At 47.4% G+C, this 144,179-nt stretch overlaps 3 protein-coding genes and 1 pseudogene across 5 annotated transcripts; 3 read left to right on the forward strand and 1 right to left on the reverse strand.

Moving 5' to 3' along the window:
* The first annotated feature begins 53,174 nt into the window (after positions 1–53,174).
* On the forward strand, positions 53,175–86,356 carry LOC123115086 (zealexin A1 synthase-like; annotated as a pseudogene).
* Positions 86,357–103,011: 16,655 nt separating this feature from the next.
* On the forward strand, positions 103,012–110,754 carry LOC123113616 (probable zinc metalloprotease EGY1, chloroplastic). Of its 2 annotated transcripts, XM_044534913.1 has the most exons (10): positions 103,012–103,498; positions 105,041–105,511; positions 105,595–105,738; positions 106,571–106,672; positions 107,186–107,397; positions 108,317–108,367; positions 108,449–108,518; positions 109,718–109,786; positions 110,114–110,164; positions 110,264–110,754. In XM_044534913.1, exons 1-10 carry the CDS (start codon positions 103,175–103,177, stop codon positions 110,420–110,422), a joined length of 1,653 nt encoding a protein of 550 aa, XP_044390848.1. In that variant the 5' UTR covers positions 103,012–103,174; the 3' UTR covers positions 110,423–110,754. The 2 variants fall into 2 exon arrangements, with proteins under 2 accessions (XP_044390848.1, XP_044390850.1); XM_044534915.1 differs by lacking the exon at positions 110,114–110,164.
* A 452-nt stretch (positions 110,755–111,206) lies between these two features.
* LOC123113617 (BTB/POZ and MATH domain-containing protein 5) lies at positions 111,207–114,369 on the forward strand. Of its 2 annotated transcripts, none has more exons than XM_044534917.1 (4): positions 111,207–111,861; positions 112,742–113,117; positions 113,211–113,484; positions 113,997–114,369. In XM_044534917.1, exons 1-4 carry the CDS (start codon positions 111,383–111,385, stop codon positions 114,020–114,022), a joined length of 1,155 nt encoding a protein of 384 aa, XP_044390852.1. In that variant the 5' UTR covers positions 111,207–111,382; the 3' UTR covers positions 114,023–114,369. The 2 variants fall into 2 exon arrangements, with proteins under 2 accessions (XP_044390852.1, XP_044390851.1); XM_044534916.1 differs by having other exon boundaries at positions 111,212–111,861; positions 114,017–114,369.
* Positions 114,370–115,434: 1,065 nt separating this feature from the next.
* Positions 115,435–119,735, reverse strand: LOC123113618 (replication factor C subunit 5). Its single transcript, XM_044534918.1, has 11 exons — positions 119,458–119,735; positions 119,247–119,357; positions 119,089–119,121; positions 118,607–118,775; positions 118,100–118,281; positions 117,568–117,704; positions 117,305–117,403; positions 116,706–116,775; positions 116,544–116,618; positions 116,274–116,319; positions 115,435–115,716 (listed from the first exon to the last, which is right to left on the reverse strand). Exons 1-11 carry the CDS (start codon positions 119,539–119,541, stop codon positions 115,658–115,660), a joined length of 1,065 nt encoding a protein of 354 aa, XP_044390853.1. The 5' UTR covers positions 119,542–119,735; the 3' UTR covers positions 115,435–115,657.
* Between the last annotated feature and the right edge of the window lie 24,444 nt (positions 119,736–144,179).

Below are 144,179 nucleotides of genomic sequence, written 5' to 3' on the forward strand. Positions count from 1 at the left end.
CAGATGTCCTCGTGAAAGGACTTAGTCGTGGAGCCATCGTGACGGGTTAGCTTAAAGGGGTTAAATCGGACAAAGGACACGAGAGTTTTATACTTGTTCGGCCCCTTACGATGAAGGTAAAAGCCTACGTCTAGTTGTGATGGAATTATTAGGGTTTCGATTACCAGGGAGCGAATACGCTATGCCTGGCTTTCGAGTTGTTGTTTTCTTGTCCCTGAACCGCCGCCGGGTCATCCCTATATATATACACAGGTTGACACCCGACCGGTTTTCGGAGTCCCGAGGCCGGCTCATACAAGTGTCCGGCTCGGTCTCTGCCTTCCTAACTTACAATACAAGTTATACAACTATGGCGGTTTACAACTATGGGCCCTAATCCGCCTTTGGGCTTTGGCCCGTAAGCTTCATCAGTAAAGCACCATCTTCTAGGTCTTCATGGGCTTCAATGTAGTTGAGGGTGAACTGGCCCCTCCTGGGCGGTTTATACTCAGTAGTTATATCCCCAACAGTTTTGATATCAAACAAACAAGAGAAGGTACCTTCATCAACCAAGCCAAATAGACTCAAGACATGCTAAAAAGATTCAAGCTAAGTGATGTCAAGCCGGCTTCTACTCCAATGCCTACCAAGTGCTAACTTGACATTGATCCCAATGGTAAAGCGGTGGATCAAAAGGTATATCGCTCCATGGTTGGATCCTTGCTTTACCTTTGTGCATCTAGACTGGATATCATGTTGAGTGTGGGAATGTGTGCTCGGTTTCAAGCCGCTCCGAAGGAAAGCCACTATGTGGCGGTCAAGCGAATCTTTTGATATTTGGCTCATACCCCAAACTTTGGCTTATGGTACCCAAGAGGAGCAAACTTCAAGCTTGAAGGCTTTACGGATTCCGATTGGGCGGGAGACTAAGTGGATAGGAAGTCCACTTCTGGAGGGTGCCAATTTCTTGATTGCTCTTTGGTAAGTTGGTCTTCCAAGAAGCAAAGTTGTGTGTCTCTCTCGTCCACCGAAGCGGAATATGTGGCGCCCGGTAGTTGTTGTGCAGAACTCCTATGGATGAGGCAAACTTTAAAGGAATACGGTGTCATTTTTGACAAAGTGCCTCTTTGGAGTGACAATGAAAGTGCCATCAAGATTTCTCTCAACCCGGTGCAACACTTCAAGACGAAGGACATTGAGATTCGATATCACTTCATCCGGGATCATATTAGGTGAGGGGAGATCGAGCTCAAGTATGTTAACACTCATGATAACCTTACAGATATTTTCACGAAGCCCTTGGATGAAGCAAGATTTCGCGAGTTAAGGCATGAGCTAAATATCATTGATTCGAGCAATTTGACTTGAGCCCGTGCACACCCCACCTCACTCAACTTGTTGTCTAGTTTAGGTGTAGGCATGGACATAGGGGGAGTGTTGTTCTCTCAATGAACTCTTCCTCCCCCCATTACGCATAAATTGATAAACTCTTTCACATTAGCCATTTTTTATGGTACTTGTGCTTCAAAGACGAGTTTTGGTCATGGACCCAAGGATAATTCTTCGCGGTGCCATACCAATTGACTCAAACATAGGTGGCTCCGGCCACCGCCCTCCCCTTGGAGAAGTTGTGTCTCGTTGTTGGTCTTTGTTGTCGTGTGGCTTCCTCTTCTCCTTGTCATGTTTGGGTAGCCGGTCGTGTTCGCCTCTTAGTTGGTCAGTGCTTTTCCGGAGGGTGTTTTGCGTTTTCTCCTTTTTCTCTTGTGCGTTCTTCCACTTTCTTGGTTTACGGTACTACCGTGGTGAGCCATGGTACTACCGCAGGAGTTGGTGGCTCTACGTTCAGTACGTGGCCCTCTAGGGGCACGGTACTACTGCTACCACCGCGGCTATAATTTTTTACGGCCGCTGAAAGAGCGGTACTACCGCCCAGCATGCGGTACTTCTGCCCGGGCGGTACTACCGCGATGACCCATGGTACTTCCGCGCCCACGCGAACAGGTGGGGGTTAAGAGCGGGACAGGGGGAGTTCTAACTCCGCCATACCCATTCATCTCTGTTCCCCACCCCGTCTCTCTCTCCTGACCAAGAACGGCACCGGAGGCCTTCGCCGGATCTCCGTCTCCGGCCGCTCTCCTCGGATTCCGACCGGTGGGATCATTCCCCACCTCATCCTCTTGCCATGGACCCAGGTTTTTCCCCAAGTTCCTCTCATTTTTGTCCTTTCTTCTGCTTTTAGGTTTTGGGAAGATGCATGTGGCATTCTTGAGATTTTTGGCTAAATCTTTGCAAGTGGAATTCGTAGGAGAGTGGTAGTGTAGTTTGCATGATCTTTGGATAGTCAAAATAGTTCCGGTTGATCAATGGTAGTACCGAAGTTGTCGTGCGGAGGTTCTAGATCCAGATCCGCGACCTCTGTCATGATTTAGATCCGTGCGGTACTACCGCTCCTCCAGGAGCGGTACTACCGCAGCCTCACCTGGTTCTGACGCCTTGCGGTACTTCCGCACCTTGGTGCGGTACTACCGCTTGGCGTCCGGAAGTAAAAAATTACTTCCACCCCAAGCGCGGTACTACCATGCCACCCCGGCATGGTACTACCGCGGGTGGAGCGGATGTAGTTTTTTACATCCGTAACCCTGCCCGGTACTACCGTAGATTCATCCCGCGCCCTTTTGTGCTGTCCAGATCTCATGCTTTTTGTTTCTTTCGGTTTGGTTTTGATCTGTCTTGTTCCCGTGCGTGTTTTTGTGTCTTTGTGTCTAGGTGGTGGCTCTGGTTCCTTTGCTCGTCGCTTGAATCCCAGTCGTGACATAGGGTCAAAGCGGCTGCGCAACCTAGATGATGTTCCAGAGGGGTCCTCTGCTGCTCCCCAACGCAGGACCAAGCACACCACCAGCAAGCAGAAGGAGTCCGTCATGGGCATGGATGAGATGCCCCAGGCCGAGTTTGTCATTCGAAGGAAGATCAATCCCTATGTGTCTCCCCGGGCTAGCACGCGAGGCAATGATATCTTCTGGAACAAGCAGCAGAATCTGATCTATATGGATGTGATCAAGGCTAAGCAGAATCACTATGTTGAAGTTCACTGGATTGACATGCTTCACATGAGGCAGGAGAAGCACTATGGGTACTTTGGAGAGGCTTTGGATCTTGTGGAGCAATTCGGCATTGAACACATTCTCACTTTCCACAAGGATTTGATCCAGAGATCATAGCACAGTTCTTTGCTTTGGTCCACTTCGGCGTCGATGAAGCAAGGACCATGACTTGGATGACTAATGGTCAACGGCTGTCTGCTACCTGGAAGGAGTTCATGGAGTTGCTTCTCGTTCCCGATGATGGAGTCGAGACGCCAGTTGGAGTTCACCCTCATGCCAATTCTGAGTCTGCCAATAAGAACAAGCTCATGCCATTCCTTGTCTAGAAGTCTCTTCCAAACAAGAAGACGGTGTGGGTGCTTAAGCCCTTCCTTGACATCATGCATAGGCTCTTCCTGAACACTCTTTTCCTGCACATTGGTGACATGGGACAGGTGCATGCTTACCTCATTGACATGATGCTCCTTTGTGAGGAGGCCCGTCAGGCTCAGACTCAGCCACTTGACATTTCTCATATCATGTGGTGTGAGCTACAGTTCGTCGTGTTCAATCGTAAGGTCCCCATCTATGGGCCTTACCTGTTTCACCTGATCTCCAAGACTTGGGAGAAGCTCCTTCCCAATGATGAGTTTGAAGCTCCAGGCTAGATTCGACATGAGCCCATCAAGCTCCGCATCAAGCCCCAATGGGCTAACACCACCACTGCTGCTGAGGCTGCCAAGATGGTTGTGGATGAGAAGGAGATTGAGGAGGAAGAGGCTGCTGAGGACTATTCTGCATTCACTACTCCCTCTGTTGAGCCCCCTTGGGCGAAGAAGCTGAAGAACAAGATGAAAAGGCTGTTCTGCATGCAGGTTCAGGGTCAGCACAAGGCTCATGTTGCTCAGAAGGAGAGTCGCCGTCGCGTCATCAGGATCTTGAGGGCATGCGGGGAGGACGTGGCCAGCGGCTCTGAGAAGCACATCACCCCTAAGACTGCCTGGATGGCGAAGCAGGGCTACTAGTGGACCGATTCAGAGGAGGAGTATGTTCCTGCTGTGGAGTCTGGCGACGACGAGTCGTTTTCCGCCTGAGCTACCACCTTTGTTGTAGGTGACCTCTCTGCCTTTTTGGTGTCTGGATGCCAAAGGGGGAGAGAGTGTAGGATTTGCATATCGTGTGTCATGTGTTTTGTCGTTTGCGTTGCTTTCCGTCGTTGAACTTGTTTGCTTTGGTTTGGTTGTGCTCGTGAGTATATGTTTATCATATGGTGTAGGAAATATGCACTCTATCATACCTTATTACCTTATTGAGCTTATGCTATATCGTGCTATTTATGTTGTGCTCATATCTACTATCTTGTCTAGTGTTAGCCTTACCATTGCTAGATATGCTTTGTTTCTAAAATATAGGGGGAGTGGTGATCCTAGTATTCGTGCCGTGCAGTCCAAAGCACTTTACTATCTAGCACGAATCTAGGGGGAGCTCGTCTATATTTTAGAGATGTGGGGTTTGCTTATGCTTTATTCAGTTCCTTTGTGCAAATCCCGTATTGTCATCAATCCACCAAAAAGGGGGAGATTGTAAGGGCATTCTTGTCCCTCAGTAGTTCTGGTGATTGATGACAATGCCTTTGTGGACTAATCGTGTGTATTGAGCTTTACAGATATATCACGACTAAACACAAGACGCTTTGATGCCCCTCGAAGATTATTGAAGATGGCGTTTCTCTACGGTTCGGTTCAATGGAGTTGAGTCATAGGAAAGCCGTACTATTAAGAGGGGGTCCGCTTTTGGAAAGGTTTTGGTGGAATCTCACGTACACGTTCCCTTTTGCACCGCCTTTCCTCGAGCTCTTTGGAGTGTTCCTCCGTCTCACCTTGTCTCTGCGAAATGAAGGTCTCCGTGTTGCTCTTCTCCGGCTAGCGGTAGTACTGCTCTTCAGAGCGGTACTATCGCAGGAGCCAGCGGTAGTACCGGGCTCTAGAACGGTAGTACCGTGGGCTCCCATGGTAGTACCGCTCCTTAGAGTGGTAGTACCGTGAGTTCTGGACTGGCGCCGCTGCTCAAGCGGTAGTAGGCGCGGATGTAATTTTTTACATCCGCGCTCTACGCGGTAGTACCGTGCTGCGGCGCGGTAGTACCGTGGCGCCTGGCCAGGTACAGCAGCAGGAGCGGAGGTAGGGGTGGATGTAATTGTTTACATCCGCACCCTTCGCGGTAGTACCGCACCCTTGGTCGCGGTAGTTCCGTGTCGGATTTTCGCATGACAATTTCTCAGCGGAGGTAGTCACGAATGTAATTTTTTACATTTGTGCCTACCTGGCCTGGCCTGTGGCTGTCCTGCGGTAGTACCGCATGGGGTCGCGGTAGTACCGCACCTGCGGATCTACCGCGCCCTGTCCATGCTCCTTTTTCAGGTCTGGGCTCTGCCGCGCCCAGGGTAGTACCGCGGTCCGCCGTGGTAGTACCGCAGGCCCGTGTGGTAGTATCGCGCTTGTGGTGCGGTAGTTCCGTGGGTCGCGGGCTGAGTGGTGGGTAACGGTTGGAATTGTCCCCTCACTATATAAGGGGGTCTTCTTCTCCAAGAAGACTCACCTCTTCCAACCCTAAACTCCATTGTTGCTCCAAACTCCATTATCGGCCGATCTCTCTCCCTAGCCAATCAAACTTGTTGATTTGCTCGGGATTGGGTGACAAGGCCCCGATCTACACTTCCACCGAGAGATATTCGATTCCCCCCACTAATCCCTAGTGGATCTTGTTACTCTTGGGTGTTTGAGCACCCTAGACGGTTGAGGTCACCTCAGAGCCAAAGTCCATTGTGGTGAAGCTTCGTGGTGTCGTTGGGAGCCTCCAATTAAGTTGTGGAGATTGCCCCAACCTTGTTTGTAAAGGTTCGGTCGCCGCCTTCAAGGGCACCAATAGTGGAATCACAACATCTCGCATTGTATGAGGGCGTGAGGAGATTACGGTGGCCCTAGTGGCTTCTTGGGGAGCATTGTGCCTCCACACCACTCTAACGAAGACATACTTCCCCTCAAAAGGAAGGAACTTCGGTAACACATCCTCGTCTCCACCGGCTCCACTCTTGGTTATCTCGTGCCTTTACTTGTGCAAGCTTATTTGTGTTGTTTACCTTGCTTGCTTATGTGCTAGTTGTTATTGCATCATATAGGTTGCTCACATAGTTGCATATCTAGACAACCTACTTTGATGCAAAGTTTAAATTGGTAAAGAAAAGATTAAAAAGTGTTAGTTGCCTATTCACCCTGCCCCCTCTAGTCAACTATATCGATCCTTTCAATTGGTATCATAGCCTCGTCTCTTTATTAAGGACTTTGCCGTCCGAAGAGTATGGTTGACACCACAGATGGTGTGGAGGAGCACTCCGGTGTGAATCCTATCTCGTCTATGGCCGATGGGGGAACCACGGTCTCTCATGAGGAGTTCAATGTGGCTTTGGACACATTGAAAACCTCCATGACGACCGAGGTTGAAAGCATGTTTATTAAATTCCTAGAAGGTCTTATACTGTCTACCGCAGCGATGAAAGTGGGTGATCCCACTAACAAGGTGATGGATGCTACCTCCGACGAGGGGGAAGCTAGTAGTGAAAAGGGTCCTTCTACTAGTGGTAGAAATGGCACCGGCATCTATGCCCATGTGGAACCTCCTACTTATGGAGGACCGATTCCCTCTACTCATTTAAATCATGCCAGTCCTCCTTCTAAGATTGTAAAAAATGAGGACTTTGATTCTTGGGTGTATCGCTTTAAGCGTCATTTAAATCATGTGAATACTAATCTTTGCAGAATCATTGAAGACGGTTTCTATCCACATGACAGAAGCAACTTCACCCCTAGAGAAGCCGTGGATAATCAATTCAAATGCTCTCTTCATCATCCACGATGCTATTCCTCCCGAAGATCTTCTGCCATGGCCAAAGATGCGTGGCATTGCGTTGTGTCTCTCTATCGAGGAAGCGCAAGCATTCAACGCTCCAACTATGAAGTGGTGCAAGATGAAGCCGATGAATTTGCAATGAAGGAAGATGAAGAACCTCGTGAGCTCTTTCGGAGAGTAACCGGACTCACGGTCTCACTCCGAGATCATGGGAGCAAGGACACATATGACAATTGGATCAAACGCAAGTTCCTCAAGTCCATGATGCCCTACAACAAGGTCATGTCCTCCGTCATCCGTCAAAGACCGGACTTCCACTCCATGACCTCGAGGGAAGTGTTGGATGAGTACGTTGCTATGAGCATCTTGGACAAGACCGCCGACAACGCGGTGCTCCGTTCTCAAAGAACAAAGAAGTCCAATCTTGGTTTGAAGGCCAAGGTCATTGTGGAAGAAGAGGAAGAAGAGGAAGATGAGGAGGGAAATCCCTAGGATACAAAATATGATTATCATGAGCACATGGCTCTTGCTTCGAGGCAATTTTGGAGAAAAAAGAACACTAGGCCTAATTTCAACAAGAACAATTCAAGTGGGCTCAAGGGCAAGCAACGAGTGAGAACTTGTTACAATTGTGGCAATGTGACTCACTTTGTTGTGGATTGTCCTTACGAGAAGCGGGAAGACAATGGTGGCAAGCTCATTCAAAAAGACAAAGCCAAGTCCTCCCCAACAAGAACAACTTCACCAAGAAGACTCCTACTCGAGGGTTAGTGGTTCAAGAAGAATACCATGAGGATGACGATGATGATGAAGATGGAGAAGCAATGGTCATGGCCTCCGTTGCCATTGCTACTACTCCCCGGGTGTCTCTCTTTGATTCACCCAACGAGAACATCACCGCCAAGTGCCTCATGGCTAAAGCCACTAACAACGTAACCCCCAACATCAAAACCACCATCATTACTAATCCTTCCTTGATGGATTGCATTGATGAAAATGAGGGGTCTAATGAAGAGTTGAATGAGTTTGAGTCTTTTATGAGTAAACTCAAGGGTAAATCCAAGAAGCAATTTGTTGCTCTCTTGGAACAACTTGGTGAAGCCAATGACATGATCGAGGCTCATGAAGAAACCATCTCTAAGATGGAAGGTCATAGTCGCGACTATGCCGATGAGATATTGGATCTCTCTAATTCCCTTGAGGAAGAGCGTGGGCATCGTTTGACTCTTGAGGAGTCACACAACAATGACCATGCTAAATTAAAGAAAGATCTTGATCATGCTATTGTTGTCTCTCATGTGGCAAACTCCGAGAAGACTAAATTTGGGGTTGATCTTGCTAGACTCAAAGAGGAGTTTGATGTACTTGACAAGGCTCACAAGACCTTGAAGGGTGCTCATGCTAGCCTCAAGGAGTCTCATGCTCAACTCCAAGTGAAGTTAACCAAGGAGAAAGCCACTTTTCCTCATATGGTCTTAATTGATAACGCAAATGCTACTAACCCGTGTTGTGAGCATGTGCATCTTGTGGAGGAGAATGCCCAGTTGAAAGAGCAACTAAAGAAAGGTCTAGTGACATGCATTCAAGGTGAGAAAAACCTCAATGACCTTTTGAGCAATCAAAAGGAAGTTGTGGCCAAGGAGGGAGTTGGGTTTACCCCCAAGTCCAAGATCAAGAAGAAGAATGACAAGACCAAACGACCTCCTCCTCTCAAGCAAACATTTGTGAAGGAGGGAGAAGGTGCTCCTAAGGAGAAGAAGAACAATGTGAAGGGTGGTGATGTCAAGAAGGGCAATGCCACCCCTTCCAACAAAGCCGGCGACTTTAACCCCTCTTATGTGTTATGCCGTGCTAGTGATGGACATGTTTATGCAAAATTTATTGGTTCTCCTTATGAGTATATTGAATGGTCTATTTGGGTTCCCAAGACCCTTGTTGCTAACATCAAAGGACCCATTACTCAATGGGTACCTAAAACCAAGCATTGATTTCATGTAGGGGTTTGCTTCCGGTGGAGGATCATGGTTGCTCGATAGTGGAGCAAGAAATCATATGACCGGAAGCAAGGAGTTGGTGGTGGACATACACAAGATCCCATCTATGCCCACCAACATCGAGTAGGGTGATGCCTCATCTTCTAAGGTATTGGGTCTTGGCAAGGTTGTCATCTCTCATGATCTAACGATCGAGAAAGTCATGCCTTTGCGGACTAATCGTGTGTATTGAGCTTTACAGATATGTCACGACTAAACACAAGACGATTTGATGCCCCTCGAAGATATTGAAGATGGCGTTTCTCTACAGTTCGGTTCGGTGGAGTTGAGTCATAGGAAAACCGTACTATTAAGAGGGGGTCCTCTTTGGAAAGGTTTTGGTGGAATCTCATGTACACGTTCCCTTTTGCACCGCCTTTCCTCGAGCTCTTTGGAGTGTTCCTCCGTCTCACCTTGTCTCTGCGAAATGAAGGTCTCAGTGTTACTCTTCTCAGGCTAGCGGTAGTACTGCTCTTTAGAGTGGTACTACCGCTGGAGCCAGCGGTAGTATCGGGCTTCGACACGGTAGTACCATGGGCTCCCACGGTAGTACCGCTCCTCAGAGCGGTAGTACCGTGAGTTCTGGACTGGCGCCGCTGCTCAAGCGGTAGTAGGCGCGGATGTAATATTTTACATCCGCGCTCTACGCGGTAGTACCGTGCTGCGGCGCGGTAGTACCGTGGCGCCTGGCCAGGTACAGCAGCAAGAGCGGAGGTAGGGGCGGATGTAATTTTTTACATCCGCACCCTTCACGGTAGTACCACACCCTTGGTCGCGGTAGTTCCGTGTCAGATTTCCGCACGACAATTTCTCAGCGGAGGTAGTCACAGATGTAATTTTTTACATATGTGCCTACCTGGCCTGGCCTATGGCTGTCATGTGGTAGTACTGCATGGGGCCGCGGTAGTACAACACCTGCGGATCTACCGCGCCCTATCTGTGCTCCTTTTTCAGGTCTGGGCTCTGCCGTGCCCACGGTAGTACCGCAGTCCGCTGCGGTAGTACGACAGGCCCGTGTGGTAGTACCGCGCCTGTGGTGCGGTAGTTCCGTGGGTCGCGTGCTGAGTGGTGGGTAACGGTTGGAATTGTCCCCCCACTATATAAGGGGGTCTTCTTCTCCAAGAAGACTCACCTCTTCCAACCCTAAACTCCATTGTTGCTCCAAGCTCCATTTTCGGCCGATCTCTCTCCCTAGCCAATCAAACTTGTTGATTTGCTCGGGATTGGGTGACAAGGCCCTGATCTACACTTCCACCAAGAGATATTGGATTCCCCCCACTAATCCCTAGCGGATCTTGTTACTCTTGGGTGTTTGAGCACCCTAGACGGTTGAGGTCACCTCGGAGCCAAAGTCCATTGTGGTGAAGCTTCATGGTGTCGTTGGGAGCCTCCAATTAAGTTGTGGAGAATGCCCCAACCTTGTTTGTAAAGGTTCGGTCGCCGCCTTCAAGGGAACCAATAGTGGAATCATGGCGTCTCGCATTGTGTGAGGGCGTGCGGAGATTACGGTGGCCCTAGTGGCTTCTTGGGGAGCATTGTGCCTCCACACCGCTCTAACGGAGACGTACTTCCCCTCAAAAGGAAGGAACTTCGGTAACACATCCTCCTCTCCACCGGCTCCACTCTTGGTTATCTCGTGCCTTTACTTGTGCAAGCTTATTTGTGTTGTTTACCTTGCTTGCTTATGTACTAGTTGTTATTGCATCATATAGGTTGCTCACATAGTTGCATATCTAGACAACCTACTTTGATGCAAAGTTTAAATTGGTAAAGAAAAGATTAAAAAGTGTTAGTTGCCTATTCACCCCCCTCTAGTCAACTATATCGATCCTTTCAGTCGGCCTCCTCCTCCCTCCCTACTTTACATACGTGGCCAGGGGGCACCCCATAGACACACAAGTTGATCATTGATCTCTTAGCCGTGTGCGGTACCCCCCTCCACCATAATCCACCTCGGTCATATCGTAGTAGTGCTTAGGCGAAGCCCTGTGCTGGTAGCTTCGTCATCACCATCATCATGCCTCGTGCTGACGAAGCTCTCCCTCGACACTCTGCTGGATCATGAGTTCATGGGACGTCACCGAGATGAACGTGTGTAGATCGCGGAGGTGCCGTATGTTCGGTACTAGGATCGGTCGATCGTGAAGACGTACGACTACATCAACCGCATTGTCATAACGCTTCCGCTTACGGTATATGAGGGTACATGGACAACACACTCTCCCCTCTCATTGCTATGCATCACCATGATCTTGCATGTGCGTAGGAAATTTTGAAATTACTACGTTCCCCAACAGGCACCGCACACGGTTGGGAGAGAAACTTTTGTCTTCTAGGATGCCCCTGCCCCCGTATATAAAGTAGCAAGGGGAGGTCGGTCAGCCCTCCTTGGCGCGTCCCATCAAGGGGAGTCCTACTAGGACTACTAGTCCTAGTAGGATTCCACCAAGAGGGAAAGAGGGGGAAGGATGGAGAGGGAGAGGGAGAAGGAAAGGGGGCGCCGCCCCCCTCCTAGTCTAATTCAGACTCAAGGGGGAGGGGCACATGGCCTGCCCTCACCACCCCTCTCTCTCTCCACTAAGGCCCATGTGGCCCATTAGTTCCCCCGGGGGGTTCTGCTAACCCTCTGGCACTCCAGTTTTATCCGAAACTACTCCGAAACACTTCCGATGTCCGAACATAGCCGTCCAATATATCAACCTTTGTGTCTTGACCATTTAGAGACTCCTCATCACGTCCGTGATCTCATCCGGGATTCTGGACAAACTTCGGTCATCAAAAACACATACTCATAATACATACTGTCATCGAACGTTAAGCGTGCGGACCCTATGGGTTCGAGAACAATGTAGACACGACCGAGACACATCTCCGTTCAATACCCAATAGCGGAACCTGGATGCTCATACTGGCTCCTACATATTCTACGAAGATCTTTATCGGTCAAACCGCATAACAACATACGTTGTTCCCTTTGTCATCGGTATGTTACTTGCCCGAGATTCGATCATCGGTATCATCATACCTAGTTCAATCTCATTACCGACAAGTCTCTTTACTCATTCCGTAATACTTCATCCTGCAACTAACTCATTAGTTACAATGCTTGCAAGGCTTATAGTGATGAGCATTACCGAGAGGGCCCAGAGATACCTCTCCGAAACACGGAGTAACAAATCCTAATCTTGATCTATGCCAACCCAACAAACACCTTCGGAGACACCTGTAGAGCACCTTTATAATCACCCATTTACGTTGTGACGTTTGGTAGCACACAAAGTGTTCCTCCAGTATTCGGGAGTTGCATAATCTCATAGTCTGAGGAACATGTAAAAGTCATGAAGAAAGCAGTAGCAATGAAACTGTCACGATCATAATGCTAAGCTAACAGATGGGTCATGTCCATCACATCATTCTCCTAATGATGTGATCACGTTCATCAAATGGTAACACATGTCTATGGTTAGGAAACATGATCATCTTTGATTGACGAGCTAGTTAAGTAGAGGCATATTAGGGACAATTTGTTTTGTCTATGTATTCACACATGTACTAAGTTTCTGGTTAATACAATTCTAGCATGAATAATAAACATTTATCATGAAATAAGGAAATAAATAATAACTTTACTATTACCTCTAGGGCATATTTCCTTCAGTCTCCCACTTGCACTAGAGTCAATAATCTAGATTACATAGTAATGATTCTAACACCCATGGAGCTTTGGCGTTGATCATGTTTTGCTCGTGGAAGAGGCTTAGTCAACGGGTTTGCAACATTTAGATCAATATGTATCTTGCAAATCTCTATGTCCCCCGCCGACACTTGATGATAGATGGAATTGATGTTGGAAATATGCCCTAGAGGCAATAATAAAATGGTTATTATTTATTTCCTTGTTCATGATAATTGTCTATTGTTCGTGCTATAATTGTATTAACCGGAAACCGTAATACATGTGTGAATACATAGACCACAACATGTCCCTAGTAAGCCTCTAGTTGACTAGCTCGTTGATCAACAGATGGTCATGGTTTCCTGACTATGGACATTGGATGTCATTGATAACCGGATCACATCATTAGGAGAATGATGTGATGGACAAGACCCAATCCTAAGCATATCACAAGATCGCGTAGTTCGTTTGCTAAAGCTTTTCTAATGTCAAGTATCATTTCCTTAGACCATGAGATTATGCAACTCCTGGATACCGTAGGAATGCTTTGGGTGTACCAAACGTCACAACGTAACAGGGTGGCTATAAAGGTGCACTACAGGTATCTTCGAAAGCGTCTGTTGGGTTGGCATGAATCAAGACTGGGATTTGTCACTCTGTATGACGGAGAGGTATCTCTGGGCCCACTCAGTAATGCATCATCATAATGAGCTCAATGTGACTAAGTAGTTGGTCATGGGATCATTACTGTCGTGGAATTGTCACGTCAGATGTCCTCGTGAAAGGACTTAGTTGTGGAGCCATCGCAACTAGGAAGCTTGAAGGGGTTAATCGGGACAAAGGACACGAGGGGTTTTTATACTAGTTCGGCCCCTTACGGTGAAGGTAAGGCCTACGTCTAGTTGGGTTGGTATTGATGTTTCGATGACCAGGGAGCGAGATACGCTATGCCTAGCTCTCGATGAGTTGTTTCTTGCCCTAAGCCGCCAGCGGGTCGTCCCCTTATATACACGGGTGGACGCCCTGCGGCTTACAGAGTCCCGGACGGCTTATAAACAATGTCCGGCTCGGTGACTAGTTAAGTCTACCTTATGATACAAGTAATGTTACTATAGCGGTTTATTACAACGGGCCTTAAGTCGCCTGTGGGCCTTAAGCTCTATATGAACCGCCATCTTCATGTTTTGATCTTGGGCTTCTCTCTGGTGAATCCTTTTTGCATAACCCGCCCCCTCCTGGGCGGCTTACACAAATAGTTATATCCCCAACATTAGGCCCCAGATTGATTTGAACCTGTTCATGTCAATCTTAAAATACCTTATGAACTGTCCTGCAGTCTTTTGTCCTGTGCAAAAAAAATTAACCCGCCGTGACGTCATCATCTAGATCCGGGTTGAATCATCGTGACGTCATCTTCAATAAAACTTTATCTTTATTCCGTCATATCTTCAACGGATCTTTGTTTTTACTGACCATCCCAAGAATCGAGGCGCTAGAGCCGCTGGATAATAAATGTTATCTCCTCGTTTTTTGCGCCCTCGCGGTCAGTCTTCTCTTATAAATAGGGCGACCTAGGTCTTTCCCTCAGTCGTCTTCTTCCTCTTGCCTCTTCTCGAACTCTGCCGCCGCCACCGTCGAACCCCTTGTCTTCCCCGACTCAGGCCGCTGCATGAACCTGACTCCGACCAGAGATTGATGGTGCACCTCCGCAGCTCGTCCGCATCTGTCAGTTCCTCTCGTTCCCTTTCTCAAATCTGCATTAGGACTTTGTCGAGTTCGTTGGCGTTCTTCACTGTCCGACGCAAACCCTCACTAGTTCTTACCTCCAGTGCCCTGCTTAGATCGTAGAAACTGCGTAGAACTGTCGTGGTACTTGTTTGCGCTGACCTTGCATAGAAATAGATCTCATTTCCCTTGTTTGGAAACCCTCTTCGAGTGTACGAACTTCTCTGCCCTGTTTTTAGGTCTAGAAAAGTTCCTTTTTGAAGCAATATTTTGATCCAGAGTAATAACTGTTATCTGTGAAACTTGTTTTTATCAAGCAGAAACCTCTTCTAGTAAATGCCCTGAAACACAACTGTCAAGGTGTCCGGTTTAAATAAATGATCCGAACAATTTTTGAACTGCTGTTGATAGTTGTGGCGGCTTAAATATTGTTTGCACAGTTATCCTTATATCATTAGGCCCCTCATTAAGCCGCTGCTTTGACTAATTAGGATTTTTCTCCCGGGTTAAAATTGAACCGGATCTTCTTGTTTTTCCATAGGCCAATTGCTGTGATGGCTCCTAAGGCTACCAAGGCTCCTGTAACTTGCAATTGGGTTCCATCCATAGTTACCAATAGCAAACTAGCTGAGTTTGTGAAATCTGGGCATCTGCCAAAAAAGGTATCATGTCTTACCGTGCCCCTGACCCGTCTGAAGAAAAGCCTCACCCCAAAGCAGGGGAAGTAATAATTTTTACGGATCATATGAGCCGTGGATTTGCTCCTCCCGGCTCAAAATTCTTCAGGGAAGTTTTGAATTTCTTTGACCTTAGACCTCAAGACATTGGACCCAATTCCGTGTCAAATATTTGTAATTTTCAAGTCTTCTGCGAGGTGTACCTGGGTGAAGAGCCAAGTCTGCTATTGTTCAGGGAAGTTTTTTACATGAACCAGCAAAATGAACGTCCGAATGGGCCCAGTCTTGAACTTGGCGGCATCTCAATCCAGCGACGGAGAGACTGTCTTTTCCCTTATGCTGAGTTACTGAGTCACCCAAAATCTTGGAACCATACGTGGTTCTACTGTCAGGACACTTCTCTGGCTGATGAAAAACCTCTGCCCGGCTTTTGCGCCTTGCGCCTTGAGTCTAACCATCAGCTACCAGACAAGCTGACAACCCTTGAACGCGTGCCTCTCAATTCCACTATCAGGAAGATTAAAGCTCTCTTGGGAAATGGTTTAAACAGCATCGATCTGGTCCGAGTCTGGGTCACTTGGCGAATACTTCCATTAAGCCGCCGTCCCGGCTTAATGTGTACTTATACAGGCGAAAAGAATGATCTGTTACACCATAGCCCTGACGACTTACCAGATGACGTGGTGGATGCTACAACCCAGTCACTGCTGAAGGAAGGCACTGTGACGAGCAACACCTTCTGCTTACTTCCATTTTGGAAGAATAACCCGGCCCCCGCAGTAAGTTATCAATCGTAACAAATACTTATTGCTATACTATACCTTTCTTGGTACTTATAATTCCTTAACTTTTTCCACAGACCAATGATAACTTCTGGAAAGCCAAATATGACCATGAAGCTGCCAAACAAGCTAGGACGACCAAGAAAGCTAAAAGGAAAGCCGCCAAGGCAGGAACCTCAAAGAAGAAGAAACCCAGCGCCTCCGACTTACTCAGATTGGAGGATAGCTCTTCCGATGATGACGAGGTAATCTTTAAATTTTCTTAAGTCCCTTGTTATCACCTGTCTGACATTCTATCCCTTCAGGAGGATACGGGGAACAGTCGAGCAGCCAATGAAGAGGTAACTATAATCTCCTCCGACTCAGAGCCTTTGCCAAGATCCTCAATTTCTTTTGAAGCAACAACAGCTTGAGAGCCGGAGGCAGACCCGGAACAACAAGGATGCAGAACTTTCCTCTGGCTTACCTGACGTAACCAGGAAGCGTCGGACTGAGGTTATCTCCGATTTACATTCTGTTTTACCTTTAGCAGGCTTAATTCGTCATTCTCTCAATTCGTCCGACTCCAATTACCAGGATACTTCTCCTTCTTCCGGTGAATCCATGCAGTCAAACATGCCGACTTTCAAAACTGCTCCCGGGTAATGTAACCTTATGCACGTTTACTTTACCCATGCTTGCATATTCATCCTTCTGATTTTGTTAACAGCATGCAAGTGAAGCCTAGTAAACGGGCAAGGAAGAATAAACCATCCAAAGAACCGGTCGTAGCTGAACCGGTGATTAATGCATCTGTTCCAGACAGCTCTGCCCATCAGCCACCGCCAGATCCGGCTTCTAATATTCCAATGCCAACTTCTGATCCACCTGCCGGAGATACTCTCCACACAAGTGACCCGGAAACTCCTAGTCCGGTCAAAACAAATGCACCGGAAGTTGAAATTGTGAAGTCTCAGTTTGTTGAACCAGGACGGCCTACCGTCCTTGCCAAATGTACCGCCAAGGAAGAATTTTCCCAACGCCGAAAAGCCAAGCAGGACATTGCTGATTATACTCACTTAAGCATTGGTGATATAGTCTCGGGCTATCTGAATCAAGTGCATAACAGTCGTGACCTGGAAATTGACATGGGGAAACAAATACAGCACAAATCTGAGGTATTACTTATACTTTTTACCTGAGTCTTTACATACTGTACCAGCCCCCAAGTCTATTGCTTATTGAACAAATATGCTGTAGACTTAAGAAATCTGCTTTACCTGTTTAACTTATCCGGCTCAAAAGGAATTTACTTAACCCGGTTATAACATAAGGCTTTTGAATTTGCAATACACATTAGCCCCCAAGTGTCAAGTATCTTTACTTGTAAGGTGCTTGAGACTTAATATGTGTGACCCATCAGGATAAAGTTGAAAATTCTTCCGCATACATTAGCCCCCAAGTGTCAAGTATCTTTACTTGTAAGGTGCTTGAGACTTAATATGTGTGACCCGGCAGGATAAAGTTAAAAATTCTTTAGCATACATTAGCCCCCAAGTGCCAAGTATCTTTACTTGTAAAGTGCTCGGGACTTGAATGTTACCTTACTAGAATCCTTACCATAACCCGGTGTCAATGCAGGCAGTCATAAGTCAATTTGAATCAGAGCTTGCCGCCCTGAAGAGTCATCTGGAAACACAAGAGCTTGAGACGCAGAAGGCTAACTCCAAATTTGAATTTAGTTTCTCTGAAAATGAGAAGCTAAAGAAGAATTTTGAGTCAGAGAAGAAAACTTGGGATGATGAGAAGGCTTCCCTGGTGACTCGGGCCGAGACAGCCGAAGCATCTCTTGCAGAAGCAACAACCGAGCTGTCCAACTTAAAACAGCAGATATCCCAAATGGTCTCAGCCATCTTTGGCAAGTTATTGTGAAACAGCCTTAAACATTGTAACCTTAAAATGACTATTGTAATAATTACTTCTGGCTGACTGTTTATGCTTGTGCACATACAGGTTCCAGGAGTATCAACCTGAAGCAGAACACGTTGATCAAGCTTAAAGCAGTTTACACGTTAGTGGAACAGCTATACTCCGGGACACAACGTGCCTTGGCCGTTGTAGCCTTATCAACTCCACATCCCCGCCTTTTGCAAGACGTATTGAAGAGCCTTGACTTTCTTCCTCAGCGGATCCAAGACTTAAGGCGTTCATCCTCAAGAGCCGGGGCCGTAGCCGCATTGAGCCGGGCCAAAGCATGGCTCCCAGAATTAGACCCGACAAACCTTGCTCTTGGATACCCGAGTTTAAAGGAAGACGGCAATGCCTTTGATGATCATGACTTCACCGCCTGCGTTAGAGCCATACGTCCGGTAGCCACCCTTATTGGAAACGACACTGACCTTAGCAAGTATGCGTCGGCTCATGACAGTGAAAACCGGAGAATCCCACGCTCCATATGATCAAATCAGCCTGATCCCTCCAATTCATAAGCATACTTTTGCCCCTGAAGTGGACCCGGCCGGTTTAATAGATGATGAAGCTGAGTTTGAAGGTTTGAGCGGCATTGACTGGGCCTCGTCAACTTTCCAGGACAAAACAGCCGACGGAGAAGCGGAGAAGGATAACCCGGAGCCTTCAAGCCTGCCAAAGGAATGAATCGCCAGGTGCTTGGCCAAAAAACAATGCTTCATTTATTCAGACTCGGGGAGTCTTGTAATAGGGTAGAAAGAACTTCCCAACGCTCTTCATGCCTTCGTGCATGTTCTCATTACTTACCACTTTCCGTAAGCCGCCATGGCTGTATATTTCTGGCTTTTACTTCCTTGGCATTTTAAATTTTGCTTGCCTTATTCTGCACAGAAAGTATTGATAACCCGGAACAAAAACCAAAAGACTTATATGCAGGCTGGTTTAAGATTATTTTGTTAAACTTAAGCATAATAGCATACATGCGATCCTTTGATAATCTTTCCGGCTCATATAATGTTCCCCCGGCACTTAACAACCTGGGGTGATGAATATTAAACCGGCAAGGCAAAAAACATCTCATAATGTTTTCCACAAGGTTTCAGGATAATCAAAATACTTTACAGGCTTCTGATTCGGATATGATCAGTAAACCATTCCAAAGGGGTTAAGCTAAGATTCGGATACGATCATATAGCCCCCAATGGTTTGGCGATGCCGATCAAGTGGGCATCGACAGCTATGTTCTCTTTGGTTTGAATACGACCTATGTTTGAACAGGAAGCCCCCAAGTGACCATAAGATTTGTTTAATGACGCTGATTCACATACGATCCATGTCAAACCTAAAGGGGTTAAGCTGTGATTCAAATATGATCAAGAAGCCCCCAAGTAGGTTTGGCAAGTATGTCGATCAAGTGGGATTCGACAGCTATGTTCTCTTTGGTTCGGATACGACCTATGTTTGAACAGGAAGCCCCCAAGTGATCATGGCTAGATTCAGATATGATCATAAGCCGGACCAAAAGGAAAGCCGGATTCAAATATGATCCAGTCCCTATTGGTTGTTTCCACCACCTGTCAAAAAGACATATACACTTTCTTTTTTCTTTTTGAGGGTGAAAAAAGGACAGAGGTCCTGCTTTATTACTTATATAATATATACATTGTCAAAAAATATATACATCTAAAGAGCCGGTGGCTCAAGTATAGTAAGGCCGAAGATGGGCTATATTCCACGGCCGGCGGGTCTCCTCCTCTGACTTACATGAGTCTTTGTACTCTCGAATATCGATGAGGTAGTATGACCCGTTGTTCAGATTCTTGCTGACTACAAAGGGTCCTTACCAAGGAGGGGATAGCTTGTGCATATCGGACTGATCCTGGATGAGCCGGAGCACTAAATCGCCTTCCTGAAAGGTTCTGCTTCTGACCCGGCGGCTGTGATAGCGACGAAGGTCTTGCTGGTAAATCGCTGAGCGGGCTATTGCCAAGTCTCTCTCTTCATCCAACAAGTCAAGTGCCTCCTGTCAAGCTTTTTCATTATCAGCCTCAATGTAAGCCGCCACACGGGGTGAGTCGTGTCGGATATCACTCGGTAGAACTGCTTCTGCTCCATAAACCATGAAAAAAGGTGTATAACCCGTGGATCTGTTAGGCGTCATGTTAATGCTCCACAGCACAGAGGGTAACTCTTCCACCCAACAACCCGGAGTTCGCTGTAAGGGGACCAAGAGCCGTGGTTTGATACCCCTTAAGATCTCCTGATTAGCTCTCTCTGCTTGACCATTGGATTGAGGATGAGCAACAGCCGAAACGTTAAGCCGGATATGTTCCCGTTGACAGAACTCTTCCATGGCACCCTTGGAGAGATTAGTGCCATTATTAGTTATGATGCTATGTGGAAAACCAAAACGAAAGATCACCTTTTTGATGAACTGAACCGCTGTGGCCGCATCACACTGACTGACCGGCTCTGCCTCAATCCACTTTGTAAACTTATCCACTGCCACCAGGAGATGTGTCTTTTTATATTTAGACCTTTTGAAAGGTCCCACCATGTCAAGCCCCCAGACTACAAACGACCAAGTAATTGGAATCATCCTCAATTCTTGAGCCTGCATATGAGCTCGTCGTGAAAATTTTTGACACCGTCACATTTGCTAACAAGATCTTCTGCATCAGCATGAGCCGTCAGCCAATTAAAACCATGACGGAATGCCTTGGCCACCAGAGATTTTGAACCAGCATGATGACCACAATCCCCTTCATGGATCTCTCGAAGTATCGCTTGACCCTCTGCAGGTGACACACAACGCTAAAACGCCCCTGTGACACTGAGGTGATGTAACTCGCCATTAACAATTGTCATGGACTTGGACCGCCTGACAATTTGTCTCGCCAAGGTCTCATCCTCAGGAAGCTCTCCCCGGGTCATATAAGCCAAGTATGGCAATGTCCAATCCGGGATGACGTGAAGTGCGGCCACCAACTGTGCCTTCGGGTCTGGCACTGCAAGCTCTTCCTCTGTAGGTACCTTGACAGAAGAATTATGCAGAACATCAAGAAAGGTGTTAGGCGGAACCGGCTTACACTGAGAGCCCAACCGGCTTAAAGCATTGGCCGCCTCATTCTTCCTTCTATCAATGTGCTCCACCTGATACCCTTTGAAGTACCCAGCTACAACATCCACTTCACGGCGATAAGCCGCCATAAGGGGATCCTTAGAATCCCATGTGCCCGAGACCTATTGAGCCACGAGGTCTGAGTCGCCCAAGCACCTTACCCGGCTTAGATTCATCTCCTTAGCCATCCGGAGACCATGGAGCAAGGCCTCGTATTCAGCTGCATTGTTAGTACAAGGAAACATGAGCCAGAGCACATAACGAAATTTGTCACCTTGAGGGGAAGTTAAGACAACTCCAGCCCCTGATCCTTCTAACTGCCTGGACCCATCAAAGTGAATAGTCCAATACGTATTGTCCGGCTTCTTCTCAGGTGCCTGCAACTCTGTCCAATCATTGATAAAATCCACCAAGGCTTGAGATTTGATAGCAGTACGGGGCATATACTTCAGATCATAAGGCCCAAGCTCAATAGCCCACTTGGCAATTCGTCATGTGGCTTCCCTGTTATGAATGATGTCTCCCAAAGGGGATGAACTTACCACCGTTATAGGATGACTTTGGAAGTACTGCTTCAGCTTCCGGTTTGCCATGAACACACCGTAAACAAGCTTCTGCCAGTGTGGATACCTTTGTTTAGACTCAATGAGCACCTCGCTGATGTAGTAAACCGGCCGTTGAACCGGATGCTCCTTGCCTGCCTCCTTACGCTCTACCACGATGGCAACACTGATGGCCCATGAGTTAGCAGCCACATATAACAATAGCGGCTCTCTATCAATGGGAGCTGCAAGAACCGGTGGCTCAGACAATTGTCTCTTTGAATCTTCAAAGGCAGTGTTAGCAGCATCGCTCCAGACGAAAGTATCTGTTTTCTTCATCATCTGATATAGCGGTAAGGCCTTCTCCCCTAACCGGCTTATGAACCGGCTTAAAGCAGCAACACGTCCCGCCAGGCGCTGAACATCGTTGATACACGCCGGCTTAGCCAGAGAGGTAATCGTCGTGATCTTCTCTGGATTAGCTTCAATGCCTCTATTTGACACCAGAAAACCCAAGAGCTTGCCTGCAGGTACACCAAACACACACTTGGCCAGGTTAAGCATTATCTTGTAAACCCGGAGATTGTCAAAGGTCTCTCTCAAGTCAGATATTAAAGTTTCCTTTTATCTGTACTTCACCACAATGTCATCCACATAAGCATGAACATTGCGCCCAATTTGATCGTGCAAACAGTTCTGCACACATCGCTGATAAGTTGCCTGGGCACTCTTGAGCCCAAACGGCATAGATACATAACAGAAGGCCCCAAACGGAGTGATAAAAGTTGTCTTCTCCTGGTCCTTAATTGCCATCTTGATCTGATGATAACCAGAGTAAGCATCCAAAAAGCTCAAATGTTCACAACCCGCCGTAGCATCAATGATTTGATCAATACGGGGGAGAGCAAAGGGATCAGCCGGACAAGCCTTGTTTAAGTCCGTGTAATCCACACACATCCGCCAAGTGCCGTTCTTTTTGAGCACCAGCACCGGGTTAGCCAACCACTCCGGATGAAAAACTTCAACAATAAACCCGGCCGCTAAGAGTCGGGCCACCTCTTCCCCAATAGCTGTCCATCTCTCTTCGTTGAATCATCGGAGAAACTGCCTGACCGGCTTATACTTCGGATCAATATTGAGAGTGTGCTCAGCGAGTTCCCTCGGTACACCCGGCATGTCAGAAGGTTTCCATGCAAAGATGTCCCGGTTCTCACGGATGAACTCGATGAGCGGGCTTTCCTATTTGGGATCCAAATTGGCACTGATACTGAACTGCTTAGAGGCATCCCCCGGGGTGAAGTCAACAAGCTTTGTCTCGGCCGCCGATTTAAACTTCAACGCCGGGTCATGCTCAGTAGTTGGTTTTTTGAGGGAGGTCATATTCGCCGGGTCAACGTTGTCTTGATAGAATTTGAGCTCCTCCGCGGCACAGGCCGTCTCAGCGTAAGCCGCGTCGCCTTCTTCACATTCCGAGGCCACCTTTCAACTCCCATGCACGGTGATGGTGCCCTTGTAACCCGGCATCTTGAGCTGTAAGTAAACGTAACACGGCCGTGCCATGAACTTAGCATAAGCCGGTCGCCCAAATAGAGCGTGATATGGACTCCTGATCTTGACCACCTCAAACGTCAGCTTCTCAGCCCTGGAATCATACTCATCTCCAAAGGCCACCTCTAATTCAATCTTACCAACTGGGTAAGCCGACTTGCCTGGAACCACCCCATGGAAAACAGTGTTGGATGTTCTCAGATTCTTCTCTGTCAACCCCATACGCTGGAAGGTCTCATAATAGAGTATATTGATGTTGCTACCTCCGTCCATGAGTACCTTAGTGAATTTATATCCGCCAACCTGGGGCGCTACCACCAAGGCTAACTGACCCGGATTATCGACGCGTGGAGGATGATCCTCTCTGCTCCAAATGATGGGTTGCTCTGACCATCTCAAATAACGAGGAACTGCCGGCTCAACCGAATTTACAGCCCTCTTATGAACCTTCTGGTCACGTTTGCATAAGCTGGTGGTAAACACATGGTACTACCCACCGCTCAATTGTTTCGGTTGGCTTTGGTAACCCGACTGCTGCTGCTGCTGCTGTCCTCCCTGGCCAGATTGCTGCTGATTATTTCCACCCGGCTGTCCCTGAAAACCGGAATTTGAACCGCCGCCCGGACCATGAAAGCCACCGACCCCTGAACCTCCGCCAGGTCCATGACCACCATCAAAGATATTGGAATTTTTAAACGCCTTCATGATCGCACAATCTTTCCACAGGTGTGTAGCGGGGTGCTCCCGGGTGCCGTGTTTTGGACAGGGCTCATTGAGTAGTTGTTCAAGGGATGGGCCTGACCCACCGGATCGAGGCCACTTACCCTTACATCTCTGATTGTTACCCTGCGTACTGGCGTTGGCCACAAGCTCCGGGTTGCCGTCCACCTTACGCGTATTCCCGTTTTGATTCCCCGGGTTGTGCTGTTGACCCTTTCCATTGCCGTTCTTCTTTCCCTTCCCTGTCTTCTCATCGTCAGACGCGGGGTCCTTGGTACAATCAGAATTGGCATATTTGACTAAAGCCACCATCAGCGTTCCCATATCGCTGCAATCACGCTTAAGGCGCCCCAATTTCTGCCTCAGTGGTTCAAAGTTGCAATTTTTCTCCAGCATGAGGACGGCAGAGCCGGCATCCATCTTATCAGATGAATGAATTATCTCCTTGACTCGGCGTACCCAATGGGTGGTGGATTCACCCTCCCACTGCTTACAATTCGTCAAGTCCACGATTGACATAGATTGCTTACAGGTGTCCTTGAAGTTTTGGATAAACGGGCTTTTAACTCCTCCCACGAACCAATGGAATTGGGTGGTAAACCTTTTAACCAAGAGCGGGCCGTTCCATCTAACATCATGGTAAAGTATTTAGCCATTGCCGCGTCACTGACTTCCAACAGCTCCATGGCCATCTCGTAACTCTCAATCCACGCTCCAGGCTGTAAGTCGGCCGTGTAATTCGGCACCTTTTGAGGTCCCTTGAAGTCCTTGGGAAGGCGCACGTTGCGCAAAGCCGGTATCAAACAAGGAACACCACCGGTTCTGGTGGCTACTCCCATCTCAATAGAAGTTGTTGGATACTCTGGGATATCTTGATGAGCCGCCAGCTGAGCCGCCTGTTGAGTTGCCCGTTCGTTCTCCTGACGTACTCGGTCTCGCACCGGGTTATAGCCACCATGCTGGTCACGGCGTTGGGTGTTGCTTGATAAAGCTTCGGACTCCATGTGCCTGCTGTAACTCGGGCTCCGGTTCTGAAGAGGCGGTGCTAACCAAGGCGGAGGGGTTGAATGAATCCTATCCCGGCTGGAAGAATAGGTCTCCAACTAAGCCAGGGCCGTCTGGACAAGTTCCCTGATCCTCCGGGTCTCCACCGCTGGTGGATCATCACCATCCACTGGAAGAGCCGCCAGACGCGCTGACGCTGCGATTAAATTCTCCATAGGGTTGGAAAAGTGACCCTCCGGTATCGACACATAACGCGGCGGCGCCATGCTCATATGAGGAGGTGGCATCTCCCGACGTTGAGTCGGTCCTCCTGCTCCGGATGTCATAAGCTGATTAGCATCGGGCGGGTTACTTGGGCCGGCCCCGGGTGTAGCAAAAAGAACCCTAGGGCCGTAATTCGGAGGTAACCGGGATTGGGTCTTCTGGTGTCTCCTCCTCATTACCTCATTGGACGCGTTTAGACTCATCGTGAGCTGGTAAGCCTCTGACTGCAACCGTTGTGCCCGTGCGTCGAGAGCCGCCCGCTCCGTAGCCAGTCTAGTATCCTCAGCTGCTAAGGCCCCCTTGGCCTGAGCTATCTCCTCACGTACCCGTGCTACCTCCATGTCATGCTCATCTTTGTTCGCAGGGATGACCGTGGCGGTTAACAGGGCCATAAGCTTGTCCATGAGGTCTATCAGCACTTGAGCCGATGGGCGCACAGGGCCTCCTGCCCCGGCTGCTCCTAACCTGGAAGTAACTGTAGTCGCAGCTGTAGAGTTTTGTCCGGGTTGAGTCCCAGCCATAAAGACTCCTGCCCAATTCGGCGACTCATAGGGGTCCGGAATACTGAAACCATCGGAACAGCTCCCGAGCACTCCATCTTGAACTTGATACAGAGAATCTGTTGAACCGGCGGACGAATCACCATCAGAGTGGACGGCCGTCTCACCACCATCTTCGGGTCCTTCAGAAAGCTCTTCACCATGGACGCAGCCCACAAAGACACGCTTCATGCCGGGTTGAGCTCGGGCGGGTTTCGCATGCTGAGCCGTCTCGACGAGGTCGGTGCAGTTGTCCGGCTCAGGCCCCGGCTCACCACTCCAGCCGATGAAGACGTGGATCCCTCCGAAGGGGACCCGGTACCCGTACTCAATTGAGCCGGCGTCGGGGCCCCAGCCTTCGTCATCGATGTAGATCTTGCCGCGACGACTCTTGGTCATCCGGCCTACTACGTATCCCTTGAGCCCTTCGAAGTTGCCCTTCAAGAACTCAAAGCCACCGTGCGCTGGCCCCATGGTGGGCGCCAACTGTCGTGGAATTGTCACGTCAGATGTCCTCGTGAAAGGACTTAGTTGTGGAGCCATCGCAACTAGGAAGCTTGAAGGGGTTAATCGGGACAAAGGACACGAGGGGTTTTTATACTAGTTCGGCCCCTTACGGTGAAGGTAAGGCCTACGTCTAGTTGGGTTGGTATTGATGTTTCGATGACCAGGGAGCGAGATACGCTATGCCTAGCTCTTGATGAGTTGTTTCTTGCCCTAAGCCGCCAGCGGGTCGTCCCCTTATATACACGGGTGGACGTCCTGCGGCTTACAGAGTCCCGGCCGGCTTATAAACAATGTCCGGCTCGGTGACTAGTAAAGTCTACCTTATGATACAAGTAATGTTACTATAGCGGTTTATTACAACGGGCCTTAAGTCGCCTGTGGTCCTTAAGCTCTCTATGAACCGCCATCTTCATGTTTTGATCTTGAGCTTCTCTCTGGTGAATCCTTTTTGCATAACCCGGCCCCTCCTAGGCGGCTTACACAAATAGTTATATCCCCAACAATCAAGAAACGAGTAAAGTGACTTGCCGGTAACGAGATTGAACGAGGTATTGGGATACCGACGATCGAATCTCGGGCAAGTAACGTACCGATTAACAAAGGGAATTGTATACGGGATTGCTTAAATCCTTGACATTGTGGTTCATCCGATGAGATCATCGTGGAACATGTGGGAGACAACATGGGTATCTAGATCCCGCTGTTGGTTATTGGCCGGAGAGCTGTCTCGGTCATGTCTGCATGATTCCCGAACCCGTAGGGTCTACACACTTAAGGTTCAATGACGCTAGGGTTATAGGGAAGATTTGTATGTGATTACCGAATGTTGTTCGGAGTCCAGGATGAGATCCCGGATGTCACGAGGAGTTCCGGAATGGTCCGGAGGTGAAGATTTATATATGGGAAGTCATCATACGGTCACTGGAAGTATTTAGGGGTTTTGCCGGTATTGTACCGGGACCACCGGAGGGGTTCCGGGGGTCCACCGGGAGGGTCCACCTACCCCGGAGGGCCTTATGGGCTGTATGTGGAAGGGAACCAGCCCCTAAGTGGGTTGGGTGCCATCCCCCCTAGGGACCATGCACCTAGGGTTGGGGGACCCTAAGGGGGGCGCCCCCATTGGTTTGGGGGGCAAGCCTCCCCTTGGCCGTCGCCCCCCTCCCCCTCTAGATCTCATCTAGAGGGGCCGGCCCCCTTCCCCCTTCACCCTATAAATAGATGGGAGAAGGGAGGGCAGACACACCACATCCAAGGTGCAGCCCTCCCCCTCTCCAACACCTCTCCTCCTCCGTTTGAGCTTGGCAAAGCCCTGCCAGAGAACTGTTGCTCCACCACCACCACGTCGTCATGCGGCTGCTGGAGCTGTCTTCCTCAACCTCTCCCTCCTGCTTGCTGGATCAAGGCGCGGGAGGCGTCACCGGGTTGCATGTGTGTTGAATGCGGAGGTGCCGTTGTTCGGCGCTTAGATCGGAATCCACCGCGATCTGAATCGCTACGAGTACGACTCCTTCATCCGCGTTCTTGCAACGCTTCCGTTTCGTGATCTTCAAGGGTATGAAGATGAACTCCCCTCTATCATTGCTAGTTTCTCCATAGATTGATCTTGGTGATGCGTAGAATTTTTTTAATTTCTTCAACGATCCCCAACAGTGGCATCATGAGCTAGGTCTATGCGTAGTTTCTATGCACGAGTAGAACACAAGTTGTTGTGGGCGCCGATTTTGTCAATTTACTTGCCACTACTAGTCTTATCTTGATTCGGCGGCATCGTGGGATGAAGCGGCTCGGACGGACCTTACACATCGCTTACGTGAGACAGGTTCCACCGACTGACATGCACTAGTTGCATAAGGTGGCTAGCGGGTGTCTGTCTCTCCCACTTTAGTCGGATCGGATTCGATGAAAAGGGTCCTTATGAAGGGTAAATAGAAATTGTCATATCATGTTGTGGTTTTGGCGTAGGTAAGAAACGTTCTTGCTTGAAACATATAGCAGCCACGTAAAAACTTGCAGCAACAATTAGAGGACGTCTAACTTGTTTTTGCAGCATATGCCGTGTGATGTGATATGGCCAAAAGGATGTGCTGAATGAAATATATGTGGTGTATGAGATTGATCATGTTCTTGTAATAGGAATCACGACTTGCATGTCGATGAGTATGACAACCGGCAGGAGCCATAGGAGTTGTCTTAATTTATTGTATGACCTGCGTGTCATTGAATAATGCCATGTAATTACTTTACTTTATTGCTAAGCCGTTAGCCATAGTAGTAGAAGTAATAGTTGGCGAGACAACTTCATGAACACACGATGATGGAGATCATGATGATGGAGATCATGGTGTCATGCCGGTGACGATGATGATCATGGCGCCCCGAAGATGGAGACCAAAAGGAACAAAATGATATTGGCCATATCATGTCACTATGTGATTGCATCTGATGTTTATCATGTTTTTGCATCTTATTTGCTTAGAACGACGGTAGCATAAATAAGATGATCCCTCATAAAATTTCAAGAAAGTGTTCCCCCTAACTGTGCACCGTTGCAAAAGTTCGTTGTTTCAAAGCACCACGTGATGATCAGGTGTGATAGATTCTAACATTCGCATACAATGGGTGTAAGCCAGATTTACACATGCAGAACACTTAGGTTGACTTGACAAGCCTAGCATGTACAGACATGGCCTCGGAACACAAGAGATCGAAAGGTCGAACATGAGTCGTATAGCAGATACGATCAACATGAAGATGTTCACCGATGATGACTAGTCCGTCTTACGTGATGATCGGACATGGCCTAGTTGACTCGGATCATGTATCACTTAGATGGCTAGAGGGATGTTTGCCTGAGTGGGAGTTCATTAAATAATTTGATTAGATGAACTTAATTATCATGAACTTAGTCTAAAATCTTTGCAATATGTCTTGTAGATCAAATGGCCCACGCTAATGTTGCCCTCAACTTCAATGCATTCCTAGAGAAAACCAAGCTGAAAGACGATGGTAGCAACTATACGGACTGGGTCCGGAACATCAGGATTATCCTCATAGCTGCCAAGAAAGCATATGTCCTAGATGCACCGCTAGGTGAAGCACCCGTTTTCCCAGCAACTCAAGACGTTATGAACGCCTGGCAGTCACGTAGTGATGATTACTCCCTGGTTCAGTGCGGCATGCTTTACAGCTTAGAACCGGGGCTCCAAAAATGTTTTGACAGCACAGAGCATATGAGATGTTCCAAGAGCTAAAAATGGTTTTCCAAGCTCATGCCCGGGTCGAGAGATATGAAGTCTCCGACAAGTTCTACAGTTGTAAGATGGAGGAGAATGGTTCTGTCAGCGAGCACATACTCAAAATGTCTGGGTTGCACAACCGCTTGTCTCAGCTGGGAGTTAATCTCCCGGATGACGCGGTCGTCGACAGAATCCTCCAGTCGCTTCCACCTAGCTACAAGAGCTTTGTGATGAATTTCAATATGCAGGGGATGGTGAAAACCATTCCTGAGGTATATTCAATGCTGAAATCAGCGGAGGTGGAGATCAAAAAGGAACATCAAGTGTTGATGGTCAATAAAACCACTAGTTTCAAGAAAGGCAAGGGTAAGAAGAACTTCAAGAAGGACGGCAAGGGAGTTGCCATGACCGATAAGCCAGTTGCCGGGAAGAAGCCAAAGCATGGACCCAAACCTGAGACTGAGTGCTTTTATTGCAAGGGAAACGGTCACTCGAAGCGGAACTACCCCAAGTACTTAGCGCACAAGAAGGCCGGCAACACCAAAGGTATATGTGATATACATGTTATTGATGTGTACCTTACCAGTACTCGTAGTAGCTCCTGGGTATTTGATACCGGTGCGGTTGCTCATATTTGTAACTCAAAACAGGAGCTGCGGAATAAGCGGAGACTGGCGAAGGACGAGGTGACGATGCGCGTCGGGAATGGTTCCAAGGTCGATGTGATCGCCGTCGGCACGCTGCCTCTACATTTACCTACGGGATTAGTTTTAAACCTCAATAATTTTTTATTTAGTGTCAGCTTTGAGCCTGAACATTGTATCTAGATCTTGTTTAATGCGGGATGGCTACTCATTTAAATCTGAGAAATAATGGTTGTTCTATTTATATGAGAGATATGTTTTGTGGTCATGCCCTGCTAGTCAATGGTTTATTCTTAATGAATCTCGAACGTGATGTTACACATATTCATAGTGTGAATACCAAAAGATGTAAGGTTGATAATGATAGTCCCATATACTTGTGGCACTGCCGCCTTGGTCACATTGGTGTCAAACGCATGAAGAAGCTCCATGCAGATGGACTTTTGGAGTCTCTTGATTATGAATCATTTGACACATGCGAACCATGCCTCATGGGCAAAATGACCAAGACTCCGTTCTCCGGAACAAGGGAGCGAGCAACCAACTTATTGGAAATCATACATACTGATGTGTGCGGTCCAATGAGCGTTGAGGCTCGCGGTGGCTATCGTTATGTTCTCACCCTCATTGGTGACTTAAGTAGATATAGGTATGTCTACTTAATGAAACACAAGTTTGAGACCTTTGAAAAGTTCAAGGAATTTTAGAGTGAGGTAGAGAATCAACGTGACAGAAAAATAAAGTTCTTACGATCAAATCCTGGGGGAGAATATTTGAGTCACGAATTTGGTACGCACTTAAGAAAATGTGGAATTGTTTCACAACTCATGCCGCCTGGAACACCTCTGCGTAATGGTGTGTCCGAACGTCGTAATCGCACTCTATTGGATATGGTGCGATCTATGATGTCTCTTACCGATTTACCGCTATCATTTTGGGGATACACTTTAGAGACAGCTACATTCACTTTAAATAGGGCACCGTCTAAATCCGTTGAGTCGACACCGTATGAATTATGGTTTGGGAAGAAACCTAAGCTGTCGTTTCTAAAAGTTTGGGGATGCGATGCTTATGTCAAGAAACTTCAACCTGAAAAGCTCGAACACAAGTCGGAAAAATGTGTCTTCATAGGATACCCTAAGGAAACTATTGGGTATACCTTCTACTTCAGATCCGAAGGCAAGATCTTTGTTGCAAAGAACAGGTCCTTTCTGGAGAAAGAGTTTCTCTCGAAAGAAGTAAGTGGGAGGAAAGTAGAACTTGATGAAGTACTGCCTCTTGAACTGGAAAGTAGCGCAGCTCAGGAAGATGTTTCTGTGGTGCCTGCACCGACTAGAGAGGAAGTTAATGATGATGATCAAGGTACTTCGGATCAAGTTGCTACTGAACTTCGTAGGTCCACAAGGACACGTTCCACACCAGAATGGTATGGCAACCCTGTCCTGGAAATCATGTTGTTAGACAACGGTGAACCTTCGAACTATGAAGAAGCGATGGCGGCCCAGATTCCAACAAATGGCTTGAAGCCATGCAATCCGAGATAGGATCCATGTATGAAAACAAAGTATGGACTTTGACAGACTTGCCCGATGATCGGCGAGCGATAGAAAATAAATGGATCTTTAAGAAGAAGACGGACGCGGATGGTAATGTTACCATCTATAAAGCTCGGCTTGTCGCTAAGGGTTACCGACAAGTTCAAGGGGTTGACTACGATGAGACCTTCTCACCCGTAGCGAAGCTGAAGTCCGTCCGAATCTTGTTAGCAATTGCCGCATTCTATGATTATGAGATATGGCAAATGGACGTCAAAATGGCATTCCTTAACGGTTTCCTCAAGGAAGAATTGTATATGATGCAGCCGGAAGGTTTTGTCGATCCTAAGAATGCTAACAAGGTGTGCAAGCTCCAGCGCTCCATCTATGGGCTGGTGCAAGCATCTAGGAGTTGGAACATTCGCTTTGATGAAATGATCAAAGCGTTTGGGTTTGTGCAGACTTATGGAGAAGCCTGCGTTTACAAGAAAGTGAGTGGGAGCTCTGTAGCATTTCTCATATTATATGTGGATGACATACTATTGATGGGAAATGATATAGAACTTTTGGATAGCATAAAGGCCTACTTGAATAAGTGTTTTTCAATGAAGTACCTTGGAGAAGCTGCTTACATATTAGGCATCAAGATCTATAGAGATAGATCGAGATGCCTCATTGGTCTTTCACAAAGCACATCCCTTGATAAGATATTGAATAAGTTCAATATGGATCAGTCCAAGAAAGGGTTCTTGCCTGTTTTGCAAGGTGTGAAATTGAGCATGGCTCAATGCCCGACCTCTGCAGAAGATAGAGAAAAGATGAGTGTCATCCCCTATGCCTCGGCCATAGGGTCTATAATGTATGCCATGCTGTGTACCAGACCTGATGTAAACCTTGTCGTAAGTTTGGTAGGGAGGTACCAAAGTAATCCCGGCATGGAACACTGGACAGCGGTCAAGAATATCCTGAAGTACCTGAAAAGGACTAAGGATATGTTTCTCATTTATGAAGGTGACGAAGAGCTCGTCGTAAAGGGTTACGTCGATGCTAGCTTCGACACAGATCTGGATGACTCCAAGTCACAAACCGGATACGTGTATATTTTGAATGGTGGGGCAGTAAGCTGGTGCAGTTGCAAGCAAAGCGTCGTGGCGGGATCTACATGTGAAGCGGAATACATGGCATCCTCGGAGGCAGCGCATGAAGCAATCTGGATGAAGGAGTTCATTACTGACCTAGGAGTTATTCCCAATGCATCGGGCCCGATGACTCTCTTCGGTGACAACACTGGAGCTATTGCCCTTGCCAAGGAGCCCAGGTTTCACAAGAAGACCAGGCACATCAAGCGTCGCTTCAACTCCATTCGTGAAAATGTTCAAGATGGAGACATAGAGATTTGTAAAGTACATACGGATCTGAATGTCGCAGATCCGTTGAATAAACCTCTTCCACGAGCAAAACATGATCAACACCAGAACTCTATGGGTGTTCGATTCATCACAATGTAACTAGATTATTGACTCTAGTGCAAGTGGGAGACTGTTGGAAATATGCCCTAGAGGCAATAATAAAATGGTTATTATTATATTTCCTTGTTCATGATAATTGTCTATTGTTCATGCTATAATTGTATTAACCGGAAACCGTAATACATGTGTGAATACATAGACCACAACATGTCCCTAGTGAGCCTCTAGTTGACTAGCTCGTTGATCAACAGATGGTCATGGTTTCCTGACTATGGACATTGGATGTCATTGATAACGGGATCACATCATTAGGAGAATGATGTGATGGACAAGACCCAATCCTAAGCATAGCACAAGATCGCGTTGTTCGTTTGCTAAAGCTTTTCTAATGTCAAGTATCATTTCCTTAGACCATGAGATTGTGCAACTCCCGGATACCGTAGGAATGCTTTGGGTGTACCAAACGTCACGACGTAACTGGGTGGCTATAAAGGTGCACTACAGGTATCTTCGAAAGCGTCTGTTGGGTTGGCACGAATCAAGACTGGGATTTGTCACTCTGTATGACGGAGAGGTATCTCTGGGCCCACTAGTAATGCATCATCATAATGAGCTCAATGTGACTAAGTAGTTGGTCATGGGATCATGCATTACGGAACGAGTAAAGTGACTTGCTGGTAACGATATTGAACGAGGTATTGGGATACCGACGATTGAATCTCGGGCAAGTAACGTACCGATTGACAAAGGGAATTGTATACGGGATTGCTTGAACCCTCGACATCGTGGTTCATCTGATGAGATCATCGTGGAACATGTGGGAGCCAACATGGGTATCCAGATCCCGCTGTTGGTTATTGGCCGGAGAGCTATGTCGGTCATGTCTGCATGATTCCTGAACCCGTAGGGTCTACACACTTAAGGTTCGATGACGCTAGGGTTATAGGGAAGATTTGTATGTGATTACCGAATGTTGTTCGGAGTCCCGGATGAGATCCCGGACATCACGAGGAGTTCCGGAATGGTCCGGAGGTGAAGATTTATATATGGGAAGTCATCATACGGTCCCCGGAAGTATTCGGGGGTTTACCAGTATTGTATCGGGACCACTGGAGGTGTTCCGGGAGTCCACTGGGAGGGTCCACCTGCCCCGGAGGGCCTTATGGGATGTATGTGGAAGGGAACCAGCCCCTAAGTGGGCTGGGCGCCATCCCCCTAGGGCCCATGGGCCTAGGGTTGGGGGGAACCCTAAGGGGGGCGCCCCCCTTGGCTTGGGGGGCAAGCCCCCTCCCCTTGCCCCCACCCCTCTAGATCTCATCTAGAGGGCCCGGCTCCCTTCCCCCTTCACCCTATAAATAGAGGGGAGGAGGGAGGGAAGACGCACCACATCCAAGGCGCAGCCCTCCCCCTCTTCAACACCTCTCCTCCTCCGTTTGAGCTTGGCGAAGCCCTACCAGAGAACTGCTGCTCCACCACCACCACGACGTCGTGCTGCTGCTGGAGCAGTCTTCCTCAACCTGTCCCTCCTCTTGCTAGATCAAGGCGTGGGAGACGTCACCGGGCTGCACGTGTGTTGAACGCAGAGGTGCCGTTGTTCACTGCTTAGATCGGAATCCACCACGATCTGAATCGCTACGAGTACGACTCCTTCATCCGTGTTCTTGCAACGCTTCCGTTTCACGATCTTCAAGGGTATGAAGATGAACTCCCCTCTCTCTCATTGCTAATTTCTCCATAGATTGATCTTGGTGATGCGTAGAAATTTTTTAATTTCTGCAACGATCCCCAACAATTGAAGCGTCTCTTGATGTGCTTGGTTCTCTTGTGAAATCTGGATTCCTTTGCCAAGGCAATTGCACCAGTATTGTCACAAAAGATTTTCATTGGACCCGATGCACTAGGTATGACACCTAGATCGGATATGAACTCCTTCATCCAAACTCCTTCATTTGCTGCTTCCGAAGCAGGAATGTACTCCGCTTCACATGTAGATCCCGCCATGACGCTCTGCTTGGAACTGCACCAACTGATAGCTCCTCCATTCAATAAAAATACGTATCCAGTTTGCGACTTAGAGTCGTCCGGATCAGTGTCAAAGCTTTCATCGATGTAACCAATACAACGAGCTCTTTGTCACCTCCATAAACGAGAAACATATCCTTAATCCTTTTCAGGTATTTTAGGATGTTCTTGACCGCTATCCAGTGCTCCATTCCGGGATTACTTTGGTACCTCCCTGCTATGCTTATAGCAAGGCACACATCAGGTCTGGTACACAACATTGCATACATGATAGAACCTATGGCTGTAGCATAGGTGTAAGTGCATCTAGTGCCCCTTAGTGATTTTGGTGTATTGAAGACTTATAGGTTAAGGGACTAATGTGTTTGTGAGTGTACACAGGTTCTATAAGTCAATGAGGAGTTTGATATTTACAGTGAAAGTCGACCCCTAAAAATGAATGTCTTTGGCTGAAGACTTTGGTTCTCCTGAAGACTTTGAAAGTGAAGAAATTGGTGTGACCTTGAAGACTTGGATATTCATGCAAGGATTATGAAGCGTGAAGACTTTTGTTTTCATAGTTTCATTATCTCTTTCTTGAGTCATAGGAAACATTGTACTGTTAAAGGGGGTTGAGGTAATACTAAGGAAACTGATTTCCACGTGATGCTCATCTCAAAATCCTACACCTACCCAATCCTTCTAGTGAAGCCATTGGAAATATCATATCAGTTCTGTCAATTTCTTCAGTGACAGAGACGGAGATCTTCTGGTCTCTGAGGAATTTGTTCTGACTGAGGAGTTAGGAATTCGCCAGTGCGGATTGCCTACACAGTGAGGAACATGATAGCCCTGAGGAATTCGAACCTCAAATCCAATCGTTGATGTGCCATGCGCCAGCTGTCCAAAATATCCTACCACCTAATGGTCATATCATTGAAGGGCATTTATGTCTTATCATGTCAGGCTGCTCCCTAGGCTGTAAATAGCTGCCCCCTACAACCACTAGCTGTTTGGCTGCTCCGAGAGAAACTAGCACTTGTCATTTGAGAGCATCCCATCCCCCGAGGACTTTGAGCGAAAATCATCAAGTGAGGAAAAACCCAAATCCCAAACCCAAACACCTACAAACCTAAAGTGATTGAGCATCACTGAAGAGATTGTTCATGTGCGGAACTGACGCTTGTTACCTTTGAGGACTGTGTATCCTCCAGACGGTTAGGCGTCATGGTCTGAGCATCCAAGAGGAATTGTGGATTGCTGAGTGACCAAGTCTGTGAAGGTTTGGAAGTCACCTGTGAAGACTTACCACTACTGTTGGGTGAGGTCTGTGTGATCTTAGCTCAAGGAGAATACGGTGAGGACTGTGTGTCCTTGAGTTTAAATACTCAGCCGCTCCAACCAGACATACAACTGTCACAACAGTTGGAACTGGTCGACCAAATCATTGTCTTCACCAAGCCTACTGGTTCTATTTCCTCAACCCTTTCATTTCCTCAGTTATGTGTTGATGAACCTGATCATTACTGTTTGAAGACTTTGACTGAAGACTTTCTCTAATTCCTCAATCCTATTTCTTCAGTCAATTTGTCTTCATCCTGCTTATCCTGTGTTTACGCTTTCTGTATTCTGTGTTTTGTCTTTCATTTCATCACGAAGACTATGATGTTGCTCTGTTATGCTTATACCTGAGTACTTATTCCGCTGCAAGTGGTTCTTCACTTAGGAATTTCCTCACCCTGAAATTCCTCAGTGAAGAATTCATAAAAATCACCTATTCACCCCCCCCTCTAGTAGACGTAACACACTTTCAATTGGTATCAGAGCAAGGTACTCCCTTTTTCTGTGTGATTTTGGTTTAATCACCTGGAGTTTTAGTTATGTCGACTGCAGGTGTGATCAAGGTCTCGGCTGGGTGTCCTACCTTTGATGGGACGGACTACCCCTACTGGAAGAACAAGATGCGCATGCATCTTGAGGCAATTGATAACAATCTCTGGTATGTTGTGGAAAATGGCGTTCCCTCAGTCACTCCGTCTGTAAATGCTGCTGATGTGAAGAGATTCAAGCAACTCGATTCTCAAGCGAAGAATATCATATGTGGCCATCTGAGCAAAGGACGGTACGACAGAGTGAGTGCACTGGAAACTGCCAAGCTGATTTGGGACAGGATGTCCAAGGTCAACGAAGGAGTCTCAACTCAACATGACTCCTGAGTTGATGTTCTTCGCAATCTCTTCAACCGCTTCAAAAGACTCGACAACGAAAATGTTCAGCAAACCTTCGATCGCCTCACTGACATCTCAAATGAGCTTCAAGCACTTGGTGCCACTGACATCACCGATCATGAGGTGGTGAAGAAATTGTTGAGATCACTTGATACCTCATTCGATACCCTCGCACTGATGATTCAAGAGTGAGCTGATTACAAGTCACTAGATCCCGCTGATATCCTCGAGAGGCTAAACACACATTAGTTCCAGCTTGTTGAGAAGAGAGACCTCTATGGACCGAGCTATGGAAGATCACGTGCACTGAAGGCCAAGGCAGTTTCTGAGTCTGAAGCTGAAGACTCTGGTAGCAGCCTTGGTGACCCTGAAGAACTGAGCCAGGAGCTAGCAATGCTCGTGAAGAAATTCCAGAAGTTCTCTCGTTGCGGTCGTTTTGGAAAGTCTTCAAGAAATGATGATTCCTCATCTCGTGACTACAAGAAGAAAACTTGCCACAAATGCAAGAAACCTGGTCACTACATGTATGATTGCCCTCTGTGGGAAAAGGAATCAAAGAAGAAGAAGAAGCACAAAGATGATGACTTTGATGACTCAAAGAAGAAGAAGAAATCTTCAAAGTCTTCATCATCAAAATCTTCAAAGTCTTCATCTCACAAGAAGAGCAATTCCAAGAAGGCCCGGGCATTCATTGGCAAGGAAATGGACTCTGAAGTTGAATCTGAGGATAATGTGGAAGAGGAGGAATCTGAGGAGTTAGACTCTGGTGTGGCGAGCTTAGCCCTCGCTACTGCTCATGCCAGCAAGTCCATCTTCAACACTGAAGAAAATGACCTCCCCAACTCTACTGACAAAAGCGTCGATGACTATGCTCCCACCTATTCCTTCATGGCAAAAGGTGCCAAGGTACTCAAACATTCCCCCTCTGACTCTAGTGAGGATGAATCTAATGACAATCTTAAGCCTAGCTATTCCAAACTTGCTAGAATTCCTGTTAAACAACAGAAGGCTTTAGAAAAGATTCAAAATCAACTAGACAGAAGCGATGACCTGTTGGGTGAGGAATTGAATCAAACCAAGTCTCTGACTGATAATCATCAGAGAGTTCATACTAAGTTTGACAACCTTCAAAATCATCATAACACTCTCTTAACTAATCATGAGAAGATTTCTTATGAATTTCTTCAAAGAAAGCAAGATCTTGAGAATTTAAGAGTGAGGTATGAAGATCTTCAGAAGGAAAACGATTCATTGCTTGCTCAACAGATCAGTTCCGCTCAGGAAGAATTTATTCCACCATGTTTAAAATGCATTGAGCGTGAATCTGCTAATTCATCACCTGAATGCTCAAATGCTTTTATTGCTGCAAATTCTTCAACTATCTCTATGGTCACAAATTCCTCATCTGAGGATACCACAAGTATCACTGACGATAATGCAGGTCTAAAGGAATTGTATGTGACAGGCATTTACAAAAGCTTCAAAGGGCATCAGACTCTATGTGATGTGCTTAAAAAGCAGATCTTGAACAGGAACCCTAGGAAAGAGGGTATTGCCTTTGAGAGGAAACTCAATGTTGATGGGACCTATTGGAAACCTGAGCAGTATCCCAAAACCTCATGGATTGCTGCAGAAGGACCTCCCATAGATCCATGCACTTTATCTTGATTTACTTGTGATTCTTCATATTCCTCTGATGAGTCATTTGACTCCAACTAAAAACTATTTAAGAATCAGAATGGTGAAGTATTTACTCGATATGTTGGAACTAACTGCAGGAACAGTCCCCCTATGAAGACAATCTGGGTTCCTAAAAGATGCCTTGAAAATCTTCAAGTGAATTTCATCATGACACCACCCATGAAGAATAGGAACCCTAGATCAAATTCTTCATATGGATCAAATTCTTCATATGGATCAAATTCCTCACGTGGATCAAAATCCTCATATGAACATCGTCTTGCTAACACTTCTGTTTCGCAGGGAAAGTCTAAAGGCTATGAATATGAGCATTATTCTTCAAACCATTATGTTCATAAGTCCTCGAAGAATTTCTCTGCTTATTCATATGCTTACCCTAACCACTCTTCTGTGAAACAAGTGCACTGGCTTCAATGCCATCCTTTTCTTATGGAGCTCGCACAATGATGAACTCTTTGCCACCCCTCCAGATGTGGGTGGTGAAGAAAAAGAACTAATCTCTTATGCAGGGTCAGGTCTCCAAACGAACTTAATCGTCTGAAGAATTTGCTGGAGACATGAATGTGCTTGAATGGACGCAAGCTAATCATGAAGAAATGAATTAATCATCTCTCACATCCTCATATTACTATTGCCATATCTATTACTGCTGATGAAATTGATATCATATTCTTCACTGATGAAGCATATGGGTTCGTAAGTTGCACTAATTCATCTGCAGGATGAACAACCTAATGCTATTGAGTGGGTCCTCAATAGTGGATGCACGAACCACATGACTGGTGACAGGAACTTGTTGATGGACACTGATTTGTCACCATCTCATCTGAAGCATATCACCTATGCTGACAAAAGCAAAAGCAAGGTATTGGGCCTAGGTAAGGTTGTGATCTCAAAGGATCGACACATGGACAAAGTCATGCTTGTCGAGTCCTTAGGATTCAACCTCTTTCGGATATCGGGTTCCGGCAAAACCCTTAAGGTTCAAACTCTGGGGTGCGTGCAAAGATGTTCTCCCTACCGATCCACTCCCACAACCTCGCCGCGATTCTAAGCTAGCAAGATGAACAACACAAGGGACATAAGATTTATACTGGTTCAGGCCACCATTGTGGTGTAATACCCTACTCCAGTGTGTGGTGTGTGGATTGCCTCTTGGGCTAATGAGGAACAGTACAAGGGGAAGAACAGCCTCGCGAGGAGAGGTGTTCTTGTGCCAGTGTGTCTCCTCCCCTCTATGGTGGTGGCTAGTCCTATTTATAGAGGCCTTGGTACTCTTCCCAAATATTGAGCGGGAAGGGATTCCACAATGGCGGGATTTGAAAGGGGACAGCTAGTACAAGCTATCCTGACTAAAGGTGGTCTTTGACTGCCAAAGGCACTGGCGATGACACCGTCTTGGGCTCCACGGTGACCTCTGTCCTGCTGGTCTTGGTCTTGTTGCACCAATATGGAAACCTTTGCTTGATGCCTCGGTACTCCGCGCCTACGCTTGCCCCCTTTGCACCAAAGAGGAAACAAGGACACGGCACCGGCCGGCGCCCGCCTGGTCTCGATCGTCATGGCTTGCGTCATGCGCACCTCGCGAGGTACTCCTTGCCTTGATCTCTCCGCCTCCTCGCGAGCCTGTCTGGTGAGCCCGCCCTTGAGGAGGCCTTGCGTCGTCCGCCTCGCGAGGCTTGGCCCCTCGTGAGGGTCTTGAACTTGGGTTGATGAAGACGGGCCGTACTGGGCCACTGATGAGCCATGCCGCAGGCCGCAGGCAGGCAAGTCTGGATACCCCCATATCCAGGATGCCGATAGTAGCCCCCGGGCCCAAGGCGCGCTCGGACTTGGGTTAGCAGCGAAGCCAAAGGGAAAGTGCGGAGCGCCACGGGCCCCAACAGCATGCGGCCTCAATCGACGCGTGGCGACTAATTAGACATGGGCATCTTCGCTTCGCCACGCTCCGTCAAGGTCCTCCTGGCTAGGCGGCCACGAAGCTTTACACAGTTATTTCCCCTTTGCCGCCCGCGTGCTTCTTCTTCCCCCTTCTTCCTCGTGCCTCTGTTTCCGCTTCCAATCCGACTCGAGCTCTGCCTTCTCCATCACCATGGCACCAACTAACAAAGAGAAATAGAAGGAGCATGTGCCCTCATCCAGCTTGCCTCCGGCATTCGAGCCCGTCGTCGGCCGGTCGCTGGTGCTCAACCTGGAGTCCTTGGAGAAGGTTTGCCCCGCACTCGCCTCCAGCTTCAACGAGTGCGGAAAGATGACGGCTTGGCCTACGTCCCATGCCTCCGTCGACAGGATCGTCATGGAGGTTCGATTCTTCGTTGATGCCCTGTGGGCTGGTCTGGTTCCCCCCTTCTCCGCCTTTTTCAATGCGGTGCTATCCCACTATCAGATCCATATGATGCATCTTGATCCTCAATTTGTTACCCTTCTTGCTGAATTTGCTTATGTCTGCGAAGCCATGGTAGGCATTACTCCTTACATTGCCCTCTTATGCCACTTCTTCTCCTTGCGCCTGACCAACCCATCGCAATGCTCGGGGTGCGTGAGCTTTCAGGCCGTAGCAGAGACGGCCGCCTCAGGGATTGATTTTGGCCTTCCGCCTTCCACGAGCGGGTTCCGGACACGGTGGCTGTATGTGGATGTCGGAGTGCCCAACCCCCTACTTGAGCATCCGACATTGCCTGCTATCCCCAATCCAGGCTGGGACCACAAAGAGCTTGCGAGCCCTCGGCTCTCCTACGTCTAGCACCGATTGGGGAGGTTGAGGGACCTTGGCGTGACTGCACCCCGGGTGGTGCAGGAGTTCCTTCGGTGTCACGTGGCTCCTCTCCAGCGCCACTCCCGACCGATGTGGGCCTTGACCGGGTGCCAGGACCGCATGAGGCTTCAGGAGACGGAGCTGGCGCCTGAAACACTGAAGAAGGTGCTGGAGGTCTTGGCAGGCGACCCTGCGTCGGGCGACATTCGGCACGGGGGCAGCCTTCTGTATCTCTGCTCGGGCAGGGCCGACTTCGCGAGGCAGATGCCTCACTTTGATGAATGGGGGCTGCGTCTGGCTGACCTTGTGGGGCCTCGTGAGAATCCCGTCGTTGAGGCTCCCTTCCCCGCCGCCAACACTGATCTTGCCCCAGGAGCGGGTGAAGGGAGGCAAGCATCGCATGAGGCTGGAGGCTCTGGTGTCGTGGTGCTGGCGCCGCACGGGGCTCCCGAGGCGTCATCCTCTGGAGCCCGTGTAGCCTATCCTGAGGTGGTTATCGATGGGGGGACGCGACCTGCAACCCCTGAGGCCAGGGCCCCCGAGGCCTCGGCAGGTCATCAGGAGGTGGTGCCTGATTGCTCCCCCCAGCTTGGCGCCCCTGAGGTTGGATGCTTGGGCGCTTCTTCATCTGTGTTGCGGGCCGGTCCCCATGTTGCGCGCTTGGGTCGGTTCCGCGTGGACTTTGACGCCCTCCGCAAGAGGAAGGAGTCTTCAAGCGGCGGTGGATGCCCCTTCCGACCGTTGAAGCACAGGAAATACTTCGCCATAGATGAGTAAGTGCCTTATTCTAGCAATTCTTCAATCGCCGCTTCCTTTCCTGACTATGGCCCTTCAGGATCCCTCCTGCCAAGCTTGCGGAGTCTGCCAGGGGAGTTCTTCCAGCCTCGCCTCCATCACTGGCCTTGTGCATTCCGAGCTTTCGCGATGTCCCTGACGTGAGTTCGGCAGGGGGAGCAATCCGGCCCGCAAGGTGCCATGAGCCTACGGCATTGCCTCCCTTCTCTGCGTCTCGCCCTGGGCGTGACCAGCCTCCCCAGAGCTCCTCCCCTGATTGTGGGCGGCGAATGGTTGAGGTCGGCCCCTAGGCCTTTCTTCTGAGGGTGGATCTGCGCCGGCTTGGGTCCCTCGCGGAGCCCGTCCGACAATTATGGTGGCGCCAGCCCCCAGCCCCCTGTCGAGAGGGGGTGTACCGCTCCAGGGCCCACCGTCAACACCGGCGACGGAGGACGATATCGACGACGTGCTCAGATGAGCACGAGAGCGCAGCGTCGTCCGCCAGGGGTTCCTCCAGAAGGCGATGGACGTGGTGAGCCAGCTTGGTGGAGAGCTCGCGGACGTGGACGCGTGTCTTGAAGCTGAAGGGATGCGGCTGGTTGAGGAGCAGCGCAAGCTGAAGGTGGCTGTCAGCCTCGCGCGTCATCAACGGGAGCTCGATAACGCAAAGGCCGAAGCAGCTCTCACGGCCTCGCGAGAGGCCTGCTCCCGAGCTATTGGGGAGGCTTGAGAAGCAGACCAGCGGCACGAGATCGCGGAGAAGCATGCGTGGGAGCTCCAAGCTTGGAGCGCTTCCCTTGAGCAATAGATGGAGTTGCGTTAGGCCTCCCTCGCATCACTGAAGGGGACGCCCGTCGAGGAAGAGGAACTCCGGAGGCGTGAGGAAGCGTTGACGCTGGAGGCTGCTGAGCACAACCTCGACCTTGAGAGGTTGGAGACGAGGGAGCGCCTGGTTACCCGGGCGGAGGATGATGTTGGCGCGCGGGAGGCCCGGTTCAAAGAAGAGGTCAGCCACCGCATGGCAGAAGTTCGCGTGGATCTGGTGCACGAGTATGGCCAGAACTTGGGGTTGATTGAAGCTGAGGCTATGGGCAGGACCGCTGCCCTTAGGCCCAAGCTGGCAGAAACGACAGAGCACACGGAGGCCAGCGCAACCGCCCTGGTCTCAGCGCAGACTGAGTTGGCCTCCTCCCGCGCCGAGCTGCTTCTTCTTCAGCGGCGAGTTGATGATGCTGAGTCTGTTGTGCGGCAGAACCAAGAAGAAATCCTCCAGCGCCAGACGCTGGAGCACATGCATGGTCCCATGCTCCAAGAGCTCAGGGACAGGGCCAACATGGCCATGGGCAACGTCTGCGATGCGAACGCTCCATATCCTCATGTGACCAATTATGCTGCCCATCTCCAATTCTTCACTGACATGGTGACGCATCTGGAGAATTGCTCTGAGAGAGCTCGCCAGCTAGTCGAGGAGAGAAGCCGAGTCCTGCTCGGGCGTGCATTCTCCCCCGTGTCCAGCCATCTTCATGACAGAGATCCCCACTTTGACTTCGACACCGTCATTGCTATGGTGCCCATGGTCATTCGAGGCGACCTGGCACAGTGGGTAGAGGACAACGTGGCTGCTCTTGTTAGGGCCTTCGCTTCTGATGATGACGAGGTGGTAGTGGCCGCGGATGAAGGTGATGTGGTGAATGACGGTGAAGATGGCGCTGATGACGGCGATGGTGATGATAGTGATGGTGACAGTGACGCAAGTGATGCCTCCGGAGGCGACCTAGAGGATGCTGTGAGCGATATGTCCGACTGATCCGGTGTCTCCCTGTTGTTTTTCCCTGCACACAAAACTCGGGTGTGGCCCAGAAGGTTGTGAGAGCATTTTGGGAGGGGAAGCCCCTCATGTAAAAAGGACCATCATCCGCATGCTTGTAGGGGTGACACTGAATGTATGCCTCCATTAGGCTACAGGCCTCGTGAGGAGTTACTTGCTGTGATTTACCTTTAGCTCGAGCGGGCCTTGGGGCCGCGGCCCTTCGAGGGTCTTCTAGGGGATCCGCTGATCATGTGATGAGAGCCTCGCAAGAGCGAGTGATGGCCAAAGGGCGGCGCGCGTGTGTGCTTAGGCCAGCCCCGCCCGCGAGGAGCTTGCGAGGGGGAGGCAAGTGACGCAATCCTCGAACTAGGGCAGAAATCAGAACACGAGAAATCACACAAACGAGACAAGACACCTCCCCCCCGAACACACGCAAACACAAATTCAATTTCAACTTAAATCTGAAGCAAGGAAGCTTGATCACAAAAAAGGAGGCAAAAGGCAAAAGGCCGCGTCCGGCACCTAGTCTAGTCTTCGACGTCTTCTCACCAGCATGGAGCTAAGTGCTGCCACTTGGCGTGGGCGGGAGCACCCGAGGCCCGAAGGCGGCTCTCCGGAGACTCCGCGGTGTGTACAGCCCCAACTCATTATTACGTGAGAGTGTCACGGGCGGCGAGCTTCATAGGCACTGGGCCTTCTTCGCAGGTATCGGCCTTGCTTCATATCGCCAGACGAGGGACTGCCTTGCGCCACGCTCAACCGCCATTGACGGCGACCGGAAACCAAGGACGACGCCAATGGGGTAGAGCGGTTGCCAGCGGTTCCCCCGATGACCACGGGTCCTCTACCGGGGGTAGGCCTTGTAGGACCTCCCCGACAGAGGGCCTACCTCCGGGAAACACTTTGCTCCATGCACCGTGGGGAGGGGCCTGGCTCACGGCCCCTCTCCAGCAGCCCCCAGTGCACCCCTCCTGGCAGAAGGGGGGCTGCCGAGCTGGGGCAGCCTTTCGTTGCGGTGACCTGAACTTCATGCGACCCATGGTTAGCATAAGCTTGCTCCTGAGGAATTAGCAGTACCTAATAGCTGCTGCCGTCGGTGCAGTTGGTGAGGCTTCCTTGAGGCTCCTGGAAAGGCTCGACTTCTGGCGTCTCTTCCTCCCAGCCTGGCCCGAGGGACAAGCCATGGTCGTCTTCCAGCGCGTACTCCCGGACGACCATATGGGGTACGTAAGCCTCCGAGGCCGCCACCCCGAAGGTTTCGCCGTATTGCGCCACGCTCCACGCGGCTTGACCCAGCAGGCCGTCTTGGTGATGATAGGGCGGCGGCCCGTCCGAGTTGTAGGCGGTGATGCGAGTGCCCTCGCTCACCAGGGGTGGTGCTGGTACAGCCTGACGCCCGACGTTGATGGTTGAGCTGGTGTTGATGAGTCCTTGGGTCACGCTTGAGGGCGCGCGAGCGCGGATGGGCCCGCCGCGCGATCCGCCCGGGGTTTGGGGTGGAAGCTGGACACTGAAGGGATGCGCCCCCGAAGCTGCGGCATCCAGGAGCTCAGCCACACGCTCTAGCAGCACGTCTCTGCCGCTCTCCTGCAACCTGCACTGCAGCAGCTCCCGAGCCATCGTGAGCGCGGCCCTCATGTCTGCTAGTTCCCGTCGGGTGTGCGGCGCCGTGGCTGCAACATGACTTGAGGCCTTTGCTGCTGATCGCACCTGCTGCGGGGTGAGGGCAGGCGGTGGTTGACCGCGTTGCCCGCGCCCTGCAGTGTTCTGCGGAACGCGGGCTGCCTGAAGCGTGGGGTCGGGGTTGCCTTGGGTAGGCGGCACGGCATGGGCAGGCCATGCCGCCCAGTGGTCGGCGTTGGTCGTCGGGTCGCCGGACATGGATGCGACAAAGCGGTGGAACACAGATCAGCGGAGGAAAGATTCCGGCGCACCCTTACCTGGTGCGCCAAATGTCGGATATCGGGTTCCGGCAAAACCCTTAAGGTTCGAACTCTGGGGTGCGCGCTAAGACCTTCTCCCTACCGATCCACTCCCACAACCTCGCCGCGATTCTAAGCTAGCAAGATGAACAACACAAGGGACACAAGATTTATACTGGTTCAGGCCACCATTGTGGTGTAATACCCTACTCCAGTGTGTGGTGTGTGGATTGCCTCTTGGGCTGGTGAGGAACAGTACAAGGGGAAGAACAGCCTCGTGAGGAGAGGTGTTCTTGTGCCGGTGTGTCTCCTCCCCTCTATGGTGGTGGCTAGTCCTATTTATAGAGGCCTTGGTCCTCTTCCTAAATATTGAGCGGGAAGGGATTCCACAATGGCGGGATTTGAAGGGGGAGAGCTAGTACAAGCTATCCTGACTAAAGGTGGTCTTCGACTGCCAAAGGCACTGGCGATGACGCCGTCTTGGGCTCCACGGTGACCTCCGTCATGCTATCCTGCTGGTCTTGGTCTTGTTGCACCAATATGGAAACCTTTGCTTGATGCCTCGGTACTCCGCTCCTACGCTTGCCCCTTTCCACCAAAGAGGAAACAAGGACACTGTGCCAGTCGGCGCCCGCCTGGTCTCGATCGTCATGGCTTGCATCATGCGCACCTCGCGAGGTACTCCTTACCTTGATCTCTCCGCCTCCTCGCGAGCCTCCCTAGTGAGGCCGCCCCTGAGGAGGCCTTGCATCGTCTGCCCCGCGAGGCTTGGCCCCTCACGAGGGTCTTGAACTTGGGTTGATGAAGACGGGTCGTACTGGGCCACTAATGAGCCACGCCTCAGGCCGCAGGCAGGCAAGTCTAGATACCCCCATATCCAGGACGCCGACAACCTCATGTCTGTCTCAATGCTTTGTGATCTTGATATGGTTGTTGTCTTTGGCAAATTTTGTTGCCTTTTGCTAATGGAATCTGACAACTCCAAAGTCTTCGAAGGATTTAGGAAAGGAGACTTGTACATTGTTGATTTCTCTGCAGGACCACAGCCTGCCACATGTCTACTTGCAAAAGCTTCAGAATGCTGGCTATGGCATCGATGACTTGGTCCTGCTGGGATGAGGAACTTGCATACACTCGCAAAGAAGAAGCATGTCATTGGCACCGAGGGTGTCAAATTCCTCAAAGATCATCTTTGTGGGGCTTGCGAGGCTGGAAAGATCACCAGATCCAAGCATCCCTCAAAGACTATCATGACCACTTCTCGTCCCTTTGAACTACTTCATATGGATCTCTTTGGCCCTACTCATTATGCTAGACTAGTGGTTGGGGCCCGCCATTGCGGGCCGCTTGAGAGAAAGCTATGTGCACCTCACCATCATGTCAAATTTAAAAAAAAATCTCTCATCAGGTGGATATCACAGCCATCTTCAAAGGAAAAAGAAAAAATCTAAAAAAACTTCTCTCAAAAAAAGCCTCCTTACCATTTAAAAAACTCTAAAAAATATTTTCTCACCATGACCAACCAGCATGCGCCACATGGCATAGCTGGTTGGCCACCATTCTAGCGCCTCTTAATGGGTTTAATTCTCTAGTTCTGCATCATTATATGGCTTTGTCATTGTTGATGACTATTCTCGTTACACATGGGTGCATATCATCACTTACAAAAATGAAGTGCAGGAAGTCTTCAAACAATTTTCCTCAAGGGCTTCCACTAACTTCAGTGTGAAGATCAAGCATATCAGGAGTGGTAGTGGAACTGAGTTCAAGAACACTGGCCTCGATGAATATCTTGATATACTTGGTATTACTCACAAGTTATCTGCTCCTTATACTCCTCAGTAGAATGGCGTCGTGGAGCACAAGAAAAGAACTCTTGTTGAGATGGCTCGCACTATGCTTGATGAATACAAGACGCCTCAGCGTTTCTGGCCTGAAGCCATCAATACCGCGTGCCACATCATCAACAGGGTATTTATTCACAAATTCTTCAAAAAGACCTCATATGAACTTCTCACTGACAAGAAACCCAATGTAAGTTATTTCAAAGTCTTCGGTGCTAAATGCTGGATTAGAGATCCTCACCATCACTCTAAGTTTGCACCAAAAGCACACGAGGGTTTTATGCTTGGTTACGGGACGGACTCACACACCTACAGAGTCTTCAACGTCAATCATCACAAGATTGTTGAAACTGTAGATGTGCGGTTCGATGAAACTAATGGCTTGCAAAGAGAGCACGTACCTCCTGTGCTAGATGAAATGTCACCTGAGGAATCCATCAAGTTCAAAGCTACTGAAGATATCATCCCTACCGAAGAATCTGCTGAAGAAGTCATTCTGGATCGTGAAGAAAATCACACTGGTGCTGCTGAAGAATCTGGGTCTGAAGAAATTGCTCAACCAAACCAAAGTCGTCAACCTGCACATCCTCGCGTTGCAAACAAAGTGCAGATCAAGAATATCATTGGTGACATCAATGCACTAGGTCCTCTCACGCGCTCAAAAGCTTCACATTTATCTAACTTTTGTGGGCATTTTGCATTCGTCTCTATCACAGAGCCCACTAAAGTTGATGAAGCATTCATGGAATCTGAGTGGATTCAAGCCGCGCAAGATGAATTGCATCAATTCGAGCTCAACAACGTGTGGGAGCTTGTCAAGCGACCAGACCCACGCAAGCACAACATCATCGGTACCAAATGGATCTACTGCAACAAACAAGATGAAAATGGCCTTGTGGTGAGGAATAAGGCTCGTCTTGTAGCTCAAGGCTACACACAGGTTGAAGGAATTGATTTCGATGACACTTTTGCACCTGTTGCTAGACTTGAGGATATTTGCATATTGTTTGCTTACGCTAACCATCATAATATCATCTTACATCAAATGGATGTGAAAAGTGCATTCCTCAATGGTAAGCTTGAGGAAGAAGTATATGTTGCTCAACCACCAGGTTTTGAGGATCCAAAATTTCCAGATCACGTCTACAGACTCAACAAAGCCCTCTATGGCCTCAAGCAAGCACCTCGGGCATGGTATGACACACTGAAGGAATTCCTCATGAAGAAAGGCTTCAAACCCGGTTCACTTGACCCAACTCTTTTCACCAAAGCATATGATGATGAATTATTCGTGTGACAAATATATGTTGATGATATTATCTTTGGATGTACTAACCAACGATACAGTGATGAATTTGCCTATATGATGAGTGAAGAATATCAAATGTCTATGATGGGAGAATTGAAATTCTTCTTAGGTCTTCAAATTCGTTAACAATACAATGGTATATTCATATCTCAGGAGAAATACCTCAAGGATGTATTGAGGAAATTCGGCATGCAAGACTACAAAGGCGTCAAAATCTCTATGCCCACTAATGGCCATCTATGCACTGATGAAAATGGTAAAGACTTTGATCAAAAGGTATACCGCTCCATGATTGGCTCTTTATTGTACCTGTGTGCATCTAGGCTGGATATTATGCTTAGTGTTTGCATGTGTGCCCGATTTCAAGCTACACCAAAGGAATCACACCATAAGGTTGTGAAGCATATTCTTCGATATCTAGCTCACACACCAACACTTGGATTATGGTATCCCAAGGGCTCTTCCTTTGATCTCATTGGATATTCAGACTCTAACTATGCTGGTGGTCATGTGGACCGCAAGTCAACGTCAGGAACATGTCATTTCCTCGGATGATCCTTGGTATGTTGGTCCTTGAAGAAACAAAACTGTGTATCACTCTCTACTGCTGAAGCTGAATACATTGCTGCTGGATCCTGTTGTGCTCAATTTCTATGGATGAAGCAAACCCTCAGGGACTATGGCATCAATGTGAAGAATGTGCCGCTCTACTGCGACAATGAGAGTGCTAACAAAATTGCTCACAACCAAGTTCAACACTCAAAGACAAAGCACATCCAGATTCGTCATCATTTTCTTCGTGACCATGTGTTGAAGGGCGACATCTCCATCGGCCACGCAAGTACTAAAGACTAGCTGGCTGATATCTTCACAAAGCCCTTGGATGAGAAGAGATTTAGCAAGTTGCGGTGTGAGCTAAATATCCTAGAATCTTTGAATGTTCTTTGAAAAGGACACACATCCTAACACTTATGCTGACTTGATTACTTAGATGTGCAACACACGAAGTAACATTTTTCTTCAATCAATGAAGACTAACCCTCTAAGTGTGAAGAAATTAATGAAGAAATTGATTCTCACAACCCTACGACAATTGTACGCGGTATCTGAAATCATCTTTCTTATACGGTGGGTTATGCCACCAACCAAAGTTGAAAATCTTCAAGTTGAGTTTTTTTATCATTTTTGAAATTCCTCAGTTTTTCAAATTCTTCAACTTTGCATTGTCTTCACTCCTTCCGTCATTGTTCTTGATTGACTATATATATACTTGAGTTTTTATGTCCTCTACAGCATTCACTTATTGCTATTTCTTCAAGTTGACTTTTCTGCTAAGTGAATGTGATCGGACCCTTTTCCCCTCTATGCTAAACTCAACCAAGTCTGTTCACAAATTCTTCATGTGTGTTCTATTTAAAACTCGTTCAAAATCTTTACTGTGTCCTTGTCAGCTGAAGAAATTGCGAACAAAACATTAAAAAAATCTTATCTGAATTTTCGGTTGTTGCCGCTCAAACCGTTATACGTTCCACGATAAATCTTATCTATTCACCCATGATCTTACACGCTCACAACTACACTGTACGTGGGTGACACACGTCGCTAGGATGAGAAGGGTCAGGGGCACGTTCATCCAAATTCTTCGGGTGAACAGTTTTTCACCGTGGCTATATATACCCCTCAACCTCCTCTGACTTCATTTACCCCGCTCAGCCTCACTCCCCTTGCTTGAGCTCACCAGACCTAGCGCCGCTGCTACCTTCATCATCGCCGGTGAGGAAGAGCTTCACTACCTCGACCTCATCACCGTCGTACTCGTGCCGGCCACGGATTTCTTCACTCTACCGTTGTCGTAGTTGTCTTCCTCTGCCAAGTTAGGGCGTGGAAGATCCAGACTGACAAACTTCTAAATCTACATCTTCAGTTTATCGTGTTCTTCATCAAGGGTAACTAAAAGTTACTTTTACTACCTTTGTTGATCCTGATAATTTCAACAAAATCCTCAAGAGGTGTTTATTCTTCAACCTCCACACTCTAAACACCTAGCAGAATCATCTGCTCTTGATCTATTTCTCTAAGTGACGTTTTTCCTCAAGATTCCTCAATTTTGTGAATTTCACAATCCGCACAACTCTGGAACCTAAGTCAAAGAACGCTTAGTGAAATTCTTCAAGACACAACTGGTCAATTTCCTCAAACTTGTTCCGTTTTGCAAAAACTTCTGAGAACGCGTATGACCTCTCCAAATTCTTTGCACCTATACTCCGTTCACAGGTACACAAGTCTGCTGTTGAATCACTAGGTTCTCAACAACTTAACTCATTTGCAGCGTTCCTCGAAGAAAAGCTGCATACTTCTTCAGAGAACTCTATTGTTCAAATTCCTCAGCTGAAGAAAATGGATGATGGTAAAAGGCCTCAGAAAGGAGGAAAGAAGCTAGAAGTTAACATTGCCTTTGAGATCCATGCTGACATCTATGCAGGGTACTGTATGCCTGATGAGGCAACTCATGGGAAGGAAACCAAAATGAGCGCAAGGTGCGCATACAAAAGATTGAACGCAGATGGGCTCGGGAGTGGAGGGAGTACAGATATGTTACTCCGAAATATATGAAGAAATTCGCTCTCAACCCTCCTTGCCCAAGACCTCGGTTGGCACCTGGCCAAAAAGCTGATCCCACAAGCATCAAACATGCTGAGGATTATGCTGATGAATGGGCCAGGCGGCAAGCCAAATTGGCAAAACAGGCCACAGAAGCAGTGAAGAAATTCAATGAATATTCTGCTGCTGCCGCTGCTAAGGCTTCCTTAAGCAAGAAGGCTATGCCCAAGAAGCCTGCCCGCAAACCTCCAAGCTCAACAATGCCCTCACGGCCAAGCTCATCAGTGCCCTGACGGCAAATTCCTCAGGCTGCTCCAGTTCGTTAGACTTCAAAACCCTCAGCTCCTCCGGCAAAGTCCTCGGCACATGTGCATCTCGTCACTTGCCAAAGCACCACAGGCATATCTATTGCCTCAGGAGCTTCTGCAAGTTCTTCAGTTCCTCATCTATCTTCAAAGAGCCCAACTTTGCTGAAGACCAAGGCTACTGCTGGACGAGGCACTAGACCAAGTCCTCATAAGAAGTAGGTGGTCTTTCAAATTCCATCTGATGATGAAGAACTGGCTGATATCATCAAGGACAGATAGCATCGGGCCGCTAGAGCCAAAGGGAGTGATGTGCCCCTTCTATTGGATCCGAAGAAGATCCTGGATTTTATTGACCTCTGGCACAAAGATCCTAACACTCCCTTGCCCGAGCTAGACCTCACTCCTGGACAAAGTCACATGTTGACGACGTTCATTGCTGAAGAAAAATGGAAATATGATCAAGCCAGACTTGCTAAGAAAGGCCAGTACAAGAAACAACACTATTTGAAGGACAATGTTCTCAACCTTTCGCCTGAACAACTCCTCGCTCTGCAAGCTAAGATCAAAAAGCTCAGTGATGAATTTGACGCTTACAAAGCAGAGTGGCTGGGAGCCAAAGTCAGGTTTGTCAAACTGACGAAGAAATTCACTTCACCTAATGAAGTTCCTCCGGCTGAAGCATCAGCCCAGCCGACTGAAGGACATGCCAGCACCGTTGATGAAAATCAGGCTGCTGATGAAACTGCAAGCGCTGGGACTAAAGAAATACCAGTCGTTGAAGAAACTGCCAGGGCAACCACTAGTGTTGCGCTGAAGAACAAGTCAGGGCAGTTGAAGAAGCTGAAGCTGTGCCTGAAGAAATTGCTCAAGACAGGCCAACTGCATCAATTGTGCCTAAAGAAATTGATCCAATTTCCTCTGCTCCGCCTGCACCAACACCAAGCCTAGTTCTTCCTTCTGCTCTGGAAGTGAAGAAAACAAAGGCTATGGAGCGTGCTACTTTGAAGAAAAGCAAAGCATCTGTTGCCTCAGAATCTTCTGCACCCAAGGCGAAGATTTTTACAAGCTTGATTGAAAATCCCATTGATGTTGTTCTTCTCTCCAGCATGCCATCGAAGGAAATTGTTACTTTTGGTGAAGAATATCAGATTCCTAAAGAATCTGCTGAAGAAGATCCCGTTGTTGCTTCCCCAAAGCAGATGGATGAAGAAATTGAAGTTGATACTCTCACTTCAACTCCCCAGGTATCATCGCCAACGCCTCAGTTCACAGTTGAAGAGGCCGACGTTGAAGAAATGGAAGAGGATGAGGATGTGGACATTGGGAGCACCACACCCATGATGAACGATGATTTTTGGGACAGTCAGCACCCCAACTCTCCTCTGTTCACACCACTACAACAAATTCCTCAGACCCCAGCACCAATAGAAGTTCAAATGGGCTCTGAAGAAATTCACACTGCCCCTTCCACTCATGAAGAGATTCCAGCCACTAGTGCTGATGAAAATGCTGATGAAGAAATGGAGGCCCAGGCTGCTACAGAAGCAGAAGCTGATATTCCTCAGCCTGCGGCTCCGGAGATTTAGATTCCTGGGGTTATTCTTCAACTAACTGATACTCCTCAACCAAAGCTGAAGAATCCATTCTCCAAGACTCAGAAATTCAAGGCTGACACTTTCTTCAATGAGCGTGTATTCTTCATTGACTACAATCCCTATGACTCTGCTCGTCTGAGGAGGAAGCGCTTCTGGACTGCTAGCCAAGCCAATTTCTATTCTTCTGTGCTTTTCAACAAGGACAAAGTCTTCGACTATGAGCATATTCCTCATGTTGATATGGAATCATTGCCATGCTTCGCACCAGTCCTCGTTGCTATTCATGATGCTGGACTGCTTAACTTCTGCACGGACATCTGTGATCGGAACGAAGAACTCATTCTTCAGTTCTATGCGATGATGCACATCAGTGGCAATGTTGAAGATGTGAACTCATGGGTGTTGGACTGGATGACAGAAAATACTCACTATAAGGCACCGGCCAATGATGAAGAAGTTGTTGGCATCATGAAGAATCTGCTTTTCAATATCATGCATGGTATTCTAGTGAACTACCATGACTTCTTCATGAGGACTTTAGAAAATGTTGTGATGTATCCTTTTGATTTGAAGCCTTATGCTCCTTGGATTATGAGATTCCTCATATCAAGGTCTTCTCTCAACTATAAAGATGACACACTCAATCATGGCAGTTTTTCTTGCCCCCTATTGAAGTCCTCAAGCGGCCATTTTCCTTAGTTGATGAAAAGGGCAAGGCCACTGTTATTATTGATGAGGGCATTCGTCCATTGGATGGACAGTTTCGCAAAGCTACTTCATATTCCACCAATGATGACTCTGCTACTCATGACTCTGCCGCCAATGCCTCAAAGCAAAGTCCTCAAGCTACAGCTCCAAGGGTGATGACTGATTGTGAGCTTCTCCTCAGTCTTCATCAGAAGGTCGATCGCAATCACAAATGGGTGAAACGTCAGTTTGGTTCAATTCTTCACAACATGACTGCCACATATAATTCAGTGAAGAAGAACCACTATTACCTCAATGAAGTTTTTGATCGCACCTAGGCTGTTCTGACTCATCTCTACGATGATGAAGATCTCAAGCAAATGGGTTTCAAGCAGGACTTCAGCTGGTATAAGCCTCCAGCGAAGAAATTCAAGAAGGTTGAAGTTCCTCCTTTGGTGCCCAGCTCATATTCTTCATCTCACAAGACTGATGAAAATGAAAATTTGGACAACACTACGGCAGGCCCTACTCCAATAACCGACCCCAACAACACTGGCGCTCCTCCATCGACTTCGTGATAAAATTCTTCAGGGGCGTTAGTCCTCATTTTTCGTCCCTTTTGGTCATTTGATGACAAAGGGGGAGCAATTTGAGTTAGTCTTCAATCGGGTCTATCTATATGGGTGTTTTTTGGTTAAGTTGCAACTCTGTGAAGTGTTTGCTAATTGAGTTGTAAACTTAAGTCCGATGGTGACCCGATACTTTTGATCTATTTTCTGCATGCTATTTCCTCATATATCCTATGCACGCATGCTGAATTACATCAGTCACCATATCTCATCATGCATTTCAAATTCTTCATTCGATATGTTAAATGTGTGTATGAATTACAAGATATAGGGGGAGATCTCCATGATTCTACTCTTCAAGTGTTATTTTCTTCAAAAGCAAATTCCTCACTATGCACATCTTCAGGGGGAGTTCTTCTATATCTTGCAATCAAATTCCTCAATATTGAGCACTTTCAATTCATATGTTTATCCCCGTTGAAAACTTAACCTATATTGTCATCAATCACCAAAAGGGGGGAGATTGTAAGTGCATCTAGTGCCCCATTAGTGATTTTGGTGTATTGAAGACTTATAGGTAAAGGGACTAATGTGTTTGTGAGTGTACACATGTTCTATAAGTCGATGAGGAGTTTGATATTTATAGTGAAAGTCGACCCCTAAAAATGAATGTCTTTGGCTAAAGACTTTGGTTCTCCTGAAGACTTTGAAAGTGAAGAAATTGGTGTGACCTTGAAGACTTGGATATTCATGCGAGGATTATGAAGCGTGAAGACTTTTGTTTTTCTAGTTTCATTTTCTCTTTCTTGAGTCATAGGAAACACCGTACTGTTAAAGGGGGTCGAGGTAATACTAAGGAAACTGATTTCCATGTGATGCTCATCTCAAAATCCTACACCTACCCAATCCTTCGAGTGAAGCCATTGGAAATCTCATATCAGTTCAGTCAATTTCTTCAGTGACAGAGACGAAGATCTTCTAGTCTCTGAGGAATTTGTTCTGACTGAGGAGTTAGGAATTTGCTAGTGCAGATTGCCTACACGGTGAGGAACATGATAGCCCTGAGGAATTCGAACCTCAAATCTGACCATTGTTGTGCCATGCGCCAGCTGTCCAAAATATCCTACCACCTAACGGGCATATCATTGAACGGCATTTATGTCTTATCATCTCAGGCTGCTCCCTAGGCTATAAATAGCCTCCCCCTACAACCACTAGTTGGTTGGCTGCTCCGAGAGAAACTAACACTTGTCCTTTGATAGCATCCCATCCTCCGAGGATTTTGAGCGAAAATCATCAAGTGAGGAAAAACCCAAATCCCAAACCCAAACACCTACAAACCCAAAGTGATTAAGCATCACTAAAGAGATTGTTCCTGTGTGGAACCGACGCTTGTTACCTTTGAGGACTGTGTATCCTCCAGACGGTTAGGCGTCATGGTCTGAGCATCCAAGAGGAATTGTGGATTGCCGAGTGACCAAGTCTGTGAAGGTTTGGAAGTCACTTGTGAAGACTTACCACTACTGTTGGGTGAGGTCTGTGTGATATTAGCTCAAGGAGAATATGGTGAGGATTGTGTGTCTGGGAATGTGTGTCCTTGAGTTTAAATACTCAACCGCTCCAACCAGGCGTACAACTGTCACAGCAGTTGGAACTGGTCGACCAAATCATTATCTTCACCAAGCCTACTGGTTCTATTTCCACAACCCTTTCATTTACTCAGTTATGTGTTGATGAACCTGATCATTACTATTTGAAGACTTTGACTGAAGACTTTCTCTAATTCCTCAATCCTATTTCGTCAGTCAATTTATCTTCATCCTGCTTATCCTATGTTTACGCTTTCTGTACTCTGTGTTTTGTCTTTCATTTCATCATGAAGACTATGTTGTTGCTCCATTATGCTTATACCTGAGTACTTATTCCGCCGCAAGTGGTTCTTCGCTTAGGAATTTCCTCACCCTGAAATTCCTTAGTGAAGAATTCATAATAATCGCCTATTCACCCCCCCTCTAGTCGACGTAACACACTTTCAATAGGGAATGACTTTCATTTTCTCTCTATCTTCTAAAGTGGTCGGGATTTGAGTCTGACTCAACTTCACACATTGTAACACAGGAAAGAACCCTTTCTTTGAATGATCCATTATGAACTTCTTCAAAACTTTATCAAGGTATGTGCTTTGTGAAAGTCCAATTAAGCGTTTTGATCTATCTCTATAGATCTTGATGCCCAATATGTAAGTAGCTTCACCAAGGTCTTTCATGGAAAAACTCTTATTCAGGTATCCCTTTATGCTATCCAGAAATTCTATATCATTTCCAATCAACCATATGTCATCCACATATAATATTAGAAATGCTACAGAGCTCCCACTCACTTTCTTGTAAAAACAGGCTTCTCCAAAAATCTGTATAAAACCATATGCTTTGATCACATTATCAAAGTGTTTATTCCAACTCCGAGAGGCTTGCACCAATCCATAAATGGATCGCTGGAGCTTGCACACTTTGTTAGCACCCTTTGGATCGACAAAACCTTCTGGTTGCATCATATACAACTCTTCTTCCAGAAATCCATTCAGGAATGCAGTTTTTGCATCCATCTACCAAATTTCATAATCATAAAATGTGGCAATTGCTAACATGATTCGGACAGACTTAAGCATCACTACGGGTGAGAAAGTCTCATTGTAGACAACTCCTTGAACTTGTCAAAAACCTTTCGCAACAATTCGAGCTTTGTAGATAGTAACATTACCGTTAGCGTCAGTCTTCTTCTTGAAGATCCATTTATTTTCTATGGCTTGCCGACCATCGGGCAAGTCCACCAAAGTACACACTTTGTTCTCATACATGGATCCCATCTCAGATTTCATGGCCTCAAGCCATTTCGCGGAATCTGGGCTCATCATCGCTTCCTCATAGTTCGTAGGTTCGCCATGGTCTAGTAACATGACTTCCAGAACAGGATTACTATACCACTCTGGTGCGGATCTTACTCTGGAAGACCTATGAGGTTCGGTAGTAACTTGATCTAAAGTTTCATGATCATCATCATTAGCTTCCTCACTAATTGGTGTAGGAATCACTGGAACTGATTTCTGTGATGAACTACTTTCCAATAAGGGAGAAGGTACAATTACCTCATCAAGTTCTACTTTCCTCCCACTCACTTCTTTCGAGAGAAACTCCTTCTCTAGAAAGGATCCATTTTTAGCAACAAAGATCTTGCCTTCAAATCTGTGATAGAAGGTGTACCCAACATCTTCCTTTGGGTATCCTATGAAGACACACTTCTCCGATTTTGGTTCGAGCTTATCAGGTTGAAGCTTTTTCACATAAGCATCGCAGCCCCAAACTTTAAGAAACGACAACTTTGGTTTCTTGCCAAACCACAGTTCATAAGGCGGCGTCTCAACGGATTTGATGGTGCCCTATTTAAAGTGAATGCAGCCGTCTCTAAAGCATAACCCCAAAATGATAGCAGTAAATCAGTAAGAGACATCATAGATCGCACCATATCCAATAAAGTACGGTTACGACGTTCGGACACACCATTTCACTGTGGTGTTCCAGGTGGCGTTAACTATGAAACTATCCCATGTTGTTTCAAATGAATACCAAACTTGTAACTCGAAATATTCTCCTCCACGTTCAGATCATACAAACTTTATTTTCTTGTTATGATGATTTTCCACTTCACTCTGAAATTCTTTGAACTTTTCAAATGTTTCAGACTTATGCTTCATTAAGTAGATATACCCATATCTGCTCAAATCATCTGTGAAGGTAAGAAAATAATGATACCCGCCATGAGCCTCAACACTCATTGGACCGCATACATCGGTATTTTTTTATTTCCAATAAGTCAGTAGCTCATTCCATTGTTCCGGAGAACGGAGTTTTAGTCATCTTGCCCATGAGGCAAGGTTCGCAAGCACCAAGTGATTCATAATCAAATGATTCCAAAAGTCCATTAGCATGGAGTTTCTTCATGCATTTTATACCGATATGACCCAAACGGCAGTGCCACAAATAAGTTGCACTATCATTATAAACTTTGCATCTTTTGGCTTCAATATTATGAATATGTGTATTATCACCATCGAGATTCAATAAAAATAGACCACTTAGCAAGGGTGCATGACCATAAAAGATATTACTCATATAAATAGAACAACCATTATTCTCTGATTTAAATGAATAACCGTCTCGCATCAAACAAGATCCAGATATAATGTTCATGCTCAACGCTGGCACCAAATAACAATTATTCATGTCTAAAACTAACCCCGATGGTAGATGTAGGTAGCGTGCCGACAGCGATCACATCAACCTTGGAACCATTTCCCACGTGCATCGTCACCTCGTCCTTAGCCAATCTTCATTTAATCTGTAGCCGCTGTTTCGAGTTGCAAATATGAGCAACAGAACCAGTATCAAATACCCAGGCACTACTACGAGCATTAGTAAGGTACACATCAATAACATGTATATCAAATATACCTTTCACTTTGTCATCCTTCTTATCCGCCAAATACTTGGGGCAGTTCCGCTTCCAGTGACTCCCTTTGTAGTAGAAGCACCCAGTTTTAGGCTTAGGTCCAGACTTGAGTTTCTTCTCCTGAGCAACAACTTTCTTGTCGTTCTTGTTCAAGTTTCTCTTCTTCCCTTTGCCCTTTTTCTTGAAACTAGTGGTCTTATTGACCATCAACACTTGATGCTCCTTCTTGATTTCTACCTCCGCAACCTTTAGCATCGCGAAGAGCTCGGGAATAGTCTTGGTCATCCCTTGCATATTATAGTTCATCACGAAGCCTTTATAGCTTGGTGGCAGTGATTGAAGAACTCTGTCAATGACACTATCATCAGGAAGATTAACTCCCAACTGAGTCAAGTGGTTATGGTACCCAGACATTCTGAGTTTGTGTTCTCTGAGAGAACTATTCTGCTCCATTTTGCAGCTATAGAACTTGTTGGAGACTTCATATCTCTCAGCTCGGGCATTTGCTTGAAATATTAACTTCAACTCTTGGAACATCTCATATGCTCCATGACGTTCAAAACGTCTTTGAACTCCTGATTCTAAGTCATAAAGCATGGCACACTGAACTATCGAGTAGTCATCAACACGTGCCTGCCAGGCATTCACAATGTCTGCAGTTGCTGGCGCGGGTGGTACACCTAACGGTGCTTCCAGGACGTAATTCTTGTGTGCAGCAATGACGATAATCCTCAAGTTACGGACCCAGTTCGTGTAGTTGCTGCCATCATCTTTCAACTTAGCTTTCTCTAGGAACGCATTAAAATTCAAAGGAACAATAGCACGGGCCATTGATCTACAATAACATAGACATGCAAAATAACTATGAGGACTAAGTTCATGATAAATTAAAGTTCAGTTAATCATATTACTTAAGAACTCCCACTTAGATAGATATCCCTCTAGTCATCTAAATGATCACGTGATCCTAATAAACTAAACCATGTCCGATCATCACATGAGATGGAGTAGTTTTCAATGGTGAACATCACTATGTTAATCATATCTACTATATGATTCACGTTCGACCTTTCGTGCTCAGTGTTCTGAGGTCTTATCTGCATATGCTAGGCTCGTCAAGTTTAACCCGAGTATTCTGCGTGTGCGAAACTGGCTTGCACCCGTTGTATGTGAACGTAGAGCTCATCACACCCGATCATCACGTGGTGTCTCGGCACGACGAACTATAGCAATAGTGCATACTCAGGGAGAACACTTGTACCTTGAAATTTAGTAAGGGATCATCTTATAATGCTATCTCCGTACTAAGCAAAATAAGATGCATAAAAGATAAACATCACATGCAATCAAAATATGTGACATGATATGGCCATCATCATCTTGTGCTCATGATCTCCATCACCGAAGCATCGTCATGATCTCCATCGTCATCGGCGCAACACCTTGATATCCATCGTAGCACCATTGTCATCTCACCAACTATTGTTACTACGACTATCGCTATCGCTTAGTGATAAAGTAAAACAATTACATGGCGATTGCATTGCATACAATAAAGCGACAACCATATGGCTCCTGCCAGTTGTCGATAACATAGTTACAAAACATGATCATCTCATACGACAATTTATATCACACCATGCCTTGACCATATCGCATCACAGCAAGCCCTGCAAAAACAGGGTAGATGTCCTCTACTTGGTTGTTGCAAGTTTTACGTGGCTGCTATGGGCTTCTAGCAAGAACCGTTCTTACCTACGCATCAAAACCACAATGATTTTTCGTCAAGTGTGTTATTTTAACCTTCAACAAGGACCGGCCATAGTCAAACTCAATTCAACTAAAGTTGGAGAAACAGACACCCGCCAGCCACCTTTGTGCAAAAGCACGTCGGTAGAACCAGTCTCATGAACGCGTTCATGTAATGTCGGTCCGGCCGCTTCATCCAACAATACCGCCGAATCAAAGTAAGACGTTGGTGGTAAGCAGTATGACTATTATCGCCCACAACTCACTTGTGTTCTACTCATCCATATAACATCTACGTATAGACCTGGCTCTGATGCCACTGTTGGGGAACGCGGTAATTACAAAAAAATCCTACAACCACGCAAAATCTATCTAGGTGATGCATAGCAACAAGAGGGGAGAGTGTGTCCACGTACCCTCATAGACCGAAAGTGGGAGCGTTTAGTTAACGCGGTTGATGTAGTCGAACTTCTTCGCGATCCAACCGATCAAGTATCAAACGTATGGCACCTCCGCTTCAGCACATGTTCAGCTCGATGACGTCCCTCGTACTCTTGATCCAGTTGAGGCCGAGGGTGAGTTCCATCAGCACGACGGCATGGCGACGGTGATGATGATGCTACCGGCGCAGGGCTTCGCCTAAGCACAACGATGGTATGATCGAGGTGTGTAACTATGGAGGGGGGCACCGCACACGGTTGGGAGAGAAACTTTTGTCTTCTAGGGTGCCCCCCTGCCCCCGTATATAAAGGAGCAAGGGGAGGCTGACCGTCCCTCCTTGGCGCGCCCCATCAAGGGGAGTCCTACTAGGACTACTAGTCCTAGTAGGATTCCACCAAGAGGGAAAGAGGGGGAAGGAAGGAGAGGGAGAGGGAGAAGGAAAGGGGGGCGCCCCCCCCCCCTCCTAGTCCAATTCGGACTCAAGGGGGAGGGAGCGCGTGGCCTGCCCTAGCCGCCCCTCTCTCTCGCCACTAAGGCCCATGTGCCCATTAGTTCCCCCGGGGGGTTCCGATAACCCTCCGGCACTGAAACTTCTCCGGAACACTTCCGGTGTCCAAACATAGCCATACAATATATCAATCTTTATGTCTCGACCATTTTGAGACTCCTCGTCATGTCCGTGATCTCATCCGAAACTCTGAATAAACTTCGGTCATAAAAAAACACATAACTTATAATACATATTGTCATCGAACGTTAAGCGTGCAGACCCTACGGGTTCAAGATATATGTAGACATGACAGAGACACATCTCCGGTCAATAACCAATAGCGAAACCTGGATGCTCATATTGGCTCCTACATATTCTACGAAGATCTTTATCGGTCAAACCGCATAACAACATACGTTGTTCCCTTTGTCATCGGTATGTTACTTGCCCGAGATTTGATCGTCGGTATCATCATACTTAGTTCAATCTCATTACTGGCAAGTCCCTTTACTCCTTTTGTAATACTTCATCCTGCAACTAACTCATTAGTTACAATGCTTGCAAGGCTTATAGTGATAAGCATTACCGAGAGGGCCCAGAGATACCCCTCCAAAACACGGAGTGACAAATCCTAATCTTGATCTATGCCAACCCAACAAACACCTTCGGAGACAGCTGTAGAGCACCTTTATAATTGCCCATTTACATTGTGATGTTTGGTAGCACACACAGTGTTCCTCCGGTATTCGGGAGTTGCGTAATCTCATAGTCTAAGGAACATGTATAAGTCATGAAGAAAGCAGTAGCAATGAAACTTTCACGATCATAATGCTAAGCTAATGGATGGGTCATGTCCATCACATCATTCTCCTAATGATGTGATCCTGTTCATCAAATGACAACACATGTCTATGGTTAGGAAACATAACCATCTTTGATTAACGAGCTAGCCAAGTAGAGGCATACTAGGGACAATATGTTTTGTCTATGTATTCTCACATGTACTAAGTTTCCGGTTAATACAATTCTAGCATAAATAATAAATATTTATCATGAAATAAGGAAATAAATAATAACTTTATTATTGCCTCTAGGGCATATTTCCTTCACGTGGCGGGTATCGTTATTTTCTGACATTCACAGATTATTTGAGTAGATATGGGTATATCTACTTAATGAAACATAAGTCTGAAACATTTGAAAAGTTCAAAGAATTACAGAGTGAAGTGGAAAATCATTGTAACAAGAAAATAAAGTTTCTACGATCTGATCATGGAGGCAAATATTTGAGCTACGAGTTTGGTCTTCATTTGAAATAATGTGGAATAGTTTCGCAACTCAAGCCACCTGGAACACCACAACGTAATGGTATGTCCGAACATCGTAACCGTACTTTATTAGATATGGTGCGATCTATGATGTCTCGTACTGATTTACCGCTATCATTTTGGGGTTATGCTTTAGAGATGGCTGCATTCACTTTAAATAGGGCACCATCGAAATTCGTTGTGACGACACCTTATGAACTGTGGTTTGGCAAGAAACCAAAGTTGTCACTTCTTAAAGTTTGGGGCTGGGATGCTTATGTGGAAAAGGTTTTCAACCTGATAAGCTCGAACCCAAATCGAAGAAATGTGTCTTCATAGGATACCCAAAGGAAACTGTTGGGTACACCTTTTATCACCGATCTGAAGGCAAGATATCACCGATCATAGGATACCAGTAGCGCTTTGTTCATAAAACACGCTACTACTACATTTGCCAGACCGTTGCCGGTAGGCCAGGCATAGTAGTAGCGCGTGTATGTGGGAAGCGCTACTGCTATTGTACGTAGCAGTAGCGCTTTCTACATACAAGCGCTACTACTACAGGCACCTTATCCATGCTCCTTCAGCCCGCGCTCGACCTCACTCTCCCCCTCACACATTCTCACTTGCGCGCCTCTGCCACGCGTCATCGCTCTCGCCGTCCCCCGCGCTGGTGTTCTCCCGCCGGCCTCCCTCGCCTGCGCCGGCTCTCCTCCCCCGTCGTTCACCCTACCCCATGCCGACCTCCTCCCCCGCCAGCCGACCTCCCGCACCAGCCCTCGTCCCCCGCCGACCGCCACCCCTCCCCCTCCCCCGTGCGCCGGTCGTCCTCCACCGAGAGGTACTCCTCCTCCCTCCTCTCTCCTCCTCCCTAGTTAATTTTGAACCCTAGCTAGTTGAAAATTTTAGGTTAAATCTTAGAATAATGTAGTAGGTTATGATCTTAGGTGTTTAATTTCAGAATAATGTAGTGTGAACCCTATTTAGTTATGATCGAACCATGTTCAAAATGTAGGTTTTTAATTAGGTGTACTTAATATAATTTAGGTATTTAGGTGTTTAATCTTAGAATAACATAGTATGAACCCTAGTTATGATCGAACCATGTTCAACATGTCAAATTTGTTGTTATTTTTTTAGTTAAAGCATTTATTCCCGCATCGATGTCGATGATGCCTATACTGCATCCTCGTCGTCAACTCGGCGGAGGACACCTTCTTGATCAGAGGGGCCATGTCCAGGATTGGGCTTCGCCGGGCTGATACTGGGAGGTGCTACCTTCCAGGCGGCGCAGCTTGGTGAGGAGCCAGCCCGTCGTTGACCCGAACCTTCTTTGGTGGCGGTCGCGTGGGCCAATGACAATGCTGAGGCTTGAGGACCCCACGTAAGTGGTACATCACCGTGTCAGCGAGGAGGACGAGCACGTCCGTCGCTACATGGTTGTGTTGGAGGGCAGGTTCTCCAATACCTGGCAGGTTCTTCAGGGATCTCACTAGAGCTATGATCATGTGATGGTTCCTTCTCTTTGGGTGTCCACCGCCTGCGCCGATACCCGTCGTTTGCTAGGGTTTTAGCTATATTAGTCATGTTATATGTATGATACTATTCGAGATGTATTAGTGATAATATTCGACGATGTATGGATGAAAGAGATGGTTTAGTTTTGCTTATTGAATGCATGCTAATTTGAATACTTATTTATTTTACGACTTGGTTTTTCTTATTGAATGCTCAAATTGGAAAACTACTCCTACTTTGAATGCCCAAGTGGCCAACCATGTTTGCAGGTTACACCTTCGAGTGGCCTATGTTTTCCCGGAGTGTTGATTAATTTTCATTCCGGCAAATTTCACGTGCTCGATATGTCCTTTTTTAGCAAAGGTCATACCAGATTTTTCCATGAATTCTGGCATGACTTGTGCTAGAATATGTAGGAAATATCGAGTGGCCTGGATTTTCTAGAAAAGATGATTAAATGACATTTCGGGTTGACTTTAAGTCTGTCGAGGCTCCATACATGACAATCAAAAATAAGTGAGGGAGTGTGTCCACCATATATGAGAGACGAATAATGCCGACTATTGTCATGGGGGTCGCTTCTCCTCCATTCCCATGTGCTAGACATTTTGGTTGAATGCACTCGGGAATGAAGGGAGGAGCGACCATCACCAACGGTAGAATATATACACCACGTGAGCTGAGAGTTTTCAAAAAAAGACTCGACAGACCGATAGTCAACCCATGCTGAATAATAATGATCTAATTTAGTTTTTGTAGTACATATATTGAATCTTAGAAGTTTAATCTTTGAATTATGAACATAGGAAATGTCATCATCGTACGATGAAAGTCTCCCGGAGGAGTGCTCCTGGTGCGGCAACAACCGGGGTTTCTGCGACAGGCCTCACTTGGTAGAAGGTCGGCGCTTCAGCATTAAGCTCGAGGAGGCCTTCGATTGTGAAACGGTACGCTATGAGCAAAGTGTTTTTTTCGTAATTAAGCTCAACTTCTAATACTTCAACGTGTAATTTTTGTCTTTTACAATTTGACTAGCTTATCCCATGCCATGCAAGACGCTATGTCTTGGAGAGGATGGGTTTTGAAGATCATGAGAGGAATGAAACAAAGAAAATTCGCCTAAGAACCCATCATGGTATGGATTTTGAGGTAAATCTATACAATTCTGAGAGCATATCCAATTTTGGTTGCCCGGATTGGGAAGCACTTTGCAAGATGTATGATTTTCAAGAGGGTATGCTTGTCACCATGGATATTGGTGATCCTGACATCGACCAAGACAATTTGGACGTTTGGGTCCTTGTTGATACGCTTCCAATTCTGTCGGCGTTCTGGGAACGGGGGTACCCAGACTTGCTTGCCTGCGGCCTGCGGCGTGGCTCAAGGAGTGGCCCAGTATGGCCCATCTTCGTCAACACAAGCTCAAGACCCTCGCAAGGGGCCAAGCCTCATAGGGCGGACGATAGGAAGCTTCCTCAGGCACAGCCTTGTTAGGCCGGCTCGCGAGGAGGCGGAGACATCAAGGCGGGGTACCTCACGAGGTGCCCATGACGCAAGCCATGACGACCGAAGCCAGGCGGGCGCCAGGCGGGCGCCGGCCTGCGCAGAGTCCTTGTTTCCTCTTTGGTGCAAAGGGGGCAAGCGCAGGCAAGGGTATCAAGCAAAGGCAACCATTTCGGTGCAACAAGACTAAGACCAGCAGAACGGCAGGATGGAGGTCATCGTGGAGCCCATGAAGGCATCATTGTCAGAGTCTTTGGCAGGCGAGGACCAACTTTAGTCAGGATAAGTGTACTAGATGTTCCCCTTCAAAATGGCCAATTGTTGGCGCCCTTCCCTCTCAATATTTGGGAAGACGACCAGGGCCTCACTCTATAAATAGGGCTAGCCACCATAGCATAGAGGCATCGGATCCTAATCTGGAAGAGACCGATCGAGCCTTAGCCAGAACCACTAACACAAGAACTCCTCCCCTCGCGAGGCAGTTCTTCCTTTGTATGGTTCATCATCAGCCCCTGAGGCAATCCACCACGCCACAAACTAGAGTAGGGTATTACACCACAATGGTGGCCCGAACTAGTATAAACCTTGCATCCCTTGTGTTATTCTTCGTGTAGTCTAGATCCTTTGCGAGGCGACGAGACGTGAGTAGGTAGGGGGAGTAATCTCTGTGCGCACCCTAGAGTTTGAACCTTAAGGGTCTGCCGAAACCCGAAATCCGACATTTGGCGCGCCAGGTAGGGGTGCACCGGAATCCGCCGTCTTGCGTTTCGCCGTCCGTCGCATCCATGTCTGACGCTCGTCGAGCCCGCGCCGAGCACCGGGCTGCCCTCGCGGCCCATGTCGCCTAGACGGCCCCCATCGGAGGGCCTCCCCGTTATTCCCCGTCGCCTGCCATCCACGCCGCCACCGGCCCGGCGGGGAACAAGCAGCAGGCATTGTCCCTGCATCCTTCGGTGCAGCGAGAAGGCCGCACCGCCACCCCGTCGCTGACTCCAGCCAGTTCGTCGTCCCATGCCCGTCGCGCTCCTGCGGACGCGCACGCCACACTGCTCCTGGCGCGAGAGCTCCTGCACTACCGTCCCGTCGACGGCCTCTACGACGAGTGGCTCGCCCGCATCACCGAGCTCGTCAGCGCCGCTGGGGGTTCCCCTGCACCATCTCTCTCGCTGCATCGCCACCCGCCCTGCGCGGGCAACGCAGCTCCAGAGGCGCCTCAGCCGCCTCCCCCTCAAGAAGGCGCCCTGGCCCCAAGGCATGCGGCCCCAGGACAGGACCCACTCCGTCCAGCGCCCGCGCAGCAAGAGAAGAGCTGCCAAGAGATCCCTCGTCCCCAAGAAGCTGCCCGTGTGCTCCCTGCACCGACACGTCATGACCGCGCTCCTGCTCCAGCGCGCCAGGACCCCGCGCTGCTCCTGGCAGTAGCGCGCGAAGACCTCCAAGATCAAGCTCTTCATCATCAAAGGCCTCCTGTGGCCACTGCAGGCTATCGTGCCTTCACCGCCGAGCTGCGCAGCATGGCCTGGCCGAGCAAGTTCAAGCTAGATCTGCCCCTGCGCTACGACGACACGGCTGACCCTGCGGAGTTCCTCCAGCTCTACGAGCTGGGCATCGAAGCCGCCAACAGGGACAAGAAGGTCATGGCGAACTAGTTTCCCATGGCACTCAAGGACGATGCCTGCACCTGGCTCCTGAACCTGGCTCCTGGCACGATTTCCTCCTGGGACGAGATGCGCACCCGCTTCATCGCCAACTTCCAAGGCACCCGCGACCGGCCCCCGGCCATGAGCGACCTGCGTCGCATCAAGCAGCAGCCAAGAAAGACCCTGCAAAAGTACATCCAGCGCTTCAACAACGCTCGCCTCAAGATCCCCAGGGTGATTGAGGAGGCCATCATCTCAGCCTTCTCCATCGGTGTGCGTGACATCAAGATGAAAGAGGAGCTAGCAATCCATGAAGACCTGTGCACATCCCTGGAGCTATTCAACTTGACGACCAAGTGCGCCAGGGCTGAGGAAGGGAGCCTCTCCCTCCTTGAGGTTCCGGCTGCCGATCCAGAAGAGAAGAAGCCCAAGGTCAAGGACGTGAAGCGCAAGGGGGCTGCTGTGCTTGCAGCAGAGCCAGACACCAAGCGAGGCAGGGACCAACCTGAGTCATCCAAGGGCAGCTGGTACTGCGTGTACCACGATCTCCATACCCACAACACCAACGAATGCTAAGAGCTCAGGGCTGTGCGAGATGTGCGTGCCGGCCAACACCCCGAGCGCAACGTCTGGGGCTATGGCCGAGGAGGAGGAAGAGGTGGAGGACGATGGGAAGACCGTGGCCCTCGCCAAGGGTGGCGTGACCGACCTCGCGAGGACCGCTGGCAGGACCAGCCTCGCGAGGGAGGTTGGAGGGATCGGCCTCGTGAGGATCGCCCACAAGGCAATGCAGGCCTCCCTCCTCTGCCACCACAGCCGAGGAGGAATGAAGACCATCACCAGGACGAAGGGCCTAGGGGCTTCCAGGAGCCGCGCGCAATCGCTTGCATCTTGGGCGGTGCTCAGGCCCCAGCCTCTCAGCGCATGTTCAAGCAGTTTGCTCGCGAGGTGAATGTAGTCCTCCCCAAGCTTGAGGCCACACGCCCTCTCAGGTGGTCAGCGTGCGCCATCACATTCAGCTCTGCGGATCAGCTCAAGTGCGCAGCCACAGCCGGAGTCCTCCCAATGCTTTGCTCCCCAATCATCAGCAATGTGCAAGTCACCAGGACCCTCATCGATGGAGGAGCAGGACTCAACGTCCTATCCGTCGAGACGTTCAACAATCTCCAAGTGCCATACAATCAGCTTCAGCCAACCAAGCCCTTCTCAGGAGTCACTGATGGTTCCACTGTTCCGATAGGGCAAGTCCGCCTTCCTATCACCTTTGGGCAGGGCGACAACTACCGCACCGAGCTCATTGACTTTGATGTCCACATTCGCCTGCCATACAATGCCATCCTCGGGTACCCAGTCCTGGCCAAGTTCATGGCAGTGACTCATCATGGCTACAATGTCCTCAAGATGCCAGGAAGCGGTGGAGTCATCATGGTTCCCTATGAGGAGAGGGATGATGTGTGTTCTCTGGAGCGTGCTTTTCAGGCTGCGTCAATTGAAGACCCAGATCACAGGAGCGGAAGACTTCCCGAGGCAGTCCCTAAGAAGAAGAAGACATCGCCTGGTCTGAACCCTCGGGAGGCAGGCCCCTCAGGATCCGCGCCCATTCAAGGGGCGCCTCCTTCCGTCGCATAGGAAGGCGCACCCGGAGCCCTCCTCGGGCAAGGCTCGGGGGCTCTCTCCTGGAGGGCCATCGACTTTTCCAAGATCACGAGGGAGGCGCTCAGGCACCACTTGGAGGCGTGCTTCAAAGCACGTTTCCCTCAGGAAGGAACAAGGCAAGGAGGACCAAACCCTCGGGAGTTCATCAGCGAGATCATTCAGGAGCTGCAAGAGTCAAGAGTCATGAGTGGCAGCCGCCGTTTACCCGCCGTGGCTCCCCATCCAGGCGAGGATGGTGGACTGCGCGTCTGCATCGACGTACCAGGGCTCAACCGAGCCGCCTCTCAGGAGCGCTTCTGGCCCTCACGCGTGGGACGCTGCGGAGGTCCACCCCACAACTATTTTCGCATGCCATTTGGCCTGCCGAACACGGCTGCCGCGTGCTAGCTTCTCATGAGGAGCATTCTGGAGGCTCAGGAGGTCAGGCATTCCGCAGTCCTGGTAGAGATGGAGATGGCCCTTGAAGAGCCGCCAGTGCCCCTGGAGCCTCCCGAGGCTCCTGGGCCTGGGGGCTCGTGAAGATCGGCTTCCACAGCGCACGTCGTCCGCTACTTCAGCATTCCTTCATCTCCAACATCATCAGGTGACATCCTTCAAGTTTCATTTTCAGCTGGGAGCGCCCTCAGGGCTGCATCATTCCCAGGCCGCGTGGGTCCGTCCCTGCGGCATGTATCCCTTTTGTTCATCTCTTTAGGTTACTTTGTTGGGGGCGCCCCTCGGGCTGCATCATCCCCAAGCCGCTCGGGCCTGACCAAGCGGTGTTTGCCTTTTTCTACATCTATCTAAATGGATTTGCTCCTTCATGCTTAACGTACTTGACTTAATCGCCCGCTCGATTGACGCCAACTTATGGAGCTGCTCCCTAACGGCACGACGCTTGCGCATGGGTCCATCCCTGCAACATCGACAAACCTGAGTGGCTGAGCTCTGGCCGCGGCAACCCCGCAAGGCGCCACCTCACCTGGCCCTCAGTGCCCTCGTCACCCCTCCAGAGCAACTAGTAGCTGGCTGGCAATTGTAATGGCAAACTCTCGTTTTCCTTGTGGTGAGCTCGCAGGATCTCTTTAAGGAGCAGCGTCGGGCGAGGCCTTCGCAGCGTCTCCTTCCCTCTCGTCCGCGCGAACCGCTTGCACGTTAAAGGGGGGGCGCCTGAGCATCGCAACTCACAGGCTCTTACTGGCTCTCCAGCCCTCACCTCTTGGCCTTGTCCACGGCATCGCAACCTGGCATACCAGCGACAGCTGAGCTCGCTCGAGGGTCGGTACCTGAGGACGTAGAGCACGAAGGGGAGTAAAGGCAAGAGGGAAGAGGCTCACGAGGACCTCGTCAGGCAACTCCTCAGCTGCCGAGACGCGGGCCTGGCGCCGCGCCAAGGGGTGGCTTCAGACTCTCGAGATAAGTCATCCACCAGAGCTACTAGCTATCGCAACACCAACCTTGCACCTAATGCAGCCCCGTGTTGGCAACATTGCGCTCCTTTCTCACCGAACGATGGCTGCTTGAGCGCTAAGGGGGACCTCCTGAGCATCGCGACTCAGGGGCTCTTACTGGACCTCGGGCCGCTCACCTCCTGGCCTTGACCACGGCATCGCGACCTGGCATACCAGCGACGGCTGAAGCTTGCCTTGGGACCGGGACCTGTCGGCGCAGGGCATCAAGCCCTCGCGAGGTTCGAAAGGAAGAACTAAGCTAAGACGGGACAAGCATCTCACACTGCTTCACGATAAGGATCATATTAACAAAAGAAACTACAGGCACCTTACAAGCCCCCGCGGGGTGTGTTCTTGGTTCCTCGCAGGGACAAAAGACGTGAATCCTAAGGAGTCCTAACTACACGAATCATGACAGCAGACGCCATCATCAACAGTGGGCCGCACAAGGCCAGCACCAACCTCATCTAGATCAGCCGCGTCAACCACTGGGCGCACCGGCCCTGCTTCGGGCACGGCGCGAGCTCAGAGGCTCGTAACTGTCCTCGCTCGTCGCCGGAGTCAGGAAGAGTCCGGAAGAGTCGCTGGACCTTCCGACGCGCCCGCTGCCACCGGAGGTGCTGCTGGAAGGGCGGGTGGCAGGCCTGGTCCTCGCCGCTCTAGAGCTCCGGCCGCTGCCTCTGGGGTAGCACTCCAGCCGACGTCCATCTTCGTCGAAGACCTCGAAGAGCATCATGGAGGCTCCATCATAATCCAGGTGGATCCTGAGGGGCCCCTCCGATCGGCAGACCCGGGAGATCTCGCCCCAGCCTCGGGTCATGAAGACCTTGCCCGGAGCGACGACCTCGACCTTCGCTTCAGTCGCAGGGGTACTGCAGTCGGCGTGCTGCAGCCAGAGTTCAAGAGGCCCCCTTGGCGGGATCTCGAAGGCGAAGGAGGGAGGAAGGTGAAGCCAAGATCGAGGAGGCATGGCGGCGTGAAGCACAAGCTCGCGAGAGGAGCCCTCGGCGTGGACTCCAGGAGGAACAACGCACACTGCCGTAATCCATCGGCGACGACGGCGCCTCTGGCGATGTCGCTCGGTGCCTGCGTCTTCAGGGCCCTCGATCCAGGTGTACAAGGGCAATGGGAATCCAAGTGGCGGTCGCTCGCACCATGGCCTCGACACCTCCTGCCAAGCACCCCCTTCTCCGCGGCAGGGGACGGGCCGCTTCTTCGGCGGAAGCGGGATAGGACCCTCTCGGGGGGCCTTCCCCTTCTCTTCTGCAGAAAACCGGTGGATTGGTGCCATTGGCGTAAGGTGGAGCAAGGGCGAGGAAGAAGAAGAAGGAGAGTAGCAGGAGGGGATGGATTGGAAGGGCTCGCGTCGTTCTGTACATATAGCCGGAGGAGGCCAACCGTCGACCTCCACGATCACAGGTAATCATGACCCATTTTGCATGCAGGGGCTTGTCAAGTCGTGCAGTTGCCGAGGCATCATGGGGAAGCGGAGACGCCCACGTCCAATCAACCGCCACGCGGCGCCCAAGGCCGCAGGCTGTTGGGGCCCGCGGCGCTTCGCACTTGCCCCTTCGATTCTCTGCTAAGCCAAGTCCAGGCGCGCCTTGGGCCCGGGCGCTAATGTCGGCGTTCTGGGAACGGGGGTACCCAGACTTGCCTGCCTGCGGCCTACGGCGTGGCTCAAGGAGTGTCCCAGTACGGCCCATCTTCGTCAACACAAGCTCAAGACCCTCGCGAGGGGCCAAGCCTCGCGGGGCGGACAACAGGAAGCTTCCTCGGGCACAGCCTCGTCAGGACGGCTCGCGAGGAGGCGGAGAGATCAAGGCGGGGTACCTCACGAGGTACCCATGACGCAAGCCATGATGACCGAAGCCAGGCGGGCGCCAGGCGGGCGCCGGCCTGTGCAGAGTCCTTGTTTCCTCTTTGGTGCAAAGGGGGCAAGCGCAGGCAAGGGTATCAAGCAAAGGCAACCATTTTGGTGCAACAAGACCAAGACCAGTAGAACGGCAGGATGGAGGTCATCGTGGAGCCCAGGAAGTCATCACCGTCAGAATCTTTGGCAAACGAGGACCAACTTTAGTCAGGATAAGTGTACTAGATGTTCCCCTTCAAAATGGCCAATTGTTGGCGCCCTTCCCTCTCAATATTTGGGAAGATGACCAGGGCCTCACTCTATAAATAGGGCTAGCCACCATAGCATAGAGGCATCGGATCCTAATCTGGAAGAGACCGATCGAGCCTTAGCCAGAACCACTAACACAAGAACTCCTCCCCTCGCGAGGCAGTTCTTCCTTTGTATGGTTCATCATCAGCCCCTGAGGCAATCCACCACGCCACAAACTAGAGTAGGGTATTACACCACAATGGTGGCCCGAACTAGTATAAACCTCGTGTCCCTTGTGTTGTTCTTCGTGTAGTTTAGATCCTTTGCGAGGCGACGAGACGTGAGTAGGTAGGGGGAGTGATCTCCGCGCACACCCCAGAGTTCGAACCTTAAGGGTCTGCCGGAACCCGAAATCCAACAAATTCTACCGCTATGTGAGTTTCTCAAACATAGTTATTAAGTAATTTATATTGTTTATTTCAAAATAGTTGACAACTTATTTCCATTGATAGCTTATTTTCATTCTTCAAACAATGTGCCGAATATGGTAGACAGAACCTACTACACCGATGGCTCTGAGTTAACTTATCTGGAGAAAAATCATTTGGTCGCATTTTGTACTAATCTTGAGAATTACAATATCTATTATCAAACTCCTCCACATTATGGTCTATATGTGCCACTAGTGCATGTGTTGAACTATGGTAACATCCATGGAGATGCCATGGTAAGATTTTTTACTATTACGACATCCGTGCATCTTTTGCATAAATTCTTCTAAAACTAAACTACATTGCTAACTACGATGTTATTACTATGTTTTTCAACAGAAAATTCCCAATGATTGTGTGCCTCGTCTGATGTATCAGAATGGTCGCCTTGATGTTTTGAACATACAGCCAGGTCATCCTACAAATCTCACATATCCGTATCAGATTTCCAAAACCAGTGAAGACATGGTAATCAAAGAATGAAAAATGTATGGACAGTCATAAGGAGGTTCTTGGAAGCAACATTGTGTGAAAGGCAAGAATTGGAGACAGGACAATCTTCATTCTCCATAATGGAGAGTTAGGACCTATCTTGTTTTATGCTATTCTACCTCAGAGAAGGTAGTAGGTCCTACCTAATACTCATGATCATGTGCTAAGAACAACTAAATAGGATTGGTTAGATGACTATGATGATGATGTGGTATCGAGTAGAAGTTGTATGATCGATGATGATGAGTATGACTTGTTATCATGATACCAATCATGAGTTATTTATTATTATGATTGATGATGCATGATGCTAAGTTGTTATATGAGCATGATGAGTTATTATATATATATCAGTAGGTGAAATGAACATGGAATAAATTCAAGTGGAGGCAGCATGTGGTGCACATCAAAAGTACTACTAATCCAAACTAGATCAAGTTTGGATTAGTAGTACTTTCGACATGCACCACATGTTGCCTCCACTTGAATCTACTCCATGTTCATTTCACCGCTGTTATATATAATAACTAATCATGGTCATAAAATCATATGATGAAAGTACTGTATATAAAACCACAACGAAAATAAGTTGTATTTTCAAAAATACAGGAAAAGTTAGCAGCAACGCTTTTCAGAAGAAACGCTACTGCTACTTTCTATTATCTGTAGTGCTTTACCAAACAAGCGCTACTGCTAACTTGGTATAGTAGGCGCTGGCATTCCAGCGCTACTGCTAACAGTTAGCTATAGCGGCTTAGTGGTAGCGCTGGCACAAGCCCTACTACTAGGGTTTTCCATAGTAGTGATCCCTAATACCTTTGTCGTACTCTTGTGCAATGACAAGTGGATAAACACTCATCATGAGAATAACACATCTAGCAAGGAAAAATATTGGCTACCCTTTACCGCTTCACGAGCAGTAGAGCACACAAAAGAGAAATTTATTTTGAACATTAGAGATGGCACATTCAAATTTTCTTAGAATGGCATGGAAATACCGCATATAGGTAGGTATAGTGGACTCATATGGAAAAACTGGTTTAAAGGGTTTTGGATGCACGAGTAGTGATCATACTTAGTGCAAAATGAAGGCTAGCAAAAAGATTGAGAAGCGACCAACTAAAAAGCGAAAAATCATGTACCCAAGCATTAATCATAAGTAACACCGAATAATGCATGATACGTCTCCGTCGTATCTACTTTTCCAAACACTTTTGCCCTTATTTTGGACTCTAATTTGCATGATTTGAATGGAACTAACCCGGACTGACGTTGTTTTCAGCAGAACTGCCATGGTGTTATTTTTGTGTAGAATTAAAAGTTCTCGGAATGACCTGCAAATCCATGGAGCAACTTTTCAGAATTAATAAAAATATTGGCGAAAAAATTAGCGTCAGGGGGCCCACACCCTGGTCACGAGGGTGGGGGCGCGCCCCCTCCCCTAGGGCGCGCCCCCTGCCTCGTGGGCCCCCTGGACGTCCACTGACCTCAACTCCAACTCCATATATTTGCTTTCACGGAGAAAAAAATAAGAGAAGAAAGATTCATTGCGTTTTACGATATGGAGCCGCCGCCAAGCCCTAAAACCTCTCAGGAGGGCTGATCTGGAGTCCGTTCGGGGCTCCGGAGAGGGGAATCCATCGCCGTCGTCATCATCAACCATCCTCCATCACCAATTTCATGATGCTCACCGCCGTGCGTGAGTAATTCCATCGTAGGCTTGCTGGACGGTGATGGGTTGGATGAGATTTACCATGTAATTAAGTTAGTTTTGTTAGGGTTTGATCCCTAGTATCCACTATGTTCTGAGATTGATGTTGCTATGACTTTGCTATGCTTAATGCTTGTCACTAGGGCCCGAGTGCCATGATTTAGATCTGAACCTATTATGTTTTCATGAATATATGTGAGTTCTTGATCCTATCTTGCAAGTCTATAGTCACCTATTATGTGTTATGATCCGTTAACCCCGAAGTGACAATAATCGGGATACTTACCGGTGATGACCCTAGTTTGAGGAGTTCATGTATTCACTAAGTGTTAATGCTTTGGTCCAGTTCTCTATTAAAAGGAGGCCTTAATATCCCTTAATTTCCATTAGGACCCCGCTGCCACGGGAGGGTAGGACAAAAGATGTCATGCAAGTTCTTTTCCATAAGCACGTATGACTATATTCGAAATACATGCCTACATTACATTGATGAACTGGAGCTAGTTCTGTGTCACCCTATGTTATAACTATTACATGAGGAATCGCATTCGATATAATTATCCATCACTGATCCAATGCCTACGAGGTTTTCACATATTGTGCTTTGCTTAGCTACTTTACCGTTGCTACTGTTACAATTACTACAAAACTGCTACTGTTGCTTTTGCTATTGTTACCGTTACTTCCATACTACTTTGCTACTAAATACCTTGTTGCAGATACTAAGTTATCCAGGTGTGGTTGAATTGACAACTCAACTTCTAATACTTGAGAATATTCTTTGGCTCCCCTTGTGTCGAATCAATAAATTTGGGTTGAATACTCTACCCTTGAAAACTGTTGCGATCCCCTATACTTGCGGGTTATCAATGCACCATAAGTAGGATATAAATTTCATTGCATAACTATTGACTTTCGTGCTTGCATAGGGAATCACAAACCTTAACATCAATATTCTTACTAAAGCACAATTACTCATCAACATAACTCACATATCATATCGTCATATCTCAAAACCATTACTAAGAATCAAGTTTATTTTGTCCAATGATCTTCATGAAAGTTTTTATTATATCCTTGTACTAACCAGACCTCAAACAGTCCGGTCTCTGTGCATCAGTGTCATCCCTGGATCGGTAATGTTGACACGTATAGTACTCGAGGATTTATAACAGAGTTGCAATCACACACTTATTACATCAAATGTCTCAAAGGAGAACTTATTACAATAATATGGCTTAAGGCCATCTAAATACGATAACAGCGAAAGGCTTGGAAGATAAAGTGAGTCCATCAACTCCAACGACATAGCTGAGTGAACGACAATGACCTATGGCACCTTACTCGTCGTCTGAAAAGTCTACAACATGATATGTTGCAGCCCGAAACGGGTCAACACATGGAATATGCTGGCAATGTAACACATAGAGTAATGAACAGATAGATGCTATCACTACATGCATATATGGCTGGTGGAAAGCTCTATGGTTACAGTTTTGCATAAAGCCAATTTTTTCCTACAACAAAGGAATAAATTTTATTTAACTATCATGGTGGTTGTTAAACATTGAGAAGGTTCCTCCAACTCAATCCCAATTAAGTTTCATCAAATACACAATCAAATTAAACTTAGAGTGATGAGATCAACATGATAATCCAAGAACCAGATACTCAAGACGTCCATAACCGGGGACACGGCTAACCATGATTAGTTTGTACACTCTACAGAGGTTTGCACACTTTTCCCCACAAGACTCGATCTCCTCCGCTGGATTTCTTGCACTACATGGTGTTTGAGAAACGGATGACCGAGACACAGTCTTTCAGAAGCATTAACTCTTTACTCTGGGTAGACAGTACCACCTACATCCCCTACATCTGCTAGTCTACCACTAAAAGAGGTCACACAATATACTCAACTATGCTAGAGCCCATAATAGCTTGTGGCTGCACATGGAAGTTTCTAGCATGAATAATCTTATGATCCCTTTGAGCCTGGGTGGCAGACCGTAGAATGATCACACGGGTACTCCGGGATATTCTAGGACAACACTGGATTCTCCAGGTGCCCGCAACCAATCCAACCAGATGTGATTTTAAGTAGACACCTTAAGTTAACCATTAATTAACAATACTCACATTTGTCATGGATACACTCACCCAATCCATGTCTACGAGCATAGCATAGCAATCCTAAGCATAACGTAGAAGTAACTCCCAAACGTTTGATAAAAACAGGGCAATAGGTTCTACCTCATCATCTACTTCCCAACCCACATGTTATTCAGATCCTAACCATGCAATGTTACAGGGTTGAAACTAATGCATAAAAAACTGGGTAATAAAGGGGTATGATCAAAGTGTTACTTGCGTTGCTGATGATCTGCAAAACCTAGAGACTCGTAGTAGCACGCTTCGCACTCCGGGAATTCTATCGCAAACAAACAATGACATACATAAGCACTCAATTAAAAGCACGGGTAAAACTCAAATAAGAAGATCTAACCAGAAAGATCAACTAAAGAACTCCGGTTTGCAAAAAGAATCAAATCAAACGGAGAAACGAAACTCAAACTACGAAAGAAACAAGATCTGATTACTAAACTGGACTAAAGTCAAATTTTACAGTGTCAAAATCTTGTTCAAGTTGGTTAAACAGAAAGAGGGCTTTGAAACAAAGATTTAGGCGCTTGTTTCACCTGATTCCGATAAACGAGCGAAAAGATAAACTAAAATGAAGATCAGGGCTGAAATCGCGATCGAAAATAATCACGGAAAAACACTTGAAAAAGAAAACTGACTAACAGGCTAACGAACGAATGTTTGCTGTCTGCGGCTAACTGACGAACAGCATTCATTAAAACGAACGTACGGACGAACGTCCGCAAAATAACTAAATCGGAAAAAACCGAACTGATCTAACAGAAAAACTAGATCTAGGGTTTCCTAAAAAAACGATCGATTTTCTCGGAAAAACCGGCGGCTACCTCGGCGTTCGTGTCGGCGTGGCGGCGGCTACTCCGGCGTGCAACGAGTGGTTCCGGCGGGCGGCTCCGGCGGGCGGCGCGGCGGTGGTGGGCGGCGGCACGGGGCGAGACGCGGCGGCGGCGGGCGATGCGGGGTGGCGGGGAGCGGCGGCGGCGTGGCGCTGGCGGCGGCGGCGGCTAGGGTTCGGGGGCGGCGGCGGCTGGGCTGAGGCAGGGCTCGGGGCCTCGGCCTTTAAAGGGTCGGCTGGGTCGAAGTCCTAGGCGGATACGGCCGGCTAGGTCGGTTACCTTTTTATTAAAAAAATTAAATCATGACGCAGAACAACTAATAAAAGAAATACTAAACAGACTCCAAAAATCCTGAAATAAATTTTCACCGTCCTCTAATAATATTGCGGACAAAGTGAAAATTTATTTGGGACTCTAATGCAATTTTGAAAAACGCATTTTTTTTCCTAATTCAAATAAAATAGCAAATAAAACTCCAAATAAAATCTTATTTGATTTTAATATTTTTCCTTCAATATTTCTTTATTTTAGAGAAGTCATTTTATCTCCTCTCTTTTATTTTCATATTAGAAATATACAGAGAGAAAAATAATTAAAACCAAATGATACTCTTTTCAAAATTTGAGAAAACTCAAATATGAAAATAACGAAACCCCCAACTCTCTCTATGGGTCCTTGAGTTTCTTAGAATTTCTAGGATCAAGCCAAAATGCAATAAAATATGATATGCAATGATGATCTATGTATAACATTCCAAATTGAAAATTTGGGATGTTACAATCCTCCTTGGATATCTATCACTTTGGGACTATTTTCATATGTTGCTTTTGCTAAGCTCAAACAAATATAAGTGAAGATCATGAGCATAATTTTTCTCTTTCTCTCAAAATAATCTAAGTGAAGCAAGAGAGAATTTCTTAAAAAATTACTAACTCCCAAACAAATCTAAGTGAAGCATGAGAGCATTTCTTCAAAATTAACAAAGCACACCGTGCTCAAAAAGATATAAGTGAAGTAGTAGAGCAAATCCATGTCTCTAAAAATTTAAGTGAAGCATAGGAGCAAGCATAGCATAATTTTTGGCTCTCTCAAAAGGTGTGTCCAGCAAGGATTCAACACTTAGAACACAAAGCAAAACAAGCAAAGACTCATATCATACAAGATGCTCCAAGCAAAACTCATATCATTTGACGAATAAAAATATAGTTTCAAGTAAGATACCGATGGTTGTTAGAAGAAAGCGGGGATGCCACTCGGGGCATCCCCAAGCTTAGTTGCTTGCTACTTTTTTGAATATTATCTTGGGGTGCCTCGGGCATCCCCAAGCTTAGCATTTTGCTTATCCTTATTCCTTCATCCATCGTAAGATAACCCAAAACTTGAAAACTTCAATCACACAAAACTCAAACAAAACCTTCATGAGATCCGTTAGTATAAGAAACCAAACCACTACTATAAGTACTGTAGCAAACATATTCTTATTTTGTGTTTGCATTATATCTACTGTATTCCAACTTTTCTATAGCAAAAACTCATCAAAGATAACCATAAAATCATCAAAAAAGGCACACAATGCAAAGAAAAACAGAATCTGTCAAAAACAGAACAGTCTGTAGACATCTGAATATTTCGAATACTTCTGTAACTCCAAAAATTCTGAAATAAACAGGTGGCCGTGAAGAATTTTTATATTAATCTTCTGCAAAAATAATCAACTCAAAAGCACTCTTCTAATAAAAATGACAAATAATCTCGTGAGCACAAAAGTTTCTGTTTTTCAGCAAGATCAAATAAACTTTCACCTAAATCTTCCCAAAGGCCTTGCTTGGCACAAACACTAACTAAAACACAAAAAATACAATCATAACAGTAGCATAATTGTGCTAACACTCAAAAACAGGAAGCAAAAAGCAAAAATAAATTTATTCATTGGGTTGCCTCCCAACAAGCGCTATCGTTTTATGCCCCTAGCTAGGCATATTTCGTAGTATCTAAGGGTTGTCACTCTTATACTTGTTTCTATTGGAGGTATTTGTGTAGGGAGGTATTGCAAATAAGACATAAAACACATTATCCATGGAAACCTTAGCACTATCAAGTTGTTTTTTATCGTAACCCCTTTGATTTCCGGCAGTGGATCCAAGAATAGTGTTGGTTAACATCGTTAAAAACTTGTTGGATCATATCTAAAACGGGGACTTGCTTTTTAGGATTCTCATCAAAGATTTGGTTATCTCCAAGCAAATGTCTTAAAGCATAATCACTATATAAAGAATTTCATCAATCATGGGTTTTTCATGATTCATGCCATTAAAATCAAAGATTTCCCTAGCTTCCCGAATTATGTAGTCAAATTCATTCATCAAAACAAGAGTGGCTAACTTTTTAGCTTTAGGATCCTTTATAATGGGTAACTCGTAGAAAAATCTTTGCAAGGTAGGATGAGTACGAATAAATCTAGTTTCAAGTTTTAGAACAAGTGCCAAAATAGCTTCCACATAAGATTTAATCCTTTTAACTATAGGAATATCATCGAGACTTAATTTTCCGAGACAATTAAAAAATTCTTGGATATGCTCTTTTCCCATAAAATTCCCTTGCCCCAAGACAAAAGTTTTGGCATCCAAATTACCCGTACGCTCCATTTTAGAAGTTAGGCCATCATCTATTTCTGCCATACCAAAGTCACTCAGGGTGACAAGTTCAAGCAAATAAAAGATCTGACGAGAAAACGGCGAACGAAAAAGAAGGCGAATAAAACAGCAAATTTTTGTGAAGTGGGGGAGAGGAAAATGAGAGGCAAATGGCAAATAATGTAAATTGCGAGGAGATGAGATTTGTGAGTAGGAACCTGGTTGATGTTGAGATCTTCCCCAGCAATGGCGCCAGAAATTCCTTTTGATGTCTGCTAGAACTACGTCGGTATTTCCCCAAAGAGGAAGGGATGATGCAGTATAGAGACGGTAGGTATTTCCCTCAGTGATGCGACCAAGGTTATCGAACCAGTAGGAGAACCTCCTCACACCACATAACCAGCACCTGCACACAAATAACAAATACTCGCAACCCGACGTGTTAAAGGGGTTGTCGATCCCTTTTGGGTACGGCGCCTCAAGATAGGCAAATAACGTGAGATAAAGATTGTACATTGGATAAATAGATCGCAGAACAAATAAATTGCAGCAAGGTATTTTTGTGTTTTTGGTCTAATAGATCTGAAAATAAATGCAAAGGAAAATAGATCGCAAAGGCAAATATGATGAAAAGAGACCCGGGGCCCGTAGGTTTCACTAGTGGTTTCTCTTGAGAAAAATAGCAAACGGTGGGAAAACAATTATTGTTGGCCAATTGATAGAACTTCAAATAATCATGACGATATCCAGGCAATGATCATTATATAGGCATCACGTCCAAGATTAGTAGACCGACTCCTCCTTGCATCTACTACTATTACTCCACGCGTCGACCGCTATCCAGCATGCATCTAGTGTATTAAGTTCATGAGAAAATAGAGTAATGCAACAAGAATGATGACATGATGTAGACGAGATCCGTTTATCTATTGCGGAGATATAGATCTCATCTTGTTATCCTTAGTAGCAACGATACATACGTGTCGGTGCCCCTTCTGTCACTGGGATCAAGCATTGTAAGATCGAATCCACTACAAAGTACCTCTTCCCATTGCAAGATAAATAGATCAAGTTGGACAAACAAAACCCCAATATCGGATAAGAAATACGAGGCTATAAGCAACCATGCATATAAGAGATCAAAGAAGACTCAAATAACTTTCATGGATAAAAACATAGATCTGATCATAAACTCAAAGTTCATCGGATCCCAACAAACACATCGGAAAAAGACTTACATCATATGGATCTCCAAGAGACCATTTTATTGATAATCAAGAGAGAGAGAGAGGAAGCCATCTAGCTACTAACTACGGACCCTTAGGTCTACAAAGAACTACTCACGCATCATAGGAGAGGCACCAATGGAAGTGGTGAACCTCCCCCCCCCTCGTGACGGTGTCTAGATTGGATGTGGTGGTTCTGGACTCTGCAGCGGCTGGAATTGATTTTTGTCGACTCTCCTAGGGTTTCTGGAATATTGGGGTATTTATAGAGCAAAGAGGCGGTTCAGGGGGCACCCAAGGTGGGCACAACCCACCAGGGCGCGCCTGGGCCTCCTGGCGCGCCCTGCTGGGTGCTGCTCCCCTCGAGCCACCCCCAGGTGCTTCCTTGGCCCACTGGATGCCTTCTAGCCCAAAAAATCCTCCAGGAGTTTCATTGCATTTGGATTCCGTTTGATATTGATTTTCTGTGATGTAAAAAACATGCAGAAAACAGCAACTGGCACTTGTAACTATGTCAATAAGTTAGTACCAAAAATGATATAAAATGACTATAAAATGATTGTAAAACATCCAAGAATGATAATATAACAGCATTGAACAATCAAAAATTATAGATACGTTGGACACGTATCGGTCAGGTCCAATGAAAATCTTTTGTGACAATACTGGTGCAATTGCCTTGGCAAAGAATCCATATTTCACAAGAGAACCAAACACATCAAAAGACGCTTCAATTCCATCCGCGATCAAGTCAAGGAGGGAGACATAGAGATTTGCAAGATACATACGGATCTGAATGTTGCAGACCCGTTAACTAAGCCTCTTCACAAGCAAAACATGATCAGCACCAAGATTCCATGGGTGTTAGAATCATTACTATGTAATCTAGATTATTGACTCTAGTGCAAGTGGGAGACTGAAGGAAATATGCCCTAGAGGCAGTAATAAAGTTGTTATTTATATTTCCTTATATCATGATAAATGTTTATAATTCATGCTAGAATTGTATTAACCGGAAACTTAGTACCTGTGTGAATACATAGACAAAACATAGTGTTCCTAGTATGCCTCTACTTGACTAGCTCGTTGATCAAAGATGGTTATATTTCCTGACCATAGACATGTGTTGTCATTTGATGAACGAGATCACATCATTATAGAATGATGTGATGGACAAGACCCATCCATTAGCTTAGCATAATGATCGTTATAGTTTTATTGCTACTGCTTTCTTCATGACTTATACATGTTCCTCTGACTATGAGATTATACAACTCCCGAATACCGGAGGAACACCTTGTGTGCTATCAAACATCACAATGTAACTGGGTGATTATAAAGATGCTCTACATGTGTCTCCGAAGGTGTTTGTTGGGTTGGCATAGATCGAGAATAGGATTTGTCACTCCGTGTATCAGAGAGGTATCTCTGGGCCCTCTTGGTAATGCTCATCACTATAAGCCTTGCAAGCAATGTGACTAATGAGTTATTTGCGGGATGAAGCATTACAGAACGAGTAAAGAGACTTGCCTGTAACGAGATTGAACTAGGTATGATGATACCGACGATCGAATCTCGAGCAAGTAACATACCGATGACAAAGGGAACAATGTATATTGTTGTGCGGTTTAACCGATAAAGATCTTCGTAGAATATGTAGGATCCAATATGAGCATCCAGGTTCCGCTATTGGTTATTGATCGGAGATGTGTCTCGATCATGTCTACATAGTTCTCGAACCCGTAGGGTCCGCACGCTTAACGTTCAATCGTGATTTGTATTATGAGTTATGTGTTTTTGATGACCAAAGTTTGTTCGGAGTCCCGGATGAGATCACGGACATGACGAGGAGTCTCGAAATGATCGAGGCATAAAGATTGATATATTGGAAGGTTATGTTCAGACACCAGAATAGTTTTGGAGAGGTTCGGACATTTTCCGCAGTACCGGGGTTACCGGAACCCCCCGGGGAAGTGTAGGGCCAACATGGGCCTAAGGGAGAGAGAGGGAAGCCCGCAAGGGGTGGTCACGCACCCCCCTCCTAGGGAGTCTGAATATGACAAGGAGGAGGGGGCGGCGCCCCCCTTCCCTTTCCCTCTCCCTCTCCTTTCGATTCCCTTCGGTGAAAAAAGGTAGAGAAGGGGGGTTGAATCCTACTTGGACTGGGAGTCCAAGTAGGACTCCCCCTATGGCGCGCCCCTCCTGGTCGCCGGCCTCTCTCCCCCTTCCTTATATACGTGGGCAGGGGCATCCCAAAGGCACATCAATTGTTCTTTTTGCCGTGTGCGGTGCCCCGTCTAGAGTTTACTCCTCTAGTCATAGCGTCATAGTGCTTAGGCGAAGCCCTGCGTGGATCACATCATCAACATCGTCGCCACACCGTCGTGCTGACGGAACTTTCCCTCAACCCTCTACTGGATCAAGAGCTCGAGGGACGTCATCGAGCTGAACGTGTGATGAACACGGAGGTGCCATACGTTCAGTACTTGGATCGGTTGGATCGTGAAGACGTTCGACAACATCAACCGTGTTAACTAAACGCTTCCGCTTTCGGTCTACAAGGGTATGTTGACACACTCTCCCCTCTCGTTGCTATGCATCTCCTAGATAGATCTTGCGTGATCGTAGGATTTTTTTTGAAATTGCATGGTATGTTCCCCAACAGCCCTCACCACGGACATCATCATCATCGTCGTCCTGGTTACCACTTACCACTCCCCTTTTCTCATTTCAAAGTTGATCCAAGCATGGTCACACGTAACGCTCTCTTAGTACCACCGTCTACTAATTTCAGGAGGTGTTTGCGGCTGGGAGCGAGACATCAGCCACGATGCTGGAATGGGCCATGTCAAAGCTCGTGAAGGAGTCACGCCTCCTCCGCAAGGCGCATGCCGAGGTCCGGGAGGCATTCAAAGGCCAGCACGAGCTGACCGAGGGCGACATGGGGAAGCTAGCTACGTCCATCGGCCGGGTGATCAAGGAGACGCTGCGGCTACACACGCCGGTGTCGTTCCTGCTGCCCCGGCAGTGCCGGGAGGCATGCGAGGTGATGGGCTACGACGTCCCCGAGGGGACCAGGGTGCTGGTGAACGCGTGGGCCATGACCTAGGACGGCGCCTACTGGGAGGATGCCGAGGCGTTCAGGCCGGAAAGGTTTGAGGAGGGGAGCGCCGTCGCTGACTTCAGGGGCGGCGACTTCGAGTTCATCCCCTTCGGTGCCAGCAGGAGGATGTGCCCCGGCATAGCACTCGGCCAGGCCAACATGGAGCTCGTGCTTGCGGGCCTCCTCTACCACTTCAACTGGGAGCTTCCCGATGGCGGGAGGCCGGAGGAACTTGACATGTCAGAGGCGTTCGGCCTGGCCATACAGAGGAAGTCTAGGCTCGTGTTGCGCGCCATGCAACATATTTCAGTCACAAATTGATTAGCCTCGATCATGCATATAGCATGCGCTCTGTAGTATCCCCAGTTCCTTGCAAGTTCGTCCATCACGTTGATGGTTACCAATAGTTGGTTGAACTCGATACCCCGTCTTCTGTCACAAGCATGTTGGTTGAGTGTTCGAGGAGTTCATTTGTTGAATACAGCTCCCTGAATTTTCTGTAGAAACCGTCGTCCTGACAACAACGTGATTTGTCATAAAAAATGACTGGGCCTGCTAAAAATCAATCGACTAAAACCATGCAACATTTAAGGCCATTGTTTGCAACATTTTTTTCCTATGGGTTGTAACATCCGTCTTGCTGGTTATAACATGTCGTCCCTCATCGGTTGTAGCACATATTCTCACCGGTTGCAACATCATTCATCAGCGGTTATAGCATTTCAGTTAGGATGTTCGTAGTATTTATTGTTGTTGCTTGCAATACCGCCACAACATTTTTCGCCGTCATTTTTAGGGAAAAAAACATACCAGTCGACTGAGTTCCAGACACACCAAAAAATGATTGGTTTCCATACTTAAAAGTCTGACGCCTTGTTGTTTCTAAATCATGCCCTCTAGGCTCTGGCACCCTTCTAGTTTGTTGTGCTGAAGCCATCCAAACTATCTTGAGCTTAAAAATGTTCATGTTGTAAATTTTTATAATCAAAGGGAAACAATAAAAAGCCAGAATTAATAAAAAGAAAGAAGGAGAAAAAAGGAAAAGAAAATCAAGAAAATCGGAACCTAATGGGCCGGCGCGACGCGTGGGCGATCCAGGCCGGCCGGCCCTTCGATAGCCGAAGATAAGATTTTCGCAGGATATTTTCGCAATGGTGGTAGACTGTCAGGCCCAGGAAAGCACCGCCAACTCAACTACCAATCCAGCTCGCAGGGGCTAAGGGCCATAGGGACACTACCACTCGCGGGAAAGAAACCTCGAGCAAGAGATCGATGGATGATGCTGCTTCAGGATCGGGCACGTCTGCTTCCGACCTAGAGGCAATGATGGAAGAACTTGGATTGAAGGAAGACGATCTTGAGGACGTTGTGATTGAAGATGAGGAACTTCCAGCAGAGGCAAATCGCTGGATGGCCATTGTTAGGGTTTATACAGAAAAAATGTATAGCCAGTACTGGTTCTATAGGAACATGAGAGCTGCTTGGGACTTGGCGAAGGAGGTAAAGATCATGCCACTCAAGGAGAACTTGTACACTATGCAGTTTGGGTGCCTTGGCGATTGGGAACGGGTAATGGAGGATGGACCATGGACTTTCAAAGGGAAAGTCGTAGTGCTAGCGCATTATGATGGCTTCACTAAGCCGTCGTCGATAGAGCTCAATAAGATAGATATTTGGGTTCAGATCCATGACGTCCCTGTGGCTTCTTCTCCAAAATCAAGGCACTGGCCGCTACCGTATGAGAATTCATCTTTGCCTAGCAAAAATCACAGGACTTCGAAGGGAACTTCGTTAGGGTTCGAGTAAGGATTGATGTTACAAAACCCCTTAAGAACGCAGTCTCGCTTGTGATCAAGAAGAAGGATGCCCTCCAAAGAGTGATATTCAGAGTTAAATACGAACGGCTCCCAGATTGGTGTGTCGTGTGTGGATATCTTGGGCATTTGTTTAAAGAGTGTGGCGACGGGGTTCATCCACCAAAAGCATTAGTCTTCAAGGACCTCAAAGAGACGTGGTTCACAGGGCCGGGAAGTGGTCCAGGAGAGGGAAGAGGACAAGATGATGGCAACGCAGGGAGAGGTGGACATGGTAGAGGCCAGTCTGGAAGAGGCCGGGGCCGAGGCTATACCCAGACCAATCCTTTTGGAGGATACAATGAGGATGAGAGAGCCAACTACACTTCTGATGTGGATATGGGCGAGGCAGATAACAACAGGAAAAGAGGGTTTACAACAAGTGACACTAAATCAGCTTTGGCATCGGCGGCTGCCAGTGGTGCTAGCAATCTTCTGCTGCTACCTCCACCAGAGATCCCGCTAAGCCCTTCTTCAATCCAAGAGCCGAAGAGAACCAAGCAAAGCTCGAACACAGCCGACAAGAACAGTGGGAAGAATGCAGTGGTGACCAAAAACCTTGATGTGTGTTTGGCGAGCTTGTTGGGGAACGTAGCAGAAAACAAAAATTTTCCTACGGTTTCACCAAGATCCATCTAGGAGTTCATCTAGCAACGAGTGATTAGATGCATCTACGTACCTTGTAGATCGCGAGCGGAAGCGTTCAAGGAACGGGGATGATGTAGTCGAACACGACGTGATTCAAATCACCGATGATCTTAGCACCGAATGGACGGTGCCTCCGCGTTCAACACACGTACGGAACGGATGACGTCTCCTCCTTTCTTGATCCAGCAAGGGGGGAGGGGAGGTTGATGAAGATCCAGCAGCACGACGGTGTGGTGGTGGATGCAGGGCGTCACAGTAGCAGGGCTTCGCCTATACTACGAGAGAGAGACGTAACGGGGAGAGAGGGAAGCACCAAAGGCTGAGGTATGAAATCCCTTCTCTCCCCCACTATATATAGGAGGGCCAAGGGGGGTTGGTGCGCAGCCTAGGAGATCTAATCTCCTAGGTGCGGCTGCCAAGGGGAGGATTCCCTCCCCCCCAAGGCACCTAGAGGTGCCTTCCACCACTTGGACTCCTTCCCCATGGAAACCCTAGGCGCATGGGCCTAGTGGGGCTGGTGCCCTTGGCCCATGTAGGCCAAGGCGCACCCCCTACAGCCCATGTGGCCCCCCGGGACAGGTGGCCCCACCCGGTGGGCCCCCGGGACCCCTCCGGTGGTCCCGGTACAATACCGATAACCCCGAAACTTGTCCCGATGGCCGAAACAGCACTTCCTATATATAATTCTTTACCTCCGGACCATTCCGGAACTCCTCGTGACGTCCGGGATCTCATCCGGGACTCCGAACAACATTCGGGTTTACTGCATATACATATCTTCATAACCCTAGCGTCACCGAACCTTAAGTGTGTAGACCCTACGGGTTCGGGAGACAAGCAGACATGACTGAGACGACTCTCCAGTCAATAACCAACAGCGGGATCTGGATACCCATGTTGGCTCCCACATGCTCCACGATGATCTCATCGGATGAACCACGATGTCGAGGATTAATCAACCCCGTATACAATTCCCTTTGTCAATCGGTATGTTACTTGCCCGAGACTCGATCGTCGGTATCCCAATACCTTGTTCAATCTCGTTACCGGCAAGTCACTTTACTCGTACCGCAATGCATGATCCCGTGACCAGACACTTGGTCACTTTGAGCTCATAATGATGATGCATTACCGAGTGGGCCCAGTGATACCTCTCCGTTATCCGGAGTGACAAATCCCAGTCTCGATCCGTGTCAACCCAACAGACACTTTCGGAGATACCTGTAATGCACCTTTATAGTCACCCAGTTACGTTGTGACGTTTGATACACCCAAAGCACTCCTACGGTATCCGGGAGTTACACGATCTCATGGTCAAAGGAAAAGATACTTGACATTGGAAAAGCTTTAGCAAACGAACTACACGATCTTTGTACTATGCTTACGATTGGGTCTTGTCCATCACATCATTCTCCTAATGATGTGATCCCGTTATCAATGACATCCAATGTCCATAGCCAGGAAATCATGACTATCTGTTGATCAACGAGCTAGTCAACTAGAGGCTTACTAGGGACATATTATGGTCTATGTATTCACACGTGTATTACGATTTCCGGATAATACAGTTATAGCATGAATAAAGACAATTATCATGAACAAAGAAATATAATAATAATGCTTTTATTATTGCCTCTAGGGCATATTTCCAACAGTCTCCCACTTGCACTAGAGTCAATAATCTAGTTACATTGTGATGAATCGAACACCCATGGAATTCTGGTGTTGATCATGTTTTGCCCTAGGGAGAGGTTTAGTCAACGGATCTGCTATATTCAGGTCCGTATGTACTTTACAAATCTCTATGTCTCCATCTTGAACATTTTCACGAATGGAGTTGAAGCGACGCTTGATGTGCCTTGTCTTCTTGTGAAACCTGGGCTCCTTGGCAAGTGCAATAGCTCCAGTGTTGTCACAAAAGAGTTTGATTGGCCCCGACGCATTGGGTATGACTCCTAGGTCGGCGATGAACTCCTTCACCCATATTGCTTCATGTGCTGCCTCCGAGGCTGCCATGTACTCCGCTTCACATGTAGATCCCGCCACGACGCTCTGTTTGCAGCTGCACCAGCTCACTGCTCCACCATTCAACATATACACGTATCCGGTTTGTGACTTAGAGTCATCCAGATCTGTGTCGAAGCTAGCGTCGACGTAACCCTTTACGACGAGCTCTTCGTCACCTCCATAAACGAGAAACATTTCCTTAGTCCTTTTTAGGTACTTCAGGATATTCTTGACCGCTGTCCAGTGTTCCTTGCCGGGATTACTTTGGTACCTTCCTACCAAACTTACGGCAAGGTTTACATCAGGTCTGGTACACAGCATGGCATACATAATAGAACCTATGGCTGATGCATAGGGGATGACGCTCATCTCTTCTATATCTTCTGCCGTGGTCGGACATTGAGCTGAGCTCAATTTCACACCTTGCAAAACAGGCAAGAACCCTTTCTTGGACTGATCCATTTTGAACTTCTTCAAAATCTTATCAAGGTATGTGCTTTGTGAAAGACCTATGAGGCGTCTTGATCTATCCCTATAGATCTTGATGCCCAATATATAAGCAGCTTCTCCAAGGTCCTTCATTGAAAAACTCTTATTCAAGTAGGCCTTGATGCTGTCCAAGAGTTCTATATCATTTCCCATCAAAAGTATGTCATCTACATATAATATGAGAAATGCTACAGAGCTCCCACTCACTTTCTTGTAAACGCAGGCTTCTCCATAAGTCTGCGTAAACCCAAACGCTTTGATCATCTCATCAAAGCGAATGTTCCAACTCCGAGATGCTTGCACCAGCCCATAAATCGAGCGTTGGAGCTTGCACACCTTGTTAGCATTCTTAGGATCGACAAAACCTTCCGGCTGCATCATATACAATTCTTCCTTAAGGAAACCATTAAGGAATGCCGTTTTGACGTCCATTTGCCATATTTCATAATCGTAGAATGCGGCAATTGCTAACATGATTCGGACGGACTTCAGCTTCGCTACCGGTGAGAAAGTCTCATCGTAGTCAACCCCTTGAACTTGTCGATAACCCTTAGCGACAAGCCGAGCTTTATAGATGGTCACATTACCATCCGCGTCTGTCTTCTTCTTAAAGATCCATTTATTTTCTATGGCTCGCCGTTCAACGGGCAAGTCAGTCAAAGTCCATACTTCGTTTTCATACATGGATCCTATCTCGGATTTCATGGCTTCTAGCCATTTGTCGGAATCCGGGCCCGCCATCGCTTCTTCATAGTTCGAAGGTTCACTGTTGTCCAACAACATGATTTCCAAGACAGGGTTGCCGTACCATTCTGGTGCGGAACGTGTCCTTGTGGACCTTCGAATTTCAGTAGGAGCTTGATCAGAAGTATCTTGATCATTAATAACTTCCTCTCTAGTCGGTGCAGGTGCCTCAGGAACATTTTCTTGAGTTGCGCCATTTACCGGTTCAAGAGGCAATACTTCATCAAGTTCTACTTTCCTCCCACTTACTTCTTTCGAGAGAAACTCTTTCTCTAGAAAGGATCCATTCCTGGCAACAAAGATCTTGCCTTCGGATCTGAGGTAGAAGGTATACCCATAAGTTTCTTTAGGGTATCCTATGAAGACGCATTTTTCCGACTTGGGTTCGAGCTTTTCAGGTTGAAGTTTCTTGACATAAGCATCGCATCCCCAAACTTTTAGAAACGACAGCTTAGGTTTCTTCCCAAACCATAATTCATACGGTGTCGTCTCAACGGATTTCGACGGAGCCCTATTTAAAGTGAATGCGGCAGTCTCTAAAGCATAGCCCCAAAAGGATAGCGGTAAATCGGTAAGAGACATCATAGATCGCACCATATCTAATAGAGTGCGATTACGACGTTCGGACACACCATTACGCTGAGGTGTTCCAGGCGGCGTGAGTTGTGAAACTATTCCACATTTTCTTAAGTGTGTGCCAAATTCGTGACTCAAGTATTCTCCTCCACGATCTGATCGTAGAAACTTGATTTTCCTGTCACGTTGATTTTCAACCTCACTCTGAAATTCCTTGAACTTTTCAAAGGTTTCAGACTTGTGTTTCATTAAGTAGACATACCCATATCTACTCAAGTCATCAGTGAGGGTGAGAACATAACGATAGCCACCGCGAGCCTCAACACTCATTGGACCGCACACATCAGTATGTATGATTTCCAATAAGTTGGTTGCTCGCTCCATTGTTCCTGAGAACGGAGTCTTGGTCATTTTTCCCATGAGGCATGGTTCGCACGTGTCAAATGATTCATAATCAAGAGACTCTAAAAGTCCATCTGCATGGAGCTTCTTCATGCGTTTGACACCTATGTGACCAAGGCGGCAGTGCCACAAGTATGTGGGACTATCGTTATCAACTTTACATCTTTTGGTACTCACACTATGAACATGTGTAGTAATACGCTCGAGATTCATTAAGAATAAACCATTGACTATCGGAGCATGACCATAAAACATATCTCTCATATAAATAGAACAACCATTATTCTCAGATTTAAATGAGTAGCCATCTCGTATTAAACGAGATCCTGATACAATGTTCATGCTCAAACTTGGCACTAAATAACAATTATTGAGGTTTATAACTAATCCCGTAGGTAAATGTAGAGGTAGCGTGCCGACGGCGATCACATCGACCTTGGAACCATTCCCGACGCGCATCGTCACCTCGTCCCTCTCCAGTTTTCGTTTATTCCGCAGCTCCTGCGGTGAGTTACAAATATGAGCAACGGCACCGGTATCAAATACCCAGGAGTTACTACGAGTACTGGTAAGGTACACATCAATTACATGTATATCAAATATACCTTTGGTGTTGCCGGCCTTCTTGTCCGCTAAGTATTTGGGGCAGTTCCGCTTCCAGTGACCCTTCCCTTTGCAATAAAAGCACTCTGTCTCAGGCTTGGGTCCATTCTTTGACTTCTTCCCGACAGCTTGCTTGCCGGGCGCAGCAACTTCCTTGCCGTCCTTCTTGAAGTTCTTTTTACCCTTGCCCTTCTTGAACTTAGTGGTTTTATTCATCATCAACACTTGATGTTCCTTCTTGACTTCTACCTCTGCTGATTTCAGCATTGCAAATACTTCAGGAATGGTCTTTACCATCCCCTGCATATTGAAGTTCATCACAAAGCTCTTGTAGCTTGGTGGAAGCGACTGGAGGATTCTGTCAATGACCGCGTCATCCGGGAGATTAACTCCCAGCTGAGTCAAGCGGTTATGAAACCCAGACATAGTGAGTATGTGCTCACTGACAGAACTATTTTCCTCCATCTTACAGCTGAAGAACTTATCGGAGACTTCATATCTCTCGATCCGGGCATGAGCTTGAAAAACCATTTTTAGCTCTTCGAACATCTCATATGCTCCATGTCTCTCAAAACGCTTTTGGAGCCCCGGCTCTAAGCTGTAAAGCATGCCGCACTGAACGAGGGAGTAGTCATCAGTACGTGTCTGCCAAGCGTTCATAGCGTCTTGGTTCTGTGGGACGGGTGGATCACCTAGCGGTGCTTGTAGGACATAATCTTTCTTGGCAGCTATGAGGATGATCCTCAGGTTCCGGACCCAGTCCGTATAGTTGCTGCCATCGTCTTTCAGCTTGGTTTTCTCTAGGAACGCGTTGAAATTGAATACAACGTTGGCCATTTGATCTACAAGACATATTGTAAAGATTTTAGACTAAGTTCATGATAATTAAGTTCATCTAATCAAATTATTAATGAACTCCCACTCAGATTAGACATCCCTCTAGTCATCTAAGTGTTACACGATCCGAGTCGACTAGGCCATGTCCGATTAACACGTGAGACGGACTAGTCATCGCCGGTGAACATCTTCATGTTGATCGTATCTTCCATACGACTCGTGTTCGACCTTTCGGTCTCTGTGTTCCGAGGCCATGTCTTCACATGCTAGGCTCGTCAAGTTAACCCTAAGTGTTTTTGCATGTGTAAAACTTCTTACACCCGTTGTATGTGAACGTAAGGATCTATCACACCCGATTAACACGTGGTGCTTCGAAACGACGAACTGTAGCAACGGTGCACAGTTAGGGGAGAACACTTCTTGAAATTGTTGTAAGGGATCATCTTATTCACTACCGTCGTTCTAAGTAAACAAGATGCAAAACATGATAAACATCACATGCAATCAAATAATAATAGTGACATGATATGGCCAATATCACATAGCTCCTTTGATCTCCATCTTGGGGCTCCATGATCATCCTTTCACCGTCATACTCATCGACATGTAAGTTGTGATTCCTATTACAATAGCATGAACATCTCATACATCACATATAGATCATTCATCATTCATCACAACTTTGGCCATATCACATCACATAGCATACCCTGCAAAAACAAGTTAGACGTTCTCTAATTGTTGTTTGCATGTTTTACGTGGCTGCCATGGGTTTCTAGCAAGAACGTTTCTTACCTACGCAAAGACCACAACGTGATATGCCAATTGCTATTTACCCTTCATAAGGACCCTTTTCATCGAATCCGATCCGACTAAAGTAGGAGAGACAGACACCCGCTGGCCACCTTATGCAACTAGTGCATGTCAGTCGGTGGAACCTGTCTCACGTAAGAGTACGTGTAAGGTCGGTCCGGGCCGCTTCATCCCACGATGCCGCCGAATCAAGATAAGACTAGTAACGGCAAGCATATTGAACAAAATCAACGCCCACAACTACTTTGTGTTCTACTCGTGCAAGAGAACTACGCATAGACCTAGCTCATGATGCCACTGTTGGGGAACGTTGCAGAAAACAAAAATTTTCCTACGGTTTCACCAAGATCCATCTAGGAGTTCATCTAGCAACGAGTGATTAGATGCATCTACGTACCTTGTAGATCGCGAGCGGAAGCGTTCAAGGAACGGGGATGATGTAGTCGAACACGACGTGATTCAAATCACCGATGATCTTAGCACCGAACGGACGGTGCCTCCGCGTTCAACACACGTACGGAACGGATGACGTCTCCTCCTTTCTTGATCCAGCAAGGGGGGAGGGGAGGTTGATGAAGATCCAGCAGCACGACGGCGTGGTGGTGGATGCAGGGCGTCACAGTAGCAGGGCTTCGCCTATACTACGAGAGAGAGACGTAACGGGGAGAGAGGGAAGCACCAAAGGCTGAGGTATGAAATCCCTCCTCTCCCCCACTATATATAGGAGGGCCAAGGGGGGTTGGTGCGCAGCCTAGGAGATCTAATCTCCTAGGTGCGGCTGCCAAGGGGAGGATTCCCTCCCCCCCCAAGGCACCTAGAGGTGCCTTCCACCACTTGGACTCCTTCCCCATGGAAACCCTAGGCGCATGGGCCTAGTGGGTCTGGTGCCCTTGGCCCATGTAGGCCAAGGCGCACCCCCTACAGCCCATGTGGCCCCCCGGGACAGGTGGCCCCACCCGGTGGGCCCCTGGGACCCCTCCGGTGGTCCCGGTACAATACTGATAACCCCGAAACTTGTCCCGATGGCCGAAACAGCACTTCCTATATATAATTCTTTACCTCTGGACCATTCCAGAACTCCACGTGACGTCCGGGATCTCATCCGGGACTCCGAACAACATTCGAGTTTACTGCATATACATATCTTCATAACCCTAGCGTCACCGAACCTTAAGTGTGTAGACCCTACGGGTTCGGGAGACAAGCAGACATGACTGAGACGACTCTCCAGTCAATAACCAACAGCGGGATCTGGATACCCATGTTGGCTCCCACATGCTCCACGATGATCTCATCGGATGAACCGCGATGTCGAGGATTAATCAACCCCGTATACAATTCCCTTTGTCAATCGGTATGTTACTTGCCCGAGACTCGATCGTCGGTATCCCAATACCTTGTTCAATCTCGTTACCGGCAAGTCACTTTACTCGTACCGCAATGCATGATCCCGTGACCAGACACTTGGTCACTTTGAGCTCATAATGATGATGCATTACCGAGTGGGCCCAGTGATACCTCTCCGTTATCCGGAGTGACAAATCCCAGTCTCGATCCGTGTCAACCCAACAGACACTTTCGGAAATACCTGTAGTGCACCTTTATAGTCACCCAGTTACGTTGTGACGTTTGATACACCCAAAGCACTCCTACGGTATCCGGGAGTTACACGATCTCATGGTCAAAGGAAAAGATACTTGACATTGGAAAAGCTCTAGCAAACGAACTACACGATCTTTGTACTATGCTTAGGATTGGGTCTTGTCCATCACATCATTCTCCTAATGATGTGATCCCATTATCAATGACATCCAATGTCCATAGCCAGGAAATCATGACTATCTGTTGATCAACGAGCTAGTCAACTAGAGGCTTACTAGGGACATATTATGGTCTATGTATTCACATGTGTATTACGATTTCCGGATAATACAGTTATAGCATGAATAAAGACAATTATCATGAACAAAGAAATATAATAATAATGCTTTTATTATTGCCTCTAGGGCATATTTCCAACAGAGCTCCCATGAGGGGTCGTGCCTAGCGCAATGAGTCTCCTATGCTGGAACTGTCGTGGGATTGGCAAGCCCGCGACAGTGAAGGAGCTTCGTGATCTAACGAAGCAGTTTGCCCCCTCTGTACTATGCATCCTTGAAACCCAAATAGAGGATTCTAGAGTTGAAAAATTAGTTGGTTCGTTAGGTTTTAATAAGAGTTTTGTTGTTAGCAGTCTGGGCAGAAGTGGTGGCCTCGGAATATTCTGGAATGAATAAATAAAGCTTGAGGTTGTTGGTTATTCTCAGTATCACATTGATGTTATCATTAATGATCTTCTGGATATTAGAACAAGGGTTACCTTCATCTATGGAGAAGCCCAGGTGAATGAGAGATACAAGACTTGGGACACTATTAGGGGAATTGTTGGCTCTAACAATATACCCTGGAGAGTCCTAGGTGATTTCAACTAGGTGCTCCATGCACATGAACATGATGGAGTCGGACACAGAAACCAGGCACAGATGGATGCGTTCAGGGATGCTTTGGATACATGTGGCCTGTCAAATATAGGTTATACTAGCATTGATTGGACTTTTGAATGGAAGGTGGCGGGAGGAACATATACAAAAGTTAGATTGGACAGGGGCGTGGCAAATCCTGCATGGACCATCACCTTTCCAACAGCAAGGCTTGAGCACAAGACAGCGGCGACGAGCGACCACATTCCCCTCTACGTGCAGTACGTGCATGAAGATGCATGCAAGCGGGCCCCGCGATCCTTTAAATATGAATTGGCATGGGAAAGGGACCCGGGTCTGGTGCTGAAGGAAATATGCCCTAGAGGCAATAATAAAGTTATTATTTATTTCCTTATTTCATGATAAATGTTTATTATTCATGCTAGAATTATATTAACCGGAAACATAATACATGTGTGAATACATAGACAAACTTAATGTCACTAGTATGCCTCTACTTGACTAGATCATTAATCAAAGATGGTTATGTTTCCTAACCATAGACATGAGTTGTCATTTGATTAACGGGATCACATCATTAGGAGAATGATGTGATTGACATGACCCATTCTGTTATCTTAGCACTTGATCGTTTAGAATGTTGCTATTGCTTTCTTCATGACTTATACATGTTCCTACAACTATGAGATTATGCAACTCCCATTTACCGGAGGAACATTTTGTGTGCTACCAAATGTCACAACGTAACTGGGTGATTATAAAGGAGCTCTACCGGTGTCTCCAAAGGTACATGTTGAGTTGGCGTATTTCGAGATTAGGTTTTGTCACTCCGATTGTCGGAGAGGTATCTTTGGGCCCTCTCGATAATGCACATCACTATAAGCCTTGCGAGCAATGTAGCTAACGAGTTAGTTACAGAATGATGCATTACAGAACGAGTAAAGAGACTTGCCGGTAACGAGATTGAACTAGGTATTGGATACCGACGATCAAATCTCGGGTAAGTAACATACCGATGACAAAGGGAACAACGTATGTTGTTATGCGGTTTGACCGATAAAGATCTTCGTAGAATATGTAGGAGCCAATATGAGCATCCAGGTTCCGCTATTGGTTATTGACCGGAAACGTGTCTCGGTCATGTCTACATAGTTCTCGAACCCGTAGGGTCCGCACGCTTAAGATTTCGATGACAGTTATATTATGAGTTTATGAGTTTTGATGTACTGAAGGTTGTTCGAAGTCCCGGATGTGATCACGGACATGACGAGGAGCCTCAAAATGGTCAAGACATGAAGATTCATATATTGGAAGCCTATATTTGGATATCGGAAGTGTTCCGGGTGAAATCAGGATTTTACCGGTGTACCGAGGGGTTACCGGACCCCCCCGGGGGCTTAATGGGCCATAGTGGGCCTTAGTGGAGAAGAGGAGAGGCGGCCAGGGCTGGGCCGCGCGCCCCTCCCCCTAGTTCGAATAGGACAAGGAGAGGGGGGCGGCGCCCCCCTTTCCTTCCTCTCTCTCCCTCCTCTTTCCCCCCTTCTCCAAGTCCAACAAGGAAAGGAGGGAGTCCTACTCCCGGTGGGAGTAGGACTCCCCATGGCGCGCCTCCTCCCTGGCCGGCCGCCCCCTCCCCCCCTTGCTCCTTTATATATGGGGGCAGGGGGGCACCTCTAGACACAACAATTGATCTCTTGATCTCTTAGCCGTGTGCGGTGCCCCCCTCCACCATAGTCCTCCTCGATAATATTGTAGCGGTGCTTAGGCAAAGCCCTGCGACGGTAGAACATCAAGATCGTCACCACGTCGTCGTGCTGACGGAACTCTCCCTCGACACTCGGCTGGATCGGAGTTCGAGGGACGTCATCGAGCTGAACGTGTGCTAGAACTCGGAGGTGCCGTAGTTTCGGTGCTTGATCGGTCGGGCCGTGAAGACGTACGACTACATCAACCACATTGTTCTAACGCTTCTGCTTTCGGTCTACGAGGGTACGTAGACAACACTCTCCCCTCTTGTTGCTATGCATCACCATGATCTTGCGTGTGCGTAGGAATTTTTTTGAAATTACTACGTTCCCCAACAGGTGCCCCTAGTACAATCTGCATGGGCGAGCGGAGCCGGAGATTCAGTGAGATCGATTAGCGACAAACTCCATTCGCTATCATCTGACTTGTTGGGCTGGGACCGAACACATTTCGGCAATGTGCGACGCGAAATACAACAACTCCACGACAGCTACAGGAGTTATGGGAGATCCCAGGCAGATCGGCTCCAACACATGTGGAATTAAAAGTCGTGGATAGACTAACTGAGTTATTTCATAGAGAGGAGATTCTTTGGAGGCAGTGTGCTCACCTGGAATGGCTAATGCACGGAGATAAGAACACGTACTTTTTTCATCTACGGGCTAGCAGGCGGAGGAGGAAAAAATCAGATAAAATCGCTTCAAAAGGAGGATGGCCAGGCAACAGAAAATGTGCCTGAGATGGAAAGCTTGACAACATACTTTTATCAGCAGTTGTACACATCAGAAGGTGTTCAAGACATGGCGCATGTCCTAGACACGGTCCCGACCAAAGTCAAGCAAAGTATGAATGATATGTTAAATGCCCCGTACAACCAAAAAGAAGTTAAAACCGCACTTTTTCAGATGTTACCCACTAAGGCACCTGGGCCCGATGGCTTCCTGGTTCATTTTTTTCCAGCACCATTGGGACACTTGTGGCGAGGAGGTAACCAATGCGGTTTTGAGAATTGTGGAAGGCACCGAGTCGGCAGCATGCATCAGTGAGACTGTTTTAGTTCTCATACCCAAGGTGAAAAACCCTACCCACTTGTCCCAATTTCGTCCAATCAGTTTGTGCAACGTTCTATACAAAATTGCTTCCAAGGTGATTTCTAATAGGTTGAAAATAGTCCTGCCTGATATTATATCAAAAGAACAGTCTGCTTTTGTGTCAGGGAGAATGATTATAGATAATATCATTACAGCTTATGAGTGTTTGCACTTTATGAAATGTAACAAAGCTAAGAAGAACCAATCTTGTGCACTCGAGCTCAACATGACGAAAGCTTATGACAGAATGGAGTGGTCTTATCTAAGGGCAATTATGTTTAAGTTGGGTTTCAATGAACGGTGGGTTGACATAGTGATGAGCCTTGTAACCACGGTCAAATTTTCAGTGTTGTTCAATGGCAAAAAACTACAACAATTTGAACCATTGAGAGGAATCAGACAAGGGGATCCAATATCTCCATACTTGTTCTGGATAGCAGCAGAGGGCCTTTCATGCCTCCTAAAATCAAAAAGTGAGTCATCCAACCTGAGTGGTCTAAAAGTGGCGCCTACGGCACCCCTGGTGAACCATCTCCTATTCGTAGATGACAGCCTGCTGTTTTTCAAGGCAAATAGTGTGGAGGCTAATGAGGTGTACCATGTTCTGAATACTTATTGTCAGGCAACGGGACAATGTATCAACTATGGCAAATCGTATATTTATTTCAACAAAGGAGTGCCAGACTTGGTAAGACAGGAGATAAAGGATACCCTTAATGTACCCAACGAAACTCTTAATGAGAAGTATTTGGGAATGCCGTCTGATATTGGCAGTTCTAAGAATGGTGCTTTTAAGTACCTAAAAGATCGACTCTGGAGCAAGGTGCAAGGATGGATAGAGCGTACAATGTCCACGGCAGGAAAGGAGATACTTGTCAAGTCCGTAGCACAAGCGGTCCCGGTGTTTTCAATGTCATGTTTCAAGCTTCCGAGGGGTTTATGTGAACATCTAAACATGCTAATAAGAAGGTTCTGGTGGGGAAGCAAAGAGGGCAAATGTAAGCCTCATTGGGTATCCTGGAAGACCATGACTCAACCCAAGGGCATGGGTGGTCTAGGTTTCAAGGATTTTGAACTTTCCAATTTAGCTATGCTGGCCCGGCAAGCATGGCGCCTGCTCCAGTACCCCGACAAGTTATGTGCACGAGTGCTTAAGAGTATCTATTACCCCACACCTGGCATCCTGGAAGCGGAGTTGGGGGGCATCCGAGTCAAGTTTGGCGAGCAATGATAGAGGGACGAGATACCTTAAAGCAAGGCCTTATCAAAAGGATTGGCAACGACGCAACCATGCATATTTGGTATCAAAACTGGCTCCCTAGGGAGGAGTTCCCCCGGCCTCTTGGTTGCCACGTACAGCATCCACCCACGATGGTTTCTGAATTGAAGCATCCACCCACGATGGTTTCTGAATTGATCATCAGCACCACAGCTTCATGGGACAGAGCCCTTGTTCAGGCAGTTTTTCTGCATATGGATGCAGAGATCATACTTGGCATTCCCCTCTGCACTCGCAACTTACCGGACTTTTGGTCTTGGCAGCATGAAAAGCATGGATCATTCACAGTAAAATCAGCTTATAAGATGCTTGTGGCGACTAGACAAAGAAGAGAGGCCTGGCTAGAAGGAGAAGCCGGTCCATCAAATGTAAGGGCAGAGGAGGGAGTGTGGAAGTCTCTTTGGAAAACAGTTGTTCCTGGTAAGATCTGCATGTTCCTCTGGAGACTATCCAAACATTCGCTACCAACGAACGACGTACGTGCACATCGTCATATGGCTGATTCTAGCACTTGTGGGCTATGCGGAGTTCCAGATTCATGGCAGCACTCTCTCTTGGAATGTACATCCTCGCGAAGCGTCTGGGTGCTAGCGGACGAGGAGATCACACATAAAATCACGTCAAACACGGAACCATGAGCTAAAAACTGGCTGTTCACGGTGATGGGAATGCTGTCACATGATCAATTTATCATCACGGCAGTCACTCTTTGGTCCATCTGGCACGCACGGAGGAAAGCCATCCACGAAGCAATATTTCAGAGCCCTCAAGCGACCCACTGTTTCATCGAAAGGTACTTGCAAGATCTTACGATCATTAGCAACAGGGAGCAGAACCAGAACAGGAACGCCGCGACGCCAGTTCTGGGCCATGCAAGACCAAAGAAGCCACCGGTGGGCCACCACAAAATCCATGTCGATGCAGGCGTACGTGCAAGAAGACGGGGCTCTGCTGTGGCTGTTTGCAGAGACGAAGGAGGAAATTTCATTGGAAGCTCGGCTCTTGTGGTCGAAGGAGTTTATGATCCCCCTACTTTGGAAGCGATAGCATGCCGGGAAGCCCTGTCCCTGGCACAGGATTTGGGCATTCACCAGTTCACGTGGCCTCAGACTGTCGTGGGGTCGTGCTAGACATCAGCAGAAGGGCAAGGGGAGTTTATGGAGCAGTTATTAGCGAGATCAATATCAAAGCCGCTAAGTTATCTTGTAATTTTTCTTGAAAGTCGTGCTGTTAATTATGAAGCACATCGCTTAGCAAAGTTCGCACTATCTAGAGGTCCGGGTCGTCATGTCTGGTTTGGCGTTCCCTACGACCTAGTTTTGTATCCCACTCAATGTGGAGTTCGATGAATAAAGCAGTTTTTCATCCCTAAAAAAAAGCTACCAATCCAGCTCCCATCCCTCAAAAAAAAATCCAGCTCCTCCACACTCTCTCTCTTCCCCGTGCACCGCACCCTATCCTTCTCTCCCCTAGTCCCCTCCCACCGCTCCATCTCACTCCGCCGGGGCTCTCCCGCCCCCGACCACCGCACCGCCAAGCCCAGCGCGCTCCACCACACTGCGCGCCCCGCCATGGCGGCCGCCGCCGCGGCGCTCGCGAGCTCGCCCCTCGTCCACCTCACCGCCGCGGCCCGCCTCCGCCTCCCCAGGCCCAGGGCCTCCCCCGCGGCCTCCTCGCGGTGGGGGTGCCCGCGAGGCGCCTACCTGGACTGGAGGCCCCTGAGGCGGTGCGACCGGATGCGGTGCTTCTCCGTCGACGAGGGCGGCGGAGGCGGGGAGGACGGGGAGAAGCGGGGCGAGGAGGAGGCGGCAGCGCCCGTGGAAGCCAAGGTGGGGGCCGCGGAGGAGCGGAGCCGCTCGGGCAGCTTCTCCTCCTCGTCATCTCCGTCCTCTGCGGTATGAGGAACTAAGCCATTGGCCATTTCGTGTGCTGAACATAGTTGGACTGAACAACTTGCTGATTTAGGAGTATTTTTCAAGCCCATTCTGCTGGTTTGAGAGACAGAACTGTGTGCAATTAGAGGCAGGATTGGATCATTGGATGCACAATTGGTGCTATCATTCATTTACTTATTTTTTGAAAGGGGAATCGAATTCCTGAATGATCCTTGTGATCAGTGATTATGATGCAGTGTTAGTATGACTATACTAGTGAAGTAATTAATCCCTTAAATCGGATATGTATGACATTTTAGAAAGCATACAGTGTAGCTAAACTTCTATAACTTGGACCATGATGACATAGAAGATTATTTAGTTTGATTACATGGATATCGTTAGAGTTGTCACAAAAAATAAATCTCAGAACATAATAAATCTGCAGTTGCAGCTACCATCCTAAACCCTAAACCCTGGCCTAATAGTGCTTGTGGCGTTGCATCGTGGTGCTGGCCTGTAGCATGCCTGCTGCTATCAAGGCAACCTCGCTCACGCTGTTGGCCTCGGATGCTGCTCATGATAAGGGCTCGTGGCCCTATTGGCTGCCCCGACCCGACCCAAAGTTCTCCGAACTGAGAACAACCGGAACAAGTGTTGCCTCTATCTCTCCCTGTTACGTGGTAGGATACTCAACTCTCTGCGCCAATCCTCAGGGAGGATGAGGTATGCCCGCTCAACAGCGACAACCGGCCCGGCTGTTGCCTTTGCGTTTCCACGCAAGTGGAAGGGCAAGACGACCCCCGACGCTGGATGTCACCGAGGACATGCTACCTGGTTGATCCTGCCAGTAGTCATATGCTTGTCTCAAAGATTAAGCCATGTATGTGCAAGTATGAGACGGTCATAAAAAGGAAGTAATGGTCAAATTTACATGTTGAGACTATAGTGATATTAAAAACATCCTATGTTCTTGAGCAGAGGCACTATCTTAATGTTGATATGGCAGACGCGACATTCAGTTGCCAAAAATGAAGGGATGTTACCACATTGTGCTTGTTCGTGTTTTCAAAGCCTAGCGCTATGATATTTAGTATCCTTCATTGGATACTTTGGTACTGCATGCCAGGTTGTTAGATGAAATTCTACCTAAATGATGAATCCCATCCTGTCTCTATACTCAGTAATGATTGCATCATATCACTACAGCTATTAGTTCTCTATTCTATTATGACTGCAAGTTCCAAGTAATGTGAATACCGCCATAGCAGTTTAAACCTGTTAGAACTTACTCACCAAATTTCAGAATTCTTTCAGTAAGCTTGAATAATTTCCTTTTCTTAAGAAATAGAGAAAAACATGATATGTACTCCCTCCATTCCAAAATACTTGTCGTGGTTTTAGTTTTTGAACTAAAACCACGACAAATATTTTGAAACGGAGGATGTACTTCTTAATAAGGCGTACACCAACATTTCTTTTAACTTGTAGTGCATATTTGTTTATTATGAACATGGCTAATTCTTTTCTCAAACATATTTTATAACATATCCATTTGCTCAGACTCCTGGTGTATCAAGCGAGCCTCCTCTTTTGAGCTTCAGTGTGGATAATATCGATACAGTTAAGTTATTGGAACTCCTAGGCCCAGAAAAGGTTGATCAAGCTGATGTCAAGGCTATCAAGGAAAAGTTTTTTGGCTACACAACATTCTGGTTGACAAGAGAAGAACCTTTTGGTGATCTTGGGGAAGGAGTCCTTTTTGTTGGGAATCTCCGAGGGGACAGAGAGGAAATCTTTGGAAAACTTCAGCGGCAGCTACGTGAACTTACAGGTGACAAATATAATCTTTTCATGGTGGAGGAGCCCAATTCAGAAGAGGATGACCCACGCGGGGGACCACGTGTTAGTTTTGGTTTGCTTAGAAGAGAAGTTTCTGAGCCTGGACCTACTACCTTGTGGCAATACGTTATTTCACTGTTACTTTTCCTTCTCACTGTGTTCTCCTGTATTGAGCTAGGAATTGCATCAAAGGTACATCTGCCTAACCTGTTATCTGGTACCAGAACTTAATACCCTTCTATGCTAGGTTGCTAATAATTTTTTTACCTGTGCAGATAAGCAGTCTTCCACCAGATATTGTTTCATATTTCACTGATCCAAATGCTACTGGACCCCCACCTGACATGCAACTTTTACTTCCATTCGTGGAATCTGCTCTGCCAGTGGCTTATGGCGTCTTGGCTATCCAACTATTTCATGTAAATCACATCAAAGATCTGCTGAGCATTTATTCTAAATCTAGTCTTTTAGCTCTTGTTTGAGCAGTAGTACTCCCCCTGTTTCTTTTTACTCCGCATATAAGATTTTTCTCAAGTCAAACTTAGTAAAGGTTGACCAAATTTATATTAAAAATATCAAACATCTACAATAGTGAAGGTGTACAATATGAAATTTAATTCCATGACCCATCTAATGATGTTAATTTGGTATTGTGGATGTTGATTATTTTTTCCTATAAACTTGGTCAAACTTTACGAAGTTTGACTTAAGTAAAATCTTATATGTGGAGTAAATAGAAATGGAGGGAGCACATCTTGTACACCAGTTCAAGCTTTCAAGAAATGCTATGGAAATTGTCATTGTTAACCTTTTCTGCAATGCTCCAGTTGGTTACAAAAGACTCCCAGAATTCAGTTGTGTTTACGTTTTTTGCTGCCATATAAAGTGTGGTCCTAGGGGCAAACCGGCAAAGTACATCTTATTGTATTTCCTTTGTTAGAGTTATTGCTGAACTCGTTCCAGCATTAACATAATATAATTGCTATGAGCAGGTTTGTGTAAAGACTCAAATCTGAATAATTGCTCTGTCCTTTATGACTCGGTAATCGGTATAGTTGGTAGTTTAAAACAAACTATTCGATCGATAGCTCTGCTCCTAGCAATTCAACGTTCGCATCAACTAGCAGACAATTGTATCAGTGGATCCTTTAATTAAGTAGTGATGCATTTAGCGGTTTGAGCTTTGTTATTCATGAAGCCCCACTTTTGTAATTGTTTTGACCTGACCTACCATGTTACATTATGGTGCAGGAAGTTGGACACTTTTTGGCAGCATACCCAAAGAATGTGAAACTGGGCATTCCTTTCTTCATTCCGAACTTCACTCTTGGAACTTTTGGTTCAATTACTCAGGTTAGTATGTTTAGAAGAAGTATTATAATATGTATAGATTGCATCAGACAGGAATGTATTGTGATGCTATTTCACTACTATATATCAACTAGTTGATCACTAATTTGCTAGTATGCCATGATGATGAAGAGTTGGGTCAAATCTTGAGTTCTTGATAATATATTGCGCTTTATCTGCATTACCTGGTTCCCCACGTGTAAACATGATAGCATTGGGAAAATATGCCTCATTTTAAGTTTCTTTACCCCTCTCCCTTGTGTATGGTGGTAAATAATATTAAATCTGTTGGAAGATGCTTGAGTAGCGATATTGTTTTTTCTACTTCGGGTGTCATCATTCATGGGAGGTACATTCCAGAGCCTAAATCTTAAGGAAACACCTTTTTTTCCGCTATCCGTTATTTGTTTGACATGCCTAATTTTGTGAACCATGTTGCAAAAGTGATACGATTGTGCATATTTATGTCCAACCACTACTTTGAAGTTTTCTTATTTTCATCATCCACTCCTGTAGTTCAAATCCATTCTGCCAGATCGAAAGACAATGTTTGACGTATCAATGGCTGGTCCTTTGGCTGGAGCTGCACTTTCTTTTTCGATGTTCTCTGTAGGCTTGTGGCTCTCCTCAAATCCTGCCGGGGCAACTGATTTAGTTCAAGTACCCAGCAATCTGTTCCAGGGTTCTTTGTTGCTTGGACTTATTAGCAGAGCAATACTTGGTTACAGGTGACTGATACCTGGAATTTGGGACATTTACTTTCTACCATTTAAACTATGTCCTCTGTAAACAAATATAAGACGTTTTAGATCACTATTAGTGATCACTAATAGTGATCTAAAACGTCTTATATTTGTTTACAGAGGGAATAGTATTTAATTTCGTTAGACTATTTTTTAAGTTTTTATCTGTCCTAGTTCCAGATGTGATAGCTGCACTTTTTCCTTCAGTCTGTCGTGCTATCCTGTTATAGATACCATTTTAGAACACTCAGAAAGTGTGTGCTGCTTTCCTGATTCTCGCTCATAGCTGCAGTTTTTGAGGCGTGTACCGGATTAGCTGAAACTCTTTCTAGTTTTAGGAGGATTGATCATCTCAAGTAGAGTATCAGTGGTTTTCTTAACTCCCGACTTATAGATATTTGATGAATTATTATGTGTAATGGGATCTTATATGAGTGTGGATAGTTAAGCATTAAGAACTTTTACAGCTTACAAATCATGTTGGTACCATGGTTTTGTAGGCGTTGCTTCAGCGTCACTTCAGCACTGATAATGTGCCTTTATGCCATGAGGATGTTCTGTTCTGTGTGGAACAATGGATAGTAGCCCATCTCAGCACGTTCCATTTTCTCTCTATTACATGTGCCGATTGCTCTGTTCCTACGTTGCCAGGCCGCCGTCTCGCCTTACCACCTTCCCTTAAGCGCTTGATAGTTAAAGCAGGGCTTAGGCACCTAGCTTCACCTTATACCGCTTTAAAAACTGTGGTTGGTAATACAACTTCTGCTGAATATACTAGTATACCCATCATCCATGATAGAAGTTGTTAGCTTCGTATGTTTTATCAACTGCTCAACTCTGCATTTTGTAGTTCCGATATGAACTCTATGTTTCTATTTTCTAATGAACTTAAATTGATTTTCAGTGCTCTGCATGCTGCTACGGTTTCTATCCACCCGCTTGTGATCGCTGGCTGGTGAAGTATCATTCACAAATTGCCGGACCTCTTGTAACCAAACAGGTTTTCTTTGTCTTATTGTTCCTGCAAATTCTGCAGGTGTGGTTTAACAACTACTGCCTTCAATATGCTTCCTGTTGGATGTCTTGACGGTGGAAGAGGTTTACAGGTAAAAGTTAATATAATTTTTTTATGGATGCAACCAAATAATCACACTGGACCATATGCATGCACTCCCTTCATCCAGAAATATAGGTCATTTTAGCCATCTCTTTTTGTCCACAAATGAAGTCCATGTTTCAATACTCTCATGAATAAATGAATCTCCTTCACAGTGCTCCTCTTTGGAGAGCATAACTAGAGGCTAGTAAGAGAAGAGCATGATGACCATGTTAGGCTATTTGTGTAATTCTTGTACACATGGTTAAAATAACATATTTGTGGGCAGGAGTATGTAGCAGTAGCTACTCATTTTGAGAATGGCTCTCTGTTTCCCTTCCTTGACAGTTAATACTGTTTTCAGGACCCTTTTTTTCACTCACCTCTCTTATAAGAGTTTCTAAGCCGTTTAAGCGTGACTTAGGATGCTATGACTAAACTTAATAAAGTGAAACATTGTCTTCCATCTCTAGTGGTAGTGGATATCTGCACTTGTGACATGTCCAATCTGTGTGACTTGTACTGCTGAGGTGGACAGTAGTATGCAGCCATGAACTACTAACAAAAGATCATGATCAAGAGTTCAAGAAACTAGTGTATGCAGGAACAAAATCCATTTTATTTAGAGATGCCTGTAGCTGTCAGTGATCTGAAAAGTGGAAACGGTGTTAAGCTCTACTTTGTGAATCTTAGAGTGGTTGGGTTTTTTGTGAATCTTAGAGTGGTTGGGTTTTTTGAATGTTTAGAAAAATAAGAATTACAACTTGGTACACTGTTCGACCACTGGCAATTCCCGTGCAAGCGCCTCCTGTCAGTGAAAAATTTTCAGACCTAACATTGATTTTTCATTTACAACTTTACTGACAGACAGATCCATCAAAAGGGCTTCATTTGCACAGTAACAAGTGATACATTCAACATCTCAATACAACTTTTACGCTTTTGTTCGTGAGTTATTGAGATTTCCATAGCTTGTTTTATCAGTATTTCAATCTGCACTAACTTTACAGTAAATAACCTCCATCTCAAAATGTAAGATGTTTTTGTAGTTTAGCCTACAAAAACGTCTTATATTTTGAGATGGAGGTAGTACCTAGAACTTCTGGACGTTTTGGTGCTTAACCTTGTAGCTGTGAAATAACATGATTGATTAGCAGTAAAATCCTGAGGTTCTTTACCAAGTCTGAAGTTCTGCGGTGTGCTCAACAGGGTGCGTTCGGCAAGGATGCTTTATTTGGATTTGGCTTGACGACTTATTCGTTGCTTGGACTTGGAGTGGTACGTCAGTCCATCTTGCTCTTGGACTTTTTTCTTTCTCCGACCAACATCTTGCACCTAGCCTTCCCAGCTTTGGCTTCAGAGTCTCTAATCTATTGATGTACAGCTTGTTTTCTTATACCTCTGAAAAGAAGAACAGAAAAATGCATTTCCGTTCATAGTAAACAACGTGCAATGTTCTATGTGTACTTGTATATCAGAGCACTAACAATCTTAATCATTTTTATACAATCAATACTGAAGAAAAATGCTGGACTCTACCTCATAGGAATATCAGTTTTTCTAGTTCGGAAACTAACGTTCTTCATAAAAAAAAATTCCTTATAGCTTGGGGGTCCGCTGTCTCTTCCTTGGGGCCTATACGTGCTCCTATGCCAGGTAAAAACAGGAAAACGGATGGACGACACACTAGGCATGAGAGGATCCATGTATTTTGTGCACTAACCTATGTCTGTCTACCTTGTGATGTATCCCCAGAGAACACCTGAGAAGCCATGCTTGGACGACGTGAGCGACGTCGGCACCTGGAGGAGGGGCGCCCTGATAGCGTCGGTGTTCCTCGTCGTGCTGATCCTCATCCCCCTGTGGGATGAGCTCGCGGAGGACCTAGGTGTAGGACTTGTCAGCTCGTTCTGAGACACAAAAAGTGTTTTACCGGTAGAAAGCTAGGCCATGATGCAGGTCAATTTTGCGCCCGAATTTAGCAAAGCGATAGCGAAATTGTTGTAAGTTCATTCACCGTCGGGAGGTGAAAAATACGAGTTTTTACTCCTGGGGCGTGTGTATGCAGAGATTTGCACAGTGACGGGGTCAGTCAGCAGCCATTGAATTTCCCCGTACGGCCGGGGCAGAGGCGCTGCCCCGTCCAGGCTGTAGCCATTGTTTGAAATCATTGCCCGGTACTCCGGTCGTACAGTACAGTAATGTGCTGTGAGTTGGCACAGGGAGCGTTGTTTGTTGTTGCGCAATGATTGCTTCTCGTATCGCGTTGCAGCGGCAAATCATGCGACTTTATTTATGATGTACGGTTGGATCTTGGATGAGAAGCGCTGCCTAGAGTGCCTGTTGATATGCTTTTGACTTCCCTTCTGTTTGGTTTTTATCTCTCACATTGACGAGCATGTGTTTGTCTGTTTGGAGACGTCAACTGAATTCATCCGACCAAATCAATATACCGTGAAGAGTTCTACTACTTGAAACCGTTCGATTCGAGCTCAGATCTGGGCGAGGAAAGCGCAATGTTTCGACAAAAGAAGGAAATTTATCGAGACATTTACATTTGAGTTTTTAAAAAATGGTGGTATCAACTGATGCTTCTCCAATCCAACAAAAAATCAGGTGACACAGCATGAGTGCGTCACTCACAGGCCGAAACAGTTGGTTAATTTGTTACCTTCCCGGCGGCTGGCTCCCTCCCTCCGTTCCACCCTCTCTCTCGCTCGCTCCACCCACCACCACCACCGCACCCTCCTCCCTCCTCCCTCCTCCCTCGTTTCCCCCGCGTCCGCGTGCTGTAGCAGCTTAGCGCCAACCCACGAAATCAATCCCCAATCCCTGCCTCCTCCGCCCGCCAACCCTAGCCCCGCGCCCTCCCGCATGGACGACGACGACGCCGGGGGCGGCGGCGACGCGTCCCCGCAGCACGAGGGCGGGGGCGGGGCGGTGGTGATCGAGCGCGGGGCGGGGGCGACGGCGCCCGCGCGGGACGCCGCGGCGGCCTCGCCGACGAGCTCGCGCTCCGTGACGGAGACGGTCAACGGCTCGCACCGGTTCGTCATCCAGGGCTACTCCCTCGCCAAGGGCATGGGCGTGGGCAAGCACATCGCCAGCGAGACCTTCGCCGTGGGGGGGTACCAGTGGGCGATCTACTTCTACCCGGACGGGAAGAACCCCGAGGACAACTCCGCCTACGTCTCCGTCTTCATCGCGCTCGCCTCCGAGGGCACCGACGTCCGCGCCCTCTTCGAGCTCACCCTCCAGGACCAGAGCGGCCGGGGCAAGCACAAGGTGCACTCCCACTTCGACCGCGCCCTCGACGCCGGGCCCTACACCCTCAAGTACCGCGGATCCATGTGGTATGCTCATCCAGACTCCCACCGCAATCTCTTCTCTCGGGGATCACCTCTCATACGAGCTCTTCTGCTTCCATTGCCTTGCGATTTGGGTATCATTTTGAAGCAGCTGCTAGTTGTGGTCAGTAGCTACGCCTAACATATTAGTAGGTTTATTGGCATGGTTCTGGCCTTATTGTGTAGGTAACCAGGTGGTGAATCTGACACTGCGCCAATAACTAATCGACGAATTGGCTATGGTTAGAAGTTATTTTCGTTCTGCTGTGGGCCTGTTTCTTGTTGGGAGTGCAACGATTAGGATTTGGTGTACGAATTAGTGTTAACTACTTGTCCAACCCATTGGACTGCAACCCCAAATCAACCATGTTTAATTATCTAGTACCACCCTAAATTCCTTGTCAAACACATTATCTGGGAGGGCTGTTTTGTTTGGGTATCGTCTTGTCATGATATTCTCATTCTCAACACATCCTTCAGCGGAGGTATTTAACTGATTAATATATTTGCTTTACATACTTCATTAGTCTCTGTTTGAACATTTCATACAATTATTTTAATTGATCACCATACTTGTAGATCTGCAGTGTCATTTTAGGTGTTAGATCCAATGAATGAGATAAATCAGAAAATTTCTATTAACTTTAGGTTAAGCTGGGAGCGGCTAGAGAACTTGAAAGTATATATATAGATATGGCCTACTTTGGTACAAAAGAGTGTGAGATCCGCAACTTTTTGCACACTTGTTAAATTGATTATAATAGTTTGTGTGAACTCGGCTTGTCATGTTATTGATTTAATTTTTTTAAATGTGAAGGGTTGTAAGCAGTAAAAATGTAAATGTTTTTTTCTGATATTAGTTTTTCATCTTGATTTCTGTTTTCAGGGGTTATAAAAGGTTTTTTCGACGCACTGCCCTTGAGACATCGGATTTTCTTAAAGACGATTGCTTGAAGATAAATTGCACTGTGGGTGTTGTAACATCAACCATGGAGTACTCTAGACCGCATTCTCTAGAGGTTCCGGATTCTGACATAGGCTACCATTTTGGGACGCTTTTGGAATCTCAAGAGGGTGCAGATGTTATTTTTAGTGTAGCAGGAGAGAGGTTTCATGCTCATAAGTTAGTGTTGGCTGCGCGATCTTCTTTTTTTAGATCTGAATTTCTTGATCCTGAATCAGATGAAGAAAACAGTGAAGTCGACACCAGTAACGAAATCAAAGAGATTGTCATCGACGACATGGAGCCAAAAGTCTTTCAGGTATGTTTCTTCTATGCTGATCTTATTCTTTGGATTTCACAGTTTAACAAACTTGATTGATATCTTATCATATGTAAATACTCTATGTTGTAGGCTGTGCTTCACTTCATGTACAGGGACAATCTTGTCGGTGATGACGAATTGTCTGCATCAAGCTCAGATTGTCCCATCTTTGATACTTTAGCTGGGAAATTGTTGGCTGTAGCAGACAAATATGAGTTGCCAAGGCTAAGAGTGTTATGTGAATCTTACTTGTGCAAACAGATTTCTGTAAAATCTGTGGCAACTACTCTAGCGCTGGCTGATCGGCATCATGCTACAGAGCTCAAGTCCGTCTGCCTAAAATTTGCTGCTGAGAACCTTTCAGGTAACAAGACTTAACAAGGGCTGCAATTTGATGTGCTCGTCCTATGTAGTTATCGGATAATTGGGTTTATATTCATGTCTGCTTGAGAATTATGTCCAAAAGGTGGTGTATGAAACAGCATGCTGCCATTTGTTTCCACAAGTATCAACCCCTATGCATACACATCGAAAGGAACAGTGGCCCATATGATGCCTTTGTTTGCTTCAATTGTTAGAAAGAAGACGTACCACTTGGTAATACAGAAATATATTCTTCGTGCTGAGGGCAGTGTTAGTCTGATAACTATGCAAGTTTTGATCTCCCGTTATGCCAGCCCGACTGTACAGTAGTTGGCTCAAACCATTTCAATTTTCATTTGTTTCATGCTCTTGATTTGTCGATGCTATCAACTGATACGTCCTATAATTTCAGTATTCTGATGTTTTTATGGTACTTACTACCTTTGTATCTGCTTCTACTGTTTGTTTCATGGTGGTGCCCAAACAAGCGTCCTGAACTGTATAACATTCCAGATGCCCTTATGTATCTGCAGCTGTAATCCGGACCGACGGATTCGATTACCTCAAAGACAACTGCCCGGCGCTGCAGTCGGAGATCCTCCGGACGGTAGCCGGGTGCGAGGAGGAATGCAGCAGCGGCGGCAAGAGCCAGAGCGTGTGGGGCCAGATCTCGGACGGCGGCGACACCAGCGGGCGCAGGGTGAGGCCCAGGGTCTAACGCCGCCACCGCCAGCAAGCACTGACCTGTATGTGTTAGCGACCTGCCGCTGCTGTATAAATTCGTAACAGCCATTTGATGTTGTGACAGATCTTCTTGTAATAATAATAGCATCCGCTCTGTTGTAGTACCTTCTTTGTTCATAACCGTTTTGTGTTGGATAATTTACCTTCCTTTTTTAAAAGAGAACTTTGCTTCGCTTAACAGTTAATAAGCTTGCCTTTATCAAGCGGAGCCACTACGTCAGTTGATGAGGTGAACAACTGAGACTGGCCACGTTAGCTCAGTCTCAAAGAATACATTTGGATTGTATGATGTTCATAGTATTCTTCTAAAGATTCTACAGTATTTCTTAGGAATTTTTCTAATAAACACCCTCTGTGTCAGATGGATGGTGTTGCCAAAATTCCTTTGGACGGATGGAGTACTTTTCTGTGTTAGAATTCCATAGTGATTTCAGAATAAGTAGAACTAGTTAAGTGTGAGAAAGCAAAAGATAACAGTGTAAGAATCAAATTTTCAAACGTAAAGGCTTGTCATTATCCTCCCTTACTTTTTTATACAGATCTGACACATTTGTGCACGCCAACATGAACTAAAACTCATACTAGCACAACTCTTTTGTGAATATTTTGAATTGTACATGTGTACAGACAGGCCATCGTATTTGCATTTACAAATGCATTAAGTATTAAATGGAATACATTGATATTGATATTGTTCAAAAGCGCTTGGCTGTTTAAGTATTTAATCATTGTTACGATTTACTCCCTCCTTTCTAATTAGGTGTAGCATTAATTGAGACTTGGTTAAGTCCCAGTAAACCGAAATTTAACAATCCCGTTTCTAATTTATGCTCCCTCCGTTCCTAAATATTTATCTTTCTAGAGTTTTCAACAAGTGACTATATACGGAGCAAAATGAGTGAATCTTCACTCTAAGATATGTCTATATACATCCGTATGTGATAGTCCATTTGAATACTCTAAAAAGACAAATATTTAGGAACGGAGGGAGTAGATCCTGCATGTATCTCTGGCACATATCAGAACACTTGTACCATTAGGAAATTCAAATTTCAAATTGTATAATATTTAGGATATGCTCCTATAACTTAAAATATGTAGGTGTAAACCTTATATAACCAGAAAGGAGGTAGCGATATCGTTTAGCACCCTGTTGGCATTTATAGGATGAGATGCTGAAATTCGATTGACGTCCAAGCACAAGGCAGAACAAAATCAAGACAATCATAGATGGGCGACTCCACCTTTCAATAGCAAATGATTCAAAGCAAATAAGTACTTGCTCACATGAATTCAGTACAAACTACACTGACTGAGTAACATACAAGATGTCAGCGCCCACACATCAGACCAAAGCGATTGCGACGACAGAGACTGCGAACTGGGAGCATCTTCTTGCAGCGGCAAACATCCGTATGCTCTGGTTTTGCTCAACCAAATGCGGCGCAAAGGAACTCCTTGTAAATGCTCATGAACTTGGCCACGAAAGCTGCAGAAACAGTAGCAAAAAATGGGCGCAGACGAGTCAGGGATCAGCTTTTGAGTACCGACTAGGCAAGTGCCGCTACAATCGTAGCCACCCAAAATATTGTAATACAATGTACACAGATCTTGAGGTATATATAAGCCAGAGCTCTGATCCAAAGGATTTCCTTAAGAACCTTGGAGGATTGTAAGGAGTTTTTCATATGTTGTTGGTTCAATTTGTAGGATTGTATTCCACCTGAAGCTCCATTTTGAGGAAAGTTTCTATTAACTTGTCTCTCTTTGAAAAAAGACCTATGTTTTTAATAGTGCAGTCAAATCTACGGTTTTTATTTGTTACATGATGCCATCAAATCGTAATATGAGAAGACATGACACTCTAATCCTATGAGGCCCTATATGAGAAAGGCAATAAGGCATAGCTAGGTCCATTAATGCCGATAATGATAACCAGAGAAGTCAAATTATCGGTACAATACAAATACACACACACTAGACCAACAAGAAACCTGACAACATTATGCACAACACACCAGTTTGTAAAAGGTGCATGAGATGTACCTTCCAGATGAAAAATGGCCTTGGACCCAAGTCGCATCTTGTGTTCCTGCCAAAGACATGACACCAGAGCTTAACAAGCAGATTTATCGCAAGAAGATCAATAAGGAAGAAAATACAAAAGGCCATAGACATAAGAGTTAGAGCTAGTACTATGTGAAATTAGTGGAGATAGAACATGAAAAGTCTACTGTGCTCCTAGGTTACAAAGAACATATGAAACTAAACTGGCTGGGAGCTGGGAAAAAAAATGTTAGCATAACAATTACTCACATAGTGTGCAGCCCAGTGACAAACTTCGTGCTTCAAATCAGAGTCTAACTTCTTCATTAACTCGGTTAACAACTTCTGCAATTGTCAAAATCAAGTTTAGCTTGCACCCTCAAGGTCATGGAAAAAAATGAAGGTAAAGCAGCAATAGAAGCATTGTGTCACCTTCAAGATGCTTTCAGGTGGGATGCAATTCACAAGTAACTCATAGAATTTCTGGCGTACAGAATATAGCCTGAAATATTAATTTTACAATTCAAAGTCAAATCAAAGCGAAACCAGAAAATGTCTCAGATGACTCACTATGTAAGGAAAATTAATAAACAGATTTTGTGAAGAACAAAAGTGTGTAACAGATGGCGAACCACCTAAAATAGCAGATGTCACTTCCATATGGTGTGACACAAGACGAAAATATAACATTCCTAGCAGATGCAGATCCATTACCACTCCTATCAGATTGAATAAGTAAAGTACAATACATCTCATGACATCAATGCTGGCTGCTGGCCACATGTAGTTATGTTATGAAATTTCTTCAATTCTGAAGATCTTCCTAATAATTGTACGATGGGTACACACTGATGGTTGGGAGCCATTATGATGCATGAAAAGAGGGCTCGAGGGAGAACAATAATGTAATAGTATCTTCACACAAAAAAGGAAAACAAATATGCGATGAAAACAGTAAACAGGAAATGAACGGAAAAGGTAAACGTTAGGGAACTGCAGCTCAACAGAAGATGGAATGAAACATGACAGACCTTTTAGGGCTTTGTTCACTCAAGATTTCAGTTGCTATTTCAGACACATACTGCTCCCAGTCAAGAGGAGGCGCCACTTGATTTGCTGAAAATGGATATCTGCAATTCAGAAACAGAAGAAAAAAAGTTAAGGGAAAACCATATAAATGTAAAAACTAAAGGGCGTAAAAAGCAAGATACATGATACACATATAAAACTAGGGACACAGCAGAACCAATATTAACAGAACTGCAGTAACAATTAAGGTAGCAGTCGGGCTTACTGCTGGACTTTGCATGTCTCAAAGAATAATATTGCTCGCCTCAAGTTGCGGTTTGATTGAGCTGCTATCCGAGCAGCAAATCCAAATGGAAGTTGCAGATTTTCTTTCTTCCCAATGAATTCCAGTACTTGTACAATCTGCAAATGAGCGACTTTTAGGGGTGCAGTAGGCATAACTTCTTCAACTATACATAGAATAATGAGGTTGGAGCATAGTTAAAAATTTCACTACCATTTCCTTGCTGTGAACATGGTACAAATAAACTGATAAAAGCATAGATTCAAACCTTACATAGAGCAGTTCAAACAACCCTGGTTAAGTCTAGACTTTACAGATGCAATTCACAACACTTACAAAAAAGAATAAAGTTCAATTTACCATAACTGAACTAATTACCAAACTCAGAAGCAAAGGAACCCATGCAAGTTTTGAACACCCTATTAGACATAGTAGCACCAACCATGAAATCAAGCCAAAGATCCACAAGTGACACTAGTTGCAGTAAAAATGGGACCAAATATTCAATACTAACCTGGTCTTCGGTAGGTGCATTCACTCGCACATTCAAGCAACGGGACCTTACAGCTTCTGTCACCTTTGAGGAGCTATTACAGCATAATATGAGTCTACACGATGCACTGTATTTCTCCATTGTCCTCCGGAGGGAATGTTGTGCTTCTCGTGACAGCTTGTCAACTTCATTTAGGACAAGCACTGCAAATTTACAAAGTATGTTTAAGTCTATGTTGAAAGAAGAATTTATTTTTAAATAAAGCAAGCATACAGCCTAAGCAAGTGGTATGGTCACTTTGCATAGCATCATCTGTTTATGCACTTGTTGAAATCATCCACTGAAAAGTACTAACAAGCCAATCAACCAGCATTGTATAAGACAACTTCATGCTGAATAGAGACGGTTCTTCATTTCAGGATGCAATAGACAATGGTGCCAGGGGAAGAAAAGCTAGTGGCAATTTCTTTGTAAGAGAACAAAATTTGAAACTTAGAGAGTTACAAGAACAAAATCAGAAGTACCAACCTTTAAATGCTCTCTTGCCCTTGGCATCAATTGGCCTACTCTTGGCCATCTCTTTGATGACCTCCTGAACAACATACCTGTCCTGAAAGCCAGCATCGCTGGGGTTCATCTCCACATGGTGGGAACTTGACAACATCGCCAGCTCAAGATCAAATGCCCTCGTCCCAGTCTGTATAAAGAAAATTGCACCTCAATTTCATAGCTACTCCCCAAATTGGCAACTTGGATAACGCCACGGACCAGTCTAAGCTATCAACATACACAGCAATGGCAAATGCTATGTTTTCCTATCAAGGTGCATCAGTGCTATGTTCACCAATAGCACAAACTGAAAAGGGAAGACTCCCTGTATGCATGCCACATGAGCTGACAACCACATCACTACTACTTTCTGTTAATTCGCCAATGACATATTGCAGTTTTGCAATAGTGACCATAAGAAGGAAAAACGGAGATGTGCTGAAAGAAGGGTTACAACTCACATCGATCTTCCACGTCTTATTCTCCATCTTCACCTGCAACGGAACCATGAAAACGCACGAAAATGTCAGCAGAAGAAAAAAAAATACCCCGGTCACGGGCAAAAAAAGTTTAAAAAAATCCAGATCTTCGGAGATTTGTCCGGAAGAGAAGAAACTACCTTCTCCACACCGGCGCCGAACATCTGCTTGATGAGCGCCATGATTAGGGTTTTCTTGCCGGACCCCGGCGGGCCATAGAAGAGGAGGTGCGGGCAGTCCTGCTCCGCCACCTGAACCGAACGGGACACCGTCAGAACAGATCAGCACACAAGGAGGCGGGGGAGACCCTGGGAGAGTAGTCTGGAAGAGGGGCGGGTCGCGGATTCTTACGAATTTCTTGAGGTTCTGCGCGACCTGCTCATGGACGATGACCTTGTCTAGGGTTTTCGGCCGGTGCTTGTCCACCCACAGCATCTTCGCCCTCCTTCCCCGCCTCGCCGCCGACGAGAGAGATGGGGAGGGAGATGAGGATTTGGGGATTGGATTTGGGAGAGGTGGGGAGGGGAATGGAGGAGACTGGCGGGAACTTGGCAGTGAGGGGGGGATTGGGGGCGGCCTCTCGCGCCAGAGGGTGGAGGAGGGTTTTGGGGCTTCACCGAGCGCTAGGCGCCTATGTGTCGCTCAACCCTAGCATACTACTGCCCAAATTTTAGTGCCCTATTTTGTTTGTGTAATAAAGTCTTTTTTGAGGGTACGCCAAAGGTGTACCATAGCTTTATAAAAAGGAGAAAAATATTTACAAGAGTTTTACAAATGCGCTAGTTGGAGATCACAAACCGACCCCAACCAAGCCTCCACCCCACTCCTAATGCTACTCTACTACTCAGGTATCGATCATCCTCCAAATGCTCCTGCCGTAGCCCAGGTCCTCAAATCGTCGAAGATCAAGTCCACGGTTTCCCATTCGTTCTTGATTTGGCTCGATCCGAATACTCTCGCGTTCCTCTACTTCCAAAGTGTCCAGCAGATGAGCATCACGAATGTGTCAAATCCTTTCCGCGTTTGCTTATGTATGCGTTTCCTAGCTTCCGTCCACCATTGCACCAAGCGAGACTCGTATGTTGGGCAAAGCTCCATTCTCAATCCCATCCTGGTCATGCATCTGTACCACACTTGCCTTGAGAACACACATTGCTGCAAGATGTGGTCGACCGTGTCTTCCTCTTGGTCGCAGAAGTAGCATTTTGATGTTTGGTCTTGCAAACCGTGTCTTGCCCTTCTATCCGACGTCCACAATCGGTATTGCACTGCCAACCACATGAAGATTTTACACGCAAGTGGCGCCCAACATTTCCAGATTGCTCCGAAAGAGTGGAATCTAACTCCTCCCTCACAAAGCATCTTGTATGCGGAAGATGTGGTGTAGACTCCTGACACATTCCAAGCCCAAATGGGGCTATCCTCAGTTTGAGCATCCAATTGAACCTCCGATATGATCTCCCAAAGCCCGATGAACTGGGTAAGACCCTCAGTGCATAGGTCACCCACCACGTCGTTCATCCAAGCATGCATGTGTACCGCATCACGTACCAGCCTCTTGTTTGCTACCTGCGCACGGACTGTGGCCACAACCAAGGGGGCTAGCTCAGCGATGGTTGCGCCATGAAGCCACCGATCTTTCCAAAACCAGATTTTGTCTCCCGCTCCGACCTTCCATTTAACCAGGCTCCCAAAAGCTTGGGCCACCTTCTTATCCGCGGTCAAGTTGAGCCCTTGCCAAGGCCTGGAAGCATCTGTGCGTCTAAGCCATTCCCATCGTAATCTTAAAGCAATGTCGTGCTTAGATAAGTCAATAACGCCCAATCCACCCAAGTGTTTTGGCCTGCATACCCTTGCCCAGGATACCACACACTTGCCACCATTCACCTCCTCCGTCCCGGCCCAGAAAAAAGCCCGGCAACCTCTATCCACCCTTTCCAAAGCCCATTTTGGCGCCTCCGCAACCATAAGGTGGTGTGTGGCCCGCGCCCTCATGACTTGGTTGACGAGGATAAGCCTCCCAGGTCTAGTCACCAAGCCCCTTTGCCATCCTGGCAATATGCGAAGGGCCGCATCCACAATCGGCTGCCACTCGGATCTCTTAAGTTGTTTGATGCTTAACTGGAGACCCAGGTACTTGCATGGAAATGTGGTGATCTTCCAAGGTAGTACCGACTTGACAAGCTCTTCATCCTCCGTGTCAGCTCGGATCATGATTGCCGCTGATTTGGCGAAGTTTACTTTAAGCCCCGATGCCACTCCAAAGATTGTGAGGGTTTCCTTAACGAACAGGAGATCTAGCCATGTTGGTTTGATGAATAGTACTACGTCATCCGCGTACAGAGACAGGCGCTGCATCGGGCTACATCCATTGATCGTGCTCATCACACGAGCCTCATGCGCCTTGATGATAATTGTCGTAAGAACATCCATGGCAATAATGAAAAGCAGAGGGGAAATCGAGTCCCCTTGCCTCAAACCTTTAGCGTGCATGAACTTGTTGCCAGCGCATCCGTTTACTAGCACTCTTGAGCTGGCAGTGGTAAGCAGAATTGCGATCCATGAAATCCAACGTTCCGAGAAACCTTTAGCTCTTGGTACTTCAAACAAAAACGGCCAAGCCAGGGAGTCAAAAGCTTTTGTAATGTCAAGCTTGAGCAGTACTCCTTTCGCTTTCCTTCGGTGCATCGAGCGCGCCATTTGCCTCACTAGCAAAAAATTATCATGCAAGCATCTCCCCTTGATGAAGGCGGACTGGTTCGCCTAGACCAGCTCTCCCATCCGCGGTCTGAGCCTTGCTGTCAGAAGTTTGGATGCAATCTTGGGCATGCTACGCACAAGGCATATAGGTCTGAAGTCGAATACCGTGGAAGCTTCTGGAGACTTTGGCAGAAGAGTGATCAAAGCTTGGTTTAACCTCCCAAAACCCCTTCCATTACCAACAAAAAGCTTGTGAATCGCGGCAATGAGATCCACCTTGATTACGTCCCAAGCTTTCTGAAAGAACAATCCAATGAACCCGTCCGGTCCAGGTGTCTTGTCCGAGGGCATGTCCTTAATAACAGCCCAGATCTCGTCCTCAGTAAACACTTTGTCCTGCTCAGAGAGATCTATGTGATCGACTCCTAATCCCTCCAAGTCCAGGGTGAAATCTCGTGCCACATCCTTGCCCAACAGCTCTTTGTAAGCATTGTAGAAGGCTTCCTCCTTTCCTTTTTGATCTGTGATAATACGACCGTCCATATGCAGAGAGGGGATGTAATTCTTCATACGTCTCCCATTCGCCACCAAGTGAAACAACTGCGTGTTCGCATCCCCCTCTTGTAGCCATGTTATCCTCGACCTTTGCCTAGCAATGGTCCTTTCTAGGGAGGCCAACCCTAGCACAAGCTGCTTAAGGGTTCTTCTAAGCCATCGCTCCTCCTCCGTAAGCCTCCGATTCTCCTGAGCACAGTCGAACCGCATGATGACAATATTTGCGATGGCTATTTGCAGCTTGATATTTCCTATCTCCTTTTGACCCCATGTGGCAAGAGCTCTGGCCGTGTTACGAAGCAAGATATCAAGCCGCAAGAAAGGATCGGTGATATTCGGATCACATGTCCACGCCCCTTTGACTACATCAAGAAAACCCTCCATTTTGACCCAAAACTTCTCAAAGCGGAACCTCCTCCTAATGTGCATGGACTCTTGAAGCGTGAGGTATAGAGGGCAATGATCCGAGTACTCGGTGGATAAAGCTTGAAGCAGGCACTCCGGGTGCTCAATCTCCCAGTCGACGGATACGAACGCACGATCGATCTTAGTGAGGGTGGGTGTCTCCCTTTCATTGCTCCAAGTGAATTTACGCCCATGCAAGAAAAGCTCCTTAAGCGCGTTCATGTCGACAAAACGTTTGAACTTCCCCATCATTCTCCGATCCAAGTTGGAATTGTTCTTGTCAGCCGCGTAGAGAATAAGGTTGAAGTCACCAATGACAAGCCACGGCCCGGGACTAAGCGATCTCCTCTCCGATAGCTCATTCAGGAAGCTAATCTTTTGATCGTCCTCCTGTGGCCCATATACTACTGTTAACCACCATGGTGTCCCCTCAATAGGCGAGACATACGCAGTAATGCAATGAGAGTCATTGACGTAGTTCGTCAACCGAACCCTCTTGGTGTCCCAAGCCACGAAAATACCTCCTCTAGTCTCCGACGCTGGTAAGTAAGTGAAACCATCATAATTAGGTCCCATGCATTGCAAGATTACATACTTGTCCACCACTTCTAACTTAGTTTCTAAAATACAAACGATCGCCGCATGGATAGACTCCACGAACCCTCTAAGAGCCTTCCTCTTGGCTGGATTGTTAAGACCTCTAACATTCCAGCACACTAACTCCAAGGCGTTGCATGACATCAGGCAATGATGACTCCAACACCACGGCTGCCGACGCCTTACTGCGCCAAAAGGGGTTCAGCCCTCCCAGTCTCCCCCGCTAGGTTTAGCGGTATTGCCTTCCCGAAGATGGCCGCTATAGCCCTCAACTGCGGCTCCTGTAACGGCGAGTCAAAGACCGTACGTAGCTGACCTAGCGCGTCCTCGGATACCGCCAGATCGTCACAGTCAAACCCCAGGGTTTTCAGCAACACCGTTTCTGCAGCCGATGCCTTCGTCTTCCTGGCTCCACCAGAGCAAACGGACTGGGTAGTGCGGTGCGGTGTGAATGGGTCCTGGCCCGCTTTGACTCCTCTTAGTCCCTCGAACTCCTTGAGAAGAGGTGGTGCAAGTTTCTTGAGAAGGCCCGCACAGAAGGCTTTGATGTTACCCAACGCCACAATTTCCTTGGCGGAGAGGTGTCCCTCTTGGTGCTGTGTTGCCACCACACAAGCCATAGCCAGCGCGTCGTTAGCGCCATGCAGCGGCTCCTGCATGCACGCGCTAGGCGTAATCACATCAGCGCACCCCATCTCCTGTGGCGTGGGTCCGCAGTCCGATGAACCACCTCCTGGAACCACCTCCCCTTCCTCTGTCGTTGGCCGCAACAAATCTGTCACCGGGGCCCACCCGTCTGCTGCATTGTCGGCCAGCAACGCCACATGGGAACAGTTCACAGATTCCACCTCGGGTTCTGTTGCCTGCTGGTCTGAGGCGGCCCCCACCGGCCGGTCCAGCAAACCCGCGTCCACACGCGCCGCGCCAGAGCAAGCCTGATTTGGATCCACCAATGTTGTATCCTCCAGAGCCTTAGTTATTCCTCCGGGATCCGCAGAGGGCCCAAAATCAATCATTAGCTGCAATCCTCCATTAGTGGCTGCGCGACCCCCAGACTCTCCTTGGTCAAAAGCCGTTTCAAACGACCCAATCGGAACCCGCTGCACCAAATCAGCCACCGCAACCTCGGACGTAGGCATGGCCCCACAGCTCCGACCCGGATCTTCTGTGGCCAGCCTCGTCGCTGGAGGCATACGAACGGCTGTATCTTCAACCTCCCGTTGTGCTGCTGGCGGCACACACGCAGCAATTTCCTCAATCTCCCGTCTCGCTCCCGACGCCGTAGTCCCGGTGGCGATCGCCGGTGCGCACACCGTCACCGCTGAGCCGCGCGCCATCGGCGGGATTCTCCATTCAGACGGCCCGATGCGCCCCATCAGCGCATGGAGATAGGAACCTCCATGCACTCCGCTTGCCGGCGCCCCACCGCGGTGATCACGAACTCCCCTTGTCCACGGCAAAACACGCCACTCACCCCGGCCGGAGAAGTCCTCGGAGTCGTCCGGCATCCCGCTTTGGCCACTCCCATCAGAACTCGGCGGCCGCAGCCAGCGCTCCGGCCCCTCATGATCTCGCATCCGCCCTATGTGAATGAGCGTCTTGTACTCTAGCAAGGCACGCGACGTGGGCCGCCGCGCCGCCGTTCCTCCAAACACCTCCGGCTCCGGCACCCAGATACGCTTGGCCACCGGCACCTCGTCCGGGTTGATGCACCATGCCCGAAGCTTGAAGAGGGACAAGTCCTCTCTATTCTCTGTCTCCGGCGCTAAGCTCTCCACCAGACATGACGTGCCAAGAATCTCCGCCGCCGTCTCAGTCGTCCACGTATGAGAAGGAATCCCCTCAATCATAATGTCCACTTGAGTGCGCAACACTCTCGTAACAGCTTGAGCTTGCTTGAGCCACGGTTTGACGAATAGCTTGAAGAACCCGTGATCTACGGTGCCCGCCGCCAAAGCTCTGTTGCACAACTCCGGCGCCGCAAAAACAATCAAGAAATCCTCCGGGTGGTATTTATGAACGGAGAAACGATGGCGAGGTATGCGCAACTCCTCCGACAAGGCCTCTGCCGCCTCCTGGCAAGACACCACAGGCCGTGTTCCTCCCACATAGGCAACCACCGCCAACCTCAAACGTTGCTCGAGATCCTCCGTCTCCTGCGTCCGGCGAAGCACGCAGATACTCCCGGTAGTAGCAGTGGCAGCCGAAGCCTGCCCAGACCCCACAGGTGCGGTGTCGGCCGGGACTGACGAGGGCCTCTCCAAGGGAGTGGCCTGCCTAGTCGCCGGCGACAGCCTGTTCGCAGGTCCGGCCTGCATCAGCGGCTGCGACGCACGCGCTACCTTAGCCACCGCATCTCGCCGGAGATCTTCCTCTGACCTGGGGCTCCGAGGCCGCTTGCAATCCGTGGATATGTGACCCTCCAGGCCGCACCGGATGCAGAGAGGAGGGAACCAACAATCTTCCCGACGATGGCCCTCGCGAAAGCAACTGAAGCAGAGACCGAACAGGTCCGACGGGATCTCCCTCCACTCCGGCGACGGAGCCGGGGAACGCGACGAACGTGACCGGACTCCACCCGCCGCTGCCTGCTGCTTACGAAAGGCCTTTCTTTTGCGCCACAGCGCCTTGTGCGAAGGCCCAGGCTTGCGCCACGGCATGGCGGAGCCCACGGCAGGCCCAGGGTAGGCCCCAGCCGGCGCGCCTCCAGCCCCAGTCGAGCGCTCCCCCGAGTCGGACGACGCAGACAACCCCAGGCCGGAGACGATGGGCTGGAGTCTGGAAGAAACCGAGGCCGGGCTAGCGGAGTCGGAGGCCATGGCGAATCCCGCACGGAAACGAAGCAGGCGGAAGGGAGGCGCCGGGGCCCGGGTGGCCGCCGGCGAGGAAGGTGGGCGCCGAGGCCTGGGTGGCCACCGGCGAGGGAGGGGAAGGTGGACGCCGGGGCCGGAGTGGCCGCTGGCGGGGACGCGCACCGCTAGGCGGGGGTGCGCTTCGCTTCGCTTACAGGCGGGGGTGCGAGAACAGTGGTTGAAAAGAAACCATATGTTGTGTTTTAACTCGACGCGGAAATGCGCAGCCCATTCGGCCTCTTGTGTAATAAAGTCAAGGGCTCAAATGTTCATGAAAGTGCATCCAAGTCTTTGGATTGATTTTGATATTGGTAACATATATAGTTGAGTGACTAAGTGTTCGCTGAGTGCCGATCAGGGTTTTTAGACCCGAGTGGAAAGGTTGTCGAGCATCGTCGACCCTTCCCCACAATAGATCTAACAACCTCTTTAAATTTCGTTGAGTTGTTAGGACATCTCCAAGGTGAACCTGCAAACCGCTCGCATCCATCCGGAACGAGGAAGCCATCCAACGCGAGCATGTATCGGTTCGCGAAGCGGTCCGAACGCGATTCCTCCCGCAAACCGGAGACAAACCCTCGCCACCCCTCCCGCGCCTTCCTTCCGATGCACACGGAGGTCGGCATTAATGTCGCGATGTGACCGGAGGGAGGGAAGGCCGCACTGACTGACGTGACCTCTCGGCAGCCGCCGCTTCAATGCAGTCGCAGATTTCTGAGGAACCAACTCCGGTCGATACGCTGCATTGAAGAGGCTAACCGGCCCTTCGCATGGCCTGGCCTCGGCTATATAAGTCGCGCTCTAGCGTCATTCACATCGCATCCTCCTCCTCCTTGTCCTCCTCTCCCCGTTCATCTCCCTCCACATCTCTGGCCAAGGGCGGAGCCAGCGCCCAGCGACCCTGGGCACTTGCCCAGGCTCGCTGTGTACGCGATGGTGTACCACACCCTTTTCTAGCTGGCGAAATCCACTTGTACATCGAGGTTTCGCGGGCAAAACTGTTTTGGGCTTCTTTCAGTAGTGGGCTTCGCGAGAAATAACAGCGGGCCTAGGTCTAGAAAGTGCCAAGTGAGGAAGGCATGTTCATTTACTCGATAGCTATCGTTCCACCTGCCAGCCAGTTCGGCGTCGGCAGGCGGTTCCGGGGCCGGATCTGGCGGGCCGTGGCGACGCCGCCCTCGATCTCCGGGGCCATCGTCCTCATCGGCTAGCGGCTCCTTGACGAAGGCGGAGATCGTCATCTCCTCCGGCAACGAGGAGGACCAATAGTCGCCGAAGCTGCAGTTCGCGCCTACGGTGTCGGTCCAAGTCTACTCCGTCATTGACGCGAAGTTCGAGGAGCAGATGGAGTTGATTCTACGTCGTTCTGTGATAACCCACAAGTATAGTGGATCGCAACAATTTTTGAGGGTAGAGTATTCAATCCATATTTATAGATTCGACACAAGGGGAGCCAAAGAATATTTGTAAGTATTAGCAGTTGAGTTGTCAATTAAACCTACTCTTTAGTTGGCAAGCATCATGTGATGGGGAAAGATCTAAGCATATTGTCGGAGTAAATGACCACGGGTAGCCTAACCAGCTCCCCTGGCTCTTCAAAAAATATCGGGCCGACTGAGCCCTCAAACATCCAAGACGCAGGGTTGCCTTCTCCTGGCCGGCTGTCCCATCGGCCGGCTGCTGGAAGGCGGCAAGGCTCTAAGAGCTCTCTCGAAAAGGGTCAACTCCTAGCAGCCGGCCACCAGATGGCCGGCTCCTAGCAGGGGGCCTGGCTTGCACCCTCAAAGTTTGCACCCACGTAACGGCGATGACGGGCGTGGCTACAGTGAAGCCCTGCCACCCCCGAATCCCGGAGCAAGCGTGGCCACAGTGCGCTGTACGGGACGGCCACTCCCAATCCGACGCGGCACTGTTGCCATGTTGACCATGACATCACCCACGACCGGCTGTCAGTACAGCCCGCAGGCGGCGGGCCCTTCCTGCCAGTGAGATATCAGAAGGCGGCCGAGCTCAACCAGTCGGCCTGGGGGGAGGCTGGCTCCCAGCAGCCGGCTTGCCCCCACCCTAGAAGTTTGTGCACCATTAAGCAGATAAGATGGGGTAAGGCTACAGTGAAAACCCGCCAGGCAGCGGCACTATAGCCATGCTTACCCCGACAAAGCCATCGTCACCAGAAGCAAGGCTACAGTAACCAGTAGCCGACAAGACCCCCAGGCGGTGGGCCCAGCTTGTCGGCCAAAAGGCCGTCAGTCGGCGGGCCCTAGCGGCCGGCGGAGAAGCCGGCGACTACAGACACTGATGGCCAGGACCCACGCCCAGCCGGATTACCATTGTACCCCTGGGGGGTAGGCCTATATAAACCCCCCAGGGCACCCATGCAAAGGGTTGATCTCTTAGAGTTTTAGACACCACATAGAGAGAAGAGGAGAGCTAGCCTTGCCCTTCTTCTTCCTCTAGCTAAACAGCTCAAGGAGCCTCTTGTAGCTACTCGTTTTGATCTAGTGATCATGCGGAGACCCCTGCAGAGCAGGAGTAGGGGTGTTATCTCCTAGGAGAGCCCCGAACCTGGGTAAGATTCGCCGGCGTGCATGTCTTTGCCTTATCCCGTTTCCAGGCACCGACGACGTCTTACTGGCTCCCACAATGATAAGCCACCCGTTGGCATATGTCGCACCTACCACCTGACATTTGGCGCCCACCATGGGGCCAGGTGCACCGTCGTCCGGAGACCTGCTCTAGATGGGAACCCTTTTCCTCCCCAGCGAGCGTAACCAGCCTGGCACGCTTGATGGCGCTTGCCCCGACGTGTTGCATGGCGTCGACGATGCCTATGCAGCAAGTTGCCTTGCCGATCTCCTCTGCGAGGTTCGCCTCCTCGACGAGCCAGCGCCCGACGCAGGCACAAATTTCCCCGAGAGCCGCCTCGTCAGCCTCCTCGACCAGCTCCATGTTGCCAGCGAGCCTGCTGTAGACTTGGAGTCGGTCGGCTCCACCGACCCGATGCTTGTCGATTCTGACACGACATCGCTTGACGCCTTCCCCACCAACGTGGTGGTCATCGACGACCCTCTTCCTCGAGCCGACAGCAGCGGCAGCACCGTCACTGAGGTGCTGGTCATCAGTCACGGCGCAGCCTCTGGCAAAAACATCCATGACACCCTGCAGACGGCGCTGCATGACCTGTCCGCCCCCATCCCAGCCGACGCCGATGCCGACACGCTGGAGGCCCGCCGCCTTGCCCTCATCGAGAACGGCAAGAAGATAGCCTCCATGAGATGACTCACCGAGGCTTACCAGCGTGAGGTTGATCGTGCCGCCTCTGGCACGCCGCCTGTTGGCGAACCCAGCCAGATTGGCACCATCAAGAAGCATGGCGCGACCATCGCTAGCATGTTGGGTGCTGACTGCCCATTCTACGCCACGCCGCTCGAGAACCTGCGCGTCGCCCAGGTGGCCGTGGACGAGTTGGACGGGCTGGAGGGCAACGAGCTTCACTGCGTGACCAGACGCATCCAGCAGTGATACGTCTCCAACGTATCTATAATTTTTTATTGCTCCATGCTACTTTATCTACTGTTTTAGGCAATATTGGGCTTTATTTTCCACTTTTATATTATTTTTGGGACTAACCTATTAACCGGAGGCCCAGCCCAGATTTGTTGTTTTATGCCTATTTCAGTGTTACGAGGAAAAGGAATATCAGACGGAGTCAAAACGAAACGAAATCAACTGGAGAAGTTATTTTTGGAAGGAAAGCCACCGGATAGACTTGGACTCTACGTCAGAAGATACGGGAGCTGGCCACGAGGGTGGGGGGCGCGCCCACCCCCCTAGGGCGCGCCCCCTGCCTCGTGGGGCCCCCGAAGCTCCACCGACGTACCCCTTGCACCCATATATACCTACGTACCCTAAAACTTCCAGAACAGAAGATAGATCGGGAGTTCCGCCGCTGCAAGCCTCTGTAGCCACCAAAAACCTCTCGGGAGCCTGTTCCGGCACCCTGCCGGAGGGGGAACCCATCACCGGTGGCCATCTTCATCATCCCGGCGCTGTCCATGACGAGGAGGGAGTAGTTCACCCTCGTGGCTGAGGGTATGTACCAGTAGCTATGTGTTTGATCTCTCTCTCGTGTTCTCTCTCGTGTTCCCTCTATGGCACGATCTTGATGTATCCCGAGCTTTGCTATTGTAGTTGGATCTTATGATGTTTCTCCCCCTCTACTCTCTTGTGATGAATTGAGTTTCCCCTTTGAAGTTATCTTATCGGATTGAGTCTTTTATGAGAACACTTGATGTATGTCTTGCGTGGGATAACCGTGGTGACAATGGGTTATTCTATTGATCCACTTGATGTATGTTTTGGTGATCAACTTGCGGGTTTCTTGACATTGGGAACCTATGCATAGGGGTTGGCACACGTTCTTGGCTCTCCGGTAGTAGCTTTGGGGCACTCTTTGAAGTACTTTTATGTTGGTTGGATGAATCTGAGATTGTGTGATGCATATCGTATAATCATGCCCACGGATACTTGAGGTGACAATGGAGTATCTAGGTGACATTAGGGTTTTGGTTGATTTGTGTCTTAAGGTGTTATTCTAGTACAAACTCTTTTATAGATTGATCCGAAAGAATAACTTTGAGGTGGTTTTGTACCCTACCATAATCTCTACGTTTGTTCTCCGCTATTAGTGGCTTTGGAGTGACTCTTTGTTGCATGTTGAGGGATTGTTATATGATCTATCTATGTTATTATTGTTGAGAGAACTTGCACTAGTGAAAGTATGAACCCTAGGCCTTGTTTCCTATCATTGCAATACTGTTTACGCTCACTTTTATCGCTCGCTACCTTGCTGTTTTTATAATTTCTGATTACAAAAACCTATATCTACTATCTATTTTGCACTTGTATCTTCATCTCTTCGCCGAACTAGTGCACCTATACAATTTACCATTATATTGGGTGTGTTGGGGACAGAAGAGACTCTTTGTTATTTGGTTGCAGGGTTGTTTGAGAGAGACCATCTTCATCCTATGCCTCCTATGGATTGATAAACCTTAGGCCATCCACTTGAGGGGAATTTGCTACTGTCCTACAAACATGTGCACTTGCAGGCCCAACAACGTCTACAAGAAGAAGGTTGTGTAGTAGACATCAAGCTCTTTTCTGGCGCCGTTGCCGGGGAGGTTAGCGCTTGAAGGTATATCTTTAGATCTTGCAATCGAATCTTTTTGTTTCTTGTTCTATCACTAGTTTAGTTTATAAAAGAAAACTATAAAAAAATGGAGTTAAGTTTGTCTCATACGCTTCGTCTTTTTAATATCTTTCGTGAGTTTGATGGAAAGGAAAATTGTGCTCAAGTGCTAGAAGAAGAATTACATAGAATGCTTGGCATAAAACATGTGAATGATGAGCATGATTGCAATGTTGTTAGTATGAATTCCCTGAATACCCATGATGCTAATGATATGCAAAGCCACAAGCTTGGGGAAGCTATGTTTGATGGAGATGATATTTTTTGTCCCCCAAGCTTTGATGAGCAAATTTACTATGATGAAAGCATGCCTCCTATCTATGATGATTATTGTGATGACACTTATGCTTTAAAGAATAATGATAACCATGAAACATGTCATCTTGATCTTAATTTTCAATCACATGATAGTTATTTTGTTGAGTTTGCTCCCACTACTATTCATGAGAAGAAATTTGCTTATGTTGAGAGTAGTAAATTTTCTATGCTTGTAGATCATGAAAAGAATGCTTTAGGTGCTGGTTATATTGTTGAATTCATTCATGATGCTACTGAAAATTATTATGAGGGAGGAACATATGCTTGTAGGAATTGCAATAATGTCAAGTTTCCTCCCTATGTGCTTAAATTCTTGAAGCTATGCTTGTGTTACCTTCCTATGCTAGTTGATTATTGTTCCCATAAGTTGTTTGCTCACAAAATCCCTATGCATAGGAAGTGGGTTAGACTAAATGTGCTAGTCATATGCTTCATGATGCTCCCGTTATGTTTCAATTCTTATCTTTTATGTGAGCATCATTTTCATCATCATGCCTAGCTAAAAAGGCATTAAAGAAAAGCGCTTGTTGGGAGACAACCCAATATTTATCCTTACTGTTTTTGTGTGTACACATGATTATAATACTGTAGTAATCATGTTTTATAGCTTCTGTTTCAATAAAGTGCCAAGTAGAACCTTTGGGAAGACTTGAGTGAAGTTTATGTGATCTTGCTGTGAAAAACAGAAACTTTAGCGCTCACGAGATTAGCTGTCATTTTTTACTGGAGAGTGATTTTAGGTTGATTATTTTTTCAGATGATTAATAGACAAATTGCTCAGGTCGAGAAATTTATTTCATAATTTTTGGGGTTCCATAAGTATACGTTTTATACAGATTACTACAGACTGTTCTGTTTTTGACAGATTCTGTTTTCTATGTGTTGTTTGCTTATTTTGATGCATCTATGGCTAGTATTAAGTGGTATGAACCATAGAGAAGTTAGAATACAGTAGATATTACACCAATATGAATTTAGAATGAGTTCATTATAGTACCTAAGTGGTGGTTTTATTTTCTTATACTAACGGAGCTTACGAGTTTTGTTTTGAGTTTTGTGTGGTTGAAGTTTTCAAGTTTTGGGTAAAGATTAGATGGACTATGGAATAAGGAGTGGCAAGAGCCTAAGCTCGGGGATGCCCAAGGCACCCCAAGGTAATATTCAAGGACAACCAAGAGCCTAAGCTTGGGGATGCCCCGGAAGGCATCCCCTCTTTCGTCTTCGTTCATCGGTAACTTTACTTGGAGCTATATTTTTATTCGCCACATGATATGTGTTTTGCTTGGAGCGTCAGTTTATTTTATTCGTTTTTGATTTCTGTTAGTTAGAATAATGTTTTTCATCTTTAGTTTCAATAAAAAAGTCAAGGATAGCCTTTGCCATGCTTATTTTGCTTGTATACATGTTGCTGTTTGAAAACAGAAAGTTTACCGCTGTTGCAAAAATTACCTAGAAAAGTCAGAGAATGGTATAACATTGAATCTTTTTGCATAGTAAGATCTGATAAATTTATTACAGTGGGAATTTTAGTTCATAATTTTTGGGGTCAGGGAAGTATTGATACTCTTGCATTCTTTACAGACTGTACTGTTTTGGCAGATTGCTGTTATAGTTGCATTGTTTGCATATGTTTGCTTGTTTAATGATTCTATTTGAGGATAGGAGTATTAAATATACAGAGGCATTTAGTATGCAATGTTGAATAATAATTTTAGTGATTTGTTACAGTACAAAATGATAAGGTTTTGCATTGGTTTATACTAACCTATCTCACGAGTTCTTGTTGAGTTTGTTGTGAATGAAGCTTTTGATAAAAAGAGAAACCATGATATGAGAGGAATTAAGGAGACACAAAAGTTCAAGCTTGGGGATGCCCAAGGCACCCCAAGATAATATTTCAAGAAGTCTCAAGCATCTAAGCTTGGGGATGCCTCGGTAGGCATCCCACCTTTCTTCTTCAACAACTATCGGTTAGTATCGGTTGAGCCTAAGTTTTTGCTTCTTCACATGAGTTGTGCTATCCTTGCAATGTAGTTTTCTTTAGCTTTGCTTGCTGTTTGAATAAAGTATCAAGATCTAAAATTATTAATTGGGAGAGTCTTCACATAGTTGCATAATTATTCGACTACTTATTGATCTTCACTTATATCTTTCGGAGTAGTTTGTCATTTGCTCTAGTACTTCACTTATATCTTTTAGAGCATAATGGTGGTTTTATTTTGAAGAAACAGATGAACTCTCATGCTTCACTTATATTATTTTGAGAGTCTTAAATAGCATGGTAATTTGCTTAAGTAATCCTAATATGCTAAGCATAAAAGAATCGTAAGAATTCTTATGAGTGTGTTGAATAGTAAGAAAAGTTTGATGCTTGATAATTGTTTTGAGATATGAAGATGGTGATATTAGAGTCATGCTAGTTGACTAGTTGTGAATTTGAGAAATACTTGCATTAAAGTTTGTGATTCCCGTAGCATGCACGTATGGTGAACTGTTATGTGATGAAGTTGGAGCATGATTTATTTATTGATTGTCTTCCTTATGAGTGGCGGTCGGGGACGAGCGATGGTCTTTTCCTACCAATCTATCCCCCTAGGAGAATGAGCGTAATACTTTGCTTTGATAACTTGTAGATTTTTGCAATAAGTATATGAGTTCTTTATGATTAATGTTGAGGCCATGGATTATACGCACTCTCATCCTTCCACCATTGCTAGCCTTTCTAATACCGCGCACCTTTCGCCAGTATCATACACCCACCATATACCTTCCTCAAAACAGCCACCATACCTACCTATCATGGCATTTCCATAGCCATTCCGAGATATATTGCCATGCAACTTTCCATCGTTCCGTTTATTATGACACGCTCCATCATTGTCATATTGCTTTGCATGATCATGTAGTTGACATCATATTTGTGGCAAAGCCACCGTTCATAATTCTTTCATACATGTCGCTCATGAGTCATTGCACATCCCGGTACAACGCCGGAGGCATTCATATAGAGTCATATTTTGTTCTAAGTATCGAGTTGTAATTGTTGAGTTGTAAGAAAAATAATAGTGTGATGATCATCATTTTTAGAGCATTGTCCCAGTGAGGAAAGGATGATGGAGACTATGATTCCCCCACAAGTCGGGATGAGACTCCGGACGAAAAAAAAGAGAAAAAAAAGAGGCCATAAAAAAGAGAAGGCCCAAACAAAAAAAATATAAAAAAATGAGAGAAAAAGAGAGAAGAGACAATGCTACTATCCTTTTACCACACTTGTGCTTCAAAGTAGCACCATGATCTTCATAATAGAGAGTCTCTCGTTTCGTCACTTTCATATACTAGTGGGAATTTTTCATTATAGAACTTGGCTTGTATATTCCAATGATGGGCTTCCTCAAATGCCCTAGGTCTTCGTGAGCAAGCGGGTTGGATGCACACCCACTTAGTTCCTTTTGTTGAGCTTTCATATACTTATAGCTCTAGTGCATCCGTTGCATGGCAATCCCTACTCACTCACATTGATATCTATTAATGGGCATCTCCATAGCCCGTTGATACGCCTAGTTGATGTGAGACTATCTTACCTCCTTTTGTCTTCTCCACAACCACCATTCTATTCCACATATAGTGCTATGTCCATGGCTCATGCTCATGTATTGCGTGAAAGTTTAAAGAGTTTGAGATTATTAAAGTATGAAACAATTGCTTGGCTTGTCATTGGGGTTGTGCATGATTTAAATACTTTGTGTGGTGAAGATAGAGCATAGCCAGACTATATGATTTTGTAGGGATAGCTTTCTTTAGCCATGTTATTTTGAGAAGACATAATTGCTTTGTTAGTATGCTTGAAGTATTATTATTTCTATGTCAATATGAACTTTTGTCTTGAATCTTTCGGATCTGAATATTCATACCACAATTAAGAAGATTTACATTGAAATTATGCCAAAGTAGCACTCCGCATCAAAAATTATTTTTTATCATTTACCTACTCGAGGACGAGCAGGAATTAAGCTTGGGGATGCTTGATACGTCTCCAACGTATCTATAATTTTTGATTGCTCCATGCTACTTTATCTACTGTTTTAGGCAATATTGGGCTTTATTTTCCACTTTTATATTATTTTTGGGACTAACCTATTAACCGGAGGCCCAACCCAGATTTGCTGTTTTATGCCTATTTCAGTGTTTCAAGGAAAAGGAATATCAGACGGAGTCAAAACGGAACGAAATCAACTAGAGAAGTTATTTTTGGAAGGAAAGCCACCGGATAGACTTGGACTCTACGTTAGAAGATACGTGAGCTGGCCACGAGGGTGGGGCGCGCCCACCCCCATAGGGCGCGCCCCCCTGCCTCGTGGGGCCCCCGAAGCTCCACCGACGTACCCCTTGCACCCATATATACCTACGTACCCTAAAACTTCCAGAACAGAAGATAGATCGGGAGTTCCGCCGCCGCAAGCCTCTGTAGCCACCAAAAACCTCTCGGGAGCCCGTTCTGGCACCGTGCCGGAGGGGGAACCCATCACCGATGGCCATCTTCATCATCCCAGCGCTATCCATGACGAGGAGGGAGTAGTTCACCCTCGGGGCTGAGGGTATGTACCAGTAGCTATGTGTTTGATCTCTCTCTCGTGTTCTCTCTCGTGTTCCCTCTATGGCACGATCTTGATGTATCCCGAGCTTTGCTATTGTAGTTGGATCTTATGATGTTTCTCCCCCTCTACTCTCTTGTGATGAATTGAGTTTCCCCTTTGAAGTTATCTTATCGGATTGAGTCTTTTATGAGAACACTTGATGTATGTCTTGCGTGGGATAGCCGTGGTGACAATGGGTTATTCTATTGATTCACTTGATGTATGTTTTGGTGATCAACTTGCGGGTTCGTGACATTGGGAACCTATGCATAGGGGTTGGCACACGTTCTTGACTCTCCGGTAGTAGCTTTGGGGCACTCTTTGAAGTACTTTTATGTTGGTTGGATGAATCTGAGATTGTGTGATGCATATTGTATAATCATGCCCACGGATACTTGAGGTGACAATGGAGTATCTAGCTGACATTAGGGTTTTGGTTGATTTGTGTCTTAAGGTGTTATTCTAGTACTAACTCTTTTATAGATTGATCCGAAAGAATAACTTTGAGGTGGTTTCGTACCCTACCATAATCTCTACGTTTGTTCTCCGCTATTAGTGGCTTTGGAGTGACTATTTGTTGCATGTTGAGGGATTGTTATATGATCTATCTATGTTATTATTGTTGAGAGAACTTGCACTAGTGAAAGTATGAACCCTAGGCCTTGTTTCCTATCATTGCAATACCGTTTATGCTCACTTTTATCGCTCGCTACCTTGCTATTTTTATAATTTCTGATTACAAAAACCTATATCTACTATCTATTTTGCACTTGTATCTTCATCTCTTCGCCGAACTAGTGCACCTATACAATTTACCATTGTATTGGGTGTGTTGGGGACACAAGAGACTCTTTGTTATTTGGTTTCAGGGTTGTTTGAGAGAGACCATCTTCATCCTACGCCTCCTACGGATTGATAAACCTTAGGTAATTCACTTGAGGGAAATTTGCTACTGTCCTACAAACCTATGCACTTGCAGGCCCAACAACGTCTACAAGAAGAAGGTTGTGTAGTAGACATCAAGCAACTGATCGATGCGGCCATAGAGCGGCATGAAGCTGGCGCCCGCGCTGAAAGTCCTCCCCCACGCCGAGAGCACGGCGTGACATCTCGGGCGCCGACTGCAGGCGGCGCCCGCAAGCTAAAAGACAAGGGGCCGACTGCCAGCCGCAGCCGGACTCGCCTCACTATCGAGCGTGACGCAGAGGGTCGCCCCCGAGCCATGGAGCGATGAGGCAGCCCGCCTCCTCCTCCACCTCGCGGGGAGAGATATCCCACCCCGCCGCCTGTCATGCACCCGACGCTCAGCGGCCGATTGGGCCGCCGCGAAGGAATCGGCGAGAATGATGCCCGCCATCGGATCGACCGCCTAGCGCGATCCCTGGCGCTAGAAGAAGAAGACGATGTCGGCCCGCCCTGTTTCGGTCCCCGCATCCGCGACGAGCCCTTCCCCAAAGGGTTTTCTCTCCCAAGAGACACGCCAAAATACAACGGCTCGGTGAAGCCGGAAGACTGGTTGATCGACTACTCCACTTCAGTCAGCATAGCCAATGGCAACAGGCGCGTTGCCATGAAGTACGTCCCCCTCATGCTTCAAGGCATGGCACGCACCTGGCTGAACAGCCTCAAGCCCTACAACGTCAACAACTGGCTAGATTTCACGGAAGTCTTCATTCGCAAGGCCCCAGCGAATCAACTCGCGACTACCTCATGTGTTGGGCCAAGCTGCGCAACTCCCACGAAGGGGTGCACAAGGTGCAAGCAATAGAGTACTTCACCACCGGGTGCCGAGAGGGCACCCTCCTCTAGAACCGACTTCTCTGCGACGAGCCGGCTACATTCGACGAACTGCTGATCATAGCAGACAAGTATGCCACGGCCGACTCCTCAATGAAGACCGAGCTCCGAGTGGACGCCTCTGGAAAGGTGCTTCCTCCGGCTCCAAAGACGCCGGCCGGCGACTCCAATCGACGCCCACATCAGAACGACAGCAAAGCAAGGCTCCCATGCTGCCTTCCACCAGTCGACAGGTGGCCACGGTCGAAGACGAGCAGCCCGAAGGGCAACCCATGCCCAAGCGACCGAAGGGCAGCAGGTCGGCCTGGCAGCCAACTTTCTCCTACGAGTAAACCCTTGATGCCCCCTACAAGTTCCATGGCGGCGTAAAGCCATCCAACCACATAACCCGGAAGTGTCATTGGCTCACACGGATCTCCAAGGACGAAGGACTGTTGCCCCCTCCGCCTGCTGACCAGCCGCCTCCGGTTCCTTAGCAGCCGGCCGCTCGCCCAGCAGTCGGAGCCGTTCAAGATGAATTCCCTGACGAGCATGCAACCTATGCCATCTTCACGAGCCAAGCTGAGGACATGCGCAACCGGTGTCGACAGCACCAAGAAGTCAATGCAGTTGCCTCCAAGGATCCAGAATTTATGCATTGGTCTGAAAAGCCTATCAGCTGGAGCCGGGCTGATCACCCAGAGGTGATGCCGTCTCCAGGCTCTTATGCGTTGGTGTTGGATGCCACCTTCGCAACAGAAAGGCGAGCTGCTCGTTTCTCCCGAGTTCTGATTGATGGTGGAAGCAGCATCAACATCCTGTACCGTGACACCATGGAGAAGCTAAACATCAAGACGAAGCAACTTTTGCCCAGTCGGACCATGTTCCATGGCATTGTACCCGGCCTGTCATGCTCACCAATCGGCAAGATCAAGATAGATGTCCTCTTCGGAGACAAGGATCACTTCCGTCGTGAAGCAATTTGGTTTGAAGTGGTGGATCTAGAGAGCCCTTACCATGCTTTACTTGGCCGACCTGCCCTAGCCAAGTTCGTGGCTGTGCCCCACTATGCGTACCTCAAGATGAAGATGCCGAGTTCCAAGGGCATCATCACCATAGTTGGAGACTACAAGAAATCCTATGCTTGTGCTGCAGCCAGCAGCCGGCTGGCCGAGTCCCTCATGATTGCTGCTGAGAGGAAGATCCTTGACCGGGTTGTGGCCATGGCCGGCAAGCAGCCGGACCTATCGCCTGACGCCAAGGAGTCGGAAGCTCAGGGCTCTTTCCAGCCGGCCAAGGAAACAAAGAAGATACCTCTGGACCCAGAGCACCCGGAGAGGTTTGCTGTGCTAGGAGCAAACCTAGATAGCAAATAGGAAAGCGAGCTCCTCGATTTCCTCCGTGAGAATCGAGATATCTTTGCATGGTTCCCCAAGGACATGCCGGGTGTTCCGACAGATTTCACCGAGCACAACATGTTCGAGCAGATGCAAAACCAGTCAAGCAGCCCCTCCGCTGACTGTCAGAGGAGAAGAGAAGAATTGTTGGTGAAGAGATAGCCCGGCTTCTGGCAGCCGGCTTCATTATGGAGGTGTTCTTTCCAGAATGGCTTGCCAACCCGGTCCTTGTACTGAAGAAGAACAAGAAATGGCGCATGTGTATAGATTATACCAACCTCAACAAAGCTTGCCCCAAAGATCCGTTTGCTTTGCCCCGGATTGATCAAGTGATAGACTCCACAGCTGGATGCGAGCTTTTGAGTTTCTTAGATGCCTACTCGGGTTACCATCAGATCAAGTTGGATCCAGCCGACCGCCTGAAGACCGCCTTCATCACACCATTCGGAGCATTCTGCTACCTGACTATGACATTCGTCTTGAGAAATGCTGGTGCCACTTTTCAGTGTTGCATGCAGAAATGCCTCCTCAAGCAACTCAGCAGAAATGCCCACGTCTACATAGATGATATTGTGGTGAAGACGGAGAAGCGCGACACCCTGCTGGAAGATCTCAAGGAAACATTTGACAACTTGCACCGATTTCAGATCAAGATGAACCCTGAGAAATGCGTGTTCGGAGTACCAGCCGGCCAGCTCCTAGGCTTCCTGGTCTCTGAACGCGGCATCGAGTGCAACCCAGTAAAGATCAAGGCCATAGATAGGATGGAGATTCCCACCCAGCTTCGAGATGTCCAAAATTTCACTGGGTGCCTAGCCTCCCTTAACCGCTTCATCAGTCGGCTAGGGGAGAAGGCTCTCCCCCTGTACCAGCTCATGAGGAAATCTACTCACTTCGAGTGGAACGGTCAGGCGGACAAAGCTTTTCACAAGTTGAAGAAGATGTTGACCACGCCGCCTGTCCTGGCGGCACCGACTGAAAAAGAGCCCATGCTCCTTTATATTGCCGCAACCAGCCGGGTGGTCAGCACTGTCATCGTGGTTCAACGCCCAGAAGAAGGCCGATCTCAGCTGGTCCAGAGGCAGGTGTATTATTTGAGCGAAGTGCTGTCAACCTCAAAGCAGAATTACCCCCACTACCAGAAGATGTGCTATGGTGTATATTTTGCCGCCAAGAAGCTCAAGCCCTACTTTCAAGAGCACCCCATCATGGTCGTCTGCACTGCCCCGCTTGTCGAGATCATAGGCAGCCGGGATGCATCTCGTCAGGTGGCCAAGTGGGCCATTACGCTGGCTCCTTACACCATCTTCTACCAGCCTCGCACCGCCATCAAGTCCCAAGTGCTGGCCGACTTCCTTATCGACTGGGCCGAAACCCAGTACCTGCCACCAGCACCCGACTCCACTCATTAGCGGATGCACTTTGACGGATCTAAGATGCCCACCGGCTTGGGAGCCGGCATCGTCCTCACCTCTCCCAAGGGTGACAAGCTCAGATACACGTTGCAAATTCATTTTGCCGCCTCCAACAACCTGGCCGAGTACGAGGCGCTCATACATGGGCTCCGGCTGGCCAAAGAAGTTGGCATCCATCGGATCCTGTGCTATGGCGACTCGGACTTGGTGATCCAACAATCATCTGGCGATTGGGAGGCCAAGGACGCAAACATGGCGAGCTAACGCTTCCTCGTTCAGCAACTCAGTGGATACTTTGAAGGGTGCGAGTTTCTCCATGTGCCACGGAACGGCAACGAGCAAGCCGTCGCCCTGGCACGAATCGGTTCCACCCGGCAGGCTATACCAATCGGCGTCTCCCTCCAACGCCTCCTCAAGCCGTCTGTCAAGCCGTCTCCAGAATCAAACTCCATCTTCGTGCCGCCTGACCCTAACACAGTCGGATCCGACTTGGGGAACCCAGCAGGCGGCCTGGGGACTTCGGCAGGCGGCCTGGGGACTTCGGCAGGTGGCTCAGGGACTGCTGCAGTCGCACCCGGCTTGAGGACTCCAGAACCCGGCCCGGGGACTGCAGCAGTCGGCCCGGGGACTACAACGACGCAGCAGGCGGTGGCCGACTCCAACTCTTCGCCACTCAGCCCACCCACCCTGGTCGCCGTAGCCGTGTTGGCAATAGAAGAAGTCACAGCTCCATCATGGGCCCAACCCATCCTCAACTTTCTGGTGAACAGAGAGTTGTCGACTGACAAGATCTCGGCAAAACAAGTTCAACACCGAGCCGGAGCATACACAATAGTGAACAGAGAACTCGTTAGGCACAATGTCACTGGAGTCTTCTAGCGCTGTGTCGAGCTAGAGAGGGGCATTGCAATCCTCAAGGACATCCACCAAGGCGAGTGCGGCCACCACACGGCCTCAAGATCACTCGTCGCCAAAGCTTTCCGCCATGGGTTCTTCTGGCCGACCGCTTTGGAAGACGCCAAAGAATTAGTCAAACACTACAAAGGGTGCCAAGTTTTCAGCTCCAAGCAACACTTGTCGGCTTCTGCACTCAAGACCATCACCCTCACTTGGCCTTTCGCCGTCTGGGGGCTGGATATGGTGGGCCCATTCAAGACGGCACGCGGCGGCATGATACACCTGCTTGTCGCCGTGGACAAGTTCACCAAGTGGATTGAAGCGAAGCCAATCAAAAAGCCGAATGGGCCGACTGCTATGACATTCATCACAGACATCACCACCCGGTATGGCATACCACACAACATCATCACCGACAATGGCACGAATTTTGCCAAAGGAGCACTGGCACGTTTCTGCACGACACAGGGCATCTGACTGGACTTAGCGTCTGTTGCCCATCCGCAGTCAAACGGCCAAGTCGAGCGAGCAAACGGCCTCATCCTATCCGGCATCAAGCCCCGACTGGTCGTACCACTAGAGCACTCGGCCGGCTGTTGGCTCGAGGAGCTGCCGACCGTCCTCTGGAGCTTGCGTACCGCCCCGAACAAGTCAACTGGCTTCACTCCTTTCTTCCTTGTATATGGTGCCGAGGCTGCACTACAAAAAAATACACTTCCATGATGATACGTGTTTGTCACAGTAGGTCGCGTTTTTTGTCATGCATGTACGTCCATGACGATTTTATGACAGAATCAAGATAGTCATACATGTGCTGTCGTAGAAGTGTTCCATGACATTACCAAAATTATCATCACAGAAGTGTCCACTTCCATGACGATAAATCGCGCGTCACAGAAGTGCTTTCATGAAGGGTGACCGATACATGGCATCCACCATAACGGAACGCCGTTAAGCTACCGGGTCGGGTTTTGGATCCGATAACCCGTTAACAGCCCTGACCAATGGGAAATTTCCATGTGTAAAATTCTTATTGGCCCGACGAAACATGTGTCAGCTCGTCAGTGGGTCAGATAGGCACCTATGATATGTCGACACGTGCCATGGCCCACCACTGGCCCATTTAGCTTACAAAGCTGGCCTGTTTGACTTGGACAAAAGTTAATGGGCTGGCCCATGAAAAGCCTGTTAACGATCTCTTCGCAAATAGCCCATTTTACGACCCGTTAACTCACGGCCCATTAGGCCCTAAAGGAAATCGGCCCAACAACATCATGTGGGCCGTCGAATATAACACTAGCCCATTTCACTTTCGGCCCATGTATGGCCCACGACGTCTTTCGGCCCATATGAGGCCTTCGTATCTTTCGGCCCTTTACAGGCCCACGGTGACTCTAGCCCATAATGAACAGTAATTTTCTTTGTACCCGTTAATGGCCCGTGATTTGCATGGGCCGTTTCTAGCCCACTTTAGCTTTCGGCCTATTGACGGCCCATACGTTCTTGGGCTCCTTTTCGGCCCTCGATTACTTCCGGCCCATTATTGGCCTATTCCCCTAATGGGCCAAATTCGGCCCATGGCAAGAGTCGGCCCGTTACTGGCCCTTACTCTAATGGGCCAAATTCGGCCCATGGTAAGAGTCGGCCCGTTTCTGGCCTGTTAACCCGTTGCGCTGTTTCCAGTCCGTCCTATATTCTGGCCCATTAACGACCAGTTATGCCTGTGACAGAATTAAGGCTTTGCTGTCCTACGGCCTGTTAACGGCCCATTACCATGTTGGGCCGATACCTATTACGCCCGTTTACGGCCCATGTAGACCCATTTATCCGATGGCCCGAGGCCCATCGATTCTACGACCCTGTTGGAGGCCCATTTATCGACGACCCGTTGGAGACCCATGGATCCTACAGCCCATAGGAGACCCATGGATCCTACGGCCCGTATACGGCCCATGGTTGTTGCGACCACTAGCAAACTAGGGAAAAAGAAGACTAGGAAATAAATAAGGCCGAAACTAATGCTAGGCTATTAAGGCGATTGCACAGATTACATCCACTCGGCATCAAAGATCGCTACCAGTGCAAATATAGGGAACACCCTACACTATACAAAAATGATGTGCTGTTTTCTTCAGCTGGTGGCTGCACGTTAAGAATAAGTTTTGTATCGCACCAAAACAAATTACAACTATATAACAAAAGTAAGGTTGGCATAAAACTAACATTCTAGCAGATAAATGCACCACCAGAAGTTCAGAAGCTCGGTTCATTTGACC

Source organism: Triticum aestivum, chromosome 5B (genome assembly GCF_018294505.1).
Source record: "Triticum aestivum cultivar Chinese Spring chromosome 5B, IWGSC CS RefSeq v2.1, whole genome shotgun sequence".
Lineage (NCBI taxonomy): Eukaryota > Viridiplantae > Streptophyta > Magnoliopsida > Poales > Poaceae > Triticum > Triticum aestivum.

Coding starts and splice junctions, on each gene's coding strand:
- LOC123113617 (XM_044534916.1), top strand. CDS start 111,383: ATGGACGACGACGACGCCGGGGGCGGCGGCGACGCGTCCCCGCAGCAC. Junction 111,862..112,741: donor AAGTACCGCGGATCCATGTG/GTATGCTCATCC, acceptor TTCTGTTTTCAG/GGGTTATAAAAGGTTTTTTC. Junction 113,118..113,210: donor TGGAGCCAAAAGTCTTTCAG/GTATGTTTCTTC, acceptor TCTATGTTGTAG/GCTGTGCTTCACTTCATGTA.
- LOC123113616 (XM_044534913.1), top strand. CDS start 103,175: ATGGCGGCCGCCGCCGCGGCGCTCGCGAGCTCGCCCCTCGTCCACCTC. Junction 105,739..106,570: donor TGGCTATCCAACTATTTCAT/GTAAATCACATC, acceptor ATTATGGTGCAG/GAAGTTGGACACTTTTTGGC. Junction 108,368..108,448: donor CCGCTTGTGATCGCTGGCTG/GTGAAGTATCAT, acceptor CAAATTCTGCAG/GTGTGGTTTAACAACTACTG.
- LOC123113618 (XM_044534918.1), bottom strand. CDS start 119,541: ATGCTGTGGGTGGACAAGCACCGGCCGAAAACCCTAGACAAGGTCATC. Junction 119,122..119,246: donor TCGGCGCCGGTGTGGAGAAG/GTAGTTTCTTCT, acceptor GTTCCGTTGCAG/GTGAAGATGGAGAATAAGAC. Junction 117,404..117,567: donor GAGACATGCAAAGTCCAGCA/GTAAGCCCGACT, acceptor TCTGAATTGCAG/ATATCCATTTTCAGCAAATC.